We start from the raw sequence: 119,063 nt of genomic DNA, 5'->3' as shown, positions 1-119,063 counted from the left end.
AGTCATCACATAAAAGCATTAGCATTGGCTTTTTCTGTTTTAGTTGTAATTTTTTTGAGATAATACTCCACTCTGTTTACTGTGAGACTGTGATTATACAAGCTGTTATATAAAGAAATAGGCTAAATAATGTGTCTGCATTCTGTTTGGAATTTTTGGGGTGAGTTTTCTGTTTCATGCCATTTGAAATGAATTGCGGTTTAAGTTTGTTTGTTTTTCTATTCACTCATTCGATATGTTTAGCGCTTATCCCACACTCGCGCCCCCGGGGTTGCTGGAGCCTCACCCGGCTGTCACTGGGCGAGAGGCGGGGTTCACCTGAGGCCTCAAAATAGAGAAATTCAACTATTCACGCTCTCATTCACGCGTCGGTCCAATGAACCGCCTGCATGTGTTTGGACTGTCGGAGGAACCCGGAGAACCCGACGCACACGCGGAGAGAACATGGAGACTCCGCATGTGTTGGAATCCAACCAGGGGTCTTCATGCTGTGAGGCGGCGGTGCTAACCGCAGCGCCACCGTGTTTGTTTTTCCCTTTTTTTCCCCACTTTTTTTATATATTATATATATATATCACGGAGAGCCATGTTGGTTTCTCTGGTTTCCACAGAATCCCGAGGTCGTTCCTGAAAAGCCTCCATACAAACATACCTGGATAATGTGAAGTCCAATTACAGAAAGTGATAACATGGCGTTAACCCGATCCCTTATTGCAACAAGGTTTGAGGGATGGATGTCAGTCCGGACAGCTTGGGTGGGTTCTGCTCAGCGGCGGGAGCTATCCAAACACCTCAAGCTGTTTGAATTAATGCTGTACAGCGCAGCCATGTCCAGGAGAAAATGAAGATGGATGACCCGGCGATGAAAAACACACCGCGGTCGGAGGTCAAATATCACCAGTGGCAGAGGTTGTCCAACTATCAGTTCCCCTCACAACCTGCCCCTGCAGGGGTGGGGTTCTTCCGAGAACAAGGGGTCGATTTGAAAAAAAGAAAGCGTGGAGATTTTTTGTCAACGACTTTCTGTAGGCATGGATTTGCACCACATCAACACATACGCTCAACTTTATCCTCAACAATAAATTCAGTTTGATAGAGAAGTAGCACATCACCCATAGCTGAGGTGTTGGGAAGAAACCATCCACTGAAGAAGCAAAAAGCAAAGAAAGGCGACATGAAAATAAAATAAAATAAATGGATTAATAATAACTACGAGAACAAAACTACTGTTACTACTCCTGATAATGATAATAATAATAGCCATGATTATAATGATTACAAAACATGAACCACTGTTGGTTAATAATAATAATAATAATAATTGTAATCATTATGATAATTACAAAACATGGACCACTGTTGATTCATAATAATAATAATAATAATAATAATAATCATTGCCATCATTATATTGATTACAAAACATAGACCATAGTTGGTTCATAATAATAATAACAACAACAACCACAACAACAATAATGATCACTCTTTTTCTTTTTCATTATTATTATTATAACTATTATTGCACATATGTATGTATTTAACAACATGATACTTGTGATGAGTCACTCCAAGATGACACAATTAAATAATTACAAGTATGATTTCAGTAATTTACAGTAATTCTAACAATTATCAATTTGTGAAATACATACCGCAAGTGAAATTATGCATATTATATTAAAACAGTTATGATATAGGAGACAGCTGGACAGGCCAACCAGTCCTGACGTGCTCAGTGCACAATTTGAGACCCGTGTTTGCCGTAAACTAAATGGAAAAGCCTTTAACATCCCCAGGGAAGTAAACCATATATCTGAAAAAGCTTGAAATCCAATTGTGTGTCATGAAGTCATAATCGCTGTCCTTGCCATTACAGCTGCCGGTCCTGAAACGAAACCTCCAGGCCATCCCGTCCTGTTTTTCCGTGCTCTGCGTTCCAGCTCCGGGAAGGTCAAACCCACACGTGCACGCTCCTTCTGCCAGCGCGCAAGGTAAACGCGATTGCTGCATATTTGCAATTTCCTGTCATTTTCTACCAGGAGGAGATTTTGCAAAGAGGAAGAATTCAGATTTCACCGGTTCTCTTTTTTCCCCCTCTGCTTTTTAATCATCCTTTTCCGCTCCTCTCACATGTTCTCTGACCCCTCTCCAAATGCCATTTAGACAATTACTGTCTCAAGTCTAATAACACGAAACCCATTGATGCTCCATTCGATATGACTGTTTCCAAATGGTTTTAATATTGCTGTGATCCTGTTCTGGGTAAATTACCTCTGGTTCTCTCTCTCTCTCCCTAGTTAAAGCAATACAGCAGGAAGCTCTCTTGCGATAAGTGCTGTCCAAGCCCAGCTCAAATGCAAAATGTATTTTTCTATTTTGAAGCGAGCTCGCGAACAGTGGATATCAGCACCTTTTTTTTTTTCCCCTCAACTATTTTATTTCTTTTTTTCTCAAGTCACAACACAATTCTAAATAATTAATATGCTCCGCGCATTCATGACAGCGATTCATCCAATAGAACAGCGGTCTCGTCCTCAAATCTGCCTAAATGTGTGCTGTCAGCCTCAATCCAGCTCAGAGTTTAGCCAGACTAAGCTAGATGAAATCGTGATTTTCCAAACACCTCTCCATCAGGGGAAGGGGAGGCGCTCGATGAGCCAGCCGAGTTACGACCCGACACTCGAACACAGAGGGTCGGTTTGCCTACTGCGGCGGATAATCAGCAGAAACAAATAAAAATAAAATGTTTTGCCGACGTGTGTCCGCCGAGCGGCTCCTAGGCTGCCAACTGGCTTCCACAATGATGATGACATATTGACAGAGGCTCCGCGGGGACTCTCGCAGCTCTGTCGCTTTGCAGGGCTTGGGAAAAAGAGATTTTTGCTTTGGGGAAAATCTGGACGTGGTTGATGACGCCCGCAGGCCCCTTGGATGAGGATGGATGAGGATATTGGCTGTCAGCACTGAGGAGGCCGATCTGGCTGTGTCAGAAGCCATCAAGGGACAGGAACGCCACCGGGGGCCTCGTCTCAATAGACAAATCCACGCTTTTCTCATCTTGGAGTTTCACAGGATAGAGCTCGTGCTATTTTTTTTCCCTGCGGTCCTTTATGTACCTGTATTAATGACAAGAATTGTTTTTTATTCAGTCCTGTAATGGGCTGAGTATTACGGCGAGGGTATCACAATATTCAGATGCTCTTATATCAATATGGATTAATATTTTGTGACATTTGTGATTTCTATTCTGAAATACATGAAGAATTTACCAGCCATTCAAATGTATGCAAAATTGAGCAAGTTGTTGCACAGAGCATCACTGACCTCTTAGGAAGGTGCTGCACGTCACTGAGGAGATTCATTCATTCATTTATTGTCTGGACTGCTTATCCTGCACTAAAGATGGTGAGGGGCGTTGGGAGCCATCTCAAGGAAGGGTTCGCTTCTGCCCCTTTCAATCGCATGACAATTCGAGGTCTTCAATGAACCTGCTGCATGTTGAACTGTTAGAGGAACCCGGAGGAAACCCACAAAAACCCAGGAAGAATGTGGAGACTCCACACAGAAAGGCCCACAGACGGGATTGAACTAGGGACCTCCCTGAAACCGCTTCCTGGGACAAAATGATGATCATGTTGTGGTGGACACTGAGGGGTACGGCCTCTCACCCCACAGGACTAGGGTCTTGGGGGCTTTTCCAAGGTGGACCTCGTGCGCGGTGATCCCCCCATTAGAGCTTTTCGAGTTTCTGCGCATGCCTTTCGGTTTGAAAGGAGCCGCTCAGACTTTCCAGAAGCTCACGGACTCGTTGCCGTGCTACCTTGCGTTTGACGACATTCTGGTGTCCAGCCCGTCGGCCGATGAGCACCTAGATAACCCCACATCAGGTCCACCTTCGATAAGATGGAGGTGCCCAACAGCCGCATGGAGAAATCCTGAATATGGGGGATGGCGTACTTTATACCTCAAACACCTACAACACAAAATCACAATATTAGCGTCTTCAACACAATATTAGCGTCTTCAACACTGTAGCTACAGGTAGATTATTGCGGAGGACCTATAAAAGCCCGATGTGAGACAGCCATTGATTTCCTCTGTTCTGCTTGTCTGTTTTCGGGGCCTTAGGTGGGGAGCAGTCCGGTATCCCACGATAAACACGCAGTTGGGGGGCTGAGCAATCTACAGCCCCATCCACGGGGTGCTTTATCAGCCAATGTGACCTCTGGATCTGTGATCCCCCTCCTCCTCCTCCTCCTCCTCTTCCTTTGTCTTCAACCTCCAGCACCGTCGTCCCCACGGCTCACGCTTCCCGCCGGAGAACGTCGCCTTTTAGCACCCACGGAGCCGAGGCAATCTGTGCTCATTATCTGGGTGTCCTTTAAGAAAAGATAGCAGCAGGTTAATATAATGATGTGGGACTCTCCGGCTTGTCTGCAGGATTTAGCGCAGCCAGGAGTGCAGTATATTTGCAACCCGCTGGCATGACATTGAGTTGTTGAGTCACTCCTTGGTGAACCATTAACTTCAAAACTGGAAAAAAAAACCTCTCAGGAAGGGGGTGAAACAAGAAATGGATTTAATAAACGCATACGGCCACCTTGGGAGTCGGACGCAGGAATGTTTTCATTTGCTGCGGCGGACGACTGCCGCACTAATTGGGTTACGCGGGCTCTGCGAGGAAGTTGTCAAGCTCGGGGGGTTTTTATTTTGCACCCGGCCGTCAAATCACCGGTCGGCCTCCGTGACCCTCCAGTTGATGCCCCAGCGAGGCCCTTTAAGATTCAGCTGTCTCGTGAGTCAGTCCAGAAGCCACACTTTCCCAGAAAATCCCGGATTCCGAGGCAGTAAGTTAGCCGAAGGTAAGAGGCCACACAGCGTGGTATTATTGGAGAATTTTAGCGTTCCCTAGACAAACTCAGACTGTGAGTGTGAGCGGCTGCTGGGAGGAGCGGCAGCTCAACTCCGAGCTAATGAACACAGTGTAGATAAGAATCGCTCTCCCCTATACTGCCCACACCGACACACACACACCTGTGTGTAGCTTGAAACCGTAACCTGTTATCCAGATTTGCAAAACGTTGTTCCGCCATTGAGAAAGAATAAGAAAATGGAAAAAACGTGCGCGTCCGCTGCCCGGTTAGGGATGGGTGCTGGATCAAAAAAGTCGACTGAATAGAGGTTTGGGAAAAATCTGCATGCCAAAAGCGCTCCAAAAACAAAGATAATTAATTCTAGATATTCTTAAAAAAATAGAAAACGTATTCTTGTGTGACGTTTTCTCAGATGCTTATACATATGTCCGATGAGAGCCCATGTTTGCTCGAAACATCGTGCAAAAATCTTTATTTTCGGAGCACTTTTGGTGTGCAGATTTTTTTTTAACCTCTATTCTGTCATTGACAACACATTCTCAGTTTCCTTCGTCGTTTTCCCTCTGCAAAACATTTTGAATCAAAGGTCAACAAATGCTTTGACGCCGATTTTTCTTTTTCCCCCAAGCGAGTCACGTCTGTCTGTCCTCGGTTTTTCGGCGAGCAGGCGAGAGACCGGCCGAGACAGGCGGACGTGACAGGATGCAAATGGACAAAAACACTGCGTTCCTCTGCAGCTGCGATTGCAGGGATCTCTCAATATGAAACCAATAATATGCAGCACATGTGCCGTATTAACTACTACATCCCAGAACCGCCGGGGTTCACATGACTATCAGAGATGGGGTCGGAAAACGTAACTGCAAACATACTGACGAAATGTTATTCATCACATTGTGAGGGAACACATGCGATTCATACAGACAAGCAGCTGGTGCCCACACACACACAAACACACACACACGCACACACACGCACGCACACACACGCACGCACACACACGCATGGTGTGAAACCGCATGTTAATGAAATCACCTCTCATTGCTGTTCGACTTCAATTAATCACATTAGAGTTGGAACACAAACAATTATACAGTTAGTTGCCTCCCCCCCAAAAACTCCTTTATTATTTAATTTACTAATCCAACTACTGTGATTTCCGGACTATAATCGGCTACTTTTTTCACATGCTTTGAATGTTGCGGCTTAAACAAATGTATGGATTTTTTGGGGCTAACAAGCTTCATGCCGCCCAAACATTTCGCCTCGTCACATCAGACCAAAGAAATTACCATGAAATCGTGAGGCTGTTCAATTCCAACACCAAAGAAGACGACTTTACTAGTTTTGTACGCTGGAGGAAGACGAAGATAGCGATCAGCTGGAGGAGGACAAAGCGGGAATAAAGACTGGATGGATTTTTTCTTATGTTATTCATTATTCATCTTTTTCATCAGCTGTGTTCAAGGCACGGTTTGGGAAAAAAGCAGTTCCAGTAGATATTTGTGGATATTACCGGTATGTATATAATTAAAAGTTTAAAAAAATAAATTCTGTGTAGATAACTAATTTTACAACGTTGACACCTGCTGCTTATGGAAGTGCGGCCTATATATTTACACACATATTTATTCGTGTAATTTTAGCCGGTGCAACTTTTATTTAGGTATGCCCAATATTCCGGAAACTGCGATATTTGGGTGTGAGTTTAAAAATAAATAAATAAATATATATATATAAACTTCAAAATCTTCTATATATGTTTGGCGTTTACACCCCTATAGGGCCACAAGTTTTAGTTTGAAATTAAATTACTAAGACAACACCTGAAAAAGCATCACGTGGATTTTCGTAGAAACACGATGCAATAAATAGTCCAACGACTTAATTTTCACAGATAATAAGTCAATAGTTAGTTTAATTTATTAATTGTCATTTGATTATTTAAATGTTTATCATTTGATATCAATTATAATCAAATTATTTTAATTATAATTTTAATTTTATATTCATTTATGCTTATGACTCTTGGCACGTATGACACTTCCCATCTCCCCGAATGGAGTGTGTGACTTGTAGAATTAACATGGTTGCTTTTTTATATTTCTTGAATACTTGTTGAGGCACAAATACTGTATTTGGCAATTTACAGATTTTAATTTGGTACTTCCAGATACTTTTAGTCTCACTGTAGTAAAATATATCTGCTTGCCCCTACGCATATGTAATGAGGACCTTGATGTGTAAAGTACATTTACGTATGGATCCTAAACACGCGGTTGTATCCCATACTATTTTGTTAGAAACTGGTTTTGAAGCCATAATTGTCCTGCTTTGGTTTGGAAATGTATAGAGCGACTGAAAATGGCAAACCTTTGAAAAATAGTTGTTGGCTGTGTCCGTGCAAATATGCATTAATGCCAGCTTGTGTATGGATGTGTGTGCGTATGTATGTGTGTATGTGTGTGCAGCCGGAGTGGCGGTGGCGTCCTGGGGAATTGAAATTAATGATTGCAATCAGAGGCAAACAGCAAGCAAGGCAAGGGCAATTAATACAAGCAAGGCGAGTCGAGCCGCTGGTTTGCTCGGCCAAGCATGGCCGGAGCTGCAGAGATGGAGGATTAAGATGCAACCGCAGACAAACTCCGCCGCTTTTCCACACGCAGCAGATGTCCACGGAGGAAGGCCACCGGGAGCCTGGCACCAATGAGCGCTCTCCAACAGGCCACTCGGTCAGCACAGCCCAATACAAGCTGACAGCCTCCTGGCAGTATTCAGATAACACCGTCCCTCCAGAGCAAAAGGAAGGCCGCACCGCATACAGAGGGAACTCCATGCAAAGCTGCACAGTGAAGCTACTATGTCCGGGCGAGAGACACAGGAACATCAGGGGATAAAGAGAGAGAGAGGGAGGGTAACGGTGACTGAGGCACATTTGGGCGTGAGCTGTGTTTTTGTGTCAGCGCCAACTTTTTGGATGCAAGCATTCCTGCAATGGTGCATATTTCCTCAGGAATAAACATCCAAATCGAATCCAGCTGCGTGCAGGAGCGCTTCCCCGTGTTGCATTCTTTAATTGACGCCGAATGAGAGCATCACCCTTGCCGGGTGCCCTGACAGGCGTTAGCCGGTCCAGTTGGCCAGGCGGACGCCGTTTGTCCGAGATAATGGTGCACGTGTGAGGATACGCCACCGCGCCAAGGCATGCTCCGATATGGACTGCGACCGCCGCTTCGTCGATCCAAGGCAATTTGTGGTCGAACGGAACAACGCCGGCTCGGACGTTTGGCGGGTGTAATGAAGAGAAATGGTTAAAAAGAGCAATCTGGTGAATAAAATAATTCCTAAAAAGAGCACAAAAGTTCATATGAGGTCAGTTACCCTCGAGGGGTTCCAACGTCGGGCTCTTCTCCTTTGTCTCTTCTCTACTAGACAACTATGTTGTTATTATCCCTGAAAATCCTGTTACCAAGAGCTGAGGTTGAGAGACAGTGATATAAAAATACCATCTGGCTCCATCGACAAATTCTCGTCTCAGAGAAGTTTTTTTTTTGTCTTGAGCGACATCTCAATTTATTTACGAACTGCACTGTGAATGCCTGTTGTCCTGCTGAGTTAATTCACTTGATTTTTCAAAATTATGGGAAAAATGCCATGACTCAACTGGCAATTAGAGCCAATTAGTAGCAATTAGATCCATTTGGAAACCCATTAAGACATACGTGTCCAGAGATTATGCAATAATGGAGTAATAAACAAAAAATTCATGCAGTCAGACAGTACAGTTAAATGAAATACATGTTATTATTGAGAAATATACTCTTAAAGAATTGGGGAAAAAAAAAATCCACTTCAATAGTAATTCATTTTTCTAAAATCAGGAAGGCATTTGAGAAACTACAAGAAACTGCTGCAAATATTGGTACTATATATATGTATATGTCATAATTTTAGATTTTCAATATGTAATTATTGTTGCTATACTTAAAACTCAGATCCAGAAAGTTGTTCTGGATTTAAATTCAACATCACCTATGACGCATTATGTGATTTTACATACCAGCATGTACGATGAGAAATGCCCTTTTATAAAGACTGAAATATGCATATATCTATATATGTATTGTCTTCTATATCGAGTCTTCTATATGTTCTCGATATAGAAGACAATACAGAAGTATGAACATGTAAAGTAAATTTACAGTAAATGTGTACATCGGTAGATAATGAATGAATTATAAATAGTATGGTGTGTATGTATATATAAATATACATATTTTTTTCAAAATCATCGAGCCAGTCTCAATTATTGTTTTTATCATTATTATTGCTATTTTAATTATTTTGTTTTTATGTTTTTAATTTAATTAACAGAAACATGCATTTTAGTTTGAATAAAAAACATTGAAAATTCATACATTAGTTTAATCACATAAAACTATATCAAGCTCATCTCAGTGAATTTGCGATATCAGTTTATCGAATTATGAACCAATGTTTTAACAAACACTGTCGATCTCGATCCTCCTCCTCACGCAGCGGTTGCTGTATAACTCCAGAATGGAGCGGTTTGTGAAGATCCCGGTGGTTTGGAGGGCATATCCGCTCAAATAAGGAACAAACTTTGAATTCTCCTCTAACATGTCTTTTTTTTCCCAGCCGGAGAACCAGCCCTGCCTATTGATTGATCCTCTATCGTTCATAAATTATGCTCTTTATTGTCCGGGGAGCGAAGCATGCAGTCGGTGGTGTTAAAGCTGCCGCTGACACCTTCACGGGCTGACAATAAATTCCAGGCCCTTCAATATCACCTCCAGTCCCGAGTCTGTGAAAGCAACACTCTTACATATCTCTCTTTTAAAATCCCATTAATGTAATGAAGGACAAATCAAACTTGAAGAGCGTGCCCGGTGGCTGTGGCCAGCGGAAAGCACCAGCTCGCTCAGGAACTGACAAGTTTCCTCACAGAAGAGTCTTGAAAGGATTTTTCCATCCACTTATTTTTTTTTTTCTTGGCCCTGGATCAAAGGTGGTGCTTTGTTTTCTATGTAGCGTGGCTGCCCTCTTCTGGCTCATTGCTGCCATGAGCTCAATTCAAATGTAGTATTGCTGTAAAAAAAAAAGGGAGGTGTTAATCATTTGCTCATTCATCCAATTATTATCTTTACCGCTCATCCTGTGCTAGGGGTCACGAGAGGCGGGTTTTGCCCACAGGGCCACAAAAAGAGACACAACAATTCACCCTCTCATTTACGTGGCGTACAGACACACATAACATTCACTCTTTCATTTGCCATCGGTGTGTGAAGCGGTGAAAGCGATCGAGTGTAACGTCCCATATAAGTGAAGAGCATCGACTATAACTATAAACACACTCTTATATACATATTAATCCGTTCATTCATAATCTGTCCTGATTATCCTGCGGTCGGGGTCGCGGGGGTCGGAGCCCATCCCAGCTGTCATTGATTTCACACGTATAAAGACATAAGATAAGATTTATTTCATTGATCCCCCGAGGGAAAATTCTTTTGTCACGCAGAACAACAATAGCAGTATCAATAAATATAAGAATGATTATAAATAAAAGGGACAATTAAAAGACATCCACAAATAATTAGACAGCAAAGTGGACAATACATGGATAAGAATAGACAACAGAATGGAGATAAAAAAAGACAACAAAAATGAGAATAGGCAAGCAAAACGAAAACAAAAAGGACAAGAACATAAACAGACTGAAAATAAAAATGACAAAAATAAACAGGATGCGAATGGAGTGAGACCAACAAGGATAAAAGTAGACAACATACAACCATTCACTCCTTCATTCAAACCTCATATCAGCATACAGCTTTTACTTATTCACACAATTGAGGGTCTTCAATGAACCTCCAGCCTGCTTTTCAGAGAACTCTGAGGATCCCTGTTGGGATCCACCCGCGGGACCTTCTCGCTGTGAGGCCACCACTTGGGAACAGTTACCCCACGGACTTCAAGTTCCACGTCACGGACATCTGTGTATTCACCCACAGAGGATGACTGAACGCCTCTCGCTTGCAGCTTCAAGTTCATTCGATCAATTAATCACAGATCAAATATCTTTGCGGGCTGAACATTAACACTCAAAACCCAAGGATAGCTCGTCCGTCTCGAGCCTTCCCCGCAGCGCCATTTATATCAACCCTATTAAAGCAAACGTATGATTATAAGACTACTGCTCTTTCTTTCAGAAATTCCTGGACCCACTTCAAGGACCCCCTGAATACCCTGGAAGCCGCTGTAGGAGGAACCGTGATGCACATCGAGAAAAATGCTCCTCGGCATTAACCCGTCCTGAAAGCCGACGGCTTTGCAGACGGTGACAAACGGCTTTAGCGTCAAGCGTCTTAAGAGGAAAACTTGCACCCGGTCGGTCTGGAGCTGGAGACGGGAAGAAAGGGTTCATAATTAAAGTGGAGGGGGGCGACGGTTTACCACCCTCTGAGCTATTCTGAAGACCCAAACTAAGTTTAGTGTGTTTATTTATGAAAAACACACTTTCCTATGGGGGGTGGGGGTTAGCTCTCAAGAGTTAAAACCATCACCAGATGCTTTATTTTTGAACCTGTGCGTCAGCGCTGCACCCGTGGCCAAACCGCTTATTAAAACGCCGGGGCCAAGTGCCATAAAGACAGAAGGCAAGCAGCTTGTTATTATTCTTTCTGAGAGGTGAACAGACTGAGATCAATGGCTGCCGCGGTTTCTCCTCGCCACAACTATGGCCCAGTAAAGCACGGAGGACCGAGCGGCTCCGACCCATACAGTCAGCGATATTAACTATTCCAGGGGCCTTTGAAGGGGTCTGCCAAGAATAATTTCCCACATGGAACATTTCCCGCCGAAGCCGCAGTCACACTAACATGTACGATGCCTGGACGCGTACTGATGATAACACAGTTGAGTTTTGGGGGAAAAAAAATAGGCCCGGATCATTAATCAGTCATTAGCCGGGCCCTTTAATGGGGTATATACCCTTTTAGCAGAGGAGTGAGAAATGCTTTATTGTGCATTAAAATAAAACTCGGGCGAAGGGATCGCAGGCATTGGGGTAAATCTCGCCCTCCCGGCAGCTGCTGTGGAGCTTTTAGCTATAAACGGAAGTCTGCTTTAATGACGACGGGCTGGATTCTTCCCCGGCTGCCGTGCTGTTTATGGCGGCGGTCCTGCAGGACGGAGGAGGATGGGGGGAGGGGGTCAAACCCAAGGCCCTGCGAAACGACGACAGACCATTACGTCTGCTGATTCAACCGTGAGGAAAACAAACAAACAAAGCAAACATGTTATCAGGGCGTCACGTCTGGCAGTTTGCTTCCAGACCGCAGAAAGCAAAAAAGAACGACGCTGTATTTCTTTCCAGCGTTCCGAGGAGCCAATTGGTGACGTATTTGTGAGTCCGCTTCGAGGCCCGGCGGTTCCAAGCGGCTGATCGGTGGATGGCGGGGTTAGTAACAAAACTAAATCGGCGTAAAATGACTGTCATAAAATAAATAAAAAGTCACGAAACGGCCTTTTGAAATGGTTAAACAGAGGCGGTCGCTCTTGTTTGGATGAGAGGGTTTGCTGGCAGGTTAACTGCATAACACTTGTGTGAATCATTTCGGGGCGCAGATTCTTTGCTTTTTGAAATATAAACCAAAAGCACATTCGATCTATTCGATCTGTGAAAAGCAGCAGTCTGTCCTCTGGTTCAAGTCAAGATGACATAGTAAAACCCTTTCCTTTCTCAAGAATGCACTATTTGAGGTATCAGCATAAGTAAAGGGAGATTCCACGACCAAAAACCTTTAGAAAATCTCTATCCTCAATCATTTCTTGCCAAGATCTCAAACGGAGACATTTGAGAAATCACACTCATGGCTGGATGGAGGAAATAGAACCACCAAAAAATAAACCAAATTGTGTTTTAATGTGCATTTTTCTTTTCTTATGTGAATACCAGCCAATATTCATAAAGGGCCAATTAATACATATTTCTAAACATCGGGAGGGGGAGAAGAAATGTAATGAAGGTTATTCAAAAAAACCCCAAAAGGCATTTATGGACTTGGCATTTTCATTTTATAGCTTTAAAACATTATGGGGATCTCTTTTCACCATACCATTTCTGGATCTTGTAAACCAACTGCCCTGGGTTTTATTTATCCCATTAAAAGCTCAGTGGCATCAGCTTGTTCCCCCGATCATGCAATACCATCATAATGTGAAATATACACACATGCCATATTTCTCCTATGCGCCAGTAGAGACCTATATGACATTAAAACAGCACAAACGAGCATGTGCAAATAATCTCTGTATTAATCTTACATATTGACAAGGACAATCTGCATTTACATCAATATTGTTCTGAAGGCACCAGATGCTTGACCATGTTCTTGCGAGAAAGCAGCAGAAAAAAAATATTTAGAAACATAACCCCCCACAGACTTTGACTATGTGATAGGAAATTATCATGTAAGAAAAGAAAAACAAGAAGGATTAAAAAATGTAAATAAAAAGTCCTATGTATATCAACTGCAGAGTAGCTGTAGTTCACTAGAGTTGTAATTCAAGGCGGGTGCCGAGATCTCCTTCCCAGCCAGAGCATCCTGCCCCCTAATCCTCAGGTGGATCACCTTGATCTTCCAGCTGTTGTTCTCCAGCGGGGAGCGGACGAGGCCAAACACTTGCTCAAAGATGCCCAGCCAAGTCGTGACTCTGTGGATTGTCCCCGCCACGGCCACCATGACCAGGCCATGAGGCGACACGAGCACCTTAAGGCCGCAAGATTCCAGGTTGGGGCTGAAAACAAGATGCTCTTCCCTGGTTAAGGCCAGAAGGCGGAGGCTAACCATGTTAGCGCCCAGGAACTCCTCTTTCTGCTCACTGTCAGTTCTAAAAACACAAATATGATAACATTAAAACATTGATTCAAGATTCTACTCCAGCACTTCCAGACACAGGAAGAGCTTTTCCCCACAAGCCATCACTCTATGAACGCATACACCCCCCAAGCTCCTCACGCACATGTCCCTGCTGTTGATAATATGCATGTTTAAAAATGTAAATGGATATTTACTTATCTCTTTGCCATACCTAACTGACCACTTTACTCGTATGGAAAATTAATGCGTGAACAACATTTGTATGTATTCTGTATTCTCTGCTGTGTGTAACGTTCTTTGTCCATTCTTTCTCTTCAGAACTAAATGCTACAAGCAAACTACACCATTTTCTTCATTCTGATGGGACAAGGGACAATATAAACTTTCAGATGAAACCCCAAAAAATGTTTATCAGCTAATCTCATTTGCAGGTTTCTGTTTCAAGATCATTTAGATAGAAACTAGATGAGAAACCCATTACGATTCCTGATCTTGCAGTTTGAAAGGATAACAAAAGTACTCCTTAATCCGGAACTTTTTTCATTGTTTTGCATTTAAAGAAATGATTACATACTTAAATATAATTTTTGTCTGTCTAAATATCAATCAAATAATTACCTAGAGAGGAGACACAGCTTGGCATCTGGTAGGAAGTGCTGTGGCCCCCAGTCCTGCAGCTGCTGGCCCAGTGAGGGATTCTGACTGTTCAACAGCTGGAAGAACCAGCTGCAGAACCCCCGGCCAAATGCTATGGGGTCGAAGCCGCCGACGTCCACCGCCTGCATGGAAGTAGATGCTGTCTCTGTGTTCTGTCTCTGTTTAGGGAAATTAGTATCTTTTTGGTGGTTTTTATGAACTATAGCCTTAAGCGATGAGATCTAATGTGCATGCGTGCACACGCACAGGGGCACACACACACACACACACACACACACACACACACACAGTGTTTATTAGTCAATACAACAAAACATGCCTCTACATAGGGCTTAATAATGTGAATGAAGCTAATGTATATATAAATCATAATTAATGTGCAGATTTATATCTATATAAATCAAAATTGACCGAAAAGAAATGACTCAAACTCTTGTTATAAGTCTTCTTGAATTCATGAATAAATGCCCTAAATATACCGAAGAAGGAACAGGAACAAATATGTTTTATTACAAAGACACTTTCTCTTTGCTACACATATGAGAAAAAAAAATATTTCTACATCTGTCTTTTGATAAATTATGTCTTTTAACTCGAGAGATAAAAATAGCGCTATTGTTAAAATATTTACTTTTGCTTTAATTATTTTCAATCGTATCTTGGTCCCAGACATTAACTATTATCCAAAGAGAGGGAATGCAGCTAAATTACTTTGGTGTTTATTCTTTAATATCTATGTCTGTGGAGGTTCTCAATCATCCAGGTCATGGTGAATTCTTGTCAAACTCTACTTGTCGGTGCAATTGGATTTGAATTTCTCCATTTGAATTTCTGAAAGATGTCTCACCTGAAGAGGCCTCTCGGATGAAAGGTGAAATGTTTTCAAGTGAAGAAATTCAAACGGAGAAATTCAAATCCAGTTGCCACAACAAGAAGATTTTGACAAGAATTCTTTATTTCTATATATTTCAGTATCACTTAACATTCTTCCACTTGAATTCTTCACATGGCTCTGATAATTGTTTTCACGATCTCCTCTCAGTTTTCTTTGCACTAGATCAGTGGTCCCCAATCCCCGGACTGCAAAGAAAATCCTCCTTGGTACAAAGGATTGCCTCACAAATAGCCTAACATAAAGTGTAATCGTTTTCAGATTAAATACTGTGAACTGACAAAGGTTTTTATGATTTGAACCGCTGCTCCTCTAACCGGTCCACGGAAACATTTGCATGTATCAACCTGGTCCCTGATACAAAAAGGTTGGTGACCGCTGCACTACATAGCGTGCACACACGCACGCATGCATGCATGCAAACGCATACACACGCTGATGGCAGTGGCTGCCATGTACAGCCCTAACCAGACCATCAGGACCAACCTGTCAGATTACCTGTCCAGATGTCCAGAGCTCCAGCGTCCTTTTCACCAGCAGGTGTTTCTCGCTGTTTGGAGGCATCACAACGCCCTCCTTAGCCAGATATTTGAATATAAAGTCTCGATGAACCTTCTTCCTCCTCAGGAACTCCTCTGCATTGTTGGTAAAGGATAGGATGGTTTTTGCAGCCTCTGTTTACATCCACGTCGGAAAGAAAAGGCAAAGACAAGTCATCATTCAGCACAATAATCTTTAGACAGAAGACGCGACGATTTACCTCGTTCTCTGTTTGCTTATATATGAATAAACAAAAAAACAAGTTCATTAATCACAGCGTAAACAACAGTTTACAAGTTGAATGTTTTCTATCAGGACAAAAATTGCTAGCTTAGCCAGGGCGTGTGCTATGTTTGCTAACAACAGTGACGTTACCTGTGCTGTTCTCGACGACAATCATCTTATTCGTAACCGTGTCACTGAGTGAAAGTACATCTGCCTTTGGTAACAATTTGAGGATGTCCCCGCAGCCAACGCGCTCTGTTTCTGACAACCCCGGCATCTTTGGCACGTCGAAATTCGCTCAAAGCTACGACGGCCGGCCATTCGTGTCCGACTCGAAAATACGACCGTACAGAAACAAGTTGTTCCAAATGATTCCGAGAGGAAAGCACAGTTGCTATGACACCGCCCCATCTATTGACATAGGAATTATTCAGAGGAAATTCCCTTTGCGTTCCGTCTTTTCACGCCAAATTACTAATCTCGTGTGATGTAAAATTATTATTTTTTTATTTAATAGATAAATAATTCTGAGAACGTCAGAAAGAGTCGAGAGAACGTCGGTCACCAGCATGAAATGTAATCCATTGCTATTTTTAAAAAAAATATTTTTCATTCTCAGTTATTCTGAAGGATCGCCATGGCCATTCATTTGAAGTTTCAATAAGATGATTGGTGTGTTTTTTTTCATCTGTTGTGCTTTTCCGGCTCGTTTGATATTGTAAACGAATAACAATGTAGGACGTTTGAGGATTACAAAAGTATGTAATTTACGGGGAGTACTTGAACGCATCAAATTATGAGCTAGCTAGCAACTGCGGTCCCTCAGTGTATGGATGAATCCGGTGCGCTCTGGTCTGGCGTTTACCTGCGACATTCTCCCCCCCTGTGTTTACCACCTCGTAATACCATGTATTTAAATTGAAATGGTGAGGTTTTGAACATAGCACGCTTATTCCGAGTCGAGTAAAGGAGCCAGCACGGAGAGGTAACGTTAACGTGTTTGCTTATGACAAATGGAGGCAAGGCTGTTTTAATGGGCTTAAATGGGCACCGCTTTATCAACGCTGCGATGTCAAAAACATTAGCCCCATGGGGAATTGTGTTTTTTTTTTATATAGCTTTTTTTTTTGGAGCGGGTTAAAGTTAATATGTGTTAAAATCGAATTAATTTAACCAAGCAGTGATTGTTACATTGTCGTTCTGATATATCTTTTAACTTTTCGATATTTTTTTTTCAAATCCCCCTCTAATTTTTGCATGCTAGCTCCAGCAACGCCCCATTGTAAGATAGGACACTTTTGTTATTGTTTTGAAAAAAAAGAAAAAAAAAATGAAGCGCAAAACTCGACTATAGGGGCGTTTTTCCATTTGAGTTCTGTCCTCAGCCACGAATGTGTGCCTTTTTGAAGCCTATTTCCTTGGTTTACCTGGCTAGGAAGTGATTGACACTGATTAGGGGTCAGGTTAAAACAGAAAGTAATAATAATTCAGCATTAGAAGTCCGCACTTCCTGTAATGGATTGACTCTTTTATTATCTTGATGAATTGGGAATCAACCCTGGCAGTCTTGTTTTTATGACACGGGTTACCACATAATCAAAGAACACTTTCAAAATAAACAGCAAGCGAGCTGGGAGAAAAGGCCAAACATTTTTCTTGTCAACCACTTCCCTCGCAGTGACCTCTCTGGAGGACAGACTCTCTGAGTGGCCCAGAGACTTTTATTGCTGCGAGAGAATATGAGCGTAATTCACTCCGAACCGCCATTATATTCTGTGGAAATTTCACAAAGTTCAAGGCGGCGACTCAACTCTTTCATTATGCTTTATAGTTTCAAAATATTTGAGGAACTGTCTCCGTCATTGGGTACACAAAAGACTCTTTGTGTGTGTGTGTGTGTGTGTGTGTGTGTGTGTGTGTGTGTGTGTGTTCAAAGAGAAAACCAATAGTCTGTTGGCCAACATTTAGAGTGAAACAAGATAAATATCAGCATGTCCTATGTCTAGTGAGGCGTCTGAATCTAATTATTACTTTGATTTTTTTTTTTTTGCCTGTCTGAAATGCAGACATGGGTGATTGAAAAGGAAATTAACAAGAAATTATTAAAAATCAGTAAGATAGTTCTTAAATTACCTGAAATTCATAACCCTGGAAGTGCAGCCCATCAACTCAACGATTGATGTGACACATAACTAAGTAAACAAATGTTTATAGAGTGCCGTGATCATTTTTCTTCCCAGTATCACCAAGCCAAGTTGTGGAAAAAGTCAAATCTCAACCTTACTTTGTTATAGATAATATGTCCCTGATGCACATTTTCGCAACCTAACAGATGAAGAAATGTGTTAAGAACATGCACTATGCACGTCATTGTTTAACTTATCTTGAGAATATTGGCATGTGAAACCACACCCTTTTGTAGCCAATGTTTCTTTCCAGCCAAAAGATGAATGCACTGAGCATATTGGTCAAAATGTCTTCAGCATAATTCCCACTGCATGAACAGAACAGCTAGGATGACTGCAATTGTATGCATATGAGGCAATGTGTTGCAGGAAAAGAACATTAACCACAGCCCAAGTCTTCCGTTTTACAAAACTAAAGGGTCTTTGTGTGCTTGTCGTGCTTTTATTGTCGCAGATGGGGGAGTTTGAGAGTAGTGCTCTGGGCCGGGTTACAGTCTACTCCATCCAGGGCTGTCCGCACTGCGTGCAAGCCAAGGCCACCCTGAAGCGTTTGGGAATTCCAGTGTGTGATGTGGATGTGGGGAGGCATCCAGAGCTCAGGGCCTGGGTGAAGCAGCTCACAGGACGGAGTACAGTCCCACAGATCTTCTTTAACAATGTTCACGTCGGCGGCAATGATGACCTGCAGAAATTAGTAAGGAGGAACTCACACTTACAGATTTCTTGTTTACACTGGGGAACTTGTGTATTTACACACATGGGGCAATTACCACCTCCTATCATTGCATAGTGTCGCTTTTTATATTAAAAGTGTGGAAAAAATATGAGGAAAAATGCATGGCAGACAATTCCCTTGGTCGTTATGCAGTTTTATCAATGCATTAATTGATTGTTAATACTTCCCAGGACCCCGAGGAGCTTGGAAGGCTTGTGAATTTGGTCAAGGAAGAGCCTCTTCCAGCGGACGCTCCGCCCTTACCAGAAGGTAACCAGTCTGAGGAAACAGCTGATGGAGGTGAGGAAATTTTTGCCGCGACACGTAAGAATGTACACAGTTTCTCAGTTGGTTTGCCACACTTGAGTGCACACAGCTTGGCTTTCCATAAAAATGTAACGGTCTAGACATGCGATTATTCCAAATAGACAAATGTCAGCCAGGTCCTGTATGGCGTGAGTGTGCTCTGTCGTAGCAGCGGATTCCAGGGACTAATGCCGTTTTCATCGGCAGCAAATGTCACCGTTTGTTGAAACACATTGTGGACGCTTTTTCAAAATTTCCGATATCCAGTTATTCATCTGCTATGACATCTCCCCAGCAAGCTGCAACCACAGCCCCCTTTTCCTCATCTTACTGTTTGCTCAACACTTGTCTTTTTTTCTTCCTGATAGTTGCACAAGTCACACATGCTCAGCACCCTTAGCACGCTCAGAAATGACTCATGAAGCTGTTACAGAAACCAAAATCCTTATCCAAAATCTTAATTATTCCTTAAAATTAGCAGTTGATGTTTACTATTATTGAAAATGTTCAGCTACTGTTCTATGTGAACCATTTACATCTGGTATCTCTGTTAAAGGAATTGTCTTGTCAAAGTTGAAATCAGAATTAAATAAGAATCAGGATTCGCTTAGAAGATGAGCCAAGATCATTAAGAGGTAATTAAATGGCGTCGGCAAATGTGGAAAATTAAATCTGGCGGACTCACAAAACCAAATGTGTGTTTTCCTTTCCTCAGAGAGAGAATCATCCTGCCAACCAGAGTTATTTATTTATTTATTTATTTATTTCGAAGCTAACCACAATAAAAACTAATATTTATCTTCTATTTGATGTCAGCGCCCATGTCTGTCTCTAGTTAAATGCACATCTTGTGCCAGTTGACTTGACTTTTAATCGCCATGGTGTTGGAATGACATCTGTGTGCTGTTCCATGCAAGTGAAACATTCAGAATAAGAATTATGTTATTACAATCCTAAGTATCTGATGACCTTTTTCATTTTTGATTTGTGGTAACATGTCATCCGCCAGTATGGTCTAATGGTCGGCTTAATATCAAAGTTATCAGGAATGTTAAATAGCAGCAGTGTCATTTCTGTGAGTCTCCATATATTTGCAGTCAGCAGGTGAGGGCTACCCCGCTGGGGGATCGCTCCTGTGTCAAAGTGCCGTTGTATTACTTGCAATTCCACTTGAGCCCAATTTTGTCCTTTCAACAAACGATGTTTACTTCAAGCCAGTGTCGGTGCTAATCAAATCCAGCGGTAGTGTTGAGCACATGGTGTTTTATAACCCTTATTCCAATCTGTGGTTTGTTAGCTTTAGATAGCTGAACCCCAACAACGCTGATGTGGGTGTCTTAATTTTCTTCTCTCTTTTTGCAGCTCTTTAATTGACTTTCACACTATTCCATCCACCACCTCTGCAAATCCTGTTTTTCAGCGTGACATTTGTGTAGCTGTATGTGAAAGAATTTATCTGACGGTCATGGACCTTGACACATTAGAAACATTTTTCCACGACACCGTTTTAAAACTTGAACACAAATGATGAACTTATGACATTTTGGCCGTGATCCTGTCTTCTGACTTCTTTTTTTTTCATTTTTCCCTAACTCGTTTTCATGCAGGTTCCTTGTACATGTTGTGAGCGTGTCTGTATTTCTATGTGTTTGCATATTCACGGCTCGGCATACCCCCGCCTCACAGAGTTTAAGTGTGAGAGAGATGAGTTGACGGATCTGGTCGAGGACCTCAAGCATGGAAATGTGATTGGCAGTCATAGACGGGGACTGAGCGTATACAAGAAGAGCTTCTCAGGCAATCAACTGCTCGACTGGCTGCAGAGAGAGAAAGGCATGGGTAGGCACCCACACAAAGACAGTTGCCAAAGAGAAACCTGAAGGAACCGCTAAAGAAACATTTCTAAAAGACGCTTAGAGAATTGAAGGTTCATTGAAGAGGTATGAATGTAAAAGTTATTTCTGCGTCACTAGTTTCTAAGCCACCCAAACATAATTTCAAAGGGAAAGGGTCAAAAACATCGAGAAGCCGAGGCACTGTGATGCTTCCCTTGTGGCTCCACCTTCTTAAGACACCTGATGCTGATCACCTGTCTTCAAAACTTGAGAGATTGATTTTCTCAAATGATGACCATGTTTTGAAACATTGTGCCACCTCAAAGTGCCTGAAAACATGCGTGAAGGAAAATAAAATCTGATCTGTCAACACTTGACCATGGGCCTGTGTCTGCTAGCCAGGGTGCAGGCTTATAAAGTCAGCCAGGGACTGTTGCAGAAGAAGTATATAGTTGGTGTACATGGCTGCGGGCGGCAGGATCGGGATTTTGCAGAAGGAAAAGATGAGAATACCCTGTACAGGCTGCTGGGGGATGATCCTCACTCGGCCCTCAACGCAGGAGTGACCGCAGCCTGCAAGCCGATCCAGGGTAGGTCAGGCTGGGTGCGAACAAACGTCTGACTGTCGGCCAACGTCTTATTAACCCACGTCCTTGTCTTTGCTTTTTTTTTTCTATCTTTGGGTGTTTTCGCTTTCTTGATGTAACCGCATCTGTTTTTTTTCCTCTGTGCGTTTTGTGGAGTGAGAATTGGGTTTTAATGGTGAGCTTATCCTGTTTAAAAGCCTTTCCTGGACAAATTAAAACAGCGACTCAGTGTACATTCACACAGGGATAAGGATCGGGAAATTTCACGCTAACGTCCACCCAAACTACATAATACCCTCAATGCAAATCAGCATTGTTCACGTTTATAATGCCATTGGAGTTCAATGTAGAGCTGGACGAGGACAAATGTGTTTCCCTTTGGTTTGTGAGATTTAGCACTCAAGAAGAAAAAAAAAAAATAGTGTGCACCGATTTCATTAGGTAAGAGTATCCACTGCCTGAGCAGCTGCCTCTATGAATGTACAGTTTGACCTGCTAAACTTTCCTCTGCATGCCATTGTCTCGGTCTGTTTACGTTGGTTGTTGACTAGCCCAACAACTGTGCAAACACTGCAGCTCCAGACAGGCGGTTCAGAAAAGCTCATGTGTCGTGACTGATTCTGACCAATGCAGCATGAAAATACCAAACGTCCCATACTTTTCCATTTTCATTTTGACGAATTTTTTTTTTCAATTTAAAAAAAAACAATGACCGTCTGTACTCAAAGACAGCCATTAAAACCTGTCTTTTCCTGCAAGGCCTCTGCGGTTTTTGTCGGCCGGCGTTCGGGTCTCCGCGGGGTGCTTCTTCTGTGGTGGCGGTTTGTATTTCTAACAGGACGTTGCGTCCCTGCAGAGACCAAACTAACTCTCGCCTGTCTGTGCTCCACGTATATGAAGTGTTTTACTTCTCTGTGCTTTACCATCTTGAATTCTATTGCTCTCTTTTCTCACAGGTCTTCTATCCTGCATCAAGGTTTTCTGATGTGCATGTTGTCGCTCAATTGTTGGTTTTGCATTGTGCTTGAATTGAGGTTTGAAAAAAATCTGCACACCAAAAGTGCTCCAAAAATAAAGATACTTTATTTTACATACAGTACAGAAAACCTATCCTCGCAAACATAGGCTCTTACTCAGATGCTTACCAGAAATATAGAAATATGTGTTAGCAAACATGTTACTGTGGTGCCATTTTTAAAAGGAATGATCTTTTTTTTTGCGCCTCTTGTTTGATATATCTTGTCATATTAACATTTTAACATTATCTTCACCGTTTTTCAAGATCAGCCCTGAGAAATTGATACTTTTTCCCTTACGTATAGATATGGACAAAACGTTCTCAATCGAAGGGTTTCAGCATACAATATAAAATAGAGTATATACAAAGGAGGAAGAATTAGACAGATGGAGAAAAAATGGAAATACCTATAGACAAGGTTTAATATCAAATTCCTGATTTAACCGTTGTGGGGTTAGTGTGCCCAGCGTGTATATCCAGAACAGCTTAACAATAACATGTTTGTTAGCACGTATCTTAGTATGTGCATGTGAGGAAGAGCCTATGTTTGCTTAAAACGGCATGCGAGAATAGTTTTTTTTGTACTATATGTAAAATAAATTCTTTATTTTTGGTGTGCAGATTTTTTTCAAACCTCTACTCAGTTGACTTTTTTTAATCCAGCACCCACCCCTAACTGAGCAGCGGATGTGCGTGTTTTTTCCTTTATCCAGTGCATTGTGCTTGAACACCCGCGTCTTCTAATCTTTTACAATCCACATATGTTGCATTTTTAAACCTCTCGACGAGAACGAAGGCCACACACTTGAGAGTTCACCTTAGTTATGTTTGCTTCAATACGCATACCAAATGTTTTCTCTCTCCATCCTCAGCCGCTGAGCTCTCCCTGCTTTTACGGGAGATGATCCTGAAACTGTTCTCTGAGCACCTCTCTGCTGACGGCAAGGTAAATGTTTGTTTTCCACCTGCGAAGGCACAAACAGGTTCCACGCCATGGGGTGAAGCCATATTTCATTTTTGCAGACTTTTAATTTTCACCCGCGAGATGTTAGATCCATCATCTAACATCTCACTGGTCCCAGAACTTAAGGCATAGGTGACAAACTCTGGCTCCTGGGCCAAATTTGGCCTACAGTATAATTATATTTGTCCAGTGAAGCCATACCAAGTGACTATTAGAGTTAGCCTACAGCACATGTACCGCTAATACTAGAAAACCCGGAATCCTCTGCTGGTGGTTTGGCACGAAAATTGCGACAGGACTCATAAACGCCCTCTCCTCTATTCGCTATGACTACTGTCATAGCGACCTTACGCTAATAAGGCAGAAAATAGAATTTTGCATGTGTGCAATATTAAGTTATATAGTATAGTATTAAGCTTTTTTTGTTCCATGTTCAGTTTTTAAGCAACACTCGTTGAGTCCATATGAAAAGGTTCATTGTTAAATCTGGCAGAAGACTGACTTAAGGGATCTCGTGCTCATGTTGCGGTGCCAGATTTTACCGAAGCCCTTCAGAGCTGTTTCGCAGCTTTTAAGAGATGCCCGTTTGTGCCGTGCTCCTTCCCCCAGTCTGTGGACTACAAGGGCATGTCCTCCGACCCCGTGTTTGAACGCTACTGCGAGCTGGCCATCCAGCTGCAGAGGGTGGAGTTGCTGTCACTGACCCGCGAGGAGAAGCTCGCCTTCTTCATCAACATCTACAACGCGCTGGTCATCCACGGTTATCTACGTTTGGGTGCCCCAACCAACATGTGGCAAAGATACAGAGTAGGAGCTGCATCTTAACAAAACAGTCAAGGGTTTTTGTATCCTCATCCATCTGTGTCTGAAGATGTGAGCACTTTCTCTCTCTCTCTCTCTCTCTCTCTCTCTCTGCTCGCAGTTCTTCAACTATGTGAGCTACCTGATCGGAGGAGAGGTGTTTACCTTACAGGACATCGAGAACGGTGTGCTGAGAGGGAACAGGAAAGGAGTCGCACAGCTCCGGAGACCCTTCTCCAAAACAGACCCACGACTCCAAGTACTCAGATTTAAGCTCGCTGATGAGAGTATCCTTAAAAGAGCAGCTTCAATATCAATTCTAAAAGATTTGCTGCCTCAGGAGAGCCCACAGCATCCTCAGAGATCCATCCCACCCCGGCCACCACCTACTCCAACTGTTGCCATCACAAAGGCAGTTTAGGACAGTCAAGGCAAAAACAAACAGATTGAAAAACAGTTTGTAGGCCAGAGCGGTCATCGCACTAAATTTGGGACAATCCTTAACACTTGAACCTCACATAGAGTACAGAGCAATAAATCCTTTATTTCCACTTTTCACTTTTACATATTTCTCCATTTATTGAGAAATAAATAAATGTATCAATAAATTGACAAATAAAATATAGATTTTATTTACATAGGTTATTATCTATAGATTTATATACATTATTATCTATTATATAAATATAGATTTTATTATATATAGATTTTAAAATACAGATTTTATTCATGTTTTCTGTATTTTTGGTCTTATATTTTTTTCCCCTCTTATAAGATAAACTTTATAGATCCCCATCTAGGAAATTCTTTTATCACAGCAGGGTAACAGTTATAGTATCAATGAATATGAATATAAATAGAGAGGCAGTTAGAAGATTGCAAAACACATCCACAAATAAATAGACAACAGAGAACAACAGCATCAAGGATAAGAATGGACAACAGAATGGGGGGGGGAAACAAAACAAAACAAAAAAACAGCAAGGGTGAAAATAGACAACCAAACAACAAAGATAGGAAAGTAAACTGAGTAGCAATAGAAATGACAAAAAATAAATAAAAATAAACAGGATGTGAATGGGCTGAGACTAACAAGGAAAAAAATAGAAAAAACAGTGTATCACAGTGTATCACATACACATGACACTTGTGTATTATATTTCTAACTTTGAGATGCTGCTATTGTTGAATTGTGTTGTGTCCTACCTGCTTTTTAAGGTTATTTTTTTCTGTTATTGATTCCACTGACACCGTTAGAGCTGCTATCTCTAAATTTCTTTGCACTCTGTGTAATGACAATAAAAGTCCTAGAATTCAATTCATTCCCACTTCCAATGTTGTCCACTAGATGGCTCTCCCTGACGCAGAACCGCTCATTCACTTTGCCTTGAACTGCGGTGCAAAAGGCTGCCCACCTATCAAAACATACACGCCACAGGTAGGAGGATTCCTACTTACTTGTTACTTGACCGCTCAGATAATTCTGGTGGGAAACGGCTTGCGTATTGTCCGAAACGAATCCTTTAGCAGTACGTTATGCGTTGTAACATCGAAGCGTCTGCTCCTCCTTCCCGCCAGGACATTGACAGCCAGCTCCGCATGGCGGCCGAGGCCTTCCTGGAAAACGACGATGCCTGCGTGGTGGATTCAGGGAAGAAGGAAGTGAGGCTCAGCCAGATATTCAAGTGGTACAAAGCTGATTTTGGAGGAACAGATGAAAAGGTACTTTTCAATCCCTGCCGCATAATATTTTATCTAATAATATTCCACATTTACTGTGTTTACCTTACATCCGTTGGGCGAGTTGTTCCACTTGCATGTTCACAAAGTAACAAAGAATTCAAAAAAAGTGATGACCAATTTATTTCTTCTGTTCATTCGCTGGGATCTAATGCAGGATGACTAGTTTTTATTTCAATGCATTTTTTCTGAAATGACTTCTTTTTATTAAGACAGAAGAGGCGGCATCAGGATACCAACAGGTTGTGTGTCTGTCACAGTGCCATCACAGAAACTAATGAGTTGAACTTACCTTCAACATTCACTAAATGGCTAAAAGTATTCCCTCACCTGCCTTGAGTCGCATATGAACTTGAGTGACATCACATTCCTAATCCATGAGGTTCAATCCATAGGGCAGCTAGAACAGCTTCAATTCTTCTCGGAAGACTGTCCACGAGGTTCAAGTGTGTGTTTATGGGAATTATTTGACCATTCTTCCAAAAGTGTATTTGTGAGGTCACACACTGATGTTGGACGAGAAGGCCTGGCTCTCAGTCTCCGCTCTAATTCATCCCAAAGGTGTTCTTTCGGTTGAGGTCAGGACTCTGTGCAGACCAGTCAAGTTCATCCACTCCAGACTCCTTCATCCATGTCTTAATGGACCTTGCTTTGTGCACTGGTGCACAGTCATGTTGGAAAAGGAAGGGGCCAGATCCAAACTGTTCCCACAAAGTTGGGAGCATAGAAGTATCCAAAATGTCTTGGTATGCTGAAGCTTTCAGAGTTCCTTTCATTGGAACTAAGGGGCCAAGCCCAGCTCCTGAAAAACAACCCTACACCAAAATTCCTTCCACCACACTTGGCACAATGCAATCAGACAAGCTGCGTTCACCAGGCAACCGCCAAACCCAGACTCGTCCATCAGATTGCCAGATGGAGAAGCACGATTCATCACTCTGGAGAACGCATCTCCACTGCTTTAGAGTCCAGTGGCAGTGTGCTTTACACCACTGCATCCAACGCTTAGCATTGCACTTGGTGATGTGTGGCTTGGATGCAGCTGCTCCGCCATGGAACCCCATTCTAAGAAGCTCTCTGCAAACTGTTCTTGAGCTAATCTGAAGACCACATGAAGTTTGGAAGTCCATAGGGATTGACTGCAAAAGGTTGCCGACCTCTTCGCACTATGCGCCACTGTCTTAGAATACTGCTGACAGTTAATATTTAGGAGCGAGGAAATTTCACGACTGGATTTGTTGCACAGGTGGCATTTTATCAGTTCTACGCTGGGATTCACTGAGCTCCCGAGAGCGACACACTCTTTCACAAATGTTCGTCTGCATGCCAAGGTGCTTGCTTTTATATACCTGTGGCGATGGAAGTGATTAGAACATCCGATTCTGATTATTTGGATGATTGAGGGAAAATACTTTAGGCCATATCGTGTACCTTCTCTTTTCTCTTTGTCCTCATAGCTCCTGGAATGGGTCCACGAGCACATGGGTGACTCGCCCAAGAAGACCAGCTTGCAGGGCGTCCTCTCTGGCGGGAAGACCAAAGTGAGCTTCCTTCCATACGACTGGAGCAGTAACAGCACCCGCTGAGAAAGCGGAGTTATGCAACATTTCTTTTCATCCCGTCACGTTCTACTGTGCTGCATTTACTGTACTTTCGTTTCGGGTTGGAGATGATGTGCTTCCAGAATCCACGGTCTTTCTACATGCAAAACTATAAATCATAAAAGTATATTGGGAGAAGAGTAAGCACATTACGGCGATACTGGACTGCAGTTGTAAGCTCATGGTAGCTGCCCTAGATTTGGACTGCATTCCATATTTGTTGACATTCAGTTTTTATGCGCTGAAAGTAATATTGATACAGCTTAAAGCTAAGTGATGCAGACACGTGCACAACAAATATTTACAACTTTAATATTTTGTAATTAATGTTATTTAGGTCTAAAGAAATTGTTTGCATATTTTTGGTGCCTAGTTTTGCAAACTCAATTTATAGGTTGCGCACGGACAGTTTCACTGCAGCAGGATATCCAATAGGACCCCAATGCATGTCAAGTGGTTGCTGCGTGAGGGGGCTGAAGGGTTCATTTGTCAAAGCACACAAAGGGAGCATAGCTGGGACACACAGGTACGGGATGCCAAGCACTTGCATTTAAATAAAACTCTGCATGTTCTTTTAAACAGCCCTCCAGGTGTGTGGTCGGATTTTCAAAGCTAAAGAATCTTTCTTTTTTTTTTTTTTTCCTGATCAATTTCAACGATTGGTGTTGAAAAACCCCTCCATCTGATAGCAGTTTTTTACCGACGGACTGAGCAGCGTGCTGCGTCCCCTGATGCTTTGCGTGTCTGGCCTTTCAGTTGAAACGGGAAAACATCTTCTTACGCTGTCCATGTGTGGACAGATGCTGCACAGACAGACAGGCAGAACACTTAAGACGTTTACATGTCACTTTATATCCCAAAACATATTTTGGTATTTTGTCTTCCTTTCTTAATATGAAAGTTTGTGGGTGTCACCCCCCCCCCCTTTTAATCCAGGTCTTCCACTGAAACGTAGAAAAAAAAAGTGCTTATGCTGTTTTTGCAAAGAAATATTTTAGGATCTAGCAATACTGTCAACTATTGAGATATTTTTCAATGTTCCTCTGATATTTGATGCACTGACACTTTGCATGTTGTAGAGATACATTTCTACTTTTTCTTTTTTTCCCTTCAGCAAATCCATATGCTCGATACTCTGTCTTTACAAGGCTGAAGTGATGCTCAGTTCTTTATTTTGAATCGACTTCTCGCTTGACGTGTGAAGTTTCAAACTCTTCCGTTGATCCCCGTCGTATCACGAGGGTTCAAACTTGACAGGGCTAGGACTTTGGCCTTGTAAATCTTTGAGGAGCACCAAAGCAAAAGAATAATTAAGCATGTTGGGACTGGAGTGCATGTATCGAATGCTTGGCTGCTATTATTCTAGAAGCTAAGAGATTTTGAACCTTCATCCGTAACGTTGTCTTGTCTCTCAGAACAGCCTTTTTCAATCACGTACCACTGCATCCTTGGAGTAAACATACTCGAGTCAATTGATGCAGATGCACACCGTTCAGGATATATTCATGGATTTCCCGTAAATCGAGTTTTGTACGCGTTTCAACTTTCTCTGTGCTATTAAAGATGCCTATCAGGAAAATGTGATGCAAAAAATGTTGACTGAAGCAATGCTAAACATTCTCTCCCTGGGGTTACCGGCAAAGCAATATGCAATATATATATATATGTATATCTTCTTCTTCTTATATATATATATATACACATTGATGGTAAATATGCAACGCTGAACTAAAATAAATGATATTGCCTCTGTCACTTTTGGTCTTTTTTTTTTTTATAGAAAGATGCAAAACAGCAAATCTAAGATTCATCATTTCTTTAATCAAACAACTTTTACTCACTTTTTAAGTAAGAAAAATAGATGAGGAATCATTACAAATCCAGTCTATTCACATTTGTACATATAAATAAGCATAGTTAAGGGCACGCTCTCAAAATCACATCAAAAATATTAAAACATATTAACCACCTCATGTTTATACACAAATGAACAGTATGAAATATACAACAGATGAGTTCCATGGAAACCAAAATGGTACCTTTTTTTTTTTCTTTTCTTTTAAAACGTTCACCTTCTCCTACATCCTAACACTGATTGGCACGAGTGGAAGAGTGAACGGTGAGGGCGCGTGTGTGGCAGGATGGACGAAGGTTTACAGGGCGTCAAACGTTTTGGTCATACGCTTTATCGAGTGAGCGACTCGCGCCGCAACTACAGGAGTCTCGACCCCGACAGTCCAGCAAAGGAAACTGCCGGAAGCTCATCGCGAACGTGTGTGTGTGTGTGTGTGTGTGTGCGCGCTGAGTTGTTCTAGTGATTCGTTGGAAAGTGGAAAGTACAAGAAAACTGTTAAGGTGTCAATATGTGGAAGAACTTACCTGCTATCACTGTCATGTCTAATGAGCCTTATCTAAAGACAAAAACCAAAGCTTTAAGTGGTGCAGGAACCGTTTGGAAGACCACTTTCATTAAATGCTAAGCTAACACTTAGCTTCCATCTCTTGATTTTTTTTTTTTTTTTTAACAATAATTCATATAGTTGTAAATACAAGCTCAACCTGTATTTCTATTAAATCCTTCGAGGACAAAGACTGTTAAAACGAGATGAGAGCCTGCCATTTGAGATCTCTGTCTCCAGTGACAGTAACACGTTTGAGAGAAAACATGTTTGTTTTTTCCATTTGTGACGTTAAAGTGAAGTTAAAAGGGAAACATTTCAATTGGATTAAAGCACGATTATTTACCCAGTGGTACAAAAGGGGTAACAGTGCACCCCAAGCGACACTGAAGGATGACCCGAAGACTGATCTGCACTGGTTATACTGGGGCGGCACTTTGCCCAGTAATTTCATGATTTAGAAATTAAACCTGATGAATCATTTAGCAGCTTTTCATTAGTTGGCAATCAGAAGGGACCCCGGGAGATGTGAAGAAGGAGCTGGCTGGAAAGGTTTCAGTCATCTGACGCACGACTGACCTCTAGTGGCTGTCTTGTAAATTCATGACTTGAGAAAAATCCATTTGTGTTTAAAAAGCAATTGACAGATGCATTTGCTTGGCCGCATGCTTTCTAAGTCACAACACGTCTACGGACCGCTGTGATCAGAAAGTGAGATCCTTCTGAGAAAGTGTCTGTGCTGATAGCAGGACCGGCTTGTCCCTGGAAACTCATACCAATCAATAACACGCCGAAACCGCGTAAAAGCTACCGGTCACAATTTGGAGAGGGGATGAATCGGATGGCCGGTGCACATGCATGCATTCAAGACTGTTGTTGGCCGTCGAATTCAGTTTCAAACTTCATGAGAAAAAGGCAGACCCATTCAACTGAGCTTATACCGTTCTGTTTCCTCGTGCGCGGAGGATACGTAAATAAGTGGTGTGTCTGAGGATGCGAGAGGGTTCCAGTGTCTTGAGAAGGTGAGTTCGGTGGCGGCGGCAGCAGCAGAGCACGAGACTCACCGCAGCCGAGGCGGCGCCGCTCTCCTCCAAGCTAACCTGATGATGGAAAAGAGCGAAGAGAAAGAGATTATCGGGCAGGTCTTAATCATTTACATGTATTTATCGTGAAGATAATGCTGGCAAATCGCATGTCGATCAAAGTCTGTCATCCAACCAGCTGATTGAAATACAGCAGCAGGTCTGGGATCTCGTCTTTCTTTGGACACACGAGTCGCCACGTGTGCGCAGCCACCCGCACGCAAGTTCGAGTGAGCTAACTGGCAAGTTAGCCTTTCAAATGATTTCTTCTAAAGAAAGTGTTAAACATGAGCCGAATCAAGTAAGAAACCGAAAACTTACCACCTCCGTGCGCAATGGGAGGAGGGAGGCTTTTCTTCCCCATCGTGTCACATTTGCATCACATGCATTAGCTTGATATGTCGGTCTACCACTGAAGTAAACGATGGGGATAACGGGAGCGCAACACCACTCCAGAAAACTCCTACATGTCCTTTTGACTGTCAGTTTTTAGTCTGTGCCATTGCTTCTCAAATAGTGGGCTGCACCCCCCTGGGGAACATGCTTCTGGTGTAGTATTAGCTCTATGGAGTAGGTTTCTTTTTGCACCGAGCGTGTGTACACACAGCACAGAGCAGAAAATATGAAGCACGGTGAACAAATAGTCAAGAGACACAGTGAAACAATATTTAACAGGGCTGATAAGAAAGGCTGCGAGAGATAATGAGACAAACGAAAGTCACCCGAAAGCTAAGACCAGGAAATATGATGAAGCGTATGTGGTGCTTGGCTTCACTGTGACTGCGGTGGGAGACGAGGAAAGACCGGTGTGTTTACTGTGTCTAAAAATGTTGGCAGCGGAGAGCATTCAGACAAATATATCAAGACGTCACCTAAAGACATTAGACACCTATTTCTTTCCACTAAAACGTGCCGAATATTGCGAACAATTATCCTGCTTTTGTGAAAGTTACTTCAGTAAACCAGGATGTTAATAAAGTTATTCGCTGTTGCAAGTTGATCTATATTTCTTTCTTTCTTTTTTCTTTTCTTTAAGGTTAATAAGGATATAATGTTGTGCAGAGGTGTACTTAAAACAATTTTGATAACAAATTATACTATAGTTGTAGCGGAGAGGGGGAGGGGCGCAAAATGTTTTCTTCTTTCTCGGGGAGGCGTGACAGAAAATCAATAAGAAGCACTGGTGTAATCCCAGCATAAGGTAATGACCAAAAGTGCACTCTGTTGTCTATGGGTTCATGCCGTTACGCAAGGTGCACAAACGTATATTGAGTGAAGTTAACTTGGTTGATATATAAATGCATACATTCAGAATTTTTATCATATAGATCATTTCTTCATCGTCATTTGAAAATTAGCTCACGAGGTGAAAAGGTGTGAGCACCCCTGATTTAAACATGAACGGAATAGCAAGAATACTGCTCATCCACGATTGGACGTTGGACACTGAGTGATGCTACTGTAATTTCCGCACTATAAGGTGCACTTAAAATCCTTAAATGTTCTCAAAAATCAGTGCCTTATAATCTTGTGCCTTATGTATAAATTCTTGTTGTGCTTACTGACCTCGAGCCAATTTTATGTGGTACGCTGCGTTCAAAAATCTGTAAAATGTTAGTGTGACTTTGGTAGGTGACGAAGCCGCTTCGCTTGACTGATTGATTGTCGGACCGTTCCCACCTGACACAGGGGCGTTGTATTAAAGTCTGTCCTTGGTTGAATATGGGTTGCAACGTCAGATGAGTAATCATGTGGTGCTGAAATACAACGTTGCTCCGACCTCACACTAACTTCAGGTGTCTGCTATGGCTGGCAACGATAAACCAATCAGAGAATAGTACATAGTGCGGTTACCTCCGCCACTTTTTGCAATAGCGGTACATACTGTGCTCTGACACAATAATACTGTGTATCTCTGATTATGAGGAACCCCAAAAATGGCAACTGTTAAGAGACATGCTTACGAAGCATGTCAACTCAAGGCTACCAGTCAGGCAGTAGATCATAGGAATAGAGCAGCCGCGAAAGAATTCAACATTAATGAAACAATGGTACGGAAGTGGAGGAAGCAAGTAGATGAACTGAGCCAAGTAAAGGAGACCAAACAAGGAACAAAGTAAGATGAATGAGATGAATAAGGTTCGATGAAACTGTTAGGTTTTGCTTTATAGAACGTATGTTTTATCATGCGCCTCATAACGTGGTGCGCCTTATGTATGAAAATAGACCCGTTCGTTGATTTCGCGCTTTATAATGCAGTGAGCTTTATGGTCCGCAAAATATGTTACTTCCTGAGACTTCTAGCCGATCAAATATCAGAGAAATGCGGAGTACTAACTTTCATCGTCCGAGTCGAAGCCGAAGAGCGCAGAGCAGGTGTTCAGAGCCTGGTGCTTCTGGAGTTCCTCCAAGCCGCCGAAGGAGGACAGACACTTGTCGCAGCGATGCCTGACCTTGGTTTCCAGCGCCGCCTCCGCCACCTGCTCCTGTGTCACCGACACCGGCTCCTTCTTTTTGTAATGATTCACACAAGTGGTTTTCTTTGGGGCGGACTCTTCCGTGTCTCTCCTCTTGCGCATAGAAAGCAGAGACTCATCCATGTAGGTGGAGGGCGGCGGCCGTATGAAAGGGGCCTTCACGAAGGTCGCGTAGGAAGGATCCTCGGGCCTGAAGGTTTTGTGCTCGGTTATCAGCGGCTCTCCCAATTTCTGCTGGGCGCCTTCCACCAGAGTGGACATGTCCTCCAGGTCCTTGACGTCCAGGGGGTCGCTGATGCGTCTTCTTTTCTGACACCTCTTTTTCTGAGTGGCAGCCGCGCTGCTGGACTGCGCGGCGGAGACAATCTCCTCATATCCATTGACGGGGGTTTTACCGTCATCCGACGCTACCCAGGAGGGGGACCTCTCAGAAATATGGGCGTGATCTTCGCTACTATCTGCTACGCTTCCATCGCAGGTCTGATCTTTGCTGATATCCTTGGCGTCTCCGTGATTAGAGTCCTCGGTGTGGTCAGCGTTCGGGCTACTCCTTTGCCCTTTTTTACTCTGCAGCCAGATCTCCTCGACCTTCACCCTCTGCTTCCAGGGGGCCTCTGGATTCTGGTGCTTCTGCCGGCTGGGTCCCATGTCCAACTCGTCCCTCTGAGGCGCCGGGATGTAGTGTCTCCATTCGTGGTCGTGGAGACACTGCATGCTTGGGAACACCTTGTCACAGTTCGTGAAGGAGCACTGGGGTCTGAAGGGCTGGTGGGTGTTCACGTGCTCCTTCAACTCTTGCTGTGTCAAGAAACGCTTGTCGCACTCCAGATGGTAACAGAAGTGAGGGAGGGGAGTGTCGTGGAGCTTCATGTGGTCCTTGTAATGTTGGAGGATCTGCAGCTGCCTGTCGGGGGGAAAGGAGTCAACACAATGACAATGAATATTAACTTCGAAAATGAATACGGCGAACACAATCCCCTCAAGTAAAAAGGCTTGAAACAGCTGATAACTCAGCCTCAACCCACAAGTAAATTTCAAACCCGCTGTTCCCCCAGCAGGCAGACCGGGTGCCTTTCAGCACAGATTTTCCTCCCACAGTCCAAAACAAAACCCATGGAGTAGTTTCACTGTGTAACTGCAAGCCCTAAATAGTGTGGAGGTGTGAAAGTGAGTACCGGTAGTAGTTTATTTGTGGAAGGTACGCGGTACGCTGAACCTCTCCTACCATCCAACGCCAGCAGCCCTCTTCAAAAAATTAATTTTACTGTACATGAATGACTTACTTTCAGCGACGAGACTTTTTTTTTAATAAAACAAGCCACAAGGTTGTTATTGAGTTTTTTTGGTTTTGCAACTTTTGCAACAGAGCCTCAAGGTACGCCTCGTAAGCATTCAGGCTGGATATTGAGAAAAGCATGATATCCCATTGAGTAAGCGCGACTTCCTGTTTACCTGAGGCAGAGGGAGCACTTGTGCTTGGCCCAAACAAACGTCTTCTCCAGCACCTTGTCGTCATTAATGTGGCACCTGATGGCGTGCCTCGTCAGCGTGGTGCTGATCCTCAGGAACACTCGATCGCAGGACACCGACGGGCACAGGTGGTACGTGATGTCGACGCCGAACCCGTTTTCTCCCGCCGCTTTGTCCGCCCCGTCGCCCTCCTTTTCCTGCTTCATCCCGGACAGGTCTTTCACAATCACCAGGCCTTCTTTAATGACCACCTGCTCGTCCTTGAAGTCCAGCTGCTTGTGGATATTGGAGTTGGGGTTTTTAGACTTGAGCACAGCTGTCTTTTTGATGAGTGTTCGGAGGTTTCTGATGATTCGATCTTCCCTTCTAAGGCTGGACACTCTCGTCTTGCCAAGCGGTTTCTGTTTGGGAGCTTCCTCCTTCAAATTTGCGGCGGGTTCCTCGTGAGGCTGCGTCTGGCTCCCGACATCGCCCGCCGTTCCATTGGCAGCCGGAGCATCTTCAGCGGGAGGATTACTGACGTCCGGCTTATGATTGCACATTTCCTCAATATGGTCCCGTACGTGCTTTTTGGCAAAAGAAAGCTGTTTAAAGCGTTTCCCGCACAGCACGCACCGGAGCTTCTCGATCTTGAGGTGTGCGAGGGCGTGCCTCAGTACATTCAGGCCTTTGTAGTTTTTACGGCAGATGACGCAGTCGTAAGTTAAATGAGCGTATTTCTGAGTGCGGAGTACTCTTCTCCTCCATTTGCTCAGGCCTAACTCCTGGAGGACAGACAGCAAACCAAAGCAGGGAGGGTCACAGTAGGAACGGGGGAAAGCAGTTTAAATAAACTTCCTTTGATAGAAAGGGTCAATTTACTATTGTCCAGGTGAGCATAAACAGGCATCTGTAGATGTAAACACCATTTGAACAAAATATTTGCCCGGTAATAATGTGAATTTGGCTTACAGGTCAATATGCTTACATAAAAAAAAAAATATATATATATATATTATTGCTATTCTATCAAATTAATTTCAGTACTGTACAAATATGCATCAGATTCTTTCTGTGTAATGTAAGGCAGCAAAGCATAGGGTCAAAACCAGGTCAGAGGCAAGCCACCTTTAAGATTTACATAAACACCGCCATTTATTGTTGGCTTTATTTTCAGGCTCATGACATAATTTTGAAAACAGCGATACATCGTGGCTCTGTGTAACAGCCACGTGCTGTAACAAATGTTTCAAGAGGAATTAAAAGACTTCTTCTTATCCTCTCTGCATTTTGCCATTATCCTCCTTCAGGTGGATTACAAATGATGGAGAAGCGAAACCACAGCGACACTTTGAAAAAATACCAACTGACCTCTATGCTCGTGTCCCGTGTCTCCGGTGTCGGCTGGGAATCTTCTAAAGCGTCGCCGTTTAGTTCGTCTGACTCCGAGGGCTCGGTGGGAGACAGTTTGTCGTTTTCTGCCTTTTTGGATTTAAAAGCGTAGCTGTGTAACAGTTCTATTGGACAATCCAGCAAATCTAAGGTCGGACCGTCCAGCTCCGGATCTCCGTCAACAGCGGGGGGGACGGCCTGGGGGTCCCCGGGGGGCCCGTCACAAAGCGCGGAGCCTGACCGGGTTTGCGTTTCCTCTTGGCTCGGAGTATCGACACTCGAGATGGAGTTGGTGTGTCTCTCGAGTTCACCCATTTGCTGAGGTCGGTTTTCCATTGGCACGCTCTCTTTTTCGAGTTCGTTCTCCAAGTGCGGCATTTCCCGGGCTTCATCTTCTGTGTCGGATTTTTCCTCAAAACCAGATTCCTCCTCCTCCTCCTCCTCGGTGAAGGAGATTTCATTATCGGGGTAAGATACTTCATATTTCTGTAATGGTTTCCTCCCCCGTTTTTTCCCTGGGACTTTGACTTTCTCTTTTGGTGTCTGCAGCTGCTCCAGCCGTGGAAGACCTTGGAGCCAGCGTTTCTTCCGGCCTTTCCTTTTCAATATCTGGCTCTTGACGCATCGGGACAAATACTCCCTTTTGCGGTTCAGAGGGAGTTTGGCGGAGGTGGCGTTTTCCCTCGTGGTGTGATTGTGTCTCAATGAATACATGGGCTTATTACGCAGAGAGGTGAATTTCAGATTGTATTCGATCTCCGGGTCGTCGCCAAGGTCAAGCTCGTCATCGGACGCAGGTTGGACTCTCTTCCGCGAGCGTCTCCCCCACCTTCTCCTCTTCTTCTTGGGAGCGTCGTTTTGGGGTTGGACACATTTCTCTGCCGCCCCCTCTGGGGTCTTTTCCTCTGGAAGATTGTGGTTCTCTGTTGCAGCTTCAGTGCATTTGCAGGAATTTAAGACTTGGGCATTTGAATCATTTACACAAATATTAACTATTGTCTCATCACAGTATTCCTCCTCTTCTTCCCTCATCTCGCTGAGAACGGCAGCCTTCAAGACTTTGTCGTTTATCAACTCCAAGCAATGTGTCCGGAGGGTCAACAGGTTCCAAAACTCGGGGTCAAAACACAGCCGTTCCTTGAGCATCTGGAAAACATAAGGTAAAACATTATAGGTGCTAAATGTAATTCTCTTCCAGAGTTTATATAAACACAGCGTCCGATCCGACCTGCAGAATGTGGAAGCGGACACTGGTTCGAACGGGGCTGTTGCGGGGATGCGGCTCCTGGTCAGGGTGCATATAAAGCAGGCAAACGGTCCTGTAAGCTTCCAGGCTCCGTTCCTGGCAGAAGACCAGGAGGGCACATGCTCGACAGATTTCCAGGTCATGGGGCAGGAGGAAGGCGATGGTTTTGCAGACCAAAGCCCGGGCGACGCTGTCGGCTTGCATGTCGCACAGCTGCAGGGCCCTGGCACAAAGCTCCACACACACTTGGACTCCTTCGCCTCCCAGCTGCCAGCAAGCAAACAGAAGCACATTATGCCTTTGCGTGAAATGGCGGCGAGGAAATGACAGATTTAGCAGGTTTTTGTTTTAGAGAAAACTATTTCTGAAGCCATCGTTCGAGGAAAAGGAGAACTAGTAATTTGTCCTTTAACATACTCTTTCAATATTAGTTGTTATCTATTTATTTTCTGGAACAATTCTTGATCAAATATCTCAGCGGTCCCCAACCTTTTTTGTAACAGAGACCAGTTTTATGCACGAAAATGTTTAGATGCGCGGGGGTTGAAATAATAAAAACTTTACAGTTCAAAACAGTTCACAGTATTAAATCTGAATACACAACTATTACACTTTATATTAGGCAATTACAATTTTTAGTGCGGCAGAAGGGCGAAGGCGGAAACAGTCATTTTTTTAGCTTAAGATCCAGAGGGTTTAATGAGAACAACTATAATTTTGTACCAGCTGTACCTCAGTGGTGACCAGTTTGATGAAGGGGAAGATGGCTCTGACGTTGGTGGCAGAAGAGGCAAGCTGCAAGCATTCAGCGAGGAAGCCTTGTCTGGAGAGGTGAGCACGAAGATGTAACCTGCTCCAGATGAACACTAGGTCCCTGCAAGAAGTTAGTCAGCTAACTCAACTGTTTGTTATCAAATTAAAAAGAAATAATCCAATTACATGTTGATGAATCTAAGGATTTGGTCAACAAGTAATGTAGGAATCTTGCAAACTTTATATCCATCTTTTCATGATTCCCCGATCCACCAGTGACTCTTACCAGATGTAGTACATGTCTCCATTGTGCAGCTGCTGGGTGAGGAACGCTTTACATAATGACAGAAGCAGTTCATCTTTTTCAACCCTCTCTGTGTTGCAGATGATTTCCACAGCATGACGCCCATCTATCTCTGCCATCTGAGGAGGAGGCCAGGAAGACGTACATGCAATAAAACAAATATAAACAAAAAGTGAAAAATGTAGGGCATTATACTTAATGTGTCCAATAAAATGTTTGATATAAATATGGAAGAGTTCTCATGACTACCATAAATTCCGGCATATATGCCGCTACTTTGTTCACATGCCTTGAGAATTACGGCTTTTACAACGATGGGGCTAGTTTATGGATTTTTATAGGGCAATTACGATCGCTTCCTTCCGCCAACACCGTCACAATGAACAAATGAAATTGTTTTGGCATTCTCGCATTTACGATAATTCTTCAGATCAGCCATTTTGCACTTTTTGCACACACCCCCATCATGAAAAAGAAGCGCAGAAATAAATTCGAAGCATCTTTTGAGTTGAAATCAGTCTGGCTGTCGAAGAAGGAAATAGAGCTGCTGCTCGTGAGTTCAGTATCTGTTCTGAAAAAAGCATTTGTATTATGTACCGCTAATTGTAGATGTTACTGTCATTTATTTAATTGAAAGTTTGCAAAAAATCTTGCTTCATTAATATCTCATGTTTCAACGGGGACACCTGCAGCATATAGACAAGTAAATCTTATTTACGTACAATTTATTTTTGAAAAAAATTAGTGGACGTGGCCTACATATAGGTGTGCTCTAAAGTTTGGAATTTAAGGAATTTTTTTTTGGACATTATTGTAAATCACGACGTACTGAGAATTTCTTGAATGACTGTTCAAGTCGTTGTGGCTTAAACACAAAATGCATGTGTTTCTTACCTCCTTGTGAAGGTGCTCGTGCAGTGAGGCCTTGTAGAGGCAGGTCAGGTACGCCTGATGGAAGTACAGATGTTTTCTGGCCTTGTGGTTTTCCAGGCAGGCTTTTGCCAGGGCCATTGCCTCCTGTATCCTCTCACAGGCCTGAAGGTAACGGACTCGTAGCTCCAGGAACACTGGCAACTCAGAGTTCAGGTAGTTCTCAACTGCACGGGAGGGAATAAAAAAGCGAAGTTGGTGAAATTAAAGTGCGAGACAAACCATTTACACACACATATCTGAAGGATAAATAACATGTAAGGTAAGGGCTGCAAGTCACATGGACTGCCACCCTTTTTGAAAAGAAGACCAGCCCCGTTGCTGTACAAAAATGTGTCGCTGCACTCAATACAATTATCAAATTTATTGGTTAAAATCATACAACGACTTTTGGAATATTCTTTATTTTAATCAAAACCTGCATTTTGATATTTGGAATACCGTAAATGAAATCTGGGGGAAAAAGAAAATAGAGATTTTATGCAGCCCTGTGTGATTTAAGCTATTTCATTAACTGTTCATTGTTTCAGTCATAGTAAAGAGCCTACCTTGCTTCGAAGGCAAGGGTTTGTCCTTCAGGATTCCTTGTAACACAGGATTCTCCCACGGGCCTCCTGCTTTGATGATCTGCTTGACATGCTGGAGGTAGACATTCCTGTGCCTGAGGAGCTGCAAATGGCACTCCTGCAAAGAGGAAGAAAAGTTGATTGATTGAATTTACCTGTCAAATACTCTGGTTTTTGGAGACTATTAGTCAAAATAACGACTTTAAAGATGAATATAACTGATATACGACCGAAGAAACCATATGAGAGTGTTTGATCAAACTGGCTCTTTCCCTCTGATTTCAAGGTAGTGATTTCTCATTTGTGAGGGCAACTTTAGCTTCCCAGCTGACAGCACATTGAGAAAGATCTGGCCTGATAAAAAAAATATGCCCGTTGAAATCTATCTCCATTTTATTCATATTTGAATTTGAAAAACCTCTCAAGGGCATGGTCTTGACTAAATAAAAAAAATGTGTCGCTTTAGTACGGGTTCTCGTACTAAAAACTAGAGAACTTTGATCACCTGATAAGAATCCAGGATGTCTTTTAAAGGTTCTTCCCCAAATTCTTCTTTGCTGAAAAACAGCATGAGTTCAAAGAAACTCCTGAAAGACAAGATTGGAGGAAATAATGAGTTTGAAGGCCTTCTCCAAACAAATGACAGCTCACATGTATATAAAATACAGTCAATCAAACAGCTTTTTCACCACAAATACATTTCTAACATTAAGTACCAGCTTGCTGATGCAACGTTCCTTTTTGGGATTTCTGTCAAATACCGCAGATTAGTACAGAGTAATGTTTTAACTGTGGGGATATTGAATTGGTCACTGAGGGTCTTTTACATGCTACAAAAGACTATTGCCTTCATACTGCGAAAAAAAAAATAAAGGCAGCATTCAGCAGTTCTTGATATTGACATACTTCGTGATATATGCTTGTGCATTGAAACTAACGTGTCAGGTAACCCAGCAGAGAAATTCCCTGTAGCATCTAATCGATAGTGATATTCTACTCTGAAATAAATCTGTGTAAAAGATAACTTGTTATGGGGGGAATCACCATCACTGAAGTAACCCCTCAAGGTATTTTTTACTGACCGCGAACAAACCAAAAGAGATACCAGATGAAATCAATATTCTCGGACTGCATAAAACAAACAAACGAAAAACACATCCCTGACTGGCTGGTGCAAATCCTATGAAAATGGCCTTGTATAATAACAATGAATGATATTTCTTTTGGTGAATTTAGGCCAACGACTGACAGAGCGGTGATGGTTGACAGAAGGGGCTGCTGCCAGGAAACACAGTTTCACATCCCCAAACTGAGAGGCATGCAGGACAGCTGAACTATGCACGGTCAAATCCTATGACTGGCTGTCCCAGAACATTTGGCTTTTCATTCTTCCTGGTGGAAAAGTGAATCAAAACATCACACCGCAATTGTTTTGCTGGCTGTCAGTGAAACTGTGATGTGATGTCAGTGTCTATGTGTTGAAAAACAGGAGAACAAGAGGTTTTCCAAAACCTCGTGAAATTGGCCCACCCTGGCATATTGGCTTAAGTATTGTACATGTCTATTTAAAGCTTTATTAATCAAAGATACAGCTGACATCATTTTGAATCCATCAGCTGACTGGTCACACACTCAGTCAGTCTCAGTTTAGTCTGGAGATTATCTGTAGGCTGAGCACAAAACAATAAAGGGAGATAATATCAGCTCTCTTTTCTTGGATTATTTAGCGGTCGGAAAAAGCAGACTTGGTGGAAATTTTACACATGCTGACATTGTGCATTGATCAGCCCCTCGGTGCCCGGCAACCATCCATTCTTGTGCTTATAAATGTCCACCCTTGTCACTAATAAAGACTCCAATTCTGCAACCAGCATTTCACAGAAATTGCACCGCACTGAGCTCACCCCTGTGATGCTTTGCTTGTTTACACAAATCAAAATATTGCAGTCGTCACGCCGCCCCGGTGTGAGACTTCCTTTCAAACTCTCAAAATATTACATTTGCAGTCAAACTAAAAAGAAAACATTAGAAAAAAAATAAACGCGAGACTTCATATCTAAACAGTGCATATAATGCTGCCTGGAGACAGTGACTGCTAAACTAGGTAAACATATTGTGTGGTTGAACTACCATAAAAGCTATGACACAAAACCTGCTTCAGTCTACTTACAGGGCCAGGCTGCTGAGAACATAGTGGATATGCTGACAGTCATCTGGAAAGGCAGCAGCGGCTTTAGTGAAACTGCAGAGTGCTGTCCGTAACACCTTCAGCTGAGGGAGAGGAACTTGCCATTGACCTGTGTATTCTTCAACCAGCTGTGCATTCAGGAGGACAGGGTGAACAGGGGGTGGAGTCGTTTGTGAAAAAACATAACAAAAAACAATCCTTACCTAAATGAACAACCAATTATCAAATGTGAGTGAACCTGACCAAGCTGCTTAATAACTGACCAATGCAAACAAGGTAGAGATGGGTGGAGAACAGAAGCACAAATACAGTTTGTTTTTGTTTTTAGTTTGAAATTTGTCAACGCAGAACTGATGTCATAACTGTCATCAGATAATACCATCCAACACTGGCATTCTGTCCACTCTTGGACACATTCTCAACTACTAGATAATAAAATGTGTACATACAAAATGAAAAGCTTTTCCCTCAGTCAACATCTTTAAACCATGCCGAAGTCACGTGAGAGATATGTTGGTAGGTCTCTAGATTAGGAGAATTGCAGCAGAGTCTGACTCTATTGGGAAAAAACGCTGTACCAAAACATATTAGTTTCGGTATTAAACTTATAATGTCCAAAGACAAAAATATGATTTGGTGAAGAATCGTCATTCTGTTCACTGTTTGTTGTCAGGCATCACTGTGATCAGCACGTGTTTCAGAATTTGAACACGATCCATTTGTTCATTCATTCACTGAATCACACACAAGGCTGCAAGAGCGCCAGAGCCTGGACATCCTGGACCATTATCTCTATTATTCACATTTATGGATCATTTTCATGAATTTTCAATCAAATTCATATTTCAGGACTGTAGGAGGAGACCATGGAACCTGGAGAGAAAACATGTAGCCATGTGGCAACCATACAAGACTCACACAATGGAAAAAAAGGCAACTAAAATCTAACCAGGAGCCTTCCTCCTGTCTAGTTGTCTCACCACCGCACCGCCTCGCCACTAATTTTAAGCACCAGTGTTTGGAAAATCAGAGTTACACGATTTATAATAATTTCTCATCATCATCATCATCATCATCATCATCATTTACCCCATGTTGCTACACGGTCTGCTTCTTAATCACAATTCAATCTAGCAATTCCACTACTTGCGCTGCTCCACATTAAATAACTAAACTAGTTATATTTGTCATCAGCCACGTAGTCCAGGTGCTAAAGACCTACCATATGGCACTTTATACTCAGCCTAAAGCAAATTAGCTGCTCTTGTATGCAATTTTTCACACAATGAATCAAATTCAGGAGGTATGCCACCTCAGTAAGTCATGTGTAACACGCTAAATGCATTAAAGCATGGGTCTGAAGATGACCACTGCCTTTTGATAACCTAAAAACGTCACTTTTATCATTCACTGTGACAGGAACTGCCAGGAGGGAGTCACATCTTGAATGGTAAATTTGCAACTTTTTCAAATTGCTGGCAATAACTTACTGACTGTGAGATGTGTCCATCGGACAGCTGCTATGTTTTGGAACCTACTGTCATATCGGGCCATGTGGGTCAACCAATATCATAGGTGTCGCCATCCAGTCCGTTCCGATAAACAAGCATCAGCAAATGTGTGAAGTTTATGTTTATCTCTCCGTATAACCACAACAGTGGCACAGACGATTCAAGGCGTTTTCGTTAACTGTCTTTCTACACAAGTTTCCCATCTTGGGTTGCCAGTCGGATGTGTTTAAAAGAAACTACCGTTTAATCCTGTATCGTCGTTTAAAAGCAGATTGGTGCTCTGGTACTTGTGGCTTAATTGAAATACTCGTTAATAACGGTAAGCTATTTATATTGGCACAGTTCGCTTATCCTGGCGTTAATTAGCTTACCTTAACTAGCTAGCTAGCGAGCTAAAACGGGTCAAATGGGAATCATTCTAGATTGTACGTTCACGGGAAGCTAAGCCTATGACAAAATCACATTTTCAGATCTCTAACTCGTGTGTTTACGATACCGGACCAACGGTGGTAGCAAACAACTGTTTAAATCGAGCTAGTCTGGAGGCTAACATTAGCTACCGATAGGGGTAACGCTAGCGATAAACAGTCAACAACAAAGGAGATTATCCGTCGGAGAGGATTCAAACATACCTCACAAAACTCAGAACAATATTCTTTGCTCTTTGGGGAGGATTCATCGCCGCAGTATCTGTTACACAACGTGTCAAGACCTAATTCAAACCCGTCTATTTCCAAATCACTTTCGCTATCCGCCATACTGGCTTCTGCATCCGGCGCATAGTCAGTGTTGCCAGACGTGCTTGACGGGATCCTCCTTTCCGGCGCCACAAACGCCGCTAACCTGGCAACCCTACAATTAAAAACACTACCATCAAACTCAATTGCGTTGTAAACAAACTGTTGCCTCACTAAGTTTCAACTCTAAAAAGACAAAAATCCACATCATCTAAATAACTGCAAGAGGAATTACTTAAATCCTCTTTGGCTTTGGGCTTTTCCATTCAGGGGTTGCCACAGCAAATCAACCTTTTCCATCTAACTCTATTCTCTGTATCCTCCTTTCTCATGCGAACTTCCTCTCTCACTGTATCCATAAATCTTCTTTTTGGTCTTCCTCTAGACCTGCTGCCTGGCAGCTCCAATTCCAGCATTTGTCTATCAATATATTCACCATCCCTCCTCTGTACGTGACCCAACCATCTCAGTCTGGCTTCTCTGACCTTCTATCCAAAATGTCTAACATGTGCCGCCCCTCTGATGGACTCATTCCTGATGCTATCCGTCTTGATCACTCCTAAAAAGAACCTCAGCATCTTCATCTCTGCGATCTCCAGCTCTGCCTCCTGTCTTTGCTTCAATGCCTCTGTCTCCAAACCATACAGCATGGCTGATCTCACCACTATCTCATACACCTTTCCTTTCATTCTGGCTGATATTTTTCTATCTCATCGTACCCCTGACACTTTTCTCCACCCATTCCAAGTTGCTTGGACCCATTTCTTTACCTCTCTTAAGAAAAATTACTTAAAGGCTTCTATTTATTTTCCGTTGAGATTATATTTTGATGTCAAATCACTGTGAAAATAATGAGTCATCGCACAACTTCACCGTTTGTCCGTTGCTAACACGGTGACCAACTTGCAAGCCTAAAGCAAAAAAAGTTATTTATCAACACTGCAATCCCTGGCCTGTTGCAAACAGCCTGCTGTATAGACCATCATCATCCTGGATTTGAGGGTGAGCATCAACAGTGCAGTTTAGAAAAGAAGTTAAACTGAAACTTAGTGAAGGATACAAGTTATAAATCATATAAATAGGTTTCTAAATATGTCCATTCCCCTTTTACATGATTACTCTTATTACCTGACCTGGTCGGCATTCAAACCTGTCATCACCGCAAATGCATGTGGGAGGTAATTTCTTTTTAATTAAGTTTTTTGTTTTCATATTTATCCCCCACATGTCTAAACTTAACTCCAGCTATTCCTGTCTGGCAGTGGGGGAAATAGTGAGTGTGGGTTGTTGTTGACTTGGGGGATTAAGTGACCTCTAGGGGTTCTGCGGGAAACTGCAGGGAATTGCGACTTCTGGTCGATTAGACGGTTTTAACATTTTTTTTAAAACTCATTTAAAAGTCATTAAATACACATAAAACATGAGTCCCATATATTGTAGGAATGGGATGAATGAGGACAGAGGCTGTTATCTTTAATACCCACATTCAATGATACAAATAAACTAAGAATGTCAATTTGACTATTTTGTTTGAATGCATGATTACAAGGTATGTTTATATTTATGTAACTAAATCCAGTTTATAACAATGATAACAATTTTATACAATACCTACAGTAGATTACTGTCCATCTCTCCATCAGGTTGGGGGTCCTTGGCCTGAAAAATGCTGAACACCCCTGCTTTGAGCCTAAACATCAACACTCTCTGCGATTCTAATGATTAAATTTGCCGCGTGTCTTTTGCTTGTTATTTATTCTAAGGAAATGGAGGTGAATATCACTTTTTAATGTCTATTGAAATCGATCGACCAAGCCGAACCTGTATGAGGTACTTCTTCACTCACAATCGCTGTGTTGTAACGTAGAAGGGTAAATTGTATCTCGACTGTCTGCAGTATGGTGCGGTCGCCTTCAGGGGGAGCAGACATACCAGAATGGAGAAAATGGAAAATGTAGTGTTAGATCAGTGGGCGGCAACCCGGTTTCTTGTCCACAGAGACAGTTTTGCCTTTTGTTTTGGAGGCATTCTAAGGTTAGTTAAAATCCCCAAACCACCATGGTCCTCTGTTCATTTGGATTGAACAAAACATCCAAACCAAAGTATTATTATCACATTATTTTGGAAAACAGAGAAATATGTGGGCTATTATTTTCTGGAACTCCTACGACGCTTGCCACTCACACAGGGACAGATCTGCAGCTGTCCGGATTTCTACAATTTCCAAATCCGAGCTTGGAAAAGGATAACTTAGTGAAGAAAAAGGGGGCCATAATTATTTCGTGAACTGTTTATTATCGATTATGGAAACAGTGACAGACAACGAAAGAAACAGTACGTAACTACCAGTCATAATGTCGATGACACACCTTGTATTATCTCTCTGTCAAACAGTACACTTCACACTGGACACATCCACCACACCTTCATCAACATGTTATGTTCCACCTCGGCAGCAGTAAAGGAAACTATATCTATTCCAGGTGTTTGAGTGGGCGGCGATAATGAGCGAGTTGCACCGCTGGTTTTCCGTTCATTACCTACCCACTGGCTGTCACGTGAGGGAGCAGAGTTCGGTAATGAGCTGTTCGATATATATCTAGGATGTGTGGACGGATAAGTAAGTAAATAAATAAATAAATAAATATTTAAGACATACTCATTAAGAAAAAAAAAAAAAATTCTTGAAACTGTCATCTCATAACTGCGCGACTACAAACTCTACAAGAGTTTTGTTGTAGTCACAGCTGAAGCATATGGGACTTATGTATTAGTTCTTACATATTTTATACTTAAATATATACCCGTCAATCCCCGCCTTAATTCAACTTGAAGGAATCCTCTCTGTTCCAGACCACATTATACATTGCCTTCTAATTGAAAACCTTGATTTTTAGCAACTTCGGTGCTGTTTGCGGTGCGTTGGATTGTTGTGCCGCTGCTATTTCTGTAAACGCTGTCAAATCAGGCTCACCCTTTGTGACCGGCATCACCGTAGAAAGTCACAGGTTGATAATGATGTGTGTGTGCATTTCTTTTTTATACATGTTCTGGATTCAAGCCAACAGTGTGGACCAGATTGGAGAGAGGTCATTAGATGGAAGAGACATGATGGCTAGCTATTTCAAGACCTTTTAATGGGGCCAATCTGCGGTGCTCAGAATCCTGGCCTTAAAAAGGTCAGCAAATGGCCCATTTTCTAAAAAACCAACATGTCAGCGTCCCACCACACGCAGGAATTAACACCGTGGAGATCTCAGGCTACTTCTATTTATACCAGAGCTTGGATATCAGCTTGGAACTTTGCTGCAAAGCTCATTGCTGATCTGGTGCCATTTAGTCTGCTGAAGTGCCTGGTCGAGTGTCTGAAAATGAGTGTCAATCCTTTCCTCTTTGAGATCCTCTCTCAGGCACGATGAGTCCGTTTCCAGTCGGCATTTCTTTACCTCGAACCGTCGACGCGTCCCGTCCTGGTAACTGGGTATTTTCATGCGGAATTGGAACCATCAGAGGTAATTGCTGCACCGAACAAGTCTCTGGAAAGCTTTTTTGAAGTCTTCATTGAAGATGGTGTAGATGAGGGGGTTGATCAACGAGTTGACATACCCTAACCATGTCAGAAAGTCAGCCATCTCCATTGAAGTACTGCAAGAACCGCACGTATTAACAATCACCTCTTTGACGAAAAACGGCAGCCAACAAATAACAAAAGCCCCGATGATCAAGCCCAAAGTGTAGGCGGCTTTCCGCTCCCGCGCGCCCGAGATCCGCGGGGCTTGAGAAAACTGGCTTCTGCGCGACTCTGTGCGGGAGTCGTGTCTGCGCGCCTTGCTCTGGAAAGCCCTCGAGGAAACGCGCACCCGTTCGCGCGGAGGTTCCTCCGTCGAGGGGTCAGAGGTAGACTTCTCCGGCGGGCTGATGGGCTCCGGACTTCTGGGTCCTCCGTCGGCATCGCCGTCTCCAGCGGGGTAGGATGACGGGATCATGCTTCCGTTGGTCATGCATGAGTAGCGGCTGGCCCGGCTGGCCTCCCTGCGCATATACAGGGTCTGCGCAGCGCGATATATTTTATAGTAAAGGATGAGAATGAGCAGGAGAGGGATGTAGAACGCTCCAAGGGTGGCATACAGGGTGAACGCCATATGGTGGTGGACGATGATGCACTGGTCTTCCTCTGAATCGCTGGTGTAGTGTTGCCACAGAAGAGGCGGGAGCGAAACGAGGATGGACAAGAGCCACACCACTGCCACCATCCCTCCCGCCCTGGCCCCCGTGCGCTTCTGCGAATACTCCACCGCGTTCGTGATGGCCTTGTAACGGTCGATGGCAATGGCGGCCAGGTGGAGGATGGAGCACGTGCAGCAAGTGATATCCACACTTAACCAGATGGTGCACACCACCTCGCCCATGACCCACCTTTCCTTTTGAATGTACATGATACTGAAGGGCATGACCAGCACGGCCACCAGCAGATCGGTCACCGCCAGAGAGCAGATGAGGTAGTTGGCCGGGTGGTGCAACTTGCGGGTCACTGCGATGGCGGTGATCACCAAGCAGTTGAAGAACGTTGTCAGAACCGCCACGACGGAGAGGGTGAATGTTAGCAGGATTTTACTGGGAGGAGGTTTGGGTGTCTCCGGCAAGTCAATGCAAGTGCTGTTCGTGGCATAAACCCCCTCAGTGCAATTGGGAAAATCCATTCTGAAAGAGTGAAAGGGAAAAGAATCGTGTATTAGACCTTAAAGCAGCTTAGAAAAGCGGTCTCTTTTTTTCCACGCCAATTATTACGAAGAGTCGATATTTCGTGTAGTTCCATCTCCTCATCTGACATTGGATCTTTTTTAAAAACGAACACAAAAAAAAAAAAAATGATTGAAAAGTAACCGCATTAATGCGAGAGCAGTTATTCCGCCGAACATAATCCTCGCGAATGATTTCTGCTTTCCGCGGTTGTCAGAGGGAATGAAAGAAGTTTTCATTGTGAGGGGGCTTTCTCAAGGTAATGGACTTCAGCTATGTTCAAGGTGAGAAGCTTGTTTTGCAGCGATTTCAAATACCTTGCTTTCCACCTAAGATCTTTTAACGGTAGAAAATAAATAAATAACTTGAACGCGACGGTCCAATCCTACCTGCTTGGGCTCTCCAGGGCTGCTCCAGAGCGTTCAGAGTGCAGCGGACTGATCGGTCCTGGTCGCCGTGTCCGCCGTCACATCACCCCTGTCACTCAAACACCTGGGAGAAGGCAGCGAGAGCGGCAGAGGAGAGAACGTGTTAAAGAGGGAGCGTCGGACGGACCGAGCGAGGTGAGGACGGATTTGAGAGGGAACGCGCCGCCGGAGGAATCTGAAGGTTTGCACCTTTTCTGTAAAGGCGTCTTTTGATCTTTGTAAAATAACAATGGAAATAACAATGGTCATTTCTTGAAAACTCATTAAAACCTTTTTGATTCGCCTCAATTTGTGCGATTGTGTTTTTCTTTGATGACCCGGCGACGAGTCCCAGGCACTCATCGCGATTAAATCAAAATGTTCAGGTATGACTGTCACTGCCGCTCTCCTTCATTCTCCGCATTGCTCAGTATCCTGAAGACATGAGTGGGAACTGTTGCTATAGAAACACAAGAAGTAGGCCTACAGTACTTTTACTGAATTTGGCGATACAGCAGAGGAAGCCAAACTCCGACAGGCAGGGCTTTTGTTGATTCGGAGCGGGTATGTAGTCCTGTGGATGGACGGAGGAGCGAGGTGCCGGCGGCGATGGCGGCGGCGGGATCTGAGACCTGAGGGAAATTCGACTTTCACGTATTTAATCTCAACACGGGAAATAAGTTTGTCCCCTTCTCGTTCGCGGTCGAAACCGCTGTCGTTAACATTCGTCTTTGTGTTACAAAATGCTCCCACGTGCCGCGCAAATGTCAAAGACGTGGAAATGTATTGTTTCCACCAGCGCCTTTGAGCATCTTATATAAAATGCGGCGGAGATTCACAACGGGCAACAACGCGCTGCGGAACGATGACGAGTCCTTCACCTCGTTCAAAAGCTGTGGGTTCTGGCACTGCCTTGGTCAGGCTGAGTCAGCGGATGCTTTATACAGGTTGATGTGATTTCATTACAAAAACCTGCAAAACATAGATTTGTTCTTAGGATGATGACATTTCAGGGGGTGTAGGGGTAAATATTTCTGCCTCACAGCAAGAAGGTCCCTGGTTGGATTCCGGCAGAAACTTTCTGTGCGAAGTCTCCATGTCCCACAGTCCAAACACATGCAGGAGGCTGCGTGGCTGTAACGGTGTGGAAAATAATCAGGTCTGCCTCCTTGGTACACATTTAAACTCCATTCAAACTTTTTCCTATAGGTTAAAACACAATGTCTCTTCTTTCTTTCAATCTTTAAGGATTGTGGGAATGTGTGTACAAGTTGAATGTTAATTCTCCACACACACCAAAGCTGCTATAAACGAAACAACAGTCCTACCAGTCAGGAGAAGGTTTTAAAAAGCTTTCCGCCTTTTGTCGGAGGAAATGATTAGAGTGAAGTTTGCAGTAAAGCTGGACCTTCGCTGAGGAGACCCGCTTTGGGTTCATTAAAGCTTCACCGACCGTGTGATAAAATGGAAAACACGCGTGGCTTTGTGGCCTTCCCACAATACATCTCTTCCCCGGGAGCTAATGAAGAGAATCCGTCTCCCTCTAACTATCGTTTAAGTCTTTAAAGACAATACAATCGTCTCCTTTTGTGTCGCGATGCAATTCCACACCCACCTCCATTTACCCTTGGATTAAATTGGAGGAAAACCCAACCGCACTAAATATGTAGATTACTTTGCGCGGAAAGATACATGATAATTGCTGCAACGGCTCCGCTGGGCTGATGTTTCTCATCTGAGCATCTGAAAACAGCCTGTGTGCCTACACATGGACGAATGTGTTTGAGATGAAGTGATTGACAGAATGAATCCACGGTGTCGGCCTGTCATTACAACAAGATCGATTTTTTTTTTTCTTTCTTTTGAAACGCTCAGGAACGCGGGCTGTCTGTTCAAGGCCATCTGAAGATAAGCTCCGATGAGCTGGCGCGACTCTGCTCTCTTCTTCTTACCAAAAAACAACAACAAAAAAAGAGAAAACTCCTGTATGATTGCAGAAAAAAAAAGGAAACAGCTTACTGACTGGTAATGGGGTTGTTTTAAAATGACGCAGCAGATTTCAGAATTCCACTGTCGTTGTCACGGTTTCCAGTTTGGGGATAACACGGGTGACCCTCTGGTGTAACCTGTTGAGTATTTTTTTTCTATTTGCATTATTGATGTCAACCACACAATATCCAATTGTAACATAATCTAATCTATCAAATATTTAGTTCTCAAAGTAGCTTTACACAAGAGCGGGGAAATTCACTTCATTCATTCATTCACTCAGGGTGAATGGAGCCAATCCCAGCTCGGATTGGGCAAGAGGCGGGACTGGACTGGCCAATCACAGGGCCACATATAGAGACATACAACCATTCACCCTCTTATTCACGTCATATAGACGTAAAACCATTCACTGTCCTTTCCACATCATATAGAGATAGACAACCATTCAGCCGCTCATTCAAATATCATAGAGATGTACAACCATTCGCTCGCTCTACACATCTGGATTATTAAGAGACTAAATGATTGACCAGCTGCATGGGAGGAACCCCGAGAACCTCGAAGAAACCCACGTACATCCATGATGAACGTGGCGATGGCAGAATTGAACCGGGGACCTTCTTGCTGTGAGGCGGAAGCGCCCGCCGGCGTGGCTGGGAAATATGGGGAGACAGAAATCAAGATATTCAGAAGCTCCATGCAGAGTCCTCACACAGAGAGTCCAGGCGTTGCTCTTCCCTGGACACTACCAACAGATCTTCTCAGAATGGGTGTTACACCGACACATCCAGCTATCAGGTCTGACAGAGCAGCCGTTTCCCGATGTAATTTCCCAAGCTAACTAAGAGACCAGCTCTATTCTTCAGGTTAATTACTTAACAAGCTGGATTTTCGTAGAGGCAGACAGTTGACGGACATGAAAGAGCCTTTACAAAACAAGCCAGCAATGGAGGCGGCCAATCAAAGATAGCCAGTATATTAGTTGTAGCGGCAAACCAGACGGGAGACATTACTAAAACAATATCCAGATTTAATAGTCTAGTCAAAATGATTACTAAGTGTGGAAGTTAACTGAAAGAAATTTGATTTTTATTCCCTGATCTGCATCACAGAAAAAGGGAGATCTCAATCCCACTTCAAGGAGGGCAGACTACAGTCCGCATTTCCTGCTGATCTCTGCCACTAAACTATGAATCCACTGGACATTTTACAAAAAAGGGTGAAACTAGTTATCTGTAAACCAAACTATGACGATCATTTGAATGCCAATATCATATTCATGCATCATAATGTTTAGCGTTAAAAGATGATTACATTGGATTTGGTGTTTCAATAGATTTTAAAATGCATCTCTGCAATTGAACAGACCTTAACTTGTTACAGTTAACATCAAACTGAATGATAGACACACAGCCTGGTCAGGAAATGCCTGCTGCCGGCAAGGAGGCTGTGCTTGGGCTAATAAGTTTGCAGGTAACTAAGATACTATGAATTATATATAATGACTACACTTGAGATGTCTCTCACAACCAGTAGGTCTGCACAATAGAGATCAAATATCCGCATCTCACTTTCGTATAGTGACACCAGAGACCTTCACGTGTGGCACTTCAGAAAATCCAGTACATGTGTTGATACGCAGAGAGAACTTCTTTTGTGACTTTACAAGAAATCCAAACACTTTGGTGAAGCGTTGACATTTCAGTCATGAAACGCTGAACAAAACACAGGCAGCAAGAAACGGCTGCAGGCCTGTGTTGATCTCGGGTAGGTTCATTCATTCATTCATTCATTCATTCATTCATTCACTCATTCATTATCTACATGGATTATCCTACACTCATGGTCATGGGGTTGGTGGGGCCCATCCCTGCTGTGATTGGGCGAGAGGCAGGGTTTACCCTGGATCCATCACAGGACCCCATATGGAGACATACAACCATTCACATGTCTGGACAATTCAGGGTCCACTGAACCTCCTGCATGTTTTCGGACTGTGGGAGGAACCCAGAGAACCCGGAGGAACCCCACGCAGAGACGTGCAGAACGTGGAGACTCCAACCAAGGACATCTTACTGTGAGGAGGAAGCGCTAAGCGCTCCACCACTGCGCCGCCTTCTCCGCTAAGTTGTGCGATGATTATTGTGAGCTCAAACAATCAAATAATCTGTGACACAGATTTCATCTGGAGTCTTAAACTGCACCGTGGTGCATTTTTAGGTTGCGGCTCATCCTATTTGTGAGATTTTGTTCACGTTAAACAATATCCTCCTCACACACTCGTTTTAGAGGGAGGAGCTGATAAATGTGGAACAACAACACATTCCCGGAAAAAAAAAAAAAAAAAAAAACTGCAAAAGAGATAAGGGCTTCTGGCATCAGAGGATGCGGTGCGATGATTTGGAGCAGACCAGTCACTGTCGTGGTCTGCACAATACGCACTCCGGCTCAGCGGCGGATTCAGTGCAAGCCAATAAATCATGCTAATGCTCCTGGAATTACAAATGCCATGTGTGATAATTTCATAAAGATCAGCCTCGCCATAAAGCATCTTTTAGTCCGAGGATGCACGGAGGAGTCCTCTGGAGATGATCTAACCCACGCTGAGAAAAAAACAGAAGACATATGGGTGTCATGTTTCTTCAACAACATTATCTTGGCAAATTACACATGAATGCCATGTCCTTGGTTATTATTCCTTTTTGTAACCTTAATTAGTCCTTTGACATTGTCTCTCACCTTGAGCGAAAAACCTGCAGGATGCCGCCCCCTGGAATTAACTTAATGGTGACGTCCCGCGGTCCCAGCTCAGTCTGACAGCCGTAGATCAAGACGTACGTGCAAACGATGCAATTCACCTGAGACGACAGCCTCACCGGCAGCATTCAGACTCTGTCTGATCTGCACCGATTTACTCAGATCTGTCCTATCCGTCAGCGGTTATTTGAGGGGTAGTTGTGTGGATACAGTCTGTTTTCAGACAACCACGTCATTTGTGACAATGCACATGCCTTTCTGAGATGGATTATAGCTCGGCAGTATTGGGAGTAAAAACTACGAGCTGAGCCCAATCTCTTTGGGAAAAATGTGAAAAAAATATACAAAGAATAAAATTATTAAGGCACTTGTAGTGAAATAATTGCAATCTCCATGGACCATGATGTTTGCAATCACATTGTGAAAGCAGGGAACAGGTTGAAGAACATCTCGGGAGATGGAGTTATGCTCTGGAAAGGAGAGGAATGAAGGCTAGTTGCAGCAAGATAGAGTATATGTGAGTGAATAAGAGGAACTCGGGTGGAACGGTGAGGCTACAGGGAGTGGAGAACAAGAAGTTGGAGGATTTCGGGTATTTAGGGTCAACAGTCCAAAGCGTAGGAGGGTGTGGAAAAGAGGTAGAGAAACAGGTTCAAGCAAAATGAGTGGAGAAAAAAGTCAGGGGTACTATGAGATAGAAGACTATCAGCCAGAATGAAGGGGAAGCTGTTGGAGACAGTGGTGAGACAAGCGATGCTGGATGGTCTAGAAACAGTGACAATGACCAAAACACAGGAGGCAGAGCTGGAGGTCATAGAGATGAAGATGTTGAGGTTCTCTTTGGGAGTGACCAGGATGGATGGGATTAGGAATGAGTCCATCGGAGGGACGGCACATGTTGGATGTTTTGGAGAGAAGGTCAGAGAAGCCAGACTTAGATGGTTGGCTCATGTACAGAGGAGGGATAGTGAATATATTGGTAGATGGAGGCTGGAATTGGAGGTCTAGAGGAAGACCAAAGAGAAGATTTATGGATGTAGTGAGAGTGGAGGATACAGGTAATAGGGTTAGATGGAGAAGGTTGATTCGCTGTGGAGACCCCTAAAGAGAAAAGCCCATGGGAAAAGAAGGACAATAACTGCAATACCTCTTCACATTAAGTAACGGTATATTTTAAGTGTACTTTAATTGTAACAAGAGTCAACTTTCAGGCCAATATGTTTTCTGAAGTATAGCAACTTACAGTAAACGCTATTTATGTTACAGGTCAACTTGCAGTACTTTGCGAGTATCGTAATTTCCGGCCTATTAGCTGCTTTTTTTTTTTTCACACGCTTGGAACACTGCGGCTTAAACAATGCGACTAATTTATGGGTTTTTTGGGAGCTAATGAGCTTCATGCTGCCAAAACATTTAGCCTCATCACATTGGACCAGTGAAATTACCGTGAAATTCTGAGGCTGTTAAATGCTGACACTGAAGAAGACGAGTTTAATGGTTTTAGTGCGCAGGAGGAAGAAGACGACAGTGATCAGCTGGAGTAGGTCAAAGCAGGGATAGAAAATGGATGGACGGATGGACTTTTCCATGTGATGTTTACTATTAATCTTTTTAAGATGTGTTACAGGCACTGTTTGGAAAAAAAGCATTTCCAGTATGTATTTGTGGATATTACCAGTATATATTTAATTAAAAGAAAAAAAAAGCTTCCATGTAAATATCTCGTGTTATAATGTGGAGAATTGGAGCTCATACACAAGTGCAGCCTATACATGTACTTTTAGCCGGTGTGGCTTATATTCAGGTACGCTTGATAGTCTGGAAATAATGGGATACCACAAGTGAACTTGTATGAATAAAAAAAAACATTATGGCTGTTGACTACAAGACCTGAAATAAATCCTCCCTAAATATTCACTGCACAATGTGACTTCAACAGGGGTTTTATTTTAATGGCGGAGGCAACAATGTGCGGTGCTGCTGGCGTGTACTTAATGTTAGGCCCGGCCCATTCGCGTGACTTAGAGTCACTATAAAATGTGAAAACCACCACTTACAGTTCAATAGCCATTAAGATCATAACACTGCGCCTGAATGACATGGAATTTCCTGAAGCATCTCCCAGAGGTTTAAGGGTAACCTCCACTCCTTACCTTTTGGAGAGCTAAATAGTTTCATAGAAACATTGCATGGAGCTTCAAGAAAAGTATTAGTTTCACTGGTCAACAGAAAGATTTGATTCCTTGTTGTAAATGTACTACGACCAGGTTCACGCAAATATCCATGACCATAATGTTGTTTAACGTTTCCACTTCACTGCAAAGTACATTTTGAATATAAATTGTCAATATTAGCATAATTTATGAAATGCAATTCTGCCAAGAAGCGGTTTCGCCTCACAACAAGAAGGTTCCTGGTTGGATCCGCCTTTCTGTGCGGAGTCTCCATGAGGTTCCTCCATGTTCTCCGGGTTCCTTCCACAGTCCAAAAAACATGCAGGAGGTACCACTGCAATTCCCTCCTTTCTGGTGCCCCAGCATTGAGCATCGGGCCTGTGGAGTTTACTCAGAAATTGGCAGCCTGCCTGGTGTTCAACAGTCCTAAATTCTCCCACACAAGTCCCCTTCTTATGTCCCTTCACTGGCTCCCGGTAGCCGCCCGCATCAAGTTCAAGTCCCTGGTGCTCACCCACCGGCCAGTGAATGGGACAGCCAAATCTTCTCTCCAGGATATGATAAAGCCACATGTCCCTACCCATCCCCTCCGATCTTCCACCTCTGGGCAATCGTCCACCACATTACTCAGAGCTCCCGGCTGCCGATCGAACCGGTCTCAGCTCTTCTTGGTCTCGGCTCCTCAGTGGTGGAACGAACACCCGAAAAAGGTCAGAACAGCGGGGTCGCTGACCACCTTTCGCCATGAGCTGAAAACATACCTCATCACCAAGCGCTACCCTACGAATCGCACTAAGCCTCCACCCCAAAAAAAAGAAAAGATGAACAACGAACTGAATGTATGTATGTTCATGGTTCTGAGATGGCTATTTGGTTGAGCGGTCACTTCTGACTCCTGGTACTTTGGATCTTCGGTGACTGAATTGTTCTTGTAAGTCACTTTGGATAAAAGCGTCTGCCAAATGACTGTAATGTAATGCAATGAGGTTCAGAGGAGACCCTGAACTTCCCAGGTGTGAATGAAAGAGTTGTATGCCTATGCGATCGACCAGACTAGGGTGAATCCATGCCCGCAGGCGATAACAGCTCCCTGCGACCTGGAGTGCAGGATAAGTGGCACAGAATGGACAAGTGATTACTCCAGGTAGCACAGTGGATCATCTGAGCGAGACCCGTCTAACAACGTCTATCTTCTCAAATATAGTATTCGAAGGTGAATTGACTGAGGTGGAAATTCCCACGGTTGTCTCCAGCCTTAATACATTTTGGATTAATAGCAACATTACAAGCCTGGTTAAACTTTGAATATGTTTTTTAATTTTTAAACTAATAGCCTTATTGCCTCCCAAACAGCATGTCATTCGTTTTGATTTACTCGTAACAACCGGGAGGCAACCTGACAAGTATTTTAATCGACGGGCACTGACTCGACAGCGTTGCTCCAAATCAGGTTGCGATTAAACGTGCTGATCTACTTTGTGCCCTGATTAAAGCCTATATGATGCAGTTATCTGGAGCTTGCAAGCATATGGCGCAGTAATCAAGGTACCATTAAAAACACTAATTAAAGTGCATCAACACACTTAGAAGTAGCTGGCTAACATGTCATGGGCGTGTTGCTGCTGCTGCTCCTGCTGCTCACAAAACAAACCTCCTCAATCAAACACTTCACTTGGTATCCAAGCTGTTGTACAGAACTTGCAGAGGAATCATCTTCGACAGCCAATCATCTCCCTCCATTTGACCCTATTCCCTGCCTCTCTGTCCTCTTTCCCTCTATCCATAAAACTCCCCTAGATTTTTCAGCCTCAGCAGCCTTCTACCCAGATCTTCATCATCGACTCCCGTGTCCACGTTCGAAACATTTCAGTCTGGGGATATCTCCAAAAGATCTAACATGTGGTGTCCCTCTGATGGACTCGCTCCCAAAGGAGAACCTCCACATCTTCCCCTCTGCAGCCTCCAGCTCTGCCTCCCGTTTTCTCCTCAGTTTCTCTAAACCAGAAAACATGGCTGCTCTCACTTCCGTCTTCCCAGCCTTTTTGATTCATTCCTGCTACTTTCTCCACCAGTTCTAACCTGCTTGAAAACCTTCTCCAACTCTCCTCCACGTTCTTCATCGTTCTGGACTGTTGACCCGTAGTCCTTAAAATCCTCCACTCGGGTTCCTCTCATCCTCATCCTCTCATCTTGCAGCAGCTGACCTTCATTCCTCTCCTTTCCAGAGCACACCTCCACCTCTTCAGATGTTTTTCCATCACCACTGCAAACCTAAAGGGGCTCAGAGAAGATCCCTGATAGCCTCCACCTTCAACTCCTATGTCACACCTTCAGAACGCCTCTCCACCACCATGAAGCTCTCCTCCATGTCCTGCACCGCTCTAATAAACACAGATTTATAATCTGCAGTAGAATCTCCAGGGAAAAGTACGATTGGTTATTCCAGTGCACCTTCTGAACATCTCAGCTTTTTGCCATGGCTGCATGTCTTATGCATGAAAATGTTTCCGCGGAAAAAATACTAAAAACCTTTGTCGGTTCACAGTATTTAATCTGAATTCAACGATTGCACTTTATATTTTGCAATTACAATCATTTTGCATTGTTCTAAAATTTAGCGCAGGGTGTTTTGTCTGAATACGGCAAAGCAGTTTTAAGGGGTTTCGTAGCCTCATTTGCGCGCTGTTCATCGTGAATAATGCATAGCGGGTGCGGAGCTTGTGTATCACCTGTTGCCAGAACCCGTACCTTAGATAGAAATCCTGATATTTCCTTTGAGATGCAGCTTTCTTTTTGCTGGCAGTCTGCGATGCTGGCAGTAAGGCGAAGGCGGAAACAGTCGATTTTCAAAATAAGATCCGGAAGGTCGAATGAGAAAAAACATCATTTGTACCAAGAAAGATTTTCTTTGCAGACCGGTACCAAATGATCCCTGATTGGTACCGTTGCGCAGACCAAGGGTTTGGGACTCCTGATTAAGACATCAGAAAGATCAGAAATGTTTCAATCTTTGATTAGAGAATATCTCTTGTATTCCATTTGATATCCAAGGAGAAACTCCTGCTAGGGATCCTTCATGCCTTTTCCGGGGAAACTCTCTCTGTAACATTTGACCGCCAGAATCCCACCGCTTCACCCTAAATCCAATACAAACACCTTTATTTCTACTTTCACTTTCTTCATCTTTGCCGATTCAACCTTTCTGTGCCTTTTTACCTCTGACCTTATTTCTGGACTGACAACACCAACCTAGTTTCTTCTTCCAGAAAAATAAACTGAAAAACAAGCAAGTGGGAGTCTCATGCCTGGTCAGCTCAAACTTCAGAGTACAGAAGACGGAGAAAAGGAGAAAAAGGTTAGCACTGTTACACATTTGTAAGACTTCTAAAGTCAGGTCGGGATTGTTATTCTGAGACAGAAACGCTGCATTATCGAGGTTTTCGTGAGGGATTTAAATTTTTTTTTGCATTTGCACGTTACTGTCAGGGCCGTACCGTGGCGCGGTGGTAAGTGCTTCGGCATCACAGCACGAAGTTCGATTCTGACGAGGAGTCTGCTTGGAGTTTGCATGTTCTACCCGTGTCTGCGTGGGTTTCCTCCAGGTTCTCTGGTTTCCTCCCGCAGTCCAAAAACACAAAAACAGCTTGTTAATTGGAAAAAAATTGGGGAAATTACCCAAGATGAGTGAGTGACTAGTTGTCTGTCAGTATATGCGAACCCAGGCTTCTCATCCAATGCCTGCTGGGATAATCTCCCACGACCCTGAGCGCAGGATAAGCGGCAGGCGATGGATGGATGGATGGATGGATGGATGGATGGATGGATGGATGGATGGATGGATGGACGCTAGCTTTGTTGTCTGTATCATTGTGAGACAACCTCTGTGCAGAGTTAGTGCCCCGGCCAGTTTATAAATAATGCTGTGTCACCTGGTTGGAGTCAGACATTTCACAGGGAGATCTTTATTCTGACGCTGTTCCTGAATGCTTGACGCAGCGGCGGGACAGCTTCAATCACCGTCCATTGATGGATCCAAGGTGGGCTATGAATTTAGCACGTGGTTTAAAACCAGGGGAAGTCCATTGAGTCAGTTCTGTGCCAAACAGTTCATCAATAATAACGATGAGGAAAAACAAGATCAGGTAGGGACAGGTGTGAAGCAAGCTTCTGCTAAAGCTCAAAACAAATTACTGAAGAAGACGATGAAGACGACCCGGACAACATGGAGGTGGAAGCCGCCACAGCAATCACGGAACCGTATCCAAGTGTTTTTTTTTCCTCCCTGCACTGCTTCTGCAGAACCCTGCCGTTAGCTAACGCTACACTTACTCCAAACAAATGCAAACCCCTCTGAGGCTCAGCATGCCAGAAGAGCTTGGACCTCTCCATCACTCCACTTTTCAGTGGTTCTGTCCATTTGGTTGCAAGACCAGTGAGCAGAGTAGCTTTTAAAAATGGCACTTCACAGTCTGCAAGAAGTATCTGGCAGTGGTTGTGGCTTCTACCAATCTGAGTTCTACTAATCACCAAGTGCCGACGTCAAATGCGATCCAACGGAACCCAAAGAAAGACTCCGGCACTTTACGGCTCGCGGGCTACATCCGGCCCGTTTTGCTTTTTTTTTTTCCGGCCTGCCAAACTATTTTCTTTGAATATTTGAATAAGTATTTTGAATCAATATCGAATTTCTTTTTTTTTTATTTTGTATGGATGATTATATACAAAATAATGTTGGTAAATTTCAGATGATCAGTAATGATTTTAGAGTTGAAGTAAAATGTCCAAAAAAATCCAATATTTAAATAACAATTTTGATTTGGTCAATTTACATGACACCTAGTTGGCCCGCGCATAAAAATTAAATAAGAAATGAGGCCAGCCAGACAAAATAATTGCCCACCCCCGCCTCGGAATAAGAGCTCAGATGGTTCCTCTGTTCCTCTACTTTCCGAACGCATCAAGGTCTTGTTCCTGAATGGTTCTAGGAACTGCAAAATGTTCTTGCAGTGTGACAGTGGCTGTTGCTGCCGTTTGGGCCCATGTATGAGTGTCTGTTGGTCAAAAATCAGCAGTAAACAGAGAACTTATTTCCAGAAAATTGCTTTAGCTGTTATCTCAGACAGTGAGCTTATCGCTAACAATGAAGATGTAAGGTTGATAGCAGTCAATTCTGAACTAATCCACCAGATTATTGTAGAATCTTCCCCTTTTTATAACAGATATTATGAGATATGCATTCATCTATTAATGAATACGCGTATTTATCTGGGGGACCACAATTACAGATTTAAATAATTTTCAATATTGTAATCCCTCTGGCGCGAGCACCAGATGATTCAGTCTGCTGTCTGCAAACAAACATGGAGGCAGACTGTCGTTTGTCAGCAGCTCGATTTGCTTTTTCACCAAAACACAAACAAACACGGCGGATGAAGTCGGGGATGAAGTCGGCACGGCTTATTTGCATTGCGCTCGCACAACACAAGGGCGCGCACACTCACAGAGACACTCTCAGACCTAGAATTCATTAGTATAAAAACGGTCATAATTACCCACATGGATTTTATTGGCGTTTAACTCATGCATGGTTCCTCTGATTCTGCGGATTTCCACAAGGCTTACCACATAATGAGGTCTATGAGGGTAAATGGTCGGAGGCAACGAGGCCAAGGACTGGAACTGATGTGATTTAACCATATAGATTAAACCCCTGTTTGGTTATTCACCAACGCGTTCTTTTTTATTCTTTGTCAAATAAAACCAAAACCCATCACAAAGAGATAAATAAGACATTTAAGAGTCTGTTTGCACCGAGATTTATTGCCTCGCTGAGGATGAAATTTCACATCTTTTTTGTACCACACGGCGAATCTAACACGAAAACATGAATGGAGCTGGGCTCAAAGAGCCCCGTGTGGCCGCCAGACATTACTATAAATAAATGTGGGGAAAAAAGGTTGGAAATTGGCAGGTGGATGAGAGGAGGGTAAAATTTAAAGTCAAAAATAGGATTCAACTGGAAGAAATCCACCGCGACGTTGGCAGTGCATGAAATCCCAGCCGGTTCCAACTCTCCTCCGGGCCTTTCCGGACGTACAAGTAAACTCACGTGCTGTTAGTATTAAAAAAGGAAAGACGGCGGGACTCGATGTGGCAGGTATTCTAAGTACCTGCGCGACCGTGACAAGTTTCAGCCATCTTCAATGCCCCAAATGTTTATTCTTACATCGCTAAATCGCTGTTTTTTTGAGTACTTTGGGAGTTAATTCAGGATGAACAAAAGGCCTTTTCAGACATTTCTAAGCACAACATGCTGGAGGATGCGAGTTCTTCAGACTCCTCGGGCTCAATCAAGTCACTTTTACTTTTCGCTCTAAAGGTGTTTTTTAATTGACACTCATTCGTTCATTTATTTTCAACCCGGCTTATCCTGCCCTCAGGGTTGTGAAGGTGCAGAAGCTTATCTCAGCTGTCAGTGGGCTTTACTGGTCCATCACAGGGCCACGTATAGAAACGTACAATCGTTCACCCTCTCATTCACACGTCTGGACGATTCAGGTTCTCCAATGAACCCCCTGCATGTGTTTGGACCTCGGATGGAACCCGGAGAACCCCGAGGAACCCCACGCTGATACGGGGAGAACATGGAGCGGTGACGAGCAGTGAGGTCCATGGCTGGTGAGGCACTGACTTCATCACAATCAGATTTACAAACATACGAACCCGAACGAATATCTTATTCACCATTTGATTGGCAGCAGTTTATGGGTTAGGTTTAAAATCTCATGTAAGTTTTCATCAGACATTCTTCAGTCTTTCTACAAAGTGTAGCACACAAAAAAGGACATTTAATTTAAAAATGTTATCATGGTCTTCCCTTTAGTTATGTATGAAGTCCATACGAGTCCGATTTAGAAAACTGTCTAAGTTTGGATATGTAATCGTCCTTTTTGAAAGCGAGGAAAGGAAAAAATAAATGGATGGCTGCACTTTTTCTTGCTACCTGGCTTGCTGTCAGTGTCGTTTGCAGCCGAGGAGTCGCAAGAGGAATCCCTGGAATCACGAGCGCCCCCTACCATGAGGCAGGAGAACTCCGTGCCTCACTTAGTGGCGTTTGCAGCCGTTTCATTATCGCTCAGCACAAGAAACTAATAACACACATACAGTTGTTGACAAAAAAAACACTGTACAATGAAAACGTAGTTCATAGAGCAAAAGTGTTCAAACATTTTAATAGCCACAGCAATGCGGTCTCAGTGCAGAGCACGCCAGCAGTCAGCCGTCATTGTGCAATCAACGTTGAAGCTCAACAGTCCACAGCCTCACCGCACTTTTCTTCTCAGAATTTGAGCAGTAAATGTGAAATTTCATACAAAACTTGTCAAGTTTAATGAAATATACTATAAAAACCTTTATAGTGCAAATCACTGATAAATATAACCATTTAATTTTTTTTTTATATTACATTTTTTTCTTTCCAAGATTGGCAAGTGAGGCACAGCCTCCCCTGCCTCCCCTGACTGCACGTCACTCACATGGAGACTCCACTCCTCTGGGAATCCACCCAGGGACCTCCTCGCTGTGAGGCGGCCTTGCTAACCGCTGCTTTGCTGCGCCGCCCTTTTTTTAATTGCCGTGAAGATGAAAACTTCAAAAACCATAGGCTTGCTTTAACTGGTCAGCCTTTTTCGAATCCGATCACATCTCCATCCCGTGCTCCTCATTGGTCCCTCATGACTCTGCAAACTGGCTGTCAGTGAGTCCGGATGGAAAATTCTCCTCACACAGCGGCCTATTTTTGCATATTTTTGTTTTGGATCCAGACCTGCAGTGCGGCTCCCAAGGGGTTCCACTAGATAAAGAAAAAAAAAAAAGACAGTCCTCTCATACTTTGCTCCCCAGTCTTGGAAAACTCCTCAGCCCATCATACATATCAATACTGTAATTCCCTTGAAAATGTTGCTGAAAGTGTGATCCGAGGCAGATTCAGTCTCTTTCAAGTTGGATGCATCGGGGGATCTGCTCGCTTCCTTTGAGTCACCGGCGTGTTGTCTAATCCCAGAGATTTCACTGACATCCTGGTTAACGCTGAACAAGACAACAAACTTTAATAGCATTTCCTGCGGCGGCGGATATTCCGACGTTAAGTAGAAAGACTTGTCGGAGTCAGACTGTGGATTCCGGCACTTTGAAAATTGAGTAATTCTCAATAATTAGCAGTAATGTGTCTTTACAGCTGGATTTACGGGGGTATTTGATGGCACGTTTTGAGCTGGAATCATTCACAGCCTGCGGGATTTGAAGGTTCAAGGTCGCTTAGGTCTTCAACTTGCGATACAGATGAGAGAAAACGGGGCATGGAAGCAGATGAGACGAGTCTGTACGCCGTCAGCCGAGACCGCGTGTCGAACCGGCCCGGGCAAAGTGACGCGCGGATGAACCGCATGTTTTTTTTACCATTCAAAACATTGTTGCCGAGCGCATCAACTATGTGTGCCTGCAAACAGAAGCAAATTAGTGTGAGTAGCTGAGAGTCTCTGGCTCTTTGTGTTGTTTGGCAGGCGGCTGTCTGGATCTCCGTGACCGTCTGCCGTCATGCTGCTATCACTGATTTATGCTAAATTTGATTGGCTGTATCAAAAGAAGGTTTCTAGCTAAGTGACAATCCATCAAATTAATGAAAAACAAGGGGATACTATCATGAAACCAAAAAAAAAAAATATTAAAAAATCAACTACCCCCGCTTGGTCTTTGACTACCTCTTTGAAAAGACAGGGAAATTGAGTTTTCATGATTTGGGATTATCGTAATGAGGTGAATTATCCGGTCCTTGCATATAATCTTCGGTTCTGACGGTTCTCAGCTGTCGGTTGATCTCTGGATAAAAACGAGAGACCTCATCTCATTCTGGACGGTGTTCAATCACATCCCCGTTTCCTTTCGGTCCCGGACTGCAAAGACAGGTCGGATATTTTCGTCCGTAAGACAAGAAGGCCACTGGTTGGATCTACTATGCTCTGGTACGCCCAACTATATTCCAACTATATTGCCTAACTGTATTCCAACTAAATTGATGCACTTCATGAATGAAGTAGATCTTCTTGTCAACAGTCGGACAAATTGCGATTTCTACCATCTACTGAGGCCTGGTGCCAGGCAAGAGGATCACACACATCCTCCACTTTTGTAAAGATCTCTTTTTTCAGTATATGTGACAAAACACTAAATGACGTTGTAAAAAATGTCCCAACAAAACCGCGCTCACTTGGTCACCAAAAGCGATGTTTGTGCCCTGTACGGGGAAATAAGATGGAAGCACAGAGCGATTCTTTTCGGGAATCCCTGATAATGACAGCAGTATATGCGCTGTTTTTACCCACAAACCAACGAGGCATTAAGAATTAAAAGGCAATGTGAAACTTAACAAAACAGCTCAGACAACAGCAAATGTAAATTCCATTGCGGTGTAACACACATTTGCATTTCTTAATGCTATGTGTCCACTTCACATGAATAAATTACAGGATTTATTGACTCTTCAGCGATGTTGTCCACTTCCTCCACACGAGCTGTGCAGAGTTCATGGATATTCCTGGAATATTCCAGAACACCCTACAGATGCTTGATGGGCTCCATCTGGTGAGCAGGGAGGTGTTCTGTTTCCAGACACCGCCTGATGTGCAACTTTGCAACATCAGGCCAAGCATACTAAGACAGAGAGGGCGGCCATAGGACTCCACGAGCAACACGCTCCACGCTATGGATGGCTAACACATCAGAAAAGACACAGATAACCTGCATAACGGAGGTAAAAATGGCATCCAATATGAATTAACGCATCATCTTTTGAACTGAACAGCCTGTCGAAGTGTTGTTGAACCCCTAACTGCTCCCCTGGCGCTGTTCCTTCCCTGCTTTCTGCTCGGTGCATCTATTATGGGTTAAATGCAGCGCTCAAATTTGGCTGATTTTGTGCTGCAATAAATGTGTTTCTTCTTCTTAAAAGTTTTTTCACTGAAGTGGCAGTGAGCATCCAATCATCTCTCGGCTTGTGTGCAACCGAAATCCCCGGTGCTTCAAAAGTTCAATAGCCCCCTATAAGAACCTGACTCCCTGAAAAATGCCAATTGCCCCCCTTATTATTGATTTGTGGCATTGTGACATCGCACAAGCAGGTCTGACGTGACCTTTTCCTCACCCCGTTTTGATGAATGCCTGCGCAGAGATCCTGACTGTTAATCAGCGTGTTGATATTCCGCCACCGTGACAGCGATCCATTACCTTATTACCCAGAATACTCTCGCCAACAATAACAATGATGGATTTGTGGGCAAAAAAAAAACAAGATCTTTACTTTAACTAGTGTGGATTGGAGTTGACCAGCGAGTTCTTAAACCCCTCACACAAACACACACACTCACACACACACACACACACACACACATATACAAATTGAGCTCACGTCTGTGTGTAAGGACAACTCATGCATGTTGCGCATCGCGCTTTTTGCAAGTACTTGTGCAGTGTATCAATTAGAGATAGAGAGGGGATGATGCGCTGCAGACTGTGAGAAGTTCGTAAGAGTTGCACACACACACACACACACACACACACACATGCACAAACAAACACTTAGCACGCATGATCCTGCTCGCATCTGCAACCCTCCCACACATGCAAAGTTACCGGCTTTGAAAGCAACTCGAATGAGTTGTTAAGGTCACGTAACATTCTCATGAGATGAGTAATGGACAAGCGCTGCGGAATCGAATAGATTTTTGAAACGCTCTTAGCTCAGCGACCGGAATCGCACGTGATAGTTTGCGACATGAGTTAAGGCTCGGCTCATCTACCGTGCATATGGAGTTTACTCCAAGTGAGGTGTGCCAGTGGTAAACTGAACGCACTGCTTGGAGATGATTCCTGTCCAACACGTCTGGGCTCGGCTGCGTTTAGACTATTACGAACTCTTGCTAGTGATTTTTTTCCCCCCGAGGGATGAAAAAGGTACCGCTACCTTTCTGTCTCTATCACACTCTTGCTTTCCACCTCTCTGTCCCGGTCGAGGCAGAAGGCCGCCCACATTCAGGTGGGATCTGTCTGAGGTTTCTGCAGTTTTTCCTGGCTGCCGTTGCCAATACTAGCTCTTGGGGCAATCTTGGGTTTCTGTGGAGCATCTTCCAGGATGTGATCCAGACCGGCTCTGCATGCAAAGGATCAACAGACAACTGGGTTGCCATTCGGTTGCAGAAATAAAATCTGACGTGACTCTCTAACTGACCTATCTGGCTGATATACTCATAATCGGTTAACAATAATGAACATAGCATCCTGTTTTTCCTTATTTTCAGCAGTGATCGGATCTAAGGAGGGTGTTTTCTCCATTTCACAGAGAACATACGTGCTCAGTCATCATTGTAAGTCAATTCAGAGTATATGTCTTTGCACTATATTTTGCCAATTCCCGTACATTCCAGACTATAGGGGGTAATTGTATAGAGGCTGCATCTACTAATTTTTAAAAGAAAAAAGAAATTGTGCATAAATAAGCCACACTTGTCTATAAGCTGCAGGGGTCCCCGTTGAAATATGAAATATGAAGATTTCTTTGAACACTTTTAATTAAATAAATAACAGTAACATTTACAACAACCGGTACATAACACAAAAGCTTTTTTTTTTAAACAGATGCCGAACTTAGGTGTAGCAGCTCTATTTCCATCTTTGACAGCCAGACTGATAACTTTTAACTTGAAAACTGCATTAAATGTATTTCTGCACATGTTTGATATGATACAGGTGTGTACAAAAAGCGCAAAACGGCTGATCTGAAGAATTAGCGTAAATGCTAGTGGGTTTGCCAAACCGGTTTCATTTGTCCACTGTGAAGGCGGAAGGAAGCTACTGGAATTCCTGTATAAAAATCCATAAATTAGCACAGTTCTCAAAGAATGTGAAAAAAGTAGAGGCTTATATGCCAGAATTAACGGTACTCTTAATCTTAAATGACCAAAAACGATCAGTGATGGTTACGCAGAAGTAAAACGATCTATAGCTGCGATTATCAGATAAAATGCCCTTGCACATTACTTCAACTTGACAGAAATGCTGTCAGACAACCGCCGGGTCCTCAGCAGGAAATCCTGCATTTTGCAAACCTGCAGGGTGCAACCGTTTAAAATTCACCGCAAACCTGCCACATCAAAAGTGAGTATGAGATGACATTCCCGAAAACACACCCCTGACTCACCCGCCTGGGCTTTCAGGTCACATTATTCACCGTTTGTATTGCATTTTGTATGACATCCCGCACACACAAAGACACGTGCACTGTGCGTGTCATGGTACTTGTCCACTGGATATGCCATCTCCACACTTCTCCATTCTCAGTTGAGATAGAAATCCCCTCTCTGTACTCCACCGCATGTGGTAGGAATAGATGCTGTGCATTTGCGTCAAGTTTTTGGACGGGTGACTTCAAGTGTGTGCAGGAGAACAGAGAGAACCAAAAAAAAAAAACCCACGGATAAAATGAAATAAAGACAAACTCTTGAGCGACATGGCTCTTTTCTTGATTTGAACGTTCTCAGAAATCATATATTACTTTACAGGAGACGATTTACGGGGGCTTGACTTCATAAGTCAGTATTTATATTATGGGGTCTTTACGATCAGAAGTGTCAAACTCATTTTCACCGAGGGTCACATTGGCTGCCCTCAAAGGGCCCCTAGTAACAGTATAAATGTAACTAAATGGAACCAAATGCAATGTAAAATAAATGTAACAGCTCCTTCATGTTAAGTAACTCTGAATTTACTCATTCAAATCCAAAATGTTACATATGCATTCCCATGTTTCTTGAAACAGCCTTCCATCTGCGTCAACTTTTCTCTTTCTGGACATTTAGGGATCATTTGTGTTTCTCGATTCCCCCTAGTTGAAAATTGCATCAATGTGGATACGCTGCGATCGAATGGCGGGATGCCGTCACTTTGCGGGTAACACGATCCACATGAATTGTGGGAAATGTAGTTTATGGTCAACGCACGCGTTTGACTTATTTATTTTAAGACAATCAGACCTTTTAAGGTCAGTGATCCTTGAGTTTGGCACATGTGTTTTAGATGACTCCTGAGGACCGTCAACTTCTTAAAATATTGCCATGATCCTTTGCTTTGGAAGAACTCGTTCCTGAATATGAGTTTTGAATAGAGACGCTGAAATGAGCAGCTAGCGGGTAATTCACCGTGTAGCTCAGACTGCCTTTGCTTGCTTGGGTGATTTATTGTTAATTGTAAAAGCGCCAACAACAAGGTACCAGCGCATTATGCAAGCGTTTACATTTGTGTTCGATAGAGGAAGACGGTGTATTGTCAAACCCCTTCCTGCCAAGTGGAAATATATTTGCAGACAGCCCCGCGAGGACCGAGGGTCATATTGACCTTCTGTAAATGGTCAACTTGACCGGAAATAATTTCGAGCAGAAGGCTGTCGATGCACTGGACGCACAACTCGGGGAATACGGATTTTGGGCGAGACCCTCCCGTTTACACAAGGGTGTAGAGCCCGACTGACGGCAGCGCACACAGTCCCTGTCTGCCTGCCAGGGGCTTCTCTCCTGATCAGATTTCAGATGAGAGAAAGGACATTTACAAGGATTCATGCGGAGCTCAGAGAAAATGGATGAAATAGGAAAGAAAGCCTCTGCAAAAGGCGTGACTGGATCACGGACAAAACCAAGATTAGACGAGAACTCTGCACACAAAACATGCAAACTGGCATTAGATACCAAGCACAAGTAGTTGCATTAAAAAGTCTTTGTTGGAAATCCAACCAGGGACGCCCTTAAGCGGTAAATAACGTGTGCACAGCATAGTATGTTGATATTGGAGAGATATAAGGAGAGACTTTTTTTTCAGATTGTGTTTATACTTTTACACTTCAGAGTTTATTTATTTACTTTTTACATGTATCTTAAGCTTGTCTTTTTATGTCCTTGTATGCCTGTGAAACAATTTCCCAAGCATGGGATCAGTGAAGTACATCGCATCTCATTTCTCATCTCATTGTCTCTCTACACAGAAGTCTAAACTATAAATATGGAGAAACCGGAAGCTACATCTCCTTTCAAGGCCCTGCACTCTCTTTTATAAAATAAACAACAACATAATGCAGGTAAATGCACGGAGTATATCCACTGGTGCAGTATATTCACAAGCTCATCAAGCTGTACAGAACTGAACAAACTGCCCGCAGGAATACAGATATATTTAACTTTTTTAGAGTAATTTAACCATCCCGGTTGCCAATCAGCGAGAGGCTGCAATATGCTGAAGAAAAATGAGGAGCCGATTGTCTGTTTTGAATTATGCAGTGAAATGGTGCAGGTGGATAATATTCTATCAGCAATAGCCTTGGAGAGTAAAGTCGTTTTTACCTCTCCGGAGGTCCGTGATGTATTTCTTGAGAAATGAAAGGCATCGTCCAGAAATAAGAGTAATTAAATCTTTGATGTTTTATGGAAAATAAATCCATTCTGAACCCTTTGCGTTCAAGCGAGTGGACCGCGCTCTCACGGAGGAGCAGCGATGGCTTCCCGAAGGAGCGGCCGGTCCCGTCACTCATTTCAAAACGATGCACGGCGAGGTATTAATGAAGCTTGGAAAACAAAGAAAACAAAGAAAGACAGCTGTAACTGTAGCGGCAGCGACGTGCACGAGGGCGACGGCTTTCTGTGCCTTAAGGTGCCTATCTAAAAGAGCTGGCCAAGCTTGTCTACTTACCAGCAACCCCCGAAAAACAACAACAGCAACAGAGGACTTTGCAGAGAGGTGGTCAATATGTGCGCCCTATCAGCCTCTGGATAAACCTTTAAAAGCCTCTGGAATTGGAGCTTGTGCAGGAGTTCTCCCAGAATCTAAGCAATAAAACAGAAACCTAGCGCCACTCCAAGAGCCGACGTGCGCACTTATATTTTCTGTTTTGGCATGGACTGGGAAACATGTCATCCAAGTTTGTGACATGAAGAGAACATTCACATCTTTATATACTGTTCTTTGCAAATGTCCCTTCACTTTCATTGCATATCCACATTTTTTGTTTCATTCATTCATTATCCGTATGGGTCACTCTGCACTCGGGGGCACGGGGGAGCTAGAACCAATCCCGGCTGTCATCGGGGGAGAAGCTTTCTCATCCATCTTGAGACCGCCGTTTATCTCCAGGCGGAGAAACTCGACTGAGGTCCCGGTCCTGTATTTTGTTTTTGGCGAATTAGCCTCTCCTCAGAGCCCGGATAGCTCAGTCGGTAGAGCATCAGACTTTTAATCTGAGGGTCCAGGGTTCAAGTCCCTGTTCGGGCGTGAATCCTTTAACATTTCGGTGAAAACACTCCTATTTGTTTGATGCTCGTCTACATCCTGATCACCTTCTATTCAATGTGAAGTTTATTCATTCATTCATTATATACATAGTTTATCGTGCACCCATGGTTCGTGGGATGGTGGAGCTCATCTCTGCCTGCATCGGGCGAGGTAGGTCTCCTTGGACCGGTCCACATATAGAGATGCAACCGTTCCTCCTCTCCATCACACGTCTAGACAACTTAGGGTCTCCACCGAATCTCCTGCAGGTTTTTGGAGCGGCAAAGAACCCGCAAGCGCCGCACGCAGACACGGCAAGAACATGAAGACTCCAGGGACCATCTTGCTGTGAGGCAGAAGCACCACCAGGCCCGCTCCGGGTTCCTTCTTCTTTTTGTTTATGTTGTTTCCTGAAGGTTGTGCTGCGTCAAGCCGATGTAAAGTTCACTAACTTTTATATATACGGGCCACATATGGAGACGTTACAACCATTCACCCTTCATTTACACATTTAGACAAATTAGGGCAGGGCTGTCAAACTCATTTTGGTCCGGGGTCACATTGGGCCTAATTTGATGTCAAGTGGGCCGGACCAGTAAAATCATAGCGCGATTACTTGGAAGTAACACTAAATCCGAATTTTTCCTTTGTTTTGGGTAAAGGAGAACAGGTAAATTATAAAAATCTTAAAATGTAATGAACTGGTCCTTTAAAAAAATACATGACGGACAACCCGAGATTCATTAAGAAAATTAAATGCAATTTCAAAAACACTTTGCCTAAGTTCTGTCTTCTCAGTTTTCCGTGCATTTTGTTGTATTTTTCACCATGGCGAGTCTCATAGTTGCAGCAAAACCTGCTGCATCCACACCAGGCATACAGGTTTTTCATTAACGTCAATGAACAACTAAAAACTGGTCAATTTTTTTTTTTTAAAACCCCTGATGTCCACTTTTCTCTTTTTTGACAAGGGCATCTTGCAGATGAGGGTGTCGGATCCATCAGAAAAGCAGGTAAATGTATAACAATTAGACAAAATGCCATTTAAAGACCCGAACGCCACATTGCTTCCATCTGCTGTAAGTTCTGAGTCATGTAGCATTGTGCCATGTAGCTAACAATGACTAAAACAGTGCTCCCGTGCAGACAATGACAGAACTGCATTTTTATCTTAAAAAAATAGTTCATGACTTTTTATGTATTTTCTCAGCCCGTGGGCCGTACATTTTACACCCCTGACTCAGGATCTCGAACGAACCTCCTGCCCGTTTTGGACTGGAAGCATGGAAAGAAACAGCTGTCCTTACTTGTATGAGCTGTGAGGACTCGTGCTCCTTCGGTTGTCTCTGTAATGCAGTACCACTGCCACCGTACACTTCATTTTTTGCCATATTAATGATGCTCTTTCTCTAAATTGCTCTCATGTTGTCACGCCACATTCAATTTTAATTTTGTTCCATCTGGTTTCATTGTGTCGAAACTGCACAGTTTTTTCCTCCCCTTCATACGAATCTCAGAAATATTCCTATAAAAATCGTTACGACTATAAAACCTGTAAATGTTGAGCGGCTGTGCCAAGATGGAAAACTGGGGAAAATCATTTTAAAAATGAATACACAGGTTTTCACTTTGTAATTGGCAGGCATTAAATCATAAATGGACTGCATTTGTATCTCCTCCTTCGACTCGGCCGGCCACCAGGGGCGCTTTGAGGTATTCAAATACCGTATCCGTTTTCGGTGACTTGCTCAAAGATGCCGCCGAAAACTTAGGGGGGGAGCCAGGCGTCGAACCCAGAACTCCTTCCAATACATTTTCTATCTCCAGATTTGTGCGGACAAAGCTTTAATGATGCTCGAAGCGAAATAAATTGTTCGCAGGCAAGGGACGGGATATGAGAAAATATGAATTCATCTTTCTCTATACGTCCAACAGCTACCAGCGCAGCCATGTATGGAAGAGATTGACTCCGCTGGAAAGCGATACAACCGCCGTCTCCAGGGGCTCGTGATAAAAATAAACACCATAATAGAATTATGTAAAGATTGCACAATGAGAAAGAGGGAGAAAATGCAGGATTCTGATATTGCCTCAGTTATTGGACTTGGTGTCAACAGGGGGAAGTTGATACATGCTAAAAGCCCACTTGGCAGGGCACTACAGGGTGCGCTACGCTAAACGCTCGCTGCTCTATGGCCTGATTTCATAACCAGAGATGAGGCGTCCCTGGTTTGACTCCGCTACTCATCACCGCTGCCCATTACAGTTCCCTCGGAGATAACACCCCCACTGTAATTACCACCGGCAAATGGCTTCCCTTGTCCGAAAGAAAACCTCCCCATTTCGGGACATTAAATGAGAGCTCTGTGAACGGCGGCCTCCTCTGGTGAGGAATTACTGCGTACCATGGTATGAAAAAGGTGGGGGAATATTCGGAAGGGCGAGCAGAATACACACAATAGTGACACACTCTCCCTCTCACACACACACACACACACACACACACACACACACACACACATATGCGGTATAAATCACAGTGCTGCCACGATGACTGGCAGAGCCGGTCAAACTTGCCTTGAAAGTTAGCAAATGCTAAGGATGGGCAGGAATTTGATGAAATCAATGCATTTGGATTTACACATCAATAATGGGGCACTTTTTTTCGTTACTAAGATGTAATCATATGCATGCATACATGCACACGCACGTACTGTTCATGTAAGTACACACACATACATATATATATATATATATATATATATATAAAATCCATCATTGAGGTTCTCACTGCTGCAAATGTGTGTTCCTGTGCATTGATTATTGACATCCAGAGTTCTTTTTCTCTTATGTTATTGATGTGGGTCATTTCTGGGTTGCCTTTGCCAGAACAAACTGGCAACAGAGGATTGGTCTTGTCTCCCGCGGTTAATTTTAGATTTCCAGTGGGTGTTTCCAGTGGCCATGGATCAAACATCACCACGGAAGTAGCGGGTGATGCTACGACCACCGATCGGTGTCGGTCAGAGGATATCAAAAGGAAATATCTGGTGGGTGCAGCCATTCTGAGCCAAGAATTAGCGACCATTGCTGCTCTGGATTTAGTTGCATCTTCTTCAGTAGCTACTGGCTAATCTCCGAGCGGAACTCGCCCCTCCTGAAGTAAACGATCGCGAAAAGCCCTTCATCCTCGAGATCTTTGGAAATTGGACTGAAGGGATGTGGAGCCAGACAGATGTGCAGATTGAGGTGAAATTTGATTTAGGCTCGCTCATCTGGTTGCCAGGCCAGGTCATTTGAGTTTCATGGTTCATTTTAGAGAGGATATACAACAATTGCATTGATGAGCAAACACTCATAGCTTCAGGTTCCGTGGGCTGCGGCTGAGGTTGTGGACTATGCTCAATAAAAAAAAAAAAAAAAAAAGGTCTGTTCATTGACTGCCAGCTAAAGCCTCTTTATGTTACTGCTGATTTGACTTAGGCTCATGCGTAGTTGAACTGCAACACAACCCGTGGCTTGGCGTGACACTCACAAGCAGCATGACGCCTCACCAAGGAGAAGAACCGCCCTGGGGATCTGGCTCGGACCTCCCGAAATGCATCCCATCCACACGCCGTTGCCTCTTCAAACCCGCACAGCAGTGTATCTGCCGGAGTCAAGGTCTCCGTTGAACTTTAACTAACATTTACAAGCGGGCGAAGACGCCGCGGAGACTGACAGGTCCCGGATAAATCCGTGCTAAATCATCTCAATGTGGCAGACCTTCTCATGTGCAGACACGTGCACGGGCAAGAGTGGAGGAAGTCACCCGTCTGATTCCCTCACTGCCTCTTTATCTCATCAACCCTAGTCCAACAGCAGATGAATCCTGCACAGATACTGTGACACACACACGCACACACACACACGCACACACACACACACACCACATGGAATTATCTCCCTCTCTCATTATACCGTGGCTCACACACCATCCTTTGAAATAACCGGCCATTGGATGTTGCAGGTTTGAGCTCACTAAGTGGAACTAATGGTCTAAGAGCAGTGACACCGCGGCGGTTTCCTAGGTTAATTCAACCATGTCTTCCCAGAACATGTTGCTTCCGTTTAATTAAGATTACACCAGACGTGGAGATAACTTTGGGAAATACAGGATGGGGTTATACTTAACAACACATCATGACCATAACATTCACCATTAACTTCGGCCACCCTCCTCCCAACCCCCCCCCCCCCCCCCCACCACCACCACCACCAATTCGGTGAGCTGGGTTTGAGATTGATCTGGGAAATGGTCAGTTGAAATTGAAATAAATAAATGAATAAACAAACAAACAAATAAATAAATAAATGCGTGAATAAAAAAAATAAATGAAATTAATTAAAACAAAAAAGGAAATTAAATTCGTGTCTCCTACAAACAAGCAAATTGGTTATTAGTTATGCAATCGGAAAATCCTCCCTCTGGTCATCACAACACAACAACCGCAGCCTTTGAGTTGGCAAACGTGAGGAATTCCGACACCTTTAACGAGCAGAGAAACAAAATATCAGACGCGGATGCACAGATTAACGTATGGGGTTTTTGTTGTTTCGTTGTTGATTTTTTTTTTTTTTTTTTTTTTAGGAGGGGGGTGGTAATTATGATTTTCGCTGACTTTTCAGTTGCGGGCAATGATTTGCACGACAATATTCCACGCTTGTGCATAGGTAAAAAAAAAATCCATTGCACACAAGGGAAAATAAAATTAACAACTTCTCAATTCCTGCAGCTGGACCGGAGGATCGCACTGCAACCTGTCTCTGCAGGCAATAAACGCGGCGTCGGGGGGGGGCGGAGGCGGAGGCGGAGGGGGTTCAAACTTACCGTGCGTCCGCGGCGGTGACCGGATCCGATCACCGAGAGGTGGGGTGGAAAAAAAAATCACTATCCTTGTGTTTGTTTTTTTTTTCTTTTTTTTTTTTTTTTTTTTTTTTTTTAGTCCGAGTCACGCCGTGGCGACGTTCACGCCGACACCCAGGCACCGTGTCGACTGGCGGCGGGGCGCGTACACGTGAGCGCCGCTCCTGGCCGTGCACTGCGCTCCAGGAGGGCGGTGGAAGTGCTGCTGCTGCTGCTGCTGCTGCTGCTGGTGGTCGTGGTGGTGCGCATCAGAAGGTGTGAAGCCTGGATGTGAGGAACATCAGCCCCTCCTGCAGGAGCATCTCTTCTCATCATGGGCAGCTGAGGTGGTGAAGAGCACTTGGAGGCAACATGGAGTAAAGTTAGAGGTGTTTGCACGTCTTCGTCTCTCCTCAAACCAGGGTGGTGAAGACAATATTTGTCTTCAAACCATCATCCCTCTCTCCCCTCGGGCTGGGAGGGGGATTGTGTCCGCTGTGCATGACGGCCCCTCGTCAGGAATGACGGACAGTAATTAGATTTCCATCCCCTGCACATTATTTCCAAAACGACTCTTGTTTTACGGTTCCTGCTTTAGCAATAATTGAATTGTTATTGAATGGAGTGCTGGATATGGAGATTGCGCGTCACCGCCGTGACATATTCCCTAGTAATATGCAGCGCCGGATGGGTGGGACGGATGTTTGTCCCGTCGTGAAGCGAAAGTGGGAAAGCACACCTTGTTTAAAGGGTGGAAAGTCACGGCGCCGCGTTCATTTTGACAATCTCTGCAGAGTTAATGAGAAGGTTTCGCCTCATCGGGAGCGACCCGCGGCCAAATGGCATCATTTCGGGGGTGGGGGAGACGGCGGCGGCGGAGTGAGTTGGCTCCTCCTGAGCCGGAGGTGTTGTGTGATATTTCCATCAGTCCTTCAACCCTTCCACCCCCTCTGATCCACTCCACACAAACCAGCCATCTGGAAGGCCGGTCCAGCGGGACGGCTTTGCAAAGGCTGCGTTTTATTTATTTATCCGTCTTTCACGCCTAGCATTGTATTGCCCACGTATAGAGGTGCTTTGGAATTATAGCTCTGTTTATTTGTCTGCGATGGGTTTTAGCTCGGTATTTTTAATGAGTGCAGACGCCAGTGGTGCTCTGAGCAAAACCAGAAGATGATAAAAGTTAGTGGACTTTACATCAGTCTGGCGCGGCGCAACCCTCAACAACAACATAAATAAAAAGCGGAAGGAACCCTGGTGGTGCTTCCGCATCACAGCAAGTAGGTGTCCGGTTGGATTCCTTCAGTCTCCATGTGTCCGGGTTCTCCAAAAACATGCAGGAAGTTCGTCGGAGACTCCAAGTTGTCGAGGTGTATGAGGGAGAGGGGGAACGGTTGCGAGCTCCACCACTTCCATGACTAGGAGTGCAGGATAAGCTGTGTAGATAATGAATAAATGAAGAAACCCCATACCGAACAGAAGGTGAGGAGTCTGTTTCAGAGAGCAGTAGGTAGACGAAGGTTTCGGAGCTTTTCTCCCATGTCGAGCCAAGATGAACTTTTTGGCTACAATGCTAAAGTTTTCCCGCCCGAACAGGGACTTGAACCCTGGACCCTCAGATTAAAAGTCTGATGCTCTACCGACTGAGCTATCCGGGCTCTATAGGTAGAAACAATTCACCGAATACAAATCAAGACCAGCCACTATCTCCAGATGAATGAGTACGTTTCATCCGGACAAGACGCAGATCCTTCACGGAGATCACTCGAGGACACCGTAACACCTCCTCAGCCTGGAGGCTCAAACCTCCGCTTCCCTTTTGTGTTGAAACAGCCTTGGTGCCGACAGAGGGGGGGGGGACGTCGGCAGATGTGCGTCTTCGCCATTCTGAGAGAATCCATGTTTGACAATGAGTCCACTGTTCGGCGTCTGCAGAAGGCGCAGACGCCTAGCGTTCAAAGTTTGTGAGCTGCGAGGCGAGTTGACAGAGTTGCTCATTAAATGTGGCTGAGATTTTAATGGCAAAGACCCGGGGGAGGCAGAGCTAATTGTGAGGACTTGAGGGGCGTGAGCTTCTCCCGAGTTCACGGAATTGAAATGGGTTTGAAGCAAAATCAGAGCAACTCGGACGGGTCTTCGCGTCCAACCGAGGCCTGAGCGGCGTTTGGATCGAGATGCGGAGGAAGGAAGGAGTCAAAGTCAACGCTGCCACATGTTCACACATCCAGAGCACTGAAATAGCGTTACTCTAAGACCAACGGTGGAAAAGCACAAAAAAATTATAAACAATTTGTCACAGAGAGCAAAGACCAACGCCAAGTTATGCTAAGGTAGACATTGTAAGGTTTGATTTCTAAAGTTACAGGAGCAGAGAAGTATGGCGAGAAAACGTGGGGTCTAAAACAGGCGTTAATCTCTGTTCAGAGATGGTTTAAGAGGACGGGGCCTCAGACACAGCCTTTCCTAAACATTAAACGCCGTACTGGATTCAATACCAAGACGGATTTGCACACACAGACAAACCAGTAAAGATCCACCACCAGAAGCAGCCCCAGGTAACCACCACATGAGCCTCAGTCCAAGTTTAAATCTTTTGTTTAGCTTCCCCTTTTCATATTCCAATCCAGGTAATCCTACAAAAGTTGCTCCTTTGTCCCCAACGCACGACACACCATTAACACAACAACTCCCTTAGATGTCTTTGGAGGTTCTCAGTCGTCCAGGTCGTGGGGAATTCTCTACTGAGGAAGCCTCTCGGATGAGGGCTGAAAAATCGCCAAGTCCAGTTGCCAAGACGAGAAGAATTTAACAAGAAATCCCGCCTAGATCTACTTTCTGCTGATCAACTCTTTCATTTACATAACAAGCCACCATTACCTTGAACCGCCAAAAACCCCGGCAGTTATATTCGGAAACTCCCCACAGGCCATCGGAAATGAAGAAGCCTCCGAGATGAGGGCTGAAACGTCTTCAACGTCTTCGTCTTGCCACGACAAGAAGATTTCCACAAGAGTTCACCACGACCCGGACGACTCGGAACCTCCACAGACATGTTAATGGAAGATGAGTGCAAACAGGTTGAATGTCGCCGTGGAGAAAAAGCCCGCCGACGTTTGCGGCGGAGGATCGATCCAGGCGAGCCGGGCAGCTCCGAGTCCGATCAAAATGGAAAGTCTCACCTTTCAAAAGAGAGAGGACGTGCCTCTCACCTGCGAGAGCCTGGAAGATGGTTCCACGGGCCGCAATGTAAATGCATTCACCTGAAGTCACGCTTTAAGTAACGCGGGTGAGATAAAAAGCACATTGGATAAGGGTGTGTTTAGAGGAGAGTCACGGAGAAACGTGGTGAGATGATGACACGGTCGACCACTGCGCGTGTCCTCCGCCATCTGGACTGGAGGAATACGGCCAGGGAAGAAAACACCGGCCGAATAAATCCCTCCAAATATGATGCCGCGCTTCCTTTTTACAATGTACCGTCATGTAGCGTTCATTTGCATTTCATATTCGACCTTCTGGGCTGCTTTATTTCCATATTCACAGCGCCGAAGCCTCCCAGTCGTGCAAATTGTTTTTGCGAAACCTCAAAAAGCATCTTTTATTATAACTTTTTTGCATAGTATAAAAAAAAAACAGCAAAAGGAAATCGAACACTCACTTAACACGCACCTGCGAGACAGCAGCCAGGGCACGCGGAGACAGCCTCACACACACACACACACACACACACACACACACGTGTTTGGAGAATCCTATAATGCTATGTTTCATTTAGGAAAGCCGGACAGCGAAAATGTGAATGAGAGGAGGATGAAGAACTGAATAGTCCAAAAGTATTTGTGCAGTGATGGATTCACCACATCTTCTAGAAAGGACACATTGTGTCCAGCCAGTTGGAGAGTCCTTTTTTTTTTTTTGTAATTCCATGTTGTTTGCTTTAAATCCATCTTTTTCACCGTTGTGCAGCATATTTTGGCAAAGTGTTTGTGTTTTAAACAGGCAATTGGAATAAGCGAGGCGGCGGCTCATGAAAGCGTGTCGTGCAGTGTGTGTGAGTGGGTCAAACAGGATCACACGGTGTGAGATGTGTGTGTGTGTGTGTGTTTGTCGTTCAACTGCGGAATTGCATTTCTTAATAACGACTGTTCAGTCTGAGCTCTGTTAGTTGTTGGTTACTTCTATGCGAGGTTTTGTGGATTCTTCGGCGTGGCTCGTCCGAATGAACCTTATTTAATAGAAGAGCGATATTATTTTTGCCTGAAGCTACGCTGAGAAACAAAACAAGCATCTGGACAGTTCCATTACTTATAGATGGAACATTGTCAATGTGTTCTATCTCATAATGGAGGCTGGGAATCTATTGGGATGGGGTGGCAAAATCATTTTGCTTTCAAAGGGATGATTTAACCAGTCACTTTGAGGCTGTAGGAGAACAGATACATCCACCCTTATCAAGCACGTTGGCTAATTGGATGTGCATAGCAACCTCCAAGCTCCGACGCGACCTGCTAAATGATTTATGTACTTGTCCAGATAATGCAGCTGATGACAGTGAGGAAGTGCCGCGGGACGTCAGAGTATTTATGGTGGTGATATCGGGAATACTAAGGACACAGGATTGCTGTGTCTTTCACCCAGGGATGAGATATGACAGGGACAGCAGGAACGTCAACAAGGTGTTCAGTGAAGAGGTGTGTGTGTGTGTGTGTGTGTGTGTGTGTGTGTGTGTGTGTGTGAGCTGAGAGATGCAGCGATCAAGGGTTGACGGTATTGACTGTGTTTTTCGGGCAAACTGTGACTTGGGGAAAACCAAAGAATAGAAATGAAGACAAAAGAACAGATGCAAATTGATTTCTGATTTGCATGACGGACACAAACTGAATGTTGTTTTTAAGTGCGGGAGGAACCTGGCATATTCCGACTTGGGGGCGGTGGCCTAATGGTGGCCATAATATGGCTAAATGTAGCTGCAGACCGCCATTTAAATTACAGGTACTTTGCCACAAAAACGTAAAAAAAGGATCATTAAAAAGAGGTCCTTCATGACACACGTCTCTTTATTTCTTTATTTATTTAATAAATCATTTACTTATTTATTTATCAAATTATTTATTTATTAACTACTCATTCATTTATTCAGTATCTTATCTTATTTATTATCTTATTCATCTATTTATTTATTTATGAAATCATTAATTCATTCATGAATTCCTTCATTAGAGTATCTATCTATTTATTGATTTATTTATTACTTTTTTATTTATGAGCTACTCTTTTATTTATTTAGTATCTTATCTTATTCATTATCTGATTGATTATCAATTCATTTTTTTATTTATTAAATCATTAATTTATTAATTAATTCTTTCATTAATGTATCTATCTATCTACTTGTATACTTATCTATTTATTTATCTACTTATTTAGGATTTATTTTATTAGCCTAGAATGAATTACATAAGCCATTTTGCAGATTTAAAGCAATTTGTCGTTAATTTCGATAGAACGTCTTAAAAAGGCTGCTCCAACATCCTCCTATTACCCACATCAAAAACGTGAATCAAAATCTATTCCTCATTGCATAATATCTCGGCACGTTGCGCATTCGCCTCCGTGCACGCCGTCCGTCCGCTGTCTGCCTCCCCTCTACCGTCAGCTGGATCTTGTGCAAGGCGTCCCCCTGGGTGCCGTTAATGTGGTGCAAATGATTACCATTAGAGACCGGTGACATTGGTGTTAGTCTTTAGCCCGGCCCTTGGGGGCCATCGCCTGCCGCCACCTCTATCTGTAACCCGCTGTGGCACGCCGATGTTGACGTAGAGGCCCAAATTTAGAATCCGGCCCACTCCCCACCGCCGGTGCCGCGCTCACCACGACACGTGCTGTAGGTCATGCTCCTGTTTTTTTGTGTTTAATCAGCCGGCAGCGCGGTCTGCAGCCCCCGGCCAATGAACTTTTCCACCTGTCACGCCGCGGCACGCTCTCCTCGCAGCTTCCCCCCCCCCCCCCCGCACAGGCCACTCGCCGCTTTGGGTTGTGACGGCGGGAGAGGGCGCCGGCGTCGGTGCTGTCAATGGAATCAGTTGAATGCAACGCTCTCAGGGAATCCTGTGAGGAGGAAATGGTGAGGGAAGGAGGGAGAAGCTTTACACAGCTTTACAATTTAGAACGGAAAAAAAAAAAGAACGTGTGGAAACTACAGGTAACTTTTGACGAAGGGTGATTGTCCACTTAGAAAGGCAGACAGGTTGCAGAGGGGGAAGGTGAAGGTGTCAGACTCCTCTTTATGGCGCGTTTTTCACATATAAACTGTGTCCGAAAGGACATTAAAATATTTGTTTTTTTTTTTTCCAAACAATTAATAATATATACTTCACTTGAAAAGTGAATAAATTCAAGTCAAGTTGTCACGACAAGAAGATTTCAAAAAGACGTCAACATGACCTGGATGACGAGAACATCCACAGACAAGAACAATAAATAGTTCATATAATATACTGCAAGCCGACGATTAATTTGCCTCCCGGAACTTCAATTCATTTTTTAATTTAATTTAATTTAATTTAATTTAATTTAATTTAATTTAATTTAATTTAATTTACAAAAATGACTTGATTTTCCTTGAAAAAAATAAAATAAAATCTTTTTTTTCTCCAATTTTATTATCTTATCATTTTATTGAAGGGCTTGCGAACGAAGGACTGAAGGGTTTTCATTCTGCTGAATCGACACAAGCCTCAAGTACCATTTTCTGGCAAAGAACATCTTCACTGCTGCTTATAAAGGTCGTAATGGCGGACCCGAGAGTTAAGCAGAGGCAGATGTGTTTCTAAGGCAAATACAAATCCGTTCTCCAAGACTGCATTGCCATCAAAGCTCAAGACATCGTGACCGTGGTCCCACTCGTAACACCTTTGCAAAGGAGATTCCATCGCAAGAATCCCGGCCGACTGCTGGCGGCACCGACGGTGGCGGCGTACATCTGGTCCGATGTGAGAAAACATTCATTTTGGATGACTAAAGGAGACGCAGAAGGCAAAGAGGAAGCCGGCGACGCGTCAAGCCGATGCTTGTGACCGTGTCTCTTCTAAGCTGCGAGCCAAAAGTGTCCTTGTGCAGGAAACAGGGTTGCTCCCGGCGACCTGGTGAGCGGAGGGGTGAACGTGATCCAATGTGAAGCGCCTCCAAACTGCAAGTTGTTGACAGCGCTATTTGCCATTTGTTTAATATTAGCCAGAAAATGGAAGTGAAGTCTGCGTGGGTCGGGGACGCTGCCCATCATGGCTCCTCACTGTGGCAGAATCCTTAAAGAGGGGGATGTTGGTCCGTCACTTATCCTCTGTGTCACATTTATAATTTCCTTTGATTATTTTTGAAGCATTACACACTATTCCTAGCTTTTGTATCCTCAGAGCAGCAAATAGGGCTCCCAGCTTCGGGAGGCTTCGGCTCCATTTGCTTCAAGGACCTGTTTTCTCCAGTAAAAATCGGCACTTAGCAGTTTTATTTAGCTTTTAAAGAAATCAGAAAAAAAAACAACACTTATTTTAAGAGTAGAAGCCCTTTTTTATAGAGATGTCCATGGAGAGTGTTTGGAGATGCCCTCCGGCTCTACGTATAAAGACGCTTTACCAGAGATTGCAGTGTAGGACAGAGGAATGAGTACAGAGGAATTAGGAACCAGGATGTCCGTTGACAGATTTGTAGCCTGGACGGAACGCAAGCACTTCAGCAAGACCAGGGAGATGGTGATGAACTTCAGGGGGAAGATGGACATGCCGGCACTGCCTCTGCGTGGGCCACATACGGCCTAATTTGATGTCAAGGGGGCCGGACCAGTAAAATTATTACCTAGAAGTAACAAACCTAGAAGTCCAAAATTTTTTCTTTTGTTTTAGTATAAAGAGGTAAACAGGTAAATTATAAAAATCTTTATATGGAATGAACTGTTCCTCTAGAAATAATTGATGAAATTACACCCAAAAAATATTGTTGAGCTAAAAGAGAAAATCTTGTCGTTGTCGGAAAATTTGCAGCTAGAATTTATTAGAGATTGATCGGGAGCATGTATAAGAGGCGGTATTATGTTTACAAGGCTAGTGGAGGCTATTCTGGTTATTAAATCAATCATTTTAATTTTTCTCGTTTTAACAATATCACTAGATGTTTTTTCATCAAAAATCATTTTGTTTTCAAATTTTGAAGCAAAAAAATACATCGCAAAGTTACTTTTTCATTTTTTCCTTGCCCTGTATAAAACTGTATAAAACCCCAAGATGCATGTCGAGAAAAAACACACGGGCCGCACTAACACAAAGATTTGATTTCAGGGAGGGGGCCACAAAATATTGTTTCGAGGGCCACAATTGGCCCGCGGGCCGCGAGTTTGAAACCCCTGCTCTACAGCCTCTACAGATCAGGGGTGAGGTTCTGCAGATGGTTGAGAACTATCGATTCCTGGGTGTCGTGACTGCAAACAGACTGGACTGGAGATCGGGAAAAGTATGAGCAGACTGTTCTTCCGCAGGAAGCTCGGCTCATGTTATGTATGTAGCAAGATGTTGGAGATCTTTTATCGGTCTGTTGTCTCTAGCGCAGGGGTGGGCAAACATTTTGGCTCAGGGGCCGCATTGACTTTTGAAATTTGACAGACGGGCCGGGTCAGCACAAGGTATGATACATTAAAAAAAACAAAAAAAAAACGTCTGACTAATCTGATATTTGTCTGAACGTTGTCGGACATTTACTTTGAAAATAAAACCAGCTTGGTTTTGAAGGCTCTGACGTTTCACGGACAAATTGTTTTTCCCTTGTAGCTCCACGTCCAACTCATTCATGTGTGTCAGTATGTCCACAGTAAAGGCTAAATCACAAAGCCGATCTGTGTCATTCAGCTCAGGAAAATTCTCAAGTGTTCTCAAGTAGCTCCAAAAGATGAAATAATCTCCTTTTTGAGCTCCCACATTCATCACGTATGAATTCTGTACCAATCTTTGGCGGGCCGGATGAAAAAGACCAACGGGCCAGACGTGGCCCGCGGGCCGTAGTTTGCCCGCCACTGCTCTAGCATCATCTTTTTTTGCAGCTGTGTGTTGGAGGAGCAGCATCGGAGCCACACAGACTCGACACGGTCATCGGGAAGGCTTTCTCTGTGATCTGTCTCGGGATGGAGAACTTGGAGGAAAGGAGAACACTTAAGAAAGCGTCGTCGTCCGTCATGGACAACCCCGATCACCCCCTTCCACCTCGGGAGACACAGCGGAGCGGCTTCTCCGGCAGACTGTTACAGAAACACCAGATTTTTCCTTCCTCATCCCATTTCCCTGTTCAATAACTCACTCTAATCAGTTACTTCACTTTGCTCATTATTTATTCCTCTATATCGGTAAACACGAGATACTTTTTTCTTTGGTTATATTTTACACTTTAAACTTTACAGTTTATTTATTTTTTCATGTGTATTTTTAGCCCGTCTTGTCCTTGTACGACTTGCTGTTGCTGCAAAACAGTTGCTGCAAAACACTGGGTCATTAAAATACATTTCATCTGATTTTATTGTGAACATAAACAGGAAACAGTTGGTGGCACTGAAAATGCCCGGGTGAACGGTTGTATGTCTCTATGTGACGTGAATGAGAGGGCGGACGGTTGTATGTCCCCAAACGTGGCGCTGCGATCGACCGGCGAAGACTCCAATCACAGCTGAGATTATATCCAGCACCCCTGCGACCTTGAGCGCAGGATAACGAATGGATGAAGCGTGAGAAGAAAGAAAAATCAACAAATGCGGCAAAAACACGAGCTTCTCTGTCATTTAAGCTTCTCGCGATTTGATTTTTTTTTTTCTCAGACGTTTCACCTCCGGTCAAGGGGGTTTTGGTCTCAATGGTGACCTCCGGAGGTATTTTCCGTTGACTCGGAGCAAAAGGCTTGAGGGAAGAGCGGCGGCGTGAACACGGAGATTCAGCCAGTTCAGATGTTTTGCCAGAACTGCAGAAGCTCAGCAGAAGTTTTTTTTTTCTTTTTTCCTTCGTTCCTTGTTTTTATTTTGATCTATTTTTCTTCTGGCCATTTCACACCTTCTGTAGGAGTCAACAGCCGAAAAAACACCAGAGGCCTCTCAGTCCGGCGGCTTTTCGAGACGCCCCGACGAGGCGCTCAAAGAGCGACGGAGCGCAATGGTTTTTATCTCGGGTGGCGTTTGAAGCCGTGCAGGAGTCGTGGCTGCGTAGTATCAGATCAGGGGAGGACGCTTAAAGTTGTGATGACACCCCTGCAGAGTTGCCAGCCTCTACAAGGGCCCATTTGAGTCATCTATGTTTCTGTGAGTGTGTGTGTGTGTGACAGACGATCGTATGTGAAAAATAAATAATGAAGCTCAAGGGGACCCTCCTCAACCCTCCATAGTTTGAGATGTTTTGAAAGAAAAGCCCGTCGTCGAGCTCCGCTGCTATTTCTTCTCAAGGACTACAAACCAAAGCGATAGAAGAAAACATTGCTCTGTGATATTTGTCCTATTTCGTCAAAATCGTATTTTATTTATTTGCTTTTTCGATCCGTTATTTCCAAAACAAAATCATTTTCCCACCGCCCACGCCTCAAGCATCACGACCAACGCAAATCACCCCGAACTAAATGTTCCATCGCAGGCGTGGGAACGGCGGGGAAGGTAGACGGTGTGAAAACAGTCCCAGGTTACGCTCGTGACTTCTTCTCCGCGACACCATCTATTAGTCACTGAGGAGAGACAGATGGATGGCCCCTCTCCTATAATGCTATCATGAAGTAATTATTATCTAATGATTTTCTGCTTTGCATCAAAACAGGCCTCGATTTTCCGGATGCAATAACCCTATCGGCCGCATACTTAGGATTCGACAATGAGGAACCCAGAATTAATCAATCCGAGTTATGACTCGAATCCCTTTTTCTTTTCCTGAAATAACTATAAAAAAAAAAAAGACACGGTTTGAGCCTCTGCCTCGCAGATATTGGATTCCCACGGGATGCCTTTCTGTGCAGACAGGCCGTGTTCTCCCCGTGTCTGCGTGGGGTTCCTGCAGTTTCCTCCTGCAGTCCAAACACATGCAGGAGCTTCATCTGTGGATTTAAATAATTGTCTGGACGTGTGAAGGAGTTAATGGTTGCATATATGAGCCCTGAATCTCGTCAAATGGCGGACGAGATGGGCTCCTCGCCCACCACCCGCCCCACGAGCGATATGGATAATGAATATAGAAACAAAGCATCGATGATACCTTTGTTCGGGAGTTGTCATTATAATGGGCTGATCTTTGCGGCGCCTGCTGTGGATTCCAGCTAAACACTCGGGGAATTCAACGATACGGGATGTTCATCATTATATCCCTGCGCCGCATTCCTCGTCCTTTTCAGACCTCCGGTTGCCATAAGAGTGGCAAGAAACGCTCGAGACATCGGCGGCCATTGTAATGACTGGGGGGAGTCCAAAAATTATCCACTTTTACCACAATTTAATACATACAAAGGAAAATAAACAGATAAATAAACAAGTGAAATAATTTGCGGTTGTCACATTGTCAGGCAGAAAAAACGATTTCTGTTATTGACTATTGATTAGTATCTAAAAAAAAAAGCACACGGCAGATATCGCTGCATCAAAATATTCGCCGTCTAGCTGAATACGTCTGACTTTGTCATGAATATTAAAGGAATAACAACAAAAAAAAAACAAAAAAACAACTTTCTCATTGAACAGATCAGCGATAACCAGGAGTCTACTCACTCGGAGTCCTCCTTCCCTCCTTTTTGGTGAGGGCTTCCGGCAGCTAGGAGGCAGTACTGATCCCCGGCCGGGTGTCGAGAGGCTCCAGGCCCTGCGGCCGAAGAGTGACCCCGCTGACCTCCTGGAGCTTCTCTTCACTCACCTCCATCAGCACATGCAATGAGTGGAAACATGGCATCAGATTTAAAAAAAAACAACAACTTTATTTTCAGATATTACCAGCTTTGCTGCGAATTATACATCTGCTTAGACGAGGGGTCGGCAACCTGCGCCTCCGGAGCTGCATGTGGCTCCCTGTGGCTTTTGAAAATAAGAATAAATATTTAATTAAAATGTATTTCACTTTAGTTGGTTCATTTTCAAAATGTAATTTTAGATTTGGAGATTATGGTAATCTTGTAACCTCTAAATAAAACGTGTTAAAATATTTTTGTGGCTCTTAATAAACAACTGCACGCGCCAGTAAAAAGGACGCAGAAAGATGATGGCATTTTTGGTTTGCTGCCGCAGGATAATTTAAGTTTGGCTTTTTTTTTCAGAAATGCAAAAAGGACTCAAATTGACATTGAGTATTTTGCTGAAAAGTAGCCTTCAACCCGACATTTTTTTTGGGGGGGAGTTCAAAATGTTTTGGAATTTCATTTTCTCTGCAGCTGTTCATCGATTTGAAAAACATTTTGTTTATACATAGCATAAAGGCAAAAAAAAAAAAAAAACCTGTTACATGCGTTGTTAATTCATTTTCAATTTCACAAGGGTTGCGTAGCTCCTGGTGTTTTCTTTACTGCGGGGAAACATGTCCAGATTGTTCTTAGAGTGGTAAAGGTTGCCGACCACTGGCTTAGACAATCGCACGCAGTGGGTAAACGCACGGCGTGCAACCAATATATAATGCATGAGGTTCTGCCATGAAACCGGTTGGTTGTAGTCATAAAGAAATGTGAGAATTGCGAAAACGATTGACGCAGCGGTTAGCGCTTATGCCTCACGACAAGAAGGTGTGAACGGCTGTGTATTTATGATCTAGGGTGAACCACACCTCTGCCCTGTAGTGACGTGCGGTGAGGTTCATAGCTGGTGAGGCACTGACGTTTACTGTAGCTTGCTATGGCTAATTTTTTTATTCTGTAGCCGGGGAGTGAGAAGGATCCCTGGATCCGTGTTACAGTTGTTGACGAAAAACATTATACACATCAGCTAAACTATGGAAATTTAGATAATATAATAAAAGTGTTTGAAAATTTTAATAGTGACATCCACAGAGACAGCAATATGGTCTCAGTGAATAGCATCCCAGCACAGTTAGCATTAACATTGCGCAATCCATAGTGGGATCAGCTGGTTGCTGCGTCACCACACATCTCTTTTTCATATTTGAACGGTAAATGTGATTTTTTTTTTTCTGCCATTTTGAAAAAAAAAAAAAAAAACAAAAAAAAACTATAAATGATGAAGTTAAGTGGAAAATAACATTATAGCACAAATCACCGAATAAATATGACCATTTAATTTATTTTTCGTTTTTCTTTCTATGATCACAGGTGAGGCCTGCCTTCCCCTGCCTCTACTGACTGCACGTCACTGCTGCCCTGTGATGACTAATAATAAAAAGATAATGAATATTACAAATAATTAGATCTCGTTATAACAGACACTCAGTTAGACACACATCCAGACTAAATGTTTTGTGTTTTTATCCCTTCCTTTCCCCATAAATGTGTTTTATAGTGACTGCGAATGGTCCTGCCACGTTATATTAATACACCTTTTTTTGGTAAATCGCCTCGTCTCTATAATGAGCCGGGGGCTCGGCGGCCGACGTTCAGAAACACTTCTTAAAGCCCCCGACCGACCCCAGCAGGAGCGTCGGCCGAACACGGTTTTTATCACATGCATAATTACAAACGGATTGCCTGAGAATTAATTGTTTTGAAGAACATAAGTACAGCCTTGGGCCGAGGAGGAGGAGGATCACGACTTAGGCTCTGAATGAAATGCAGAATTTCTTCATTGTCAGAATATTACCACCATCTGTTTGTATAAGACGGCGGTCTCTTTTCTCTGGACGAGCGACGGGATGCATTCAGCAAGGCTGTGATCGATACAAATATCTGTTATATGAACGGTGTCAAACTCAAGGCCTGTGAGAACGTCTTAAAATGTCTGACTGAAATAAATAAGTCAAAAGCATGCTTTGACCTTAAACCACATTTCCCACAATTCATGCTGCGCATGTTACCCGCAAAGTGACCTGCAATTAGTTCGTAGCGTATCCACATCAATGCAATTTTCAACAATTGGAATAGAGAAATACAAATGATCTGTTTCAAGAAGGATGAGAAGGTGAATACATGTTTGTGTTTCAAGGAGAAAACCAGTATGTTTTTTGTGTTATGAGGCAGTGTCAGTTGTCAAAGAGTACAATCTACGCCTGCATTTTGACACCAAACACGGAGCTAAGTATGCCAAAGTTAGCCTTCCAGAAAAACAAAAAATTATCCAAGAATTAAAAGCCAAACTATGATGGCAGCAGAATGTGATCACGAAAGCTGCATCCAAAAACATTGAAGCAGTGAAAGCTAGCTTTGTTACTGAGCAACCAGTAAATATAACTTTTTTTTACATCTTTGCAAATGCATATGTAACATTTTGGATTTGAATGAGTTATAAATTCATAGTTGTTTAACATGATGTTGCCCCCGTTGAAAATGAGTTTGACACTCTTGCTTTGTATCACAGTTGTCAAATTTGGATGACAATGTCATTATATTTGGCCCACAAAGCCATGCCAAATAACGATTAGAGATTTCCAGACGGTATTATCGCAGTGCACGTACTAATACTATAAATCCCAGAATGCTCTGCTGGCGTTTTGGTGTGAAAATCACGACAGGACCCATGAATGCACTCTCCTCTGTTGACAGTTGTCATAGCAACCTTATGCTAATACTTGCTACCCCTCCAGAAAATGTCAAAAACAAGGCAGAAAATCAGAGTAGATCAGTGTGTTGCAAACTGAGCTATAATTTACATTTCCTTTATGCGCTTTTTCTTGCTACTCTTGCTAAGACATGGGCTTGAATGTTTTCATGTTCATTGAAGGATTTTTATTGTTAGTTAATTGGTTTATTGTTATTCTATTTTTCACATGTATTATTAGCCTGTGGAAAAAGGTGACTGTTGAAATTTAATTCAGAAGGCTGCAGATAAAAACAGTCATATGATTTTTATTTAACTTTTATGCAAGAAATGTATGCCGTTGATTCATTTTTTTAATTTGAATTTTTATTTCATATGTGTGCAATATTAAGTTATATATTGTATGGTATTAAGCTTTGCTTATTCCATATTCAGTTTTTAAGCAAAACCTGTTTGGGTCCATATGAAAAGGTTCATGGAGGAAGATTTTTTTTTCAATAAATATCAATGTTGGCCCTTGACTTTGTCCCAGTTTTGAATTTTGGCCCACTGCGTATTTGAGTTTGACACCCCTGTTTAATATAATTTCCATCAATGGAGAAAGCCTCTCACACAACAATCTGACAAATTTAAAGTGCGATAATATTTCATTCCCATAATCTCATTGCCTATTCATTATCAATCATCCCTTGGAGCCACCAAGTCTATGAGATTTTGTCTGGAGCATCACAACCAGCTTTGACCCTGTTAATGTTTCAGCCTTTTTTGGATTTGATAGCTCGAATGATGGAAAAAAAAAAGGGACCGCTGATTTTTAAATCGAAGTTGTGTCTGCCAGCCGAGATGATTTTTGATCATCACTTCTTCTTTTCCTTTGGGCTTTTCCCTTCAGGGGTCGCCACAGCGAATCAACCTTCTCCATCAAACCCTATTCTCTGTATCCTCCTCTCTCACACCATTCATATCCTCTCTCACGACATCCAGAAATCTTCTCTTCGGTCTTCCTCTAGACCTCTAATTCTAGCATCAATATATTCACTATCCCTCCTCTGTACATGACCCGACCATCTCAGTCTGGCTTCTCTGACCATCTCTCCAAAACATCCAACATGTGCTGTCCCTCTGATGGACTCATTCCTGATCCTATCCATCCTGGTCACTCCCAAAGAGAAGCTCAACATTTTCATCTCTGCTACCTCAAGCTCTGCCTTCTGTCTTTTGGTCATTGTCAGTGTTTCTAGAGCAGGGGCTGGCAAACGTTTTTGCTCAGGGGCCGCATTGACTTAAAATTTGACAAACGGGGCGGGCCACCACAAGATACAATACACGTGAAAAAAAAAAAAACACATTTGTTAACAGTACATATCAGACTCGTCCGACATTTGCTTTGAAACCAGCTTGGTTTTGAAGGCTCTGACGTTATCTTACATTTCATGCACAAAATGTTTTTTCCCTTGTAGCTTCACATCCAGCTTATTCATGTTTGTCAGTATGTCCACAGTAAAGGCTAAATCACAAAGCCAATCTATGACATTCAGCTCAGGAAAATTCTCAAGTAGCTCCAAAAATGAAATGATCTCCCGTTTGAGCTCCTACATTCATTGATTCAATCATTCAATCATTCACATCAAGTATGAATTCTGTACCAATCTTTGGCGGGACGGGTTAAAAAGACCACCGGGCCGGTTGTGGCCCGCGGGCCGTAGTTTGCCCACCCCTGCTCTCGAGCATACAGCTTCGCTGGTCTGTCCACTGTCTCGTCCACCTTTCCTTTCATTCTGGCTGATATTCCCCCATCTCATACTGCCCCTGACACTTTTCTCCACTTATTCCAAAAATGCATGAACACGTGTCTTTACCTGATTTTTGATCACTAATTATCAACCGCTTATCCTACAGCCAGGGTGGCAGCGGTGTCGGACGCTACCACAGCTGTCATTGGGCAAAAAAATTGGGATTCATGTTGGATGGGTATGAACATGGAGACTTATTCCGTGTCGGATTCCAACCATGACCTTCTTGCTGCGAGCAGGAAACGCTTACCACCTCACAGACGTCCCGATTTTGAACTGAAAATAAGAAGACATGCTACACATTAGCAAATGTGTCTGAATCAAAGCTTCTTTGTTCTCCGGAAAGACGAAACCCACTGAGCAGCTGAGGAGGATCTCGCCAGGAAAGTGAGTCAGAAGCTCCCTGTAGGCGAGCTAAACTGTGGAAGAAAAAAAAAAACAAAAACGTGTAAACGTTAACCTCACGCCCTGTTGCAAATGTCAAATTTATTAGCAAGTAAAATCGATTCTGTGGATAATTATTAGCTGGTGAGCACGTGCTTCCAGGACATGATTTACATTCAAGACCGCTTAGAGCCACGGAATCAGCCAACGCCTCTGTCTGCTATCTTCATCGTCTTTGAATGCCTCATTGGATTTTGATAGGATTCGTCAATCGCAATACCCGTGCCGGGGTCGGTACTTGCAATCTACCGGCAAAAAAACAAACAGTCAGCAATGATAAAACATCGCTTTCTTTGAATTCATTGAGGGAGATTCCCTGGAGCACGGTGACCCCGTGGGGGGCGAACTGTTCCTGGCAGTCGTTGCCGTTTCCTTGGTTGCCGAGAAACCGAGGGCAATTCTCGACCTGAAGCAAATCTCGGCAGTCATGTTTGCGTGCGTCTCCGCGGCTGCCGGGTTTATTTCTGGCCGTTGCGTTCCCAGGCTCGTAACATATTGAAAATAACACGTCGTGTAAAAAATACAACCCGTGTTCGCCTATCAGGGGACGGGAATCCAAGATGGCAGCACATTCAGATATGAACAACAAATAAATAACAGAAACATTTACCGAAACACAATTGACGTTTGTGAGTTTGCAGGATGAGTTTTCTGTGTTTTGCTTCAATAGGCCAGTTGGACGCTCAAACAGATGCTGTTGGTGTCTATTCCGAAAAAAAAAACAAAAAAACAGGCCCTAATTGGCCAAACGGGCGACAAGTTGAAGCAACATGCATGGCCTGACTGGTCGTTAGCTCCGGCACTCTGCTGTCCTCATTAGATCACGGGAGGCAAGCCCAACACTTCCAAGACTCAGACTAATTCCAAAAAAAAAAAAAAAACTTGCTTATTTGATATCGTATATGCGTCTTCTGGACTCGGCGACGGCGGAGAAAGCTCGGTGACATTTCAGAACCGAGAGCCAAACAAACACGCCGCACACTCTGCCATCGGCGCTCGTTCCAAACCTCCACCTCCCTGAGTCATCCACGGGCTCCGCCATCCACTCCATTCTTCCGTCAAGAGATTCGAGATAACAAGGCAGGCTTGGCAGCGAGGGTTTCTTCTTCCCGATTTATCGCTTGGGTTCCACGGTGTTGTCGCTCGGGCGAGAAGGAATCAAATCACAACAGAATGGTATTAGTATTACTTTTAATCTAACGTATGCTGAAAAAACAACCTGCACGGCAGGCATACAATATGGAGTAATAAAATAAGTAGCGCGGCAGATAAGCATATTAGAGGAGGACTACAATCAATGGTCCTAGTTTGGTGTGTGTGTGTGTGTGTATGTGTGTGTGTGTGTGTTATCTGATCTCTCTCTCCATCTCTTTCACATGAAGCGAATCTTCCTTGACAGACGGTTTGATTGACATGCCCGAATCTCCCGGGCGGCCGCACCGCTGACCATTGTCTGCTTAGAACAGGGACGGTGGGGGCGGGGGGGGGGGGGGGGGGGGGGGGGGGGTGGAGATAACGCGAATCCGGATTTTGGGTGCGATCTCAGTGGACCGCCCATCTGTCGTCCGTGTTTAATTTAAGATAGGGGTAAAGAAACGCAGTCGCCGTTCGTGAGAGATAACAAGACTGTAGAAACAAATACTGGTATTTTTTACTCGATTCACTTCAACAAAGACAATGGCTCGATCAGATTTCTCCCGGGTTGTTTTCATCTATTTTCTCCAGCGTTGGTCCGGCTGTCAGGGTCATCGGGCGAGAGGCGGGGTTCCCCCTGGATCGATCAAGGGTCCCCATACATTCTCTCGTTCACGAGTTTGGGAAATGACCTTTTTTGCATTTTTTTTTGGAAAACCCAGGGAGAAACGGCCAGAACAAGGAGGCTCCACGTGCAGAGGCCCACTGGCGAATTTAAACCCGGGACCATCTCGCTGTGAGGTGGAAGCGCTAACTGCTGATTATAATTCTAAACAGATGAAATTGTTTAGAAAAAAAAAGGCATGTCTCTAAAATATATACAGAGTTTAAAAGATACTAGTTATTATTTTTTTCTCATGCTTGTTATGAACCCGAGGTATTTCTTGGATCATGCATGGGCCTTTTGTTCTGACACAAAATAAAAGCCCCCTCAGAAAAGCGCAATCAAATGTACCGTCATCATTTGCAAGTTCAATCATCATAAAATCCTTCATTAGTTCCTCTGTTCTTTGCTTCAATTATTCCTTTCTGCTTCCCTGATGAAAGAAAAAAAAAAACCTTTTCACCAAGAGGTCCAATTTGCTCCATGTTGTTGCATTTCATTAGTAAAACTATCTAGATGGCTGCTCTTGTGACAGAACATTTAGCGAGGGTCCGGTAAAAAGACCAGTGCAAAATAGATGTAACACAGAAGAGTAAACGGAATATTCTGCACGGCTTTTGCGCCCCCGGTCGGAAAATACCGGCGAGTGTTGCTCGAGTAAACCCGCGTGGAGAGTCTAGAGCGTGCAAATGAAGCTCCGGGCAAAAACCTTATCCTGACAGCAGCGACCTCGACACGTTTAACCGCTTCTGGCAACATGTCAGCTTATTACTTGGGACTCCGCTGCCTCCGTTTGACCTGGATAGCCGGATGAGAGCACCGGCCGACGCTCGGTCCAGGTCCTGGAGGACTAGGACTAGGAGGTGCATTCAAAAGCATGGTGGATGTCATTCTGTCAGTTGTCGGCACCTGGTTCCCCCGTCCTCGGCCCCTCGATTGTTTCCACCAGTTCCCCCGTCCAGGACGCATATTTAGTGGGTCTTTAGTTCTGGTTTGTATCGAAGCCTTTGTCGTTCCGTGTCGGAGTCAAGTCTGGGGACTTTTCTTTCGCTGGTAATTAAATCCCGTCACATCGGCTCCAAGATGTACATTTGGGTTCTATCCGTCTCGTCAAGTCACCCCGAGTCGGTCGTTTAACGCGGTCCACGCAATTCGTACATTTATTCCCCAAAAACGACACACACATTTACACAACAACCCCGTTTAACCTGGCTGCCGCACAACAACTCATTCATTAACATGATGAACCTTCTCTCCTCTGCTTGGACCACTGCCCAGGCCCGGCAGTAACATACAGGAAACTCCCCCCGGTCTGTTAGAGCAGAAGAAGAAAAGGAACATCTTCGAGCCCAGCTGCCGAGACAACATTTGACAACAATTAAGCAGGACCTGGAGGGCTGAGAACCTTCGTGGCAACATGTCAAAATCTTCTGGTCTGGCAACTAGACTTGAGTTTCTTCACTCGAGCAATACTGCTATACTGTTGATTTCCTTTGCCGGTAAATGCCTTCTCTACTTCTAAGCCATCATGGATGCAGTACGAACAGTCGGCTGCCGTCGAACCAGCAATGTACAGTTTCAAGGACTTGACTTAATAATAAATTAAAGGCAGGGAATTTTAGTCAGTCACAAATTCAAAATAGTATTTCTGTTAATTTCAGGTGAGATATGTAACAAGTTCTCGTCGACGTGCTGGGATTTCCTGTAAATGCATTCAATGCAGTTTCCCAGACACTTCGCTTGTATATTTTAATTCTAGTCGACAAGAATTCACCATGACCTGGATGACTGAGAACCTCCACAGACTTCATGGGAACATATTCTGCCAAATATAAAGGAAAACGCAGGAATGAAGGGTGCGGTTCGAACCTTCCACGAGGCGTTTTCGCATTTCGATGGCCCACTTTGACTCAAAACAACAATCCTGGTCGTGGTCTGTGGGAGCTCGGAAGCTTTATTTTGGTTCGGTAGAAAAAGTCCTAAGATCGGAAGTGAAACTTGTAAATGTTCTTGGCAGTTCCAAACAAAAGACAATTCGTCCGTCATTTCAACAACAACTTGTCTCTTACACTTCCCCCAGACACAGGATGGGCATTGTTGGCAAAGTGATCGCCAGCGACATTATGGGGTTGCCATGGAGACTTGACAATTTTGTTGGCGTTCTTTGGGGGGCACGCGACAATCGCTAACCCGGTGACTGATCACCGTGGGAAATTCAAATAAGATGCAGGGAGGTGTGAAAACACCACAGCGCCGAATGCGGCGAAGCAGCCCACGACGTGCATACATAGGTGTGCATGCAATTTCGGTTTCTTTTAAAAAAGAAAGAAAAAATAAATCACCGCACAGTCTTACGAGTCTTCACCTGATCTGAATGCTTCCTGGCAGCAACAGCTCCCTCTCTGGGCGGCCGCACCTCCGGACACATCTTTAACTGCCATACCTCATCTCCTGCAAAAAAAATCATTGATTTTTTTTTTGTTTTCTTATTTTCTTGGACACTTTTGCTGACAGCTGTGAGCTCTAAACTCATATTCTCACCTTGTGAAATTAATATGCGGCGAGAGCGACTCCAAACAGCGGCTGCTCTGACGGCGTCGGCGTGAGCGAGCTGGAATATTCTTAAAGCGGCCATATGGCTGTGAGGAGGGGAGACAGGCCTCCACTCATTTTTTAGTGAGATACAAATTATCACGTGTTTCTGCATTTATGCTATTTTATTTATTCATTAATTCCGGTTTCATATATAGCTAAGGAAAAACCTCCATGCAAATCCGCGCTATCTATCCGTGGCTGCTGTGCCAAAGGATGGACGAGGAATTTGTTTTTAAACTGCAATCTAAATTATAATAAATCTCTACTATGCCCACGTTTATGTCCTGTCATTAGGCCAGGACATGTAATAAACCAGTGAGAGCTACTGATGAAGCAAAGCAATGTTGAAAAAAAATAATAGATAAAGCACGGTATCAGATGCAGAGCATGGTTACAAAAATCAATAAATGCTACCGGAATAACATTAGTTCAGGGAGAGAAAGCACAAATATAACTCTTTTATAACTTAACTTTTACGTAACGCGGTCCAGCGCTGAGCGAACAAGCCTGGAGCCACAAGTTACCGTACAAGAGTCCGAACGCGCAGCTGGCAGGAAACGCCGAGCGTTCTCAGGTGCAGCAGCGGGTTCGTGACCCAGCTAAAAACAAACAGGCGGGATTTCTCTTTTAAAATAAACAGCACGATGACAAACGATGACGTCCAGGCTCATCAGATCGCTTGCCGCGGGTACAGCCGACCCCGCTGAGGCGACCGCCAATTAGAGAGTGTCCGGAAGAAGAAGAAGAAGGAGAAGGCGTTAGCATAATTGAATTTTTAATGCAGAATGAAAGGAACAAGGCGATGAAACGATGGCGTGCAGCTCGTCCGGACGCTTTCAAACGTCTGTTTATCAAGAACCCGACCCTGTCCCGTGTTTCGGTATGTCCAAGTTTGTTGTTTTTGCTTCCAGCGCCTCCGGGGTAAACCCAGCATTCATCTCATTTCCTCTCAAGTACGGTTTTTCGGTGACGTAACCTTCGGGACGGCGATGGAGAGCGCGGCCCGGGATACGCCTGTGTGTGTGCGACTATTGGAAAAATAGCTTCAAAGGTGAACCGATTCGGTTTCGAGATGCATTTGACCGTAAAAGGCCGGTCTGCGGCGCAGCGAGCCGGCCCGTGCACCAGCTCACAGACTGACCTTTGGAGCTTTTTAGTTACAGTCTGGATCGTCGGGGCAAATTAGGCTGCAACGGGCCTGTTTCCTCATCCTCCGTGTTTCCAACCCCACCCTTTGCCCGCCGCCCCTCGGAGAGCTGCTCTTTTCATCCCTCCGACGTCGACGAGATCCTCAATTTTGGCCTTTCCCGGCACAGAGACACAGCCGCGAGGAAAAAAGTGATCTTATTGTCCCACCGATGCTTTTTCCAAGTATACTGCTCAAAAAAATAAAGGGAACACTTGAACAACACAATGTAACTCCAAGTCAATCACACTTCTGTGAAATCATAGTGTCCACTCAGGAAGCAACACAGATTCATTTTGACTTGTTTTAAGGACATTACATCAAAGCTGGATCAGCCTGGAGTTTGTTTTTACACTTTAATTTTGAGTGTGATTTCTAATCAGACCTCCATGGGTTGATACAATTGATTTCCATTGATCATTTTTGTGTGATTTGGTTGTCAGCACATTCAACTGTGTAAAGAGCAAAGTATTTCATAAGAATATTTCATTCATTTAGATCTAGGATGTGTTTTTTAAGTGTTTTAAGTGTATTTTTTTGAGCAGTGTACGTTAATGGCATCCCGGTTCAATCCGCTTCTCTGATTTTCCCCACCGCTAGATTTCTATGAACGTCACAGAACGAGGCAATTACCGTGAGATGCCATGTGTTGTCATTCTAACCGCCTTCCTGTCACCGCGGCCGAGACACGGCCAGCATGTAAAACCCTCGGACTGCCCTACATTTACCGACCCGCCAGGCACTCGTCAATACACCGGCGCCCCTCCGTGTTATTCCTTCCCCAAACGGGAGCATCGAAGAGCGTCGGTGACCCGCCGGCCCGCCGGCTTACTTTACACCGCCCGGTCCTCCTGTGGCTCCTCTTAATCCTTAACTAACACTGACAGTGTCAATTAAAGCCTGGAGTTCCCGGGAGGAAACTCCAAGTCTCTGCTATTCAACCGCAACGTCCGTGGAGTCTTGCAGTTCCGGGTGGTAACAAGAGCAATGTTGTACAAACTGACCAGAATTGTGAGCAACACCGCGACACTAGACTCGAGAGGAGAAATAATTAAGAGCGCCGTCGAGCCGGGAGGCGGTGGAATTCCTCTTCAGAGAGCGGTTGCCGTTCACTGCTGCTCACACTTGGTTGCACATCCCAGGCTGAACGCCATTTATTTATTTATCGGTTAATTAATTTTGATTTCTAATCTGTTTTTATTATTTTTGTATCATATTTCATTTATTGATTTCTTAATTTATTAATTTTCTATTAATTTCATTTCTGTGACAAGCGTCTTTGTGTACTGTGAAAAGCGCTATACAAATCGTATGTATTATTATTATTATTATTATTTTAGAGTTTGATTTTTATTCATGTATTTAAATTTTAACTTTTAGCGTATTTATTTTCAATCTCATCTTTTAGTTTTCATTTTAGTTTTTATTATGTATTCAAGTATCGTAATTTTAATTTCAATTTTACTGTATTAATTTCTTTTTTTTCCAGTCATTTATATTTTCTTCAGGATATTTCTCAGTGGGAAACAGCACCCCCAGTGAATGAAACGAAGGCTGTTTGTGCATTTGTCCCTTTGGTCAAATGCACAAAACCCAACTGACGTTCCTCGTTGCCCAGATGCTGGCGATCCTCTCTCAGTATTAATGTCGAGAAGGCAAATGGTGCGTGCACGCCCTCAGCCTTCCACATATGCCAGGCGACGTAGGTATTCGTTTGATGATGTGTTTGTTCCCGGCTGGTGAAAGTTATGTCCATTATTTTCGTCTTTGGTCCCCGGAACCCCGAGGGAAATATCTGCGTCTCTGCTTCACGGCGGGTTCAATTCAATAACCTCCCGCCGTTCGGTTCTGCCTCGATGAAAAGGAGACAGAGCCCGACAGGTTTCGGTGTCAAAGGATCGACAGAATATTATTTGAACCTTTTGCCTCCGGAGCTGAACGGCTGCGCGCCGTCTTCAAAGCTTGTGCCTGCGCACATCACATCGTCCTTCGCCGGACGAGAGCGGCTGTCGGTCAGATACGAGCCAGAGCAATAACAAACAGCCGAACCTCCTCCGACGACCGACTTATCAGTCACTCCTGTCTGAAATGCATTCAGCCCGACTGTCAACAGCCGACGCTCTGATCCCGCGGTGGGATCCCCCTGTCTGAACAGCCGGGGCAGCTTGTGGGTAATAACACCGATGAGATGACGGAGATACCGGGCCCGTCGCTGGTTCAGGGATGTGAACGTAAATGAATAGATTTGGGGACGAATTTGTCCTCCCACCTGTGTCTTTCTGTCTCTGGTTTTCCCATCGTTCGAACCAAACCGACAGACTCTGTCTGGGGCTTTGCCGTGCCGCAGCCTCCCGGTACCGGAGCTTCCTGGTGCTGCAGTCTCTCCCGGTACTGCTGCCGCACCGTTCCGCAGCCTCCAGGTTGTGGAGCCTCCCAGTGCTGGAGCTTTCTGACGTTGCAGCCTCCTGGTACTGGAGATTCCTGGTACTGCAGTGTCCTGGCGCTGATGCCGCAACCTTCTGCAGCCCCCTGGTGCTGGATACTCCTGGTGATGAGGTGACGCTGAATCCAGGAATCAAACAGTGGAGTAGGATCCTATCCTAATCTCCATTGTATCCTCCAATTCCAGCCCTGGGGAGCAGGTTTGACAATGTTCCTGTTTTTTTAAATTGATAAATCTAACTTGTTTGTGGCACGGTGGCGCAGTGTTCAGTGCTTCCACCTCACAGCAAGGAGGTCCCCGGCTGGATTCCGGTAAGGGGTCGTTCTGTATGCAGTCTCCATGTTCTTCCCGTTCCTACGTGGGATTCCTCCAGGTTCACTGGAAACCCTGACTTGTCCAGATATGTTAAAGGCTGCATGTCTATGAGAAGTGTGAGTGAGAGGGTGAACGGTCGATTTCCTCGGAACGATGCGTGAATGGATGAATGGCTGTAGGCCACAATATGACGTGAGAACGAGAGGGTGAACGTCTCCAACGATGGCGCTGTGATGGACTGGTACAGGGTGATATCCGACCCCCCAAAAAGGACGGATGATGAACGGATGAATAAATCAAACGTCGGGATGACATTTCGTACGACAGCCCGGAGAAAAATATGTCAATGTTTTTCCAAGAGCACATCCAAGGTTTGGGCTTCGTCTCCAAGGAGCCAAGGCTACGACTGATTGCCAAGAAGTCTCTTCTGGGAAGGTTCGGGGGGTTTATTAGACGTTCGAGGAATCTCTTATGTGACGCGGGAGCTTTCATGAGCCTACAAAGTCGGAGTCGAAATGAACTGACGTTGCTTTCGCGTTGCACGAGGAAACACAGAATTAGAGGGCTTCCGGTCCCGGGTGGCGTCCAGCCGCCGTCCCTTAAAGGGCCCGACGGGCAGATGAAGGCGCGTGCAGGAAGTCACTGCGCTTGTAGATACGAGGGGCACATGGGTAAACTGCCCTGCCTTCCTGCCTGTTGCCTAGCTACCGCCTACATCATAACGTGTGATTTTATTTCATCTTTTTCTATTTGCCCAAGCTGAAAGATGAATTGAATAAAGCACATGTGCAAATATTCATTATTTCACGTTATGCATGCATGCAAAATTTTTTTTTTTTTTGTACCCCCATATACATATTCTTCCTCATTGTTTTCCCTGCCTCTAATTTATTTATTCCTGGATATTTCACAGCCAAACCCTGTTGTGCATGGAGAGCAGATCGAATCTTAATATTATTGCACAACAACGTGAAATAAAACTTGAACCCACGCTGTTTTATAGCCGAGAATCAAGACATCAAGCTACTTTGCGACGACTCCAGGCCGGCCTCGTTTTTCACCCAAAGTCATCTTTCCCTTTCATATACTTGCCCAAATTACACCTCTAAACGCCAAACTTTGAGCGGCGTGATTAATGGCAGAAACAAAACTGGAATGGAAAAAATTTGAAAATGTTTTTTTTTCTTGTTTATTTATTTTTCTTACCCCTGTCATTACTCATTTTTTAAAAGGGAATTATAAGAGGGTATGTAAATGATGCGTGGCGGGGGGTTCATGATCTCGCGGCTGCGTTGAGTGGCGTGCCAAGGACAACGGAGAAACTTTGCAAGTGAATGGTTTCACCCTTGGATTTGATGGATGCGTCCACTTTTATTACAGCTTTAATATATTGCTGCGAGGAGATAACACTCACAGCCGCTCCAGTGCATCGAGGTTAGTGCTTTTTCATTAATGTCTTGTTTCTTCTTAAACATTGGTTCAGGTTATCAATAACTTATCCCAACCTGATGTGGGTTGTAATGAGCTACATTGCTGTCGGACACTCTAATTTATTTGGAGGCGGTTTGTCCGGGTATTTTAATGAGATTTAGAAATGCACGGCTAGAGAAGAGTTGTTTCCCAGAACCGGCAGCTTCAACCATGACTTCATCGCTTGTATAAACAAGAAGCAACCGGTCGGATTATCAGCGAGCATCTACCACCGCTGTGATGTCAGCGTCAACTTGTAAAAAAGTGAAAATATACACCAGTCCGTTTCCTTTTCCCATCCTGTAGGCGCTCCTAACAAGCTGGAGTCTTTGTGGCTTTTGCATAGAAAGCTCCAAATTCAGCTCCAGGAAGTATCCTCCCCCTGAGGAACTTTTTAGCTTTTAGCGCTTTTTAGCAACCCCTGAAGCTCCAGAAAATATAATGTTGAAGAAGACGAAGAGGAAGAAGACATGGGCGACACGGAGGTGGAAGCTGCCACGGCGTTCATGGAAAACCAAGCACGAACGATCAGATGTGCTATCGTCTTCAAGCTGCACTGTGAGGAACCCTGTTAGCCATTAGCTAACTCTGCACTTATTCTGGTCAAAGTGTAGATATTCCTCTGCAAACCCTGGAAACCCCTCTGAGGCCTAACAGGCCAGAATAGCGAGGACCTTTTGGTCGAAAAATTGGAACGGCAGTTTTTGATAATGCTGCAGAGCGAGAAGTATGTGGAAACGGGTCTGGTTTAGGAGTTAAATCACCGAACACCTTCATTACACAAGTTCCTAAGGAACCCTAAAAGGACTCTGCCTCGAAGTAGGAGCTACGATGGTTCTAGGAGGTCCACAGTTCCTCTGCTGCCCCAATGCACCGAGAAATGGCCCCGTTCCTGGGAAGGTTCGAGGAATTGCAGTGCCAAAGCGGTTTTTACGGTTTCGTTTTTTAAGTTGAAGTTAAGCTCCCCTTCTCATTGCTTTAGCATTTGAGCAGACGCGATAGCGTTCAAAAATGGTGCCATGTAAGAAGTATCAGGTAAACGGCGTGGCTTGCGAGTTCCACAAATCACCTATGCTTCAGAGAAGGATCTAAGATGGTCCCAGGAGCGGGAGATCCATGATCCCCAGTACCCCTACTGTTCAAACACACCTGGAAAGGTTGTAGCAGCTGCAAAAAGTTCCTCCAGTGACAGAGCGGCTAATATCACTGCAGTATTTGAGCTATCTTGATGCTGCTAAGTGAATTTGACACCAACACTGCCATGCAGTAGTGAGATGAAAGCAAGGACTTCAGCATCTTGCCGGTGTGTTTGCAAAGCCATCGCTCCCATCCCTGAGCTACGACCCGCGTTTTCACACTCATGCACCACTTTTCTCAGATGCTCCCATTTACGGCTCGGCAGCACCCGGCCTCATCGCGGCTCACAGTTTGTCTGATTTGGTTCGTTTGTTTGTTGTTTCCTGGTGAAAGGAGGCCAATAAACGGCGAGGGTCGAGCGATTGCCTCTCCGAATCCACCTCTTGATGGCGGATTGTGTGGAAAGGCCAGATGAAAACGCGGATAAACGCTTCTAGCTGTGCCGTCAAAACCCTTTTTTTGTTTGTTTTTTTCTTTATTTTACCCTGTTTTCGTGGCTGTGAGCGCAGAGCTCACCCCCCCCCCCCCGTCCTACATATTACATATTTATTTAAAGACACTCCTTTAGATCGCCTCTGAGTGGGCTTGCCGAGATGAACGCGGTGGAGGTCACTAAAAACCGCTCTCTCCGAGGGTGGACTCCGGCAGCCGGCCCGCTTCGGGGAGGTTTTTTTTCTTTTTTTCTTTTCTTCAGTTTTGATGAGACCGTCACATTTAAAAATACTTTCCGCGAAGACTTCAAATATATGGCGCAGCCTGTCGGGGGGGATTTCTTGGCAGCGTGGAAGAGCGGGATCTTTGATGAGTGTGTGATAGCTGTGCTCGCTGTCATTAGTTTGAACACGCGAACTTTAAGTTGCGGTGTCTCCTGGGGGGTTGAGGCGACTGTCAAATAATCCAAGAAGGGAAGTAGAGAAGGGAGGAGTGAGCGAAAGCGAGGGGTCGGAGTGGAGAAAGCGGTCGGAACGTCACCCGATGACCGTCTGCGCCCGTCATCACATCGACAAACGTGCCTGCAGAAGGCATCGCATCGCAACATCTACCTTGTTTCTTTCTGGCATTTCTATTTATATGAGTTTCCTCAAGTCCCATCCAGTCCGTCATGCAGGCAATTGTCCCGTTTTCTAATTTCGCCCCGGATTTGTAGAACCGCTCCCCCCGCTGTTGTCTGGCCGCCTGCTCGGCCGCGCTTTCCAAAACCCGTCCAAAGATCCGGGCGCGCGGATGAGATACCGAGGACCGAGGTCGAAGCGGGTCCTGGAAAAGCGCAGACAAATCAAGCAACTGCCTCAGGAACACAAAAAAGAGCCTCTTAATTTGATGTATTATCCTAAAAAAGACTTAATCAATCATTATAATTCAAGAAATTACCTTCAAGAGATATTTCTGAAGCGCTGAGAACAGCTATGTGGGTTATTTTCGTGACGTTATTGTCTTTAACCCACAAAAGATGCATTTAGTGCTTTTTGCGTGGACAGTGAAGTATTCTCAGGCAGCCACTGAGGCTGCAGCAAGCATCCTCTGTCAGCTAAGTCCAGAAGAAGACTACAAACGGCACCTCATGCCACCTTTGTGAGCCTCCAGTTGGCATGGATAAGAATACGTCGGATCTGCAGCCACTCCTTGTGTTCTCTTAAGATAACCTTTATTGATCCCCATAGGAGAAATTCTTATGCCACAGCAGTGTAACTGTTTTTAGTATCAATAAATATAAATACAGTGACAATAGAAGACAATTAGAGGATAGCAAAAGACATCCACAAATAGATAGACACCGGAGAGAACAACAACAATTTCAAAAATGAGCATGGACAATAGAATGGAAAAAAAAAAAACAGCAAGGGTGAAAAGAGAACATGGCAATAACGAGGATAGGAACATAAACAGAATGGCAATAGTAACAACAAAAGAAACAAAAATAAGCAGGATGCGAACAGAGAAGTGCGATAAATCGATATTATCAGCCAGTAAGGCATGTTATATGGATGGTGTACGGGCATGTCAGCCCGCCGCCATATTCAAACACAGTCGTTTTTCTGTTATTTCAGTGTTCAAATGTGCGAAACAAAAGTAGCGGCTTATAGTCCGGAAATGACGGTAATCAAAAATCATATTTTCTCCATCATCCTTGGAAATATATCTTTAATTTCGATTTTTTTAATTCATATATATATATATATATATATATGTGTGTGTGTGTGTGTATATATATATATATACACATACATATAAATATTGCATATGCATGCATATATGACGGTAAAAAAAATTACCTTGAAAACCTGAACGTCTCACTGCTTTGAAGACGTCTATTCAAAAACGAGATGTTGTGAAGAGCAGAAGCTATATCAGACCAGGCAACGATTCACGGCTTGAGGAGTTGCACGTTCCAGCGTGGAACGCGGGGCTCCATGTCCACCAGTGGTATACACGAATGGCCTTTAACGACACGGCTTCCATAACAATGACACCGAATAAGCTGTTGGCAATCCTTTCATTTATCACCCTTGAAAAGGAGGAAGAATGCATTCCCTTCTATAAGAAGGGTTACAGAGATGTTTGTTTGCCTGCAGGAGTCACAGCCAATCATCTTCCTCCATCTAGTCTTCACCTCTCACACCAACTTCCTGTCCTTCCATAAACCTCCTCTCTGGTCTTCCTCCAGACCCAGCTCCAACCTAGCACCCTCCTACCCAGATCATCCCCATCCCTCCCCCGTCCATGTCCGAACCATCCCGATCTCCAGAACACTCCAAGCACTACCTTACTAACCGCTCTCAGCCCCCACCCCCCCACCCCAAAAAAAAAAGAAAAACGATGAAATGAATGTATGTATGTATACAGTTCAAAGATGGATAATTGGTTGAGTGGTCACTTCTAACGTCCAATTACAGGTACTTTGGATCTTCAGGGACTGAATTGCACTTTTTGTAAGTCGCTTTGGAAAAAAGTGTCTGCCAAATGACTAATGTAATGTAATGTAATGTAACATCCAGCATGTGCCATAAATTATTACAGCTTATAGTCCAGAAATTACGGTACTCTAAATTTCATCGCACATGTTGTGATGACAGTTGAAGTCTTGAATCCTTGAATCCTTAGGTTCTCTGGCAAGCCTCCTGTAGGAGGAACCCCCCGCAGACACGGGGAGAACACGGGATGCTCCACACAGAAAGGGGGAATCGCGACAATTGCTGCGGTCGTGCGACATTCTTTCGATAGATTATGCGTTTGAGGGGAATTCCAGCTCTTCCGCAGGGAAGGGCTATTTCACTCCAGCTCAAGACGTCCATCAGAGAACTGCACCCAATCGACCGCAGCGTCAAATAACCTTTTTATCCCTTTATTTTCTTTTTCCCAGTCAAGCTGCGAATATGACGGGATTAACTGACGAACTGCTGATTCTCTTTTCATTGCACCAATACCTTTATTTGAGTAAGTGTCACTTGCCTTCTCATATTGCCTGTCGCCAGGCGGAGGTTCCCTCATTCAACCGTTAAATGAGAATTCAGAGCGGTCTAAATGCAAAAACCATGTTCTTCAACCTTTTTTTTTTTCTCGCACGAAATATCACAGAAAAATCTCGAATCCTCACCGAGGCTCCTGTTACACTTAAGTGCGAGCCGCACGTAAAGCGGGATGTAATGTGACTTAAGCCGGCGAATATTTGGTGGTGACATTTACTTATCGAGGAGAGATTGCAATCTGCGAGAGACAAGAGGGCGGCCGCTCCTGTTTCGCCCTATGGAAGGTTAACCTTTGCTGTTTGAACTAGGTTTGTTGAATATGTTGATGAAATTAGCCCCGTGTTATGTGTTTGGCTGGTGTTTGTGCGGCGGCCGGTGACTCGGGCGCAGCTCCGAGCAGATGGCGGCCGGACTGCCGCATAAAGTACACTTGATATTCATCAGGAGAGCCGACCCCTGTCATGATGTAGTCAAGCGTCCAGCAAACCCCACGCAGGGTTCACCCCTGCATCACCGATACATGCAGAAATTCCAAAACAAGACAAAATCCGTTTTCTGCTTCCCCGTCGGTCACACTTCCACCTCTCATCTCCCATGCCGCAGTTAGGTGGAAACATATAGCTATAGACAGATAGATACATAAAGAAATAAAATAAATACAGATCAGCACTGGTGTGGAGTGTGTTATTCAAGTTTTGGTTATTCAAAGAATCTGCAACGAGAGGTCGTTCGCCAAGGTCTGCGGCGGAAGGGAAAGTGCACGCCCACATTCGGCAACATAATTATTTCTAAAGGGAAAAAAAACGCAGGAAATATGCCGCCGTCCAATGCCGGCTCTTTGACACTTGCAAAGATTTTGTTCACGCAGCCTTGAAGCGCTACAAACATTAGTGCGGGTAAACTGAATCGGTTTGGGGTAACCCCACGCCGAGGGTTCAGAGAGTGTTGTGAGAATGCCTTTCCTTGGTTCACCAGCAACATCAATATTTCATTGGGAGGATTTTCTTTCTTATTCACTTTTGAGAATTTTCAGGAAACATTCAGCAGGTTCAAATGAATATCTTGCATGTTTTGGATGGTGAGAGGAACCCGCTGGAACCCCCACGCAGACATGCAGGGAAACTAATTTAAAAAGAAAAAGAAAAAATTCCAGCTGCAGAGATTGGGTTTCTCTCTCTCTCGATCATTAACCCTCATATTATGTCAAATTGACCCTTAACATAATATGAGGGTTAAGCAAAATATTAATGGCTTATTAAAATATTTTTTTTCTTCAGAAAGTCAGTTTACTTCCTCCTTCCCAAAATCAGACGAACGTTTGTGGCTCTTCAGTGCTTCAGAATAAGACAATCACTCATCCTGAGCCCAAAAGTCAAGAAGCAGCTTGAACCAGAAGCAAAGTTGACCCGGACCATCGAGAACCTCTGTAGATGCGCTCCTTTTCACTCGCAGTGTGTCTGCAGGAAAGCGACTGGGTTTTGTATTTGACCTTCCGTTGTTTGGCCAGTATTTACAGCCGCTTTTGCGGAACACAGTTTCTCGTGACGGTTCCCGTGTCGTCCAAAAATATCACCGGCTCTTTGCAGCAACAGATTGTATTAATGATAGGATTCGGTGGAAACATCTCCGAGCAGGAGTTCCTCTCATCGTCCCCTTTGGGATTCCGCATCCTAAGGATAGGACTGCACAGAGCTTCCCCCTTCAAAACCCCTTCGATCCACGGTGGTGAGTGATGCGAGGACTCAAAACCACTGTGATCTTTTTCTGTGTGTGTGTGTGGAAAGTCATACACACACTGCCAAACGTGCTCCGACAGCGTATTCAACCGCTTGGCCGAACCTCCTGGGGCTTTTTCCATTTTGCACAGTCTGCAGCTGCACTGTACACATGGACGTGATACCTGTGAGAAGGTGTCACCGAGCTTCGTTCCCACTACGACGTCCCTGGGATAATGGTGTATGTGTGTGTGTTTGTGTGTCTGTGTGTACAAGCGCACAAGCACATGTCCTTTTTTTTTTGTTTATTTGGGGGGGGCATACCTGCATATCCTTCCTTAATGCTTCGTTCTTGATGCACACTATTTCTAAAGTGTCTGTCACTAAGTGGAGAAATAATGCCCTCACTGTATTTGCATGTTTGTGTGTGTGTGTGAGAGAGTGTGTGTGAGGGGGAGGACCATCAGCAGGTGCTTCCAAGGAACCTCTTTGTATTGCGGCCTATTTGCTAATTACGTTAAGGCTCTCTTTGTGTACACGCCCGCCTGTAAGCCGCATTCTTCGAACTTATCTATTTAAATCAAGTAAACATATTTTGTAGCCTGAAATCTTAGCGTGGGTTCACGAGCGCGACCTGCTGAATCACAACTCTGAAATGACATACGGTAAAGCCCTGACACACACACACACACACACACACACACACACACACACACAAGCGAGCTGCTTCATTTCTGATGGGTTTCCTTGCCGATGGGCTTCGTTCCTCCAAACATTCGTGTCAGCATTGTTAGCGCGTGATGATAAAAAGCGGTGAATGGCGGCAGAGGCCATTGCAGCTCCGGCGCCGCCTCCTGTCTCTCTGTCTCCGCTCGGCGTCTTTAAGCAAACTCATTTCTCACTCTGTGAAATTAGAGAGTTAATCGGCTTTGGTGGCGCTCTGCAACAAAGTAAATATATCAGTGTAAAGCCTTTAAAAACAATAGTTGTTTGAAGTTACCGCAGTCGAGTTTTAACTTCCTGCAAAAGGCTACACTTGAATGCTCGCCGCTAGTCATTAATCGGTTTAACTTACCATCTCAGGTGAATTATATTTCATCCTAAATGTGTGGGTATATTTGCTTAGTTATCTGTGATCTTTAAGCGGCAGGTGGGAAATGACTTCCCCATCACCTCTCCGCTGCCGCATGTATCTTCTCTTCCTGTGAGTATATGTCCGAGGAATGTAAAACATATCAAGACGCACACGTGCAAATATAAATGCATTGTAGAACAGCGCACCAGCGGCCCACAGTTTCAGAAATAATTCTTAAAAATAGCAAAGTGATGTGCATCGTAAAAATACAGTGATGGGTGAACAAGTTGGTCAGCATCATAGACATGCAAGAAGCTACTTGTTCTTTAATTAATAATAAAAATAACAATGATGATAAAAATATATTATATATATTATTATCTATAATATTATGTTATATTTATTATGACTTATAATATTTGGGAGGCTATTTTCTTTCAATTAAATGAAAAGTTATATTTTCTCCATCCATCCCATCACTCTATCTATATAAATACACACACACATATATATGTTATACAGTATACACTAAATATACAATATATACACACATACATATACAGTATCTGCTATCCATGCTAAATATGCTATATATCTATATATACACACACATATAAGCAGGCATATGCAATATATATAAATAAATTAAAAATCGAAATTAAAGATACATTTCCAGGGATGATGGAGAAAATATAATTTTTTCATGTATTTGAAGGACACACACCAAATATGACTTCTTTTGGATTCAACGCTGAACCACAGAGATATTGTTTCATTGCACGGTTACTCTTAAACTTACAAGATGGTAAGAATTTACATCAATATCAGTTTAAATAAGTGTTTTATCTGAGCTGGAATAAACAAAAGCAGTGAGCATATAAAGACTGACATTACAAATCATACGGAATAGCTTCTTCTTATAAATTGGATTCAAGGTGATTTTCATTGAACTTGTTTAAATATTAGTTTAACTACAGGGTAAAACAAAAATACCCCCAAAAAACAAAAAAATACACCACGGTGGGGGGCGGTCAGGCACTGCTTTTCAGAAAACCAGGCAGATTATTGATAATGACATGGCTATGGTGGCTATGGTGGCTATGGTGGTAATGACATGTTTCTCAAAGCTTATTTATTCTTATTTCAATGGTTTCATATTGTTGCTCAAACACATGCCAGTGTATTTTCCCACCGTGATGTTTGACAACAAAATCCAAACGAGATGCTGGAAGCTCCTGATACACACTGCCTGGTCGTCTGTGTGTGTTTTCTTGTAGCTGATGACACAAACACACACACACACACACACACACACACACACACTCAGCCACACACTGTCCACCTGGTTCACTGTAGATACGGGTGTGATACCTGTGAGAACCCATGACCCAGCTTTGTTCCCACTCCACCCAGGGGTAGACGTGACCATACACACACACACACACACACATGCATGCATGCATGTATGCACGTATGTGAGGGTGTGAACCCCATAGTGCTCTAAAAAAAGGCCACATTCTGCAGTCCAGAATAGAAAATAATATATGAAATGCAGAAGAGTTCATGGTGTGTGTCGGCTGGGGGGGGTCGAGGGTCGGGAGGTCAAGACGGGTGCTTTAAAACTCATGGTCTCTTCACTAATTAGGCTTGAGCTCGCTCTCTGTGTCCCCGTGAGTGTGTGTTTGTATGTGTGTGTGTTATCCTGCTCTTACCATCAGCTATAGTTATATGACTTTCTATGACTTCCATGAGTCAAGCAACAAATGAATGAATGAACAATAAGATGTGTCTCAAATCATGACAGGTGATGCTTGAACGAGTCACATGAGAGAAATTTGCCGATTTGAGTCCTTTAAGCATCACACTTTTTGATACATGCCATTTAATTTGTTAAATTTAATGCCATCTCACCCTCGGACCGCAGCGGGTCGTGTTTATCCATTTACAAACTATGTTTCCAGGTAATCTCGTAAAGCTCAAGTCCAAGCGCTCTTCTGCGCGCAAACGAAGCACGACAGGTAAACTCAGATTTGAGATTTTGCCGCTGACAAGAGCTGCGTCCATGACGTGATGAAAAACAAAAATGCTTGAATTGTCTGAATGCAATTTGGGATTTGTTTTCCTCTGCTCTCATCCTCTTTCTGAAATATGCGGTAAATCGTATTATACTGACGGTTCAATTACTTGTTGAGAATGTGTATAAGATTATCTTCGTCAACATCATGTTTTTATTTCACATTAATTCAAATTGCACCCAAAAAGCCTTGAGACATTCTATACACACACGCGCACACACACACACACACACACACACACACACACACACAAATAACATACATGTAAACCCATAACCCCAATTAGTGAAGAGCAAAACGGGTTCAATATTGTATCTTCGGTCTGATCATCTTAATTTGAGCCGGATGTGCAAGAAAAACGCTTTTAATTACAGGCCGGTTTGTTTTTTTGCAGCGGCATTCAATTTCTCCAAAACAGCCACTGTGTGCAAAAATAAGCCTGCATTCGTCAGCCGGGAGGTTGGACTTTGGCCTGAGTGGGATATTGTTGGCTGAAATAAAAGAAGATAGCGGCGTATTTTTGAGGATTACACCAGTCCTGGTAAGATTTTCTCATTGTCGCACACACCATTAACGCCCACTGTCTTCTCAACACTTGACGTTCATGATGATCAGATCATAGTGGGATGGAGAATGGAGAGGTGACCCTCTGGAATCCATATATTGAAGCTTTCCAGCGGCACCGGCAAACCCCCAAGTGGTCCCACCTGCAGGCACTCCTGATAAACCCCTCACACCGCCTTGCCGCTGCCCCGTGCGAAACGTGCAAAATCAGCAAAAAACACATCGGATTATTCATTTGCTACCGAGACCCGAAGGCGTCGAAGTGCTCCGTTGCCTCCGGAGAAATCTAAATTGGCCGCTCGCGAAGCTGAACCGCTCCGCTTTGGGGTTGCGTTCCGCAACCCGAGAATCCAAATCACTATTTGTAACATCTCAAATTCAAATTGCGTTTTTCCAGGGGAAAAAAAACTGCGATAGCATCCTGTCCAGATTTACGCGGCGTGCTCAGGCAAGTTGAATCACGCCTGCCACCCACAAGCTATTTTCCACCTGCTGCCCACCTACACTAACAATAGTGAAGAAGAGCCCGGGATAAACACAAGTACAGACACAACAAAGTGCACATGGTGGCCATGCTCCGCAGATTAACCTCCGTCCCTCTGGAGGACATCCGGCGTTCTACCCGGATTCAGTGGACCCTTCACAGCATTACCCCTCCGTCTGACTCGGGATGAGGCAGACTTGGGCGGCGACGGTCCGCGCGACCCCCGGGCCGGCCGCATTAATCATCGCGCGTCTCGCTCTGATGTCATGCAAATGTAGGCAACAGTCGCCTCATCAGATCAAAGCGTTTGCAGCTTTTTGAGTCAACAGCTGCAGCTGCTCTTCACCAGCTGCAAGTCCTCAGGACGGGAGGAACCCGGCCGCCCTTCGTTCAAAGCGGCCCCTTCCTGGCCAATAACACGGGATGTGTAGGAAATCACAATTTCTTATACTCACACACACACACACACACACACACACACACATATATATATATATATACTGCTCAAAAAAATAAAGGGAACACTTGAACAACACAATATAACTCCAAGTCAATCACACTTCTGTGAAATCATAGTGTCCACTCAGGAAGCAACACAGATTCATTTTGACTTGTTTTAAGGACATTACATCAAAGTTGGATCAGCCTGGAGTTTGTTTTTACACTTTAATTTTGAGTGTGATTCCTAATCCAGACCTCCATGGGTTGATACAATTGATTTCCATTGATCATTTTTGTGTGATTTTGTTGTCAGCACATTCAACTGTGTAAAGAGCAAAGTATTTCATAAGAATATTTCATTCATTTAGATCTAGGATGTGTTTTTTAAGTGCTCCTTTTATTTTTTTGAGCAGTGTATATATGTGAATATAGAAATATGTGTAAATATGTATGTATAGGTATGTGCAAATATGAGTGTGTGTGTGTGTGAGTTAATCATGTAACCGTAATGAAGGATAAATCATCTTTTGGAAACCATTTTCCCAAATACAATCATTTCCAAGCGAGCCGAGGTACTGATTTAATATCACATATTTCACAGTGCGTCGCCAAATCACCAGCGCAGCTCATCGCACAGACTGTGAGCTCAGACTCATTTTTTCCTTGATGTGATTGATTGAGGAGAACTTGATGATTGCTTATTCTTGGGTTTTGCAGAACTATTGTGATTTATGGTTTATATACGCTCCAAACAAAATTTGAGTAATTACAGATATTACCTTGCGGCGGGTGACACATGCTGGATGTTCAGGATGGTTAGGACATGGACAGAGGAGGGATGGTTGCAGCCGAGTCTGGAGGAAGACCAGAGAGGAGGTTTATGGATGGAGAGGAAGTTGGTGCGAGAGGAGAGGGTTAGAGGGAGGAAGATGATTGGCTGTGGCTCCTGTAGGGAAACAATCAGCTCTGTAACCCTGATTATCGTAATTAAAGGTAATAAAGGAAAGGATTACCAACCGCTTATTCAGTGTTGAAGCCACGTAACATATAGTTTGTGTCATTATTATGTCATTAAAAAGCCATTAGCGTGGTCCGCTGGTGGACAAAGAAGCCCGGTTCCACGCAGGAACGTGCAACTCCTCAAGCCATGAATTCGTGCTGGGTCTGAAATAGCTTCGGCTATTATAGCACTATATATATATATATATATATAAAACACTGCGGCTTAAACAACGATCCGGCTAATTTATGGATTTTTTTTTGATTAACAAGCTTCACGCCGCCAAAACATTTAGCCTCGTCACATCGGACCAATAACATTGCCGTGAAATTCCGAGGCCGTTCAATTACGACACCCAAGAAGACCACTTACATGGTTTTAGTGCACAGGAGGAAGACCAAGATAGCGATCAGCTGGAGTGGGACAAAAATGGATGGATGGATTGACTTTTCCTTGTTTTATTTATCATTAAGGCACTGTTTGTTACGGGTAAATATTAAATTCAATTTCTGTGTAATTTCTGTGTATATATCTCATGTTTACACGTGGACACCTGTGGCTTATACACACGCGCGGCCTACATACACACACATGTATTTATCGAGTTATTTTTAGCCAATGGGGTTTTATACTCCGGTGCGCTCAATAGTCTGGAAATTACAGTACATATATATCGATAAATATTCCTTTAGAGCAGTTTCAACATTGATCCAGAGTACCTAACTATTTGAGAATTCCAGCTTTGCATGGTAAATAAAACGACACATTAATTTCTAGTTCCATATCAAAAGACGATTCCTAACTTGGCGTGATTTAAAATACGTCTGGAAACTCTGTATCGTGCTTCTCTCCATAAACGTAGCATCGCGTTATTCACCTGTGGCTGTCATTTGTGAATCTGGACGTATCGGACCAAGGCTTTTTTCACTGGACGGACCGAAATCAATCTCGGTATTCCAAGCGGAAGCCAGCAGCGGCTGCCGTGCATGACCTCCGACCTCCGTTCAGTACACTTCCTTGGAATCAGTAAACCAAAAGCATGGTGTTTGAGCAATCTTTGTCACCTTTGAGGTTTTGCCGCCAGTCGAGTTTCACGAAGCGACCGTAAGAATCGAGCCGGTTCCCGGGGATGGGGTGTTTGGGTTGGGAAGCGCAGTTTCTGCCATTTAGCTCCCCCTCTGTCTCCACAGCTGCACATCAGAGACAAAGGAAATCTGTCTGGTCACATTGCATTATTCACAGAATGTGCTTCCATCAAGATGAGCGGGATAATCTGCGCCGGGTCCGGGAGGGACGGAGGCGGCGCCGGCAACTGAGACCATTCCAGAGTGAGGATTTCTGCCCACGTTAGTCCTCGTCCTGTCGGTTCGCGAGCTGATTCCGCTTCGCGTGTGTCTGAATGTTTATTTCTATCATGAGAAACCAGCTCGGCTCCATCACGACAGGGGGAAGACGTCTCAGAGACGACTTTCTTTATCGCCGTTTCAATCGTGAGTGCTTTTGCCCTTGTGACGAATCAAAAGAACAATAGGATTGTCACGGTTTCCCCCGCCGTATCAATATTTGACCTCTTATTCTTCCTCTCTCTCTCTCATTCTTCTCCGCTTTTTCTTCTCCGGTCTTACCCGATTCTCTAACGCAGCATCTTCCATTCAGGATCCGGCCTCGGCGCGACAGCCACAGTCAACATGTCTCTCTCTCTCTCTCTCATCGCCTCAACTTTTAGGGCTTCTGTGCGAAGGAGAAAGAAAAAAAAAATCAGAAAACAAGATTGTGTTTTGAGATATTGCTTCGCCCCGCGGAGGGAGGCTGTTCGCTTGTTGTGGATGATGACTCGGCTGTGGGAGCAATGCCGGCAGATGGAGCAACTAAATGTTTGCGGTGACAGAACCCACCAACCAAGATTTTATTCAAATCGGGTGTCCTTCTCCCCTGTGCCATTGTGCTGCAGAATTCTCAGCGGGGGGGGGGTATAACAGGAGAAGAATTCTGTTCGGTTGTGCAGGTGACGGAGACAGGGAGCTCTGCAAAGAGAGAGGAAGGCGCTCGGTTGAATTTGTGGCGGAATGAAGCGGGAAAAGATTGACCAAAATCCCCGCACAGAAAATAAAAATATTTGAATTTTTGTGCGCATTATGAATCACAGCAGGCCTTGGCAGCGATTCTGTGTTCTTCACATGCTTTTCACATGATAAATAAGAGGATACAGAACATTTCGTCGCAGAAGACCCAGAATTGTCCAAACACATGAATGAGAGGGTCAACGCTTGGATTTCTTTATATGTGATCGACCGGCGACCAGTCCAGGGTGAAACCCGCCTAGAGTGCAGGATAAGCAGTACAGATAATAAATGAATGAATGAATGAAGGAGTCCTAGCCTGTACCTTAACCCAACTATACTCCATAATCCTGCTGTTACAGAAGGTGCTGGTGCCTGAGGTAAATAATCATGATATAAATATACCATAAATTCCAGACTATAAGCCGTTCCTTTTGTCACACGCTTCGAACACTGCGACTTAAACAACAATGCGGCTAATTTATGGATTTTTTGGGGGGACTGACAAGCTTCGAGCCGCCAAAACATTTAGCCTCGTCACATCGGACCGGTGAACTTACCCTGAAATTCTGAGGCCGTTCAATTCCGACATCGCAGAAGACGACTTTAATGGTTTTAGTGTGCAGGAGCTGGAGTAGGCTCAGCTGGAGTAGGACTACTATAGTTGGATTATTGTTAATCTTTTACATCAGCCATGTTCCAGGCACTGTTCGGAAAAAAAAAATCATTTCCAGTACGTATTTACGGATGTTATGTATCTAATTGAAAATTCTTTCTGTGTAAATATCTCATGTTGGACAACGTGGACACCCGCTGCTTATAGACAAATATGTACACATTTATTTATTTAGTTATTTTCAGCCAGTATTCAGGTGCGCTCAATAGTCCGGAAAATATGGTAAACTTTAAAAATGACAATATATCCAACAACCTTCCTTCACTTCACTGTTGCACTGGGAGTCTGGCTGTTTAATTGCTGCCGGTACAAGAATATTACATTTTATTCAGACATATGTATTGCAATAAAATGTCTATTGCACACAGGCAAATACATTTCCATTCAACACAATGAGATAGATTGGCTAGGCAAGTCATACATAATAATGTATGTTAATA

The 119,063-nt window shown here is 43.8% G+C and overlaps 4 protein-coding genes and 2 non-coding genes across 11 annotated transcripts; 2 read left to right on the top strand and 4 right to left on the bottom strand.

Moving 5' to 3' along the window:
* Positions 1-12,831: 12,831 nt before the first annotated feature.
* Positions 12,832-16,433, bottom strand: c4h3orf38 (chromosome 4 C3orf38 homolog). Of its 3 annotated transcripts, none has more exons than XM_086144633.1 (4): positions 16,248-16,433; positions 15,831-16,006; positions 14,402-14,661; positions 12,832-13,793 (listed from the first exon to the last, which is right to left on the bottom strand). In XM_086144633.1, the coding sequence occupies exons 1-4, from the start codon at positions 16,372-16,374 to the stop codon at positions 13,430-13,432; spliced, it is 927 nt and encodes a 308-aa protein (XP_086000759.1). In that variant the 5' UTR covers positions 16,375-16,433; the 3' UTR covers positions 12,832-13,429. The 3 variants fall into 3 exon arrangements, with proteins under 3 accessions (XP_086000759.1, XP_086000761.1, XP_086000760.1); XM_086144635.1 differs by having other exon boundaries at positions 14,402-14,562; XM_086144634.1 differs by having other exon boundaries at positions 12,833-13,793; positions 14,402-14,598.
* A 475-nt stretch (positions 16,434-16,908) lies between these two features.
* Positions 16,909-29,604, top strand: LOC147234880 (uncharacterized). 3 transcript variants are annotated; one of them, XM_086145549.1, is made up of 11 exons: positions 16,909-17,082; positions 18,738-18,977; positions 19,190-19,298; positions 20,991-21,143; positions 21,538-21,729; positions 23,617-23,690; positions 24,318-24,515; positions 24,631-24,768; positions 25,858-25,947; positions 26,088-26,231; positions 27,707-29,604. In XM_086145549.1, exons 2-11 carry the CDS (start codon positions 18,738-18,740, stop codon positions 27,833-27,835), a joined length of 1,467 nt encoding a protein of 488 aa, XP_086001675.1. In that variant the 5' UTR covers positions 16,909-17,082; the 3' UTR covers positions 27,836-29,604. The 3 variants fall into 3 exon arrangements, with proteins under 3 accessions (XP_086001675.1, XP_086001674.1, XP_086001676.1); XM_086145548.1 differs by having other exon boundaries at positions 16,931-17,023; XM_086145550.1 differs by lacking the exon at positions 16,909-17,082 and having other exon boundaries at positions 18,948-18,977; positions 20,912-21,143.
* LOC147234879 (zinc finger protein 654-like) lies at positions 27,982-44,935 on the bottom strand. 2 transcript variants are annotated; one of them, XM_086145546.1, is made up of 12 exons: positions 44,780-44,935; positions 42,619-42,764; positions 40,954-41,035; positions 40,431-40,566; positions 39,847-40,049; positions 38,935-39,071; positions 38,628-38,769; positions 37,878-38,162; positions 36,629-37,795; positions 35,261-36,042; positions 33,670-34,712; positions 27,982-31,349 (listed from the first exon to the last, which is right to left on the bottom strand). In XM_086145546.1, exons 1-12 carry the CDS (start codon positions 44,903-44,905, stop codon positions 31,345-31,347), a joined length of 4,254 nt encoding a protein of 1,417 aa, XP_086001672.1. In that variant the 5' UTR covers positions 44,906-44,935; the 3' UTR covers positions 27,982-31,344. The 2 variants fall into 2 exon arrangements, with proteins under 2 accessions (XP_086001672.1, XP_086001673.1); XM_086145547.1 differs by lacking the exon at positions 27,982-31,349 and having other exon boundaries at positions 33,665-34,712.
* Positions 44,936-47,159: 2,224 nt separating this feature from the next.
* htr1fa (5-hydroxytryptamine (serotonin) receptor 1Fa) lies at positions 47,160-77,257 on the bottom strand. Its single transcript, XM_086144632.1, has 3 exons — positions 77,188-77,257; positions 50,014-50,116; positions 47,160-49,585 (listed from the first exon to the last, which is right to left on the bottom strand). The coding sequence occupies exon 3, from the start codon at positions 49,582-49,584 to the stop codon at positions 48,391-48,393; it is 1,194 nt and encodes a 397-aa protein (XP_086000758.1). The 5' UTR covers position 49,585; positions 50,014-50,116; positions 77,188-77,257; the 3' UTR covers positions 47,160-48,390.
* On the top strand, positions 72,245-72,317 carry trnak-uuu (transfer RNA lysine (anticodon UUU)). Its single transcript has one exon. It is a non-coding gene; the product is annotated as a tRNA-Lys (tRNA).
* A 1,530-nt stretch (positions 77,258-78,787) lies between the features above and the next one.
* trnak-uuu (transfer RNA lysine (anticodon UUU)) lies at positions 78,788-78,860 on the bottom strand. The gene has a single exon. It is a non-coding gene; the product is annotated as a tRNA-Lys (tRNA).
* Positions 78,861-119,063: the final 40,203 nt, after the last annotated feature.

Source organism: Fistularia commersonii, chromosome 4 (genome assembly GCF_037954325.1).
Source record: "Fistularia commersonii isolate RoL2024-O1a breed Wild chromosome 4, RoL_Fcom_v1.0, whole genome shotgun sequence".
Lineage (NCBI taxonomy): Eukaryota > Metazoa > Chordata > Actinopteri > Syngnathiformes > Fistulariidae > Fistularia > Fistularia commersonii.
This window is presented reverse-complemented; position numbering and strand designations above follow the sequence as displayed.

Excerpts from the sequence above, each read along its gene's own strand:
- LOC147234879 (XM_086145546.1), bottom strand. The coding sequence starts at position 44,905 with ATGGCGGATAGCGAAAGTGATTTGGAAATAGACGGGTTTGAATTAGGT. Across the intron at positions 37,796-37,877 it reads TCCGCTTCCACATTCTGCAG|ATGCTCAAGGAACGGCTGTG; the intron begins GTCGGATCGGAC and ends TATGTTTTCCAG. Across the intron at positions 34,713-35,260 it reads AAGTGCTCCCTCTGCCTCAG|GCAGCTGCAGATCCTCCAAC; the intron begins GTAAACAGGAAG and ends TCCCCCCGACAG.
- c4h3orf38 (XM_086144633.1), bottom strand. The coding sequence starts at position 16,374 with ATGCCGGGGTTGTCAGAAACAGAGCGCGTTGGCTGCGGGGACATCCTC. Across the intron at positions 16,007-16,247 it reads TGTCGTCGAGAACAGCACAG|AGGCTGCAAAAACCATCCTA; the intron begins GTAACGTCACTG and ends GGATGTAAACAG. Across the intron at positions 13,794-14,401 it reads AAGCTGTGTCTCCTCTCTAG|AACTGACAGTGAGCAGAAAG; the intron begins GTAATTATTTGA and ends TTGTGTTTTTAG.
- htr1fa (XM_086144632.1), bottom strand. The coding sequence starts at position 49,584 with ATGGATTTTCCCAATTGCACTGAGGGGGTTTATGCCACGAACAGCACT.
- LOC147234880 (XM_086145548.1), top strand. Across the intron at positions 24,769-25,857 it reads AAACAGACCCACGACTCCAA|ATGGCTCTCCCTGACGCAGA; the intron begins GTACTCAGATTT and ends GTTGTCCACTAG. Across the intron at positions 25,948-26,087 it reads TCAAAACATACACGCCACAG|GACATTGACAGCCAGCTCCG; the intron begins GTAGGAGGATTC and ends CCTTCCCGCCAG.